This window comes from Molothrus ater, chromosome 14 (genome assembly GCF_012460135.2).
Source record: "Molothrus ater isolate BHLD 08-10-18 breed brown headed cowbird chromosome 14, BPBGC_Mater_1.1, whole genome shotgun sequence".
NCBI classification, from domain to species: Eukaryota; Metazoa; Chordata; class Aves; order Passeriformes; family Icteridae; genus Molothrus; species Molothrus ater.
In genome coordinates, this window is record NC_050491.2 from 13,959,166 (window position 1) to 14,100,944 (window position 141,779).

Here is a 141,779-nt window from a genome sequence, read left to right on the forward strand (position 1 = left end):
GAACGAAAATTACCCCTGAGTTCCAGTTGATTGTCTGTGCCTTGGGTTCATCCTGAGGCTGCGTTTCTCCTGCATTCCGTTTTTCCTGGGGGTGGGGGTACCTTGACCTGTGTCACAGGAGAAGGGAAGGAGCCTTTGAGCCCTCAACACCCACCGGTGAAGCGGTGTCCTGGACAAACCCGCCCCAAATTGCTTCCTCCCTCCACCCCGGGAGATCTTGTTTTGCCATTATCAAGACAATACTGACAAGCCCAGACTGTTCAGTGGCTGCAATTTGGGAAAGAAAAGACGAAGGTTTGTTCGCTGGGAAGCGCCCCCGGCTCTCCAGAGCTTTGTCACTTCCACTAGAAATGGGCACGTGCGTGCAGGTCCCTGTGCCCTGGGGACAAACTGGGACATTCCCTCCAAGGGCTGCAGAACGGGCACACCCGGGCCTATAGGCAGCAGCTAAAACAAATGAAAAATAACATTTGTATTAAAGATATTTATTTATATACAATATATTAGAGATTTATAGTGTATATAACCAGTATTTTAGATATTAATAATTTATGTAAAATCAGTGTTTTCTCTTTATTAATTGCTTTATATTTATGTATTTTTATCATGTATGTATTGAATATTTTTTATTTCTATATTATATATGTGTCAGCTTTTGGCCTTCATGTTGTCTCTCTGTTGGGTGCCCCCAGGTCCCCCAAGCCTGCAGGCTCAGTCTGAGCCCAAAGAACAGCTTGAGGAGGGAACAAGGCCTGGGCAGGGCAATAGCTGCTTTTATGGTTTTTCAGTGTCTAACCCCAAATATTATCATTTTGTTGGTCTAATGCACCAAAGTTCAGTGCTCTCATCTGGCTGGTTTTGCCTTGCCAATGAAAAATCTGCATTATCTCCCTTTGGCTGGAATTGTCTTGCTGATGGATAACCCAGGTGAACCACCCAGGCCAGGAGTGTTGGGATCCACCCGGGTGAGTGCCTAGAAAGCTCCTGGGGCAGGAATGTCATCCCAGCCCCACGGGGATGGTCCAGAGCAGGAATGTCATCCCAACCCCAGGAGGATGGACCAGGAATGTCATCCCACCCCAGGAGGATGGAGCAGGAATGTCATCCCGGTCCCGGAGGATGGAGCAGGAATGTCATCCCAGCCCCAGGAGGATGGACCAGGAATGTCATCCCACCCCAGGAGGATGGAGCAGGAATGTCATCCCAACCCCGGAGGATGGAGCAGGAATGTCATCCCAGCCCCAGGAGGATGGAGCAGGAATGTCATCCCAACCCCCGGAGGATGGAGCAGGAATGTCATCCTGGCTCCAGGAGGATGGAGCAGGAATGTCATCCCAACCCCGGAGGATGGAGCAGGAATGTCATCCTGGCCCCGGAGGATGCTGCTCCGCCCCCTCTCCCAGCGCGGCTCAGACGGCTCCGCTCCAGTTCCCGCCGCCAATGCTGCGATGTTGAATCAGGTGCAAAGAAGTCGCGTTTCCCTTGGCTCGCTCTCCCAAGGATGCCTTTCCCTCCATTTCATTCCCTCCTCTGGCATCCAGCTGGAATGCTGGCCCAGCACTGTGTGTCTGAGCCACCCAGGCCTACATCCTCCTCCTTTCTCCAAAAATTGAGTTTTCTCACCAAACTTGGTGGGGAAAAAACTAAGAAACTGGGGTTTTTTAGTTCTGAAGGACAGGATGTGGCAGGGGCTGTTTAACGGGACTTTCAGGTGAGGAGCTGCTTGCAGAGGATCCAGCACTGGAGCATCTTCTGAGGTGGAAGGGAGCTCAGAGCCCTGCTCCCAACACTGCTCATCCTTTCTCCTCCTGGTCTCCTCTTTTTTCTGCTGGAATTTTTTTTTTTTTCTGCTCTTTCCAAACCCTAACAGCTGCCTGGTACTTGAAAGAAGGAAAGAGAGAAATGACTGTTACAAATAAATATTTAATTAAAAGGGCTCAAGCTCTCCCTTTAAAAGGTAAGCCTGACCTTTAATCACTGGCTCCATCCTGCTGGAGCCCTGCTGAGCTCCCATCCCCTCCTGGCTCTCCAGCCATACCAGGAGCACACACGGATGAGGGAGATGTTTTCCCATCCAGCCTCTGCTGCTGCACTTGGGGAGCCAAAGATGAAGTTGCCGAGCTCCCGATGGCTCCCCAGGCTGTGACATGTTCAATCCCATCAGGAATTACTGCTGGGATAACGCTTGATTAACCCAGCACAAAGTACCTGCTGCTCAGAGGGGCTGGGGGAAGCTGTGCCAGCAGTGAATGTGGCAGGAAAACAAGGGGGGAATGGCTGGGGAATGCTGGCCAGGTGTGGGAAGGGGGTTCTGCCATCCTGGGATGGAGAGGAGAGCGTGAGGGGTGTGAGGTTAAATAGGTCTCCATGTGGGCAGGGCTGTCCTGCACAGAAAAGCTCTCTCTAGAGCACCTCTACATCCAGCTCTTGTGTCCTCAGCACAGTGGAGCTGTTGGAGAGGGTCCAGAAGAGGCCATGGAGATGCTCTGAGGGCTGGAGCCCCTCTAGAGCCAGGCTGGGTGAGCTGGGGGTGCTCACCTGGAGCGGAGAAGGCTCCAGGGAGGCCTTTCCAGTGTCTAAGGGGCTTCAGGAGAGCTGGAGAGGGACTTGGGATGGGGGGACATGGATACACTTCCATGTGTTAGACAATTCTGTGGCCAGCCTCAGGCTGCCAGGGGTTATGTGGGGGGGCAGCCCCATCCTTGGGGAGTGTGGCTCAGCCCCCCAAAACACCTCGAGCCTCCAGACTGCACCAGCCTCTGGCCCTGCCTGAGCTGCTCTGGATGTAAGGAGATGATGTGGAGGTGAAACCTTCTGTATCCTGTTTCCAGCCCCAGGCAGGGAGGACCAAGATATTTATTTGTGTTGAGCCAGAAGAAAACTTCCCATGGCCCAGCCCATTCCCACAGAGGAATGGCACAAACTTTCTAGGAAAACACAAAGTAGGCAAGTCTGTGTTCCATGAACTTTAAGTAAAGCCTCCCCTCTCCGCAGAGCACCAGTAAACACAGTGGGAAATAAACCCAAAATTACCCAGCAAAGCCTAAAATTGCATTTCCAAACCTTCAGCCAGCAGTTCCCAGAAGTGCCAGGTGGCACTATGGTGGCAGTGGGAATGCTCCCTCAGCTTGTAGGGATTTTCCCATGCTCCTTTTACCCCAGTAGAATGATCCCTGTCCAGAGCTGCCTCAGCCTCGTGTGCTGGCAGAGCTCAGGTGGGATCACCCATCCCTGGGTATTCCCAGCAGAGATCTGGGGCTTCTCATGGGACCCAGGGCTGGGGGGAGAACAGCCCCAGAGAGCCTGAGAATGGGGCTGGGTGGGCAGAGGGGGCAGGGGGGGGCTGCTCATCACCTGCTGGGGGAACCAGCAAAGCCCAGCTCAGCACTTGGGATTTTCATGGCTCTTTGGGCCTAAGGTCTTTTTCCAGGGGCTTCTGTATTTTCCTTTCCCTACTTTTTCTTTTCCTCTTCATCTTCTCCTTCCTTCCTTCCTTCCTTCCTTCCTTCCTTCCTTCCTTCCTTCCTTCCTTCCTTCCTTCCTTCCTTCCTTCCTTCCTTCCTTCCTTCCTTCCTTCCTTCCTTCCTTCCTTCCTTCCTTCCTTCCTTCCTTCCTTCCTTCCTTCCTTCCTTCCTTCCTTCCTTCCTTCCTTCCTTCCTTCCTTCCTTCCTTCCTTCCTTCCTTCCTTCCTTCCTTCCTTCCTTCCTTCCTTCCTTCCTTCCTTCCTTCCTTCCTTCCTTCCTTCCTTCCTTCCTTCCTTCCTTCCTTCCTTCCTTCCTTCCTTCCTTCCTTCCTTCCTTCCTTCCTTCCTTCCTTCCTTCCTTCCTTCCTTCCTTCCTTCCTTCCTTCCTTCCTTCCTTCCTTCCTTCCTTCCTTCCTTCCTTCCTTCCTTCCTTCCTTCCTTCCTTCCTTCCTTCCTTCCTTCCTTCCTTCCTTCCTTCCTTCCTTCCTTCCTTCCTTCCTTCCTTCCTTCCTTCCTTCCTTCCTTCCTTCCTTCCTTCCTTCCTTCCTTCCTTCCTTCCTTCCTTCCTTCCTTCCTTCCTTCCTTCCTTCCTTCCTTCCTTCCTTCCTTCCTTTTTCCCTCTTTTCCCTTTCTTCCCTTTTTCCCCTTTTTTCCCCCCTTTTCCCTTTCTCTCCAGGATGACAGGGTCTCTCAGGCCCTCTCTGGAGCCAAGCACAGATGTCACCAAACACGAGGTCCCAGTTCTGCCTCTCCAGCCAACAGCAAGGTCAGAACATCAGAACTGTGGGGCAGTGGGAACACCAAACTCCTCCTGCAAGCCCAAAATCCTCCATGGGACTGGATGGGGACACTGGCATCTGTCCCCCTGCCCTGCTGCTCTGGAGCTCCCCCAGATCTGGCACCCCCCAAACCCAAACCAGGCTCCCTCTGCAGAGTCCATTGGGCAGCCAGAACCCACAGAAAATGCAAATGGCTTTTACAGTCATTATCCCAAATAAGCTGTGTTTTAACTCAGTTTTAATTAAAGGTGGGGGGGAATACATGCCCAGCTAAACAATTTCCAAGCGGATGATGGGTCAGAGCAACAGAGAATTCCTTTGACCCAACTGGCCCAACTTTTTGAAAATTTAATTAAAAACACCCCAAGTTTTGCCCCAGTAAATTGCCCAGAGCCCACAGGCCTTTGAAGTGGTGTAATTAGGGCTGTTGGGCCCCTGTAGGATGCTCCAGGTGGATAAACTCCTGAAAAAAGGCTCCTGTGTGGTGGTGGGATGGGAGGGTCTGTGCAGGAGCCCCCATCCCTGGGTCACCCCTGAGTCACCCCAGGGTCAGGCAGACACCTCCTGGTGCTCCTGGGTCACCTCTGCGAGCTGTGGCTTCCTCTGCTGCAGAAAGGTGGAGGAAGCAGCACCTAACTATGGGGTTTTCCATCTGAAATCATGCTGCATGTGTGGGATCTGCATGCAGGGATGCAGGGATGCCATTTTTAGGGATGCTCCCTTGCTTTCCTGTCCCAGCAGGATCTCCAGGACAAAGCCACCACAACAAAGGAACCAAAGTCTGTCCCAGCTGATCCCTCAGGTCAGTGTTGGGACTCCCAGTGCTCCATTCCCAAGGTTGGGAACTAAACCTGGTCATTCCAGGTTTGGAGATGAGGCCAGGTTTCTCAAAGTGCTCAGCAGCTTCTCTTTTTTTCCAATTTTCTTTTAAAATAAACTAAAATAAAGAAGTCCTTGCAGCAATGAGTGGTTTCTGGGACTTGTTTCTGGACATCCTGGAATGGATCCAGGATGGGGGAATGGCTTTAAACTGGAAGAGGAAGAGTAGGTTTAGATGGGATATTGGGAAGGAATCCTTCCCTGTGAGGGTGGGCAGGCCTGGCACAGGTGCCCAGAGCAGCTGTGGCTGCCCCTGGATCCCTGGAAGTGTCCAAGGCCAGGCTGGACAGGGCTTGGAGCACCCTGGGCTGGTGGAAGGTGTCCCTGCCTGTGGTAGGGGCAGGACTGGATGGGCTTTAAGATCCTTTCCAGTCCAAACCATTGCCTGGTCCTCCACTTCCATCACCCCTTTCCATGCCAGATTCACACCCAGCTGCCTCCCTCCTGCCACACATTCCCATGGCTCTTCCCCATCCCAGAGGGACCTGAGGAGTGCACTTTGCACTTCTGCATGTGAGTGAAACACCACAGCACCGAATTGTCTTGGAAATAAGCCATTCCACAGTTTCCACCTGAATTTCTGCTGCAGCTTCAAAGTGAGCAGGATGCTCTTGGAGTCAGGGAGAGGAATTGAATTGAGGAACCCCCAAGCACAGGCAGGTGCCTGCTGCCATTGGGTGGGAAGGTAGAAACAGAAAATACATGGAAGAAATTGAAGAAATTGGAACAAGGAGGCAGGAAAGCACAAGTGGCTGCACAATAAAATTAAAATTAAAAAAAAACACTATAAAAAAAAAAGTCGAGTGTGTTAGAGATGGAGCTGTTCCAGGAATGAAAGTGCTGTGACGGGCAGGTGTTGATGCCACCAGGCATAACAGCAAAGAAAGGAAAATCAGGATAGTGTGGGGGTTTTTTTAGCATTTATTCCAAAAACACTTGCTGAACACGGTGCAATCTCTTTGATATGAAGGTTAATTGAAAGAAATGGTACAGACCCCTTGGAACTCAGTCTGAAATAGCTCCAAAGAAGGAAAATTTGGGGCAAAACAGAAGACAAAGGAAGGCAAAGAAGTGGAAAAGCAGAAGATTTAAGCCGGGCTTTGGAGAACAGAGGAGCTGCACACCTGGCTCACACCTGGCTGTCCCCACACCCTTCTCATGCACCCGGGCACTCTGTGGGGTAACCTGGGTGCTGCCCTGGGAATACCACATGGAAATATTGCAGGATTTTCCCTGCCTGGTGATTCAAGGCAGAAAACAAAGGAAAAAGGACATAAAGTTACAGCCAGATTCGAAACTTCCTGCTCAGGCCTTCACCAGAGCCATGCACAGGTCACAAGCTGCTGTTGGAGGACAGTTTTCAAGGCTGTAGATCCTGTTTAATATTCTCCTCCCAGGCCTCTTTGTTCCTCCAGGCTTGGGCCAGAATGAGAAATGCAAACCCTGAGCTGGGAAAGCCAGGAACAATTCCTGGGGTCTGCAAATCCGGCGAAAAAATCACCGTGGGGTGCGGACAGCACGGGAGAACTCCTGTGCCATGGCTTCAGAGCGAGCTCAGCATCAAAAGGGGTCAGGACAGAGCTCAGAACTGCTGGAAGCTGCTCCGAAAATCCTTGCCTGGTCTCCAGTCAGCACTTCTCCAGTGTGGCTGTCAGCATTCCCAAAACCTCAGCCATGAGATCTCTGCTCGCAGGACATGGACGAGCTCCGGCTCCCAGCTCCCTCGCTTGGAAGCTCTCGGTGCTCTCCTGGCAGAGCACAGCCCGAGAGGCAGACACAGCCCCCGAGAGGCAGACACAGCCCCAGAGGCAGACACAGCCCCCCCGAGCCCCCCGAACACGCCCCGGCCGCGGCTCCCATCTCCCGGGAGCGTCTCTTGGAGAGCATCTCCCCCTTGGCTCCGCGGCCAATATTTGAGCTGTGCTGTAATTGGCCATGGAAGCCTCATGGCGTTGATGTTCGCCTTGATTAGCCGAACGTGCAAAGCACTTACAATGCAAATTTCCCTTTAAAATTCCGTTTCCTGCGAACCCTCAATGAATCAGCTGCGGAGATCTCCCACTGAGAGCTCTCCTGCCAGTAAAAAGTTGATAGTGCTAATGTTTGTGGAGTGGGAGCGCACAAGGGGGAAGAAGCACTAAAGCAAACTCATCCAAAAGCGTCAAATATTTGCAGAAAAATGCGCCCATTCTCTGCCCCGCTGTCCCGATTGTCGCCCCCCGCCCAGCTGATCGCAGCCGCCCCCCAGCTCTTCCTTTCAGCCCCAAGATGCAGCTGTGTTTTCTTTGTTCGCGCTCCCTTTGCAAACGCTGCTCTTGCCTTATTGAAGTCTTTGAAAAAATATTCTGTATAGAAACAATTCTGCCGACACATCAGATTTCTCCGGGCTCCCTCTCCCCGCTCCTGCCTCCCCCATTTGCATGAGAATGGCCGGGATGCTTCTGCAGCCATCACCTGGCACCGGGCTCCTGCTGCCCTCCTCGTGAGGTCATTTCCTCTGGCTGTGATGTCACCGGCCCCAGGGACACCTTGCTGGTGGCAGGAGAGCAGCCGGAGTGGGCAGCGAGCCCCTGGCAGCTCCCCAGGGCAGGGATGCAGGCCCGGCTGGCACAGAGCTCCCGGCTCTTTCCTTCCCGGGCTGCTCCATCCCAGCCACCTGCATCCTCCCTGCGTGTCCCCAGCCCCACCACGGGGATGACTGGGAGGGCTGTGACTGGTGCAAAGCATCGTCACCTTCTGGAAATACTGGTTTAAAAAGAGCTTTTTTTCCAGGCAGGGCCTTCCCGGGGAGAGTGGGACAAAAGGGGCAGAGGGAGGTCAGGGCCCTGCACGAGAAGAGAAGGACGGGGAGGGATTTCCCCGAGAGGGGGGTAATTAATCACCACAAACTCTGCTCTGCCAAACCTGAGTCCAGCAGTCCCTCTGCTGCCTGCAGACCTGGAGGGGGTCCAGGTCTCATATCAAGGATTGGTCTCAGACTCTGGGCTGGGAGGATCTGCTGGGGGCTCCCTCCTGCACGGCACAGGGGGTGGAAATGGCTTCAAAGCTCTGTGGTGGCTTTACAAAGGAGGGATCTGGCTCTGTCTGTGTGGGCCAGCTCCTCTGCCTCACTGCAAGGCTTCCCAGTGTCTTTGAGGTCAGGCTAAAATGTGCCACCATTCCCAGATATTCCCACAGGCTCCACCAGCTGCAGCAATGTGTCCTTCCCAGTGTCCCACTGAACATCCCACTGAACCCTCCTGCGAGTCCAAGGAGTCTGATGGACAATGGGTCAGCAATTCCACCAACCCAGCATTCCTGCAGGGCACCATCCACATGCCCAGGGTTGGCTGAAAATGCTTCCTGGGGGAATCCCTCCCCTGCTTTTCTAGGGATCCAAATCATTCTGAGATGAAAGCACAAAACCATCTCACGAGATTGCCTGGTGGAGGGACAGTCTGAGCTGTAGGTGTTGAGATAAGAAGCTGCTCCACATCTCCACATCTTGTCAACTTTTATTAGTTTATGGGCCCTTCTGTGCTGCAGAGCTCTCCTGCCTCTGCCCCCTGCTCCTCCTTCCCTCATGGCACCACTGGATCTGGCCATCCCCTGTGTCCTGGACAGGCTGTTGGACATCACATCACACCCTGAGCTGGCTGCTCAGCTGGAGAAAAGCCCCATGGCTGGAGCCAGCCCAGCCCTGCCTGTCCTCCCCCTCCCTCCCTGGAGCAGAGGCCAGAGCAGCCAGGGTGGGCACAGCCCAGGCTGGGACGCCCCTGCCAGCAAAGAGCCATCTCTTAGTGTCCCATGGTGGGCAGGGAGCCCAGGTACCATCCCAGCTCAAGCTGATTTGGGGCCTGTCATGGTTTAAATCTCCCATTACTGTCATGGCCTCAGCTTTCCCTTCCTTTGTTTTCCAGATGGTATTTTTTCTATCTTATCTTCTTTCATCAAACTCTTGTTTCCTCCTTCTGGAATCACCACATTCCTGATCTATATGCAGATTAAACCCTGGGAACAGATGCTATTGTCAACTTTTATTAGGTTATTGCATTAGGAAAGGACCATATCTTTACAGTCATGATATAAAAGAAAACTCATCGTAAGTCTCAACTCCTGGAAGTGACAGCAGCAAAACAAAGGCTCTTCTGCACCAGAGCCAGGCTCACAAATCAGGAGCTGTGTATGGATCCCCAAGACTTTGGGAGGAGCAGAGGGATCCCAGGCATGAGGGGCTGCACCAGGATTTCAGTGCTGACCTTCCTGGGAACCTCAGCCCCAGGAGAGGTGAACAACGGAGCCACTTGAGCAGTTGGTGTCACCCTCTGGATTTGTGCTCTGCCTAAAGAGCCCTCCTCAAGAGCTGAGCCCCTTCTGCCATCAGGGCACGGCTCTCCCCATGCTTTGCCTCCTCGCTGGCTCTGTGTTTCTTATTTACACACAGGCCTCCAGCTGCAGCTCTCATGCTGCAAAAGTCATTCAGTGCTCTGCTCAGTGAGAGATAAGAGAGGCAGGAGAGCTGCCAGCTCCACGACGAGGGAAGGGACCCACAGCCTTTCTTCCTGCATGCTGGTTGGGAACTTGAACTTGGCTCAAGGGGAAGCACCTCCAACCAATGGAGCCTTTGGGATTTGCTGGGCACTTGGACTAGAGGGGTGTAGTGAGTCCCTTCCAGATGACAATAGAGTCTTCTCTTCTCTTCTCTTCTCTTCTCTTCTCTTCTCTTCTCTTCTCTTCTCTTCTCTTCTCTTCTCTTCTCTTCTCTTCTCTTCGCTTCGCTTCGCTTCGCTTCGCTTCGCTTCTCCTTCCTGCCATTCTCCCATCACCCTCCAGCTCTCCCCACATCTCTGCTCCCTCTTTGTCCCCCTTCCCAGGCCTGACAAGCTGTGACTGTTGGAAAGGAGCAGGGGCTCTGGAAAAATGCACATGTGGGGTGCAGGAGAGGGAAGCAGGAGAGGGGAAGGCATCAGAGCACTCGCAGAGATGTCTCCTGCTGGGATCCATTTATTTCCCCAGTCCCTGCTGGGATGTGCCAGGCTCTGGGAGCACCCACTCCATCATGGGTGGGTGATGGAGCCTCACTCACTCCATCTGAGGCTCTGCAGCCCTGGGGTCTCTGTTTTGTCCCTCTTGCCCTGAGTCCCAGTGATGGACACTGAACAAATCACACCCTCCAGCTCCCCCCCAGACAGCTTAAAAAGTGCCAACAGAGCAATTTCCTGCTGCTTGCAGGGAGCAAACCCGGGTGAGAGCAGAGCAGGGGGAGTGCAGGAGAAACTGGGCTGAGCTGGGCTTTGGGAGCAGCCGGGTTTCCACTGGTGCTGCTCTTTCTCCTGGCAGCCATCCCGGAGCCTCTGCTGTGCCAGGGATGCTGGGGAGGGGGAGCTGGGGGCACGGGGGGGGCTGGGGGGGCCCCAGGGAACTGCTGCTCCCTCTCCCTGCTGGGATGGAACTGGGTTAATGGGACAGGTATTTTTAGGGCTGAGTGGCCAAGCCGGGGCTGCTGCTGGTGCTTAACCTGGAGGCTGCATGAACCAGGGGAAGCAGAGCTCGCCCAGAAATGAGATTTTCTTCCAAGCACTCATCTTTATACTCACATTTCCCAGCCCTGTGCTGGGAGTGGGGCACCCACCCATCTCCCTCCTTTATCCTCACATTTCACTGTGTCACAGCAGCTCAGTGCAGACACAAATTACAGTCCCAGATGGACTCTGTATCTCTCCCAGAGTGCCTCTTCCCCCCCATCCCCTGAGCCAACCTCAGCCTTGGGGGGATTATCTGAGCCCCACATTGTTCCAGGCACTGCAGTCCCATGCCTGGTGCCCAGCAGCTCCTGCAGGTGAGGCTGCAGCTCCCTGGCATGCATGGAAACACTCAACTCCATTAGGCAGCACTTCCACGCTCGCTGGGCTGCAGCTGAAGCAGAGCAGCTCCGGCGGGGAAGCACCGAAGGCAGCTCCTTGTCAGGGTGATTTGAAGTGACACTTCCCTTCCTTCCCGGCAGCTCTGAGAGACCTCCTGCTCTGCACAGCTCTGCTTTGGTCCCTGGGTTTTATCTCCTGAAATTCCCTCCTGCAGCAGCAGGGCTGGTGGGTGTGATTCAGCTGCTGGCAGCTCGAGTGGCCTCACAGTAAAAAAATAATAAGGAAGAGAGGATGCAGCGATGGCTGTCAGGGGTGACATGTGGCCGTCTCTGCAAGGGGCTGATGTCATCCACCCCCCTTCCCAAGGAGGCACCTCCTGGGCAGGACAGCAGGAGCACAGCCTGGCCCATGGAGCACAGGGCTCACAGGGGCTCTGTCACACTGCCCTCAGTGCAGGGGGGCTGCTCCATCCCCAGCTCTGCCCAGGGTCTCCTCAGGGACCACATCCTGCACCTGCCAATCCTTGGCTCGTGCAACCTGCACTCCAGGCATGTTTACATGAATTCCAATTGGAATCTGCATTCCAGCACGGACCGAAGCTTTGCCTTGCACCCAAAGCCTTTGGTTTCCTTTTCCTTTCTCTTTTCCCCTCCTTTCCCCCCCCCCTTGTTGAGCTCCATCCCAGTGTCCTGGCTGGGGCTGGCTGGCTTGAGGTGCAGCAGGAGGGAGGTGACAGGAACCTGTGGCAGGCTGGGAACAGCCACTGGCCCCTGGGCTCAGCTGGGACGGGAGCTGGATCCCAGTTATTGATTGCAGGGATGCTGGGGATTTGGAACAGGCTGGATTGAGTAATGGGCTGCAATTTCATCCAGGTTTTGCAAATACATTGATGAATATCCAGCAAAGAGAAAAGGAGCACAAGCTCTGTGGAGATTCCTGGGAGGAGGCAGAGCAGGGCTGTGTCTCCATGAGCTCCTGGGCTGTGTTCTCCTGGGGCAGCTCCTCACAGCAGCCACCAGCTCAGCAAATCCCAGCTGGATCCTCTGCAGGGGCTTTGGGAAGGGCTCAGGGCTGGGAGCTTTTTGCACCTCTCCTCAGCCAGCTGGCACAGAACTGCTTCCCACAACTGCTTCCCAGCCTCCCTGGCTTCCCTGGAGCAAGGCTTGAGGCTTGATCCTGCTGCTCCAATGGACACTTCTTCCCCTTCCTAAAAGCAGGTCTGAAAGACAGAGCCCAGGCTGGCCCAAGCAGCCCCATCACACCTATCCTCCTCTCCCTTTGCATTTTCCCTGTGCTTTTTCCCTCTCCTGCATCCTCTGGGAGCTCTACATGCAGAAAACAGGAAGATCAGGAGCGGAGAGGCAGCGCTGGGCTGGTTCGGGGTGTTGGGTTTTGCACCACAGCAAGGCTGGAGGTGCCCAGGCACAGGGGGATGAGGAACATCACTGAGGGACCCCACTCACTCCCTCTGGAGCTGGGGGGGCTCCCGGTGGGTGCTGGGGGAGGGAGGGTTTCAAAGGAACTCATCCCAAGGCCACATCTGCTGCATGTGTTTAAAACGACTCATTAAAGTTCCTGAAAGGCCTAAAAAATGAGTAATTCTCTAAATGAGGGAGGCTATAATAGCCTCTAACAAGCTGTAATCGGAGGCTGGTGAGCACCTCCGGAGCTCATGGGCTGGGGGGGGCCCCCCCGGCCCCAAAACCACGGGGATGGAACACGGGACCACGGGGGTGGACGTGGGCACGGGCAGGGAGGGTGCCTGGCAGGAAAACGTGGGGAGAGGGGAAATAACAACCAGGAACAAACAGATTTCAAGGGAAACAGCAAAGACTCAGGAGATTTATGGGAGGAACTGGGCTCTGGTTGTAGTGGGGGAGCCACACCACCCCCCCAGGGCTGGGTTTGTGCTGCTCTTCTGGGCAGGGGGGGCTTCTCCTTTCCTTCCAGCAGAAAATACCAAGGCACAGGAGTGCAGCAGGGAGGAGGAGGTAAAATAGCCCAGGGAAATCTTGGGGAGCTTGTGCACAGTCCCCACAGCTCCAGGGGAGCTGGGATGGTGGGAGCTCCTCATCCCCCACTGTCTCTCCACTGGGAGAGCCCCTGGCCAGGATGGAGGCCAGCCCATGGTGGCAAGGGGGGCACTGCTCTCGGGGGTGCTGCAGTTGTCATCCAGCTGGATCTGCTGCTTTGAAAATTGTCAGAATTGCTTTTCCTTCTCCACAGCTCCATGGCAGCACAGGCAGCCCCTTCCCCAAGCACCTCCTGCTGCCGGCATCGGCGTCGCTGGGGATGGAGGCACCAGGCTGCACCAGGCCTGGGCTGTGTTCACACTGCCAGCCAGCAGATGACATTTCCCTGGGCTCCCAAAGAACTGGAGCACATTGGAAATTCAGGATTCAAGATGTTCAGCTCTTGTGAACAGCTCACGCTTCTATACTGGGAGATGATGCACCAGGCTCCTGGCACAGCTCCGGGCTCTGACTTCATGGAGGGACAGCACTCATGGAGCTGTGCCTCAGCCCAAGCCATGGCCCACCCACTCCTCTGGGGCTGCTGTGTCCTTGGGGTGAGGATATTCCCAGCAGGGAGAGGATTTGGGGTGGGAATTGGGGTCTGGTACAGCGTCTGCCTGCCCAGAGCTGATGTCTCCCTTGAGAAGGAGGAGCCAGTGGGATGGAGGGGATGCAAAGGACAATCAGAGCTGTGTTCCTGGCAAGTCTGGAGACATTTCACATGTTCTTCTTTGTCTCTTAAAGCCCCAGGCCCTGGAAAAGCAGGTCCAAAAGGAAGGTTTTGTTGAAAAACAGCCTCGAGGCCACAGGGAAAGAAAACGCTAAAACCATGAATGAGGTGTCCCCAGAGCATCCTGAAGGCTGGGGACAGAGCCCCACCAGCCTTGCTCCATCTCCTGAGAAGCACATTAGGATTTCTCTCAAACTGGTTTTGGGTGGGCCTTGACTTCTACTCTCTCAGGTTGTCATTGGGGTGTTTTTAAACAAAATCATTTAACTGAACCTGGGGCATCCCTGCTCCCCTGGGAGTGTTACTGCAGGCTGGGCCCCTCTGGATTTCCTCTGCCTGAGGTCACCTATGCCTGAAATAGGATCCCTGGCTGATCAGATGTGTCCCAGCAGACTTCAGGGCTGCTGAGGTTGTGAGCTCCTCCAGGAGCTCCTGCAGTGCTCTCTTCTCCCTTTGGAGCAGGCACCGTGCTTTCTGTGATCCTTGGGAGCTGGCATTCCAGAGACATGGCAGGGTACAGGCTGATGTCACTGCTGCTGTCAGGGCAGGGGTTTATTTATCCAATTGTCATAATTAAATTCCAGTCAGTCATCCAGGTATCCTGTCCAAGAGGAAGGTCAGGGAGAGAGGAAAGGAAATGTGAGAGAAACAAGAGAGGTTGTGAGATCCACAGATGTATCCTCTGCCTGCCCATGTGAGCCCTGCTCCTGGGGATGGGATTGTGCATGGGCAGGGAGAACACGTGTGTGAGAGCACGTGTGGGCTGTCCAGAGCATCAACAGCACAGGGACAGGAGCCTCTGGGCCCCTCCAGGGCTGGCACACACTGATGGCATCCCTGTGCCCCTGGGACATTGTCCCTGCACACATGGGACTGCAGGACCTGGCAGGAGGGAGGGAGGGAGGGAGGGAGGGAGGGAGGGAGGGAGGGAGGGAGGGAGGGAGGGAGGGAGGGAGGGAGGGAGGGAGGGAGGGAGGGAGGAAGGAAGGAAGGAAGGAAGGAAGGAAGGAAGGAAGGAAGGAAGGAAGGAAGGAAGGAAGGAAGGAAGGAAGGAAGGAAGGAAGGAAGGAAGGAAGGAAGGAAGGAAGGAAGGAAGGAAGGAAGGAAGGAAGGAAGGAAGGAAGGAAGGAAGGAAGGAAGGAAGGAAGGAAGGAAGGAAGGAAGGAAGGAAGGAAGGAAGGAAGGAAGGAAGGAAGGAAGGAAGGAAGGAAGGAAGGAAGGAAGGAAGGAAGGAAGGAAGGAAGGAAGGAAGGAAGGAAGGAAGGAAGGAAGGAAGGAAGGAAGGAAGGAAGGAAGGAAGGAAGGAAGGAAGGAAGGAAGGAAGGAAGGAAGGAAGGAAGGAAGGAAGGAAGGAAGGAAGGAAGGAAGGAAGGAAGGAAGGAAGGAAGGAAGGAAGGAAGGAAGGAAGGAAGGAAGGAAGGAAGGAAGGAAGGAAGGAAGGAAGGAAGGGAAGGAAGGAAGGAAGGAAGGAAGGAAGGAAGGAAGGAAGGAAGGAAGGAAGGAAGGAAGGAAGGAAGGAAGGAAGGAAGGAAGGAAGGAAGGATTTCTTTGCCCTTCCTTGCCCTCACCCTGGATTGGTGCTGCCCCAGGAGCTGTGAGCAGGGCTGGGGTATAAATAGGAGGATCTGGGAATGTGGGGAGCACCCATCTGGGGACACCCTGGAGGGCTCTCAGCCTATCCATGAGATGGTGATCCTGGTGTTCCCAAGCCTTTGGGCTCCAATGCTAACTGGAGTCTTGGACCACCTCTTCTCCACCCAGAGGCAAGTTTCTCTGGAAACCAGGGAACAGGGGAAAATCCTCCCACCTCCCAGCTGCCCGCATGGCTCATGGCTCCAGAGCTGCCTTCCTCCCCCTCTCACACCTCCCTCCATTTCTGCAAGGCCCTAGGAGATGTTAGATCATTTTTCCAGATTCTCCAGGTGTCCATAAAATTAGCTGCAGATTCCTCCTTGGAAAGGGGAGCCGCAGTGAGGAGGAAACCTGAATCCACGGTGGTGCCCCCTCCCCATTGTTTTCCTGGGGAAGAGGAGCAGCTCTGTGGATGGCAGGAGCACCCAAGGCTGTGCCAGGGGCTCTCCCCAGTGGGATGGGGAAGCTGTTTGCCCTTCTGATGGGAAACAGCTCCCACCTTCACGCATGAACACCCAGTACCCCTGTACCCTTTTGGCTCCTGCCCCCGTTTCACTGGAAGGCACCACTCTCTGGGGAATGTGGGGAGAAGTGAGCATGGGGAAACCTTCAGCTCTGGCCAGAGGGGCAGTGCTGGGGCTCCTGGCAGAGCCTGTGCCCTGCAGGGCATCCCTGTCCCTGCTGGGAGCACTCTGGGCGGCTGTGCTGGCTCCGTGCATGTGGAGTGTGAAGCTGTCAGGGCTGGAGAGAGCAAACAGCTCCACCAGGCACAGGGAGAGGGGTGGCTTGAGGATGAGGTGGTGGCCGGCAGCAGCTCTGCCCTGGACCTCCAACACGTCTGGAATGTCAGAAATCTGCTGGGCTGGGGCAGGTGGAGATGCCGGGGTGCAGAAGGAAGGGGGTGCAGAAGCCAGAGCCAATTCCTTCTCTTCTTCTGTTTCCTTTTTGTGCAGGCAGGAATGATCTCATGTTTTGTCTAATCTAAATTCTGTCAAGCAAGCAGGGAGCAGAAAAAAAGAGACGGAAAGCGAGCAAGGGAAAGCTGCACAGTTAATAAAAATCTGCCAGACACATGTTCCCTGAGTCCAGGGAGGGGAGGGGGAGCCGGGATGTGCAGAGCCTTGGGAGAGAACGGGAAGGAGGGCTGGGGTCTGGGAGCCCCCTGTGCTGAGATTCATCCTCTCCTTCGCCTGGTGAGAGCTTTTCAGCCAAGGCACGGCCACCCTGGGGCTCCCTGTCACAGCCCGCCTGGGCTCACTGGTGGCTGCCGCTTGGGTTGGTGGCCACAGCCCCCCGTGTCCCTTTACCTGTGTCACCAGTGCCTCCCAAGGTCATTAGGAAGGAAGGAAGGAAGGAATGCCAAACACACCAGCGGCTTCCCTTCCCTCCCTCCGTGGCACGTTTGCTCTGTGCTGTCTCACTCACTCAATCACAGAGCGGGACAGACGCTCCCTCGGACGTGCGTGTGGAGGGAACCTGAGGGAAGGCTCAGAAAAATCCTTTGCTTTTCATTCTCATCCTCCAAAAAAGCTTTTCTCACCTGATGGATTTCACTGAGTTTTGTTTTCGCTCGCACAGCATCCGCAGGTGGAGCAGCGCGGGGCTGTGGCAGGCACGGCCGGGAGGAGCAGCGCGCCCCGGGGCAGGGCTGGAGACACCGACACCGCCACCAGGGCTGGCTTGGCTTTGAAACGGGGCTTTCCTCAGCCAGAGCTGCTCCTCTCCCGGCCACAGACACGCTTGTGCCAGCACAAAGGGGGAGGAAAGGGAGGCTGGAGGTGGGAGCAGCCCAGCTTGTCCCCGCTGCTGGCTCATGGTGGCAAATGTTTGTCACATCATCTTTGTGTCACATCCACACTCAGCTGCCAGCGTGACAACTTCCAAGGGGAGAGGAGTCCTTGCCAGTGTCCCTGTCAGAGTCCCTGTCAGAGTCCCTGTCAGTGTCCCTGTCAGAGTCCCTGCCAGGCTGTCTTTGGCACGGTGTGTTCTGGTTCATCAGTGTTGCCTCATCAGGGATTGAGTGGCTCCAGTGTCCCCCAAAGGCAGCAGGATCACCAGCAGCTCCATTCAAAGGTGGCCTCTCCACCGGTGTCTCCAGGAGATCATGGGATGGGAGCTGGAGCCCAGCTTTGGTTGTCACCTCCTGCAGGTGCCCATCCCAGATGTGTCCAGAGATGCTCTGCATCCCCCAGGGATGTCCCTCCATCCTCCCCACAGCGACAGGAGGGGCTGTGAGGGGATGGAGTGTGAGTGGCCTGAGGAGAACAATTCAGTCCCACACAGCACGGGGGGAGCAGGGATGGAGAGCAGGGAGTGCAAGGGAAGAGCTCTGAGCTCTGCTCGAGGTCTCCAAATGAGCATCCTGAAATACATTCCCAAGCCACAGAAACCACACTGGAAAATTGGTTTCGGGTTCCGTGCTGCCAGGGATGGAGAGGGGGCTCGGCAGAGCCCAGATGGGGCCTCTTGGTGTCGATTAACAAAACAAACAAACAGCGTTGCCCTAATGAGCTCCGGCTCCGAGGGGAGGAGGGGACGGGACCGGCTGCCACCGCTGCCATGCCGCAGTCAGGGAATGCCCGTGGCCCTTCCCGGGATGACATTCCCCTGGTCCCACAGCCTGCTCCGCAGGCACCGGGGGATGCCACCAGCATCTTCCCTGCATGGCTTGGCCCCTCGCATTCCCATTGTTGTACCGCAGGACAAAGCGCTCAAACCCAGCCTGTGTCCCTCTGGGATGGATCTTTCACAGCACATTTCCAAGAGGATTTTGTCCCTTGCCAGCGCTGGGGCCCTGGGTGGCTCTGCCCGAGGTGTCCCCCCAGGGCTGAGCTCGGTGCCACCCTGGCTGTGGAGGGACAGCCCCGCTCCCAGCCCTGCCCTTCCACCCCGGAGCCAGGCAGGAATCGCACCAGCACTGGGCTGCTTGCAATAAAATCCCAGTGCTTGTAAAATCCCTTTCAAGTGAGACCCCAGATGGCATTTTCCCCTCTCCGCCTGCCCGCAGCAGTGATGGAGCCAGGCCTGTGGTAACCGAGCTGGGGCTCCACTCCAGGGGGGTTTCCCCATTCCCTCTTCACCTTCTTCCCATCTCTGGGGTCCATCAAAGCTCCCAGTTCACTGCTGGTGCTGGGACAGACCCCACCCCAGCAGGGACCCTCTGCTCCTGCCACGGGGAGCAGGGGGGAAGAAGCACAAACTACCTCAACACCTCTCCAAGTCCTCAGTGATGTCAGAGTTCCCTTCCCACCCAAACCATTTTGTGATTCCATGATTCCCATCACCGACAGGCATTCCCAGGGTTTGTGTGCACCCAAGAGCTGAGCACATGACACAAGAGGCACAAAAGCTCGAGAGAGAGATGGATGCTGGTGCCAAGATTCAGCTGATTTTCCATCACACTTATTTACAGCACCCTGGGTGTATCCCTGGATCTCACCCATGCTCCAAACATCCTGGTTTTCCTGCTGTTGTCCTGGAACACAAGGTGGCTTCAGGGGCCTGGTGTGCTGGGGCAGTAATGAAACCCGTCTGGGAGCGATCGCTTCTTTATCTCCCCACTCCGTGTTCCTGAGGACCACATTTTTTAATTTGTGTTGGATAAACAGTATGGGATTGTGTACGCAAAGAAGCTCTAATTATCCCCTGGGGTTGTGTTTCCTTAAAGGAAATGAACTGGGCACAGTGTTCCCTCTGGAGAGGCGCACCGGAGCAATCGCTTCCAGATTTCTCCCAGTGCCACGAGAATCCTCAGCTCCAGCAGCCCCCAGGAGAGCAGAGGGTGCTGCATGCTCTCCTGGGGGCTGCCTCCATCGGTAAGGGGGGCCCTCCTGCAGGAATAAACTCATAAATAAATTGTGGGGTCATCCAGCACAGCGGGGGCTTTTGGTCTGGGAAGGAGACCTGAGCCTTGGGAAGGGGACCAGAGCCTTCGGAAGGAGTTTGGAACCTTGTACAGCAGGGGAGTGGATCAGGCACTCAGAGCTGCCCTCCCCAACAGCCTGGGGCACCCCTGGCTTTGCTCCCCTTTCCTGCAGATTCAATTCCCCCACACAACTCTGCTCCATGTCACAGAAACCTGGAGTGGTTTGGATTGGAAGGGACCTTAAAGATCACCCAGTTCCATCACCTGCCATGGGCAGAGACACCTTCCACTAGCCCAGGGTGCTCCAAGTCCCATACAACCTGGCCTAGGACACTTCCAGGGATGGGACAGCCACAGCTTCTCTGGGCAACCTGTGCCAGGGCCTCAGCACCATCACAGGGAAGGATTCCTTCCCAATATCCCATCTAACCCTGCCCTCTGGCAGTGGGAAACCATTCCCCCTTGTCCTGTCCCTCCATCCCTTGTCCAAAGTCCCTCTCCAGCTCTCCTGGAGCTCTTGCTGCTGTAGAAATGCCACCTCGTGTCCCCACAGAGCCCAGGCTCTCTGGGCAGCTCCTGAAGTCACAGCTGCTCCCAGATAACCCACAGGCATCATCTGCCCATCTGAGGGAGCTGATCCATGAATCCCTGGTATTTATCCCGCTCCATGACACTCACCAATCTCTATTTACACTGCTGACAGCAGCTCTGGGCTATTTTTAGGCTTTATTGCTGATTGTATCATCAATGTTCTGGGCAGTTAACTTGGCAGCAGGGGAGTAAATTCCAGGGGCTTCACCCCTGCAGGGACCTGACATCCAGTCCTGCTTATGGAGAGTGGAATTCAAGGTGGATCCTCCTCTTGCCCAGTGGCTCCATGGATCATCTGGTCACTGCTCTGATGGGCAGCTGGGGATGGCACCAGTGCCCAGGGAGGGCTCTGAGAGTTGGCTTTCATCATTCCTGGACCGGGAGCCAGGTGTTCCATTGACATCAGCTGGGCCAGGCAGAGCCAGAGCTGGGATTCTGAAGGACACAGCAGGTCCAGGGGCTGGAATGAGCCCAGATTGGGTGGGGAGGACACAGAGTTTTGGGGGAAATCCCAGAGTTTTGGGGGTTTGTGCAGGAGTAGGGTGGAAGGATAGACTGCCTGGCAGTGCTTTGAGATCCCTCTGGTGCGTGAGGAACACGAAGGGGCCACGCATGGAAGCAGAGTGGATGGGTGTGGATGGGAAGTGGGGGGATGTCGGCCCCTCGCTGTCCCCCAGCCCCCCCAAAGCCCCTCCTTTGTTAGCACACTGCAGTGAGGGGCCACAGCTGTCCCAGTGTAACCCAAACCCGCTCCCGGGGCTCGCTCGCTGGGAACCGGCTCTGCCCAAGGATTTAAATTCAATTTGTTTTATTGAAGTTTCTTTATTTTCCCCCCAACCAATGCATCAAACTCTCACTTTACTGAGATCAGCTGCTCTCGGCCTTCCCTGACGCCCCCCCTGTGCTCCCCCTCCTTCGCCCCCCACATCTCACTGTCTGGATGAGCCTCTAATTCTTTCTCCTCTTTCAAGCCCACCAACGCTTCCTGCGGTATGAGCCGTAGAAATGCCATGAATTTCCTTTGTGTTCCTGCATGAAAAAAGGCGGAGGGGGGGAAGGAGGAGAAGCACAGCGCGTGGCAGCGCTCGGGCTGACAATAATCTCTGCGGTTTTTCTCCCAGCCCCAAGTTTATCCCTGTGCAATTCAGCGTAGGAAAGCTAATAACGATGTGTCAGGAGGAGCTGATGGATATTTGCAGAGTTGAGCAGCGGGGCCAGCGCTGCTCCTGCTCTCCCACCCAGTGCTTGGTCAGGGCTGAAGGCTCCGGCCCTTTCGTGCTTTTTAATATTAGTGATTTATAGGAGCGGTGTCTTTTATTTTTGAGGCTTGTTTCATTTCCCCCTGCTGCCCACAACCCCCAAAAGCCCCAGATCCCTGCCTTGATTGCACCCTGGCAGCTCCATCCTGCTGGGGTCTGCATGGGGACAGAGCCAGCACCCTGCAGGGACCCAGCCCAGTGGCACCAGGAGGTGTCACCTGGTTCCCATTCCCACTCCATTGACCAAACTGGGTGACATCAGTCAATGGGCAGTGCCCAGGCAAGCCAGGCCCATTATCCTGCTGCTCCTGCATTCCTGAGCACGGCTGGGCTCTGGGATGGACCATGGCCCTGCACATCTGTCAGTGCTGGGACCCAGCTGTGGGAAGGGTGGGAGCTGTGTGGCTGCTGAAGGTTGGACATTCTCATTTTCTCTCTCTCACCCTGTGCAGGAGGGGCCCAGCCTGGGGCTGGGGCACCCCAGTGTCCCCAGCCATGGGGACATCACTGGCCTGGCTGCCCCCAGAGGTAGCAAGCCCTGTGAGTCCCTCATGGCTGCACTGCAGAAGGGACAGAGCTGCTGTGTCCTTCCAGAGGACTGAGATTTCCAGGGATATGAACTGTCTAGAGGAGATAACCCAGGAGCTGCCCTTGTCCCAGATCTCCCTTCCCACCGTGAAAACTCTTGGGACACGTTGGGACATTCCTCCCACCAGGGACAGGGAGGCTGCTGGGGCTGAGTCCTCCCTGTTCCATCAGCTCCTACAGGCATTCCCAGAGCTGCAGTGGGAAAGCCAGGCTGGCTCACAAGGTTTCAAGAGCTGCTCCAAGTTTCTAATATTTTAAAGGATTTGTCTACAACATTTATTTATTTGGGTTCCTTAAATCAGTGGAGGGAATTGCCTGAGGCTCACAAGAGTTCCCAGAGCTCCTGGCTGGCATCGGACAGGGATGAGGGAAAACACAAACCTATTAGAGCAGAAGAAAATAAAAAAGACAAAGGATTAAATTGCTGCTTTCACTACCTCTGACCTCTGAGTCACAAATAACGGGGACAAGGTAATGAAATCTTTGGACTGAGCACAGCATCTTCTGCTGTTCCAGGATTTTGGCTGCGCTGGCGGCAGCTCAGGCCTTACACCTCACAGATGGCTTGTTCTGGGGAGATTCCCAAGTTACATCTTCCCTCTCTGCCTTTTCATACAAAATGGGACCATCTGTCTCTTCCTCCTCCCATTTTCCCTCTCTGTGCTCACTGCACATCCAGGGCCCTTCTTCCCTGGAGTTTTCCTTGGGGAGCACGACTGGGCTCTGACCTACCCCAGCTCCTACTGGCCACAGTGACCCCTGGGCTCTCCCCACTTTTGCAGGGGTTGCAGTAATTCCTAAATCATCAATCATGAGAAATATCTCACATTAAATGTACAAACCCTGCTGGGCTGTGCTGGTTGGTCCCTGCAGGGACCTCCCGTGTCACACCGACTGCACATGCTGCACCTGGCTGCTCATTTCAGGGCTTGCCATTACCAGGAACTTCTGTTTTCCCATTAATTTATCCCCTGGCTGCTGTGGCACATGTCCCTGGGCACTGGTATGCTCCATTCACACAGCCCTAAAGGGATTGGGAGGGACCACAGTGGGGTTATGTGCTCGATTTTGAGTCAAGTGCTGAGGGTGGCACACACATCTGTGGGCAGAATTCTGCATTATCCACTAGCTGTGCCCTAGTGCTGGAGAAGGTCCAAGGTGAGCCCCTGCCTTATCACACCTGCTTTATCACACCTGCTTTATCACACCTGCATCCCTCCATGGGATCACTCTGTGTGGGATGTGTGCATCCCATGGGATCACCCCGTGTGGGATGGTGCTTCCTGCCCAGGGTGTGGATGGAGCTGCGAGGTGAGGGAATAGCAAAGGTCACCAGTGGTGTGTGGTGTGTGTTTCTGTGGGGAAAGGCTGAACAAGGCTGAGAAGGATGAGGGGGCAGGATTGCCCTGAATCACCCCAGCCCAGTCCCCCATGGCAGCAGCTTCTCCCCCTGCCCTGCTGAGGTGAAAACCTGGTTATTTCCTCAGGGGAGGTGAAAACCTGGTTATTTCCTCAGGGGAGAACCAACAACTTCCCCAGCTCTGGGCTCTCCTGCTTGATTATCCCACTGCCTGCACCCGCCACTCGCCGTGGAGAGTCCCCGCACTGGAGCTGCAGAAACAATTATGTTTTCATTACCAAAGCAAATTAAGGCGCTTGCTTAATCGAGTTTATTAAATACCAGTGAAGTCCCTGGGTAAATGGATGGCAAAGCAGCTTCCTGTGCTCGGCTCGGGGAGGAAACAGAAATGTAATCAAGGCGAGGGCTCCAGGCTGGGCTGGGCTGGGCTGGGCACCTGCCTGGCCCCTGTGGGATGTGCCCCGTTCCTGGAAAGCACTGGCCAGCTCAGGGACCCTATTGGAGGTCTCTGTCCCCTGACCCCCTCCTGCATTGGGACACCCCCACAGGGCTGGGGGGCTCGGCAGGAGCAGCGTGGGGGCAGCTGCAGGGTAACCCCATTTCTCGGGATCGGCAGTTTTCCTCTCGCTCCCATCGCAGCCTTGGGCGGGTTATTTTTAGCTCCCTTATTTCCCTCAGGCCAACTTTTTCTGTAACATTTCATCCCTTTCTCCGTGTTTCTGGTTGTTATTTTCCTCCTTCGAGCCGCCTTCTCCTGCAGAGCTCCATCTGCCTTCCCCCCTCTCCAGCCTCTGCGGGATGAGGGGCGAGGCTGAGCCGGGCTGCCAGCAGGGAAGGGCTCCTGGGGAGGCATTTTGGGAAGCTCTCCCATCATCGCCAAAGAGACTGCGCCGGGGTCAGGCGGGAGGAGCTGGAAATCCCCTGGCAGCGCCCCAGCGAGCGGCTGCTGTGCTCCGGCTGTTCTGCCAGGCGGCAGAGAGGAGAGCTGAGGGACACTCAAGGAGCCCCAAATCTGCAGCTGATTCCCTGCCCCCTTCACCGGGAGCGGTCCCTGGCTATGCCAAAGGGATTTGCCCCATGCCAGGACATCCCGTGGGACAGTGAAGGCTGTGGAGAGGAGCTTGAGAGAGCCTCGTGTCCCCTGGGGCACACAGGTCCTTGTCAGCACGGTGACACAGGTGCTGGGTGTCCTTCTGTGCTGCCCTGGCCTCTGTCTCAGGGCAGACTGGTGGCACTGAGACACTGGGGAGCTCCCTTGTCCCCAGGTGTTATTTGTCTTTGAGCCTTCCTGTGCCACGCAGATGAATGGATTCTAACAGACCAAACCTGGCTTATTAAAAGAAAAGATAACCAAAATGTCAGGGCTGATTTGAAATGGAAAACAGGGTCTGGGAAAGAAAAAAATAAAAAGTCCAGACTGTTTTCTCTTGAAGTGCATCAGGGGACCAGGCATGGCCTCTTCCCAGCTTCTCTTTGTCCTTCCTTCCTTTTCCTCCAAAGCGCCTCTGAAGTCTTCGCTGCTCCTTGTGTGGGTCTGTCCCTCCCAGCACAGCTCGGGGGGCAGCGGGGCCAGGGGAGGGGGCTCTGGGGGGGTCTCTGCCCTGGGTTTGTGCCCAGAGCCTGGCAGAGCCTGGGGGATGCCCGTGCCATCCCCTCCTCCTCCCCAGGTGGGGGAAAGCAGGTGAGATGTGCAGCCACAGCCCCGGTGCCTCCACACCCGTGCAGGAGCTGGGGGATCCCTCTGTCACATCCCTGCCACGGCCCTGCTGCCTTTGTCCCCCCGGGGAGGGCCAGCCCAGACTTTCCCCTTCCATGCTTGCTTCTCCTCCTTCTGTCAGCACTGTGGGACCTCAGAGGACTCGGGGGGGAGTTTTGGATCTCTCCACTTGCTCTCCCGAGGGCTGGAGCTCCAACACCAGCAGCACCAACCACTGAGAACCCTGAGCATCTCCCCCCAGACACGTGCCTGAGCTCTGGGGACGGCTCCCAGCGCTGCATTTGGGACATCTCCCAGCCCTGGCATCACCCCAGAGCCCAGCAGTGCCTCCGCCCCTTGCAGCCCCAGGAGGGGAGGGTGATCCGTGCCTCCAGCTGCTCTCTGCTGCTTCCCATCCCCTCCTCCCCTGCCGACCCCACACCTGGGACATCACCCCACACCAAATCACCCCAGAAAGGAACCGAGGAGGTTGTGATGCCTTGGATTGAGCAGCACACCCAGGTTTATTCATAAACCAGGATATTCATATTTTATAACGTGAAATCTCTGCTTGCTCTGTGAGGGCCTGGGAGCTCGATGCCTTTCAAGCTCCTGAATAGCAAAATAAGGCTTGAAAGGGAACACTGCTGGGATATTTTCCATCATTTAAAGCAGGGGGTTTAATTCTTTCTGTTTCCCTCTCCCTCTCCTTTCCCTTCCCTCCCTCTCTTCTCTTCCCCTCAGTCTTCAGTGAGGATGTTCCAAGGAGCCCACCAGCTTCAGGGCCGGGGCGAGTGGGGGGTCACACTGAGCAGTGGGGGGCTGGAAGGTGAATCTTCATGGCCGGGAGTCACTCGTGTGCTTGGAAAGAGCAAAGATTCCAGGAGCAGGCGGTTCCCCATCAGGTGTCACCGGCAGAGCGGTGAGGGTGAGGGTGGCACCTCCGGGGCATGGGTGGCCGGGGGAGCATCGCACCCCCGGGGCCGGGGGATGCTCCGGAGTCCTTGTCCGGGGCAGCGCCGCCGTCCCTGCAGGTTCGGCAGATGGAAGGGCTGATGGAGGGTCCCGGGATAACCGAGGAAACCGGGATAACCGGGATAACCGGGATAACCGGGGGGGGCCGGGGCGGGGCCGGGCGGGGCGGCGGCACCTGGGGCCGGCAGTACCGAGCGCTGCCGCCAGGGGGAGCGCGCGGCTAAGGAGAGCCGGGAAGGGAAGGGAAGGAAGGGAAGGGAAGGGAAGGGAAGGGAAGGGAAGGGAAGGGAAGGGAAGGGAAGGGAAGGGAAGGGAAGGGAAGGGAAGGGAAGGGAAGGGAAGGGAAGGGAAGGGAAGGGAAGGGAAGGGAAGGGAAGGGAAGGGAAGACCGTGTCATGGAAGGAAGGAAGGATTCCAGGAAGGAAGGAAGGAAGGAAGGACTCCAGGAAGGAAGGAAGGAAGGAAGGAAGGAAGGAAGGAAGGAAGGAAGGAAAGATTGAAGGATTCCAAGAAGGAAGGATTCCAGGAAGGAAGGAAGGATTCTGGGAAGGAAGGATTCCAGGATTCCAGGAAGGAAGGAAGGAAGGAAGGAAGGAAGGAAGGAAGGAAAGATTCCAGGATTCCAGGATTCAAGGAAGGAAGGAAGGAAGTGGGGACATTACTCCTGAGCTGTGGGGCAGGAGAAACACAGCTGACCTGACTCTTACAGGTGTCACAGCTGGATAAACACAGCTGACCTGACTCTTACAGGTGTCCCAGCTGGAGGGTCTGTCCTGCTTTGATGGCATCACCATTTGTGCCACTTGCCCAGACCAACACCCCCAGGACTCCGAAATGCCTCTGGAACGCAGCAATGCTGGGCTGCTCTGTGGGAAGTGGAATCACAGCAGAGACAATCAAAGTGGAGGGATTGGGAAATGACCTGGCCTGGCCTTGCACTGAGGCTCGAGCCAAAGATGGGCTCCAGGAGGATCTCTTTGGGTCAGTGACTCTGGCATCTGCACTTCAGGATTTGTTTGCACCTTCCTGGCAGGCTCAGGAGAGCAGGACCCCAATCCTGGGGACACAGCTCACCTCAGCAGAGCCAGGAGCAGTGGGAAGGGAAGCTGACAGGGTATTAAATGACTCTCAAGTCAGGTTTGTTTAGAACCTTTTAGTTTGAAGGAATTTTTTTTTTTTTTTTTTTTTGAGGAAGGGTTGAATTTCAGCCCAAAGCCCATTAGTAAATGTCTCCTTGGACCTTACACTGAGCTGGTTTGGTTTGCAGACTACCCACGGGGACTGATACCAAAACAAGCCACTGTCAGCCAAGGCCAACGAGGTCAGGAAGGGATGAGGAGGGATGTCCTGGATCCACCACGGTGATGCTGATGAGTCCAGGCTTGGTGGCTTAGGCTGCCCAGAGCAGCTGTGGCTGCTCCTGGATCCCTGGAAGTGTCCAAGGCCAGGTTGGGCAGGGCTTGGAGCACCCTGGCATAGTGGAAGGTGTCTCTGCCGTGGCAGGGGTGGCACCGGATGGGCTTTAAGGTCCCTTCCAACCAGACCATTCTGTGATTCCATGACTTGAGGACACACTGGTTTTCCATGTGAGCGTCTGTGCTTGGCAAATGAGGAATGAGCCCGGTCCTGCTGTGCTGCTGGGGGGCTCTGCAGCCCTGGGGAAGCGAGGAGCACCTGCTGCCCACAGTCACGCATGGCAGGGATTTGCAGAGTTAGCTCAGCTTTGAAGTCAGCTCGTCAGCACAATTCCAGGTGTGGAGTGGGTTCACGGGGGAAACTCAAGAAAATAAACAGCTGGGTGAGAGCAGCCAGCAAAATAAACCCAACCAGAGCTCTGTGTGTGGGGCTCTGCTGGAGCGGCTGATGAATGCCAGCACAGAGAACAAATCCCACAGCCCTGGTGCGAGCAGGAGAGGGCTCAGCTCAGCTCCTGGAGAGCAGGTGGAGGCTCTGGAGCTCCCTCTCGGTGAGGATGGATCACCACACCCTGCCACAGGCAGGGCACAGTGCCTCGGCTGCGCTGAGGAGCCCTCGGATCCTCCTTTGGATGCCGGGGGAATTCAGACACGGCTTTGAGGGTCTAAAGGGATAAAGAAAAGAGAGGAAGAAGAAAGGAGGTGAGTGTAAGAAGTTGGGTGTTTCTATAGCAGCAGCAGCAGCAGCAGCAGGTGGGAGCGCCCGTCACTCAGCACAGCGTGGGGACAGAGCTGGCACCGCCTGATAAGAGCTGCTGCCTCCACGGCTGGGGTCCCACCAGCTCTCAGGATGGAGCCCTTCCCTGGAAAGCTGCTGGAGATGGGGGAGGAGGAAAGTATGGGCTCAGGGAACCTCGGAGAGCAGGGGGAGGCGGCGCTGGGTGGCACCAAGGGGACAAAGCCCTGGGCTCCTGTGGTGTTTCCCACCTGAGGGCCGCTCTGGAGTCCCAGGAGACAGCGATGGGCACAGAGGTGATGGGGAAGGGGCAGTGGGGGCTCTGTGCTGCCCCAGCAGGCAGTGGGTGGCAGGGGCTCCAGGGGCAGTGGGACTGGGACAGAGCAGCCAGAACAAACCTTCCTGTGCCCAGCGGAGTGTCCTGAGGACAGGAACTGCGAGAGCTGGTGCCGAGTCAAGAGAGCAGCTGAGAAAACACATTAATGCACCATAAAGAATGTCTTTGCTTCCCAATGATCTTTTTTATTACTATTATTTATTCATTTATACGCCACTGCCTTGCTTTTTTTTTTTTTTTTTCTCCTTTTCTTTTTTCTTCTCCTTTTTTTCTCCTCTCCCAGCTCTTTCAGTGCCTCATACCACCCTCTCCACCCCTGGAGACTGCATTCAAACACTGTCTGATGCTGAGGGCTGGCTGGGGGGGTCCGGGGCCATCAGCATGCCTGGCACACGCCAAGCCCAGCCAGCAGAGCAGTGCTGGGCCCGGCCACAGCTCCTCCAGCCTCCAAATATTTGGATTCTAAAAGAGCTGGGATAGAAACACCAAGAAAAATAAATATTTTACAAACACAGTAACCGAAAACCTAAACAGGATCCCGCCGCCTCTTTCTGCCCAGGGCACGCTACTGAAGCAGAGCTTGGATGTCACAGCTGTGGCACTGACACTTTATTTCCTTACAAAGGAATGTTCTGGGGCTGCAGCGCCGCGTCAGGCCACTCCCATGGAGCTTGGGAAGGAACAAAACCTGTCTCGGGATGCTGGGCAGCTCCTGGGCTGGGAATGTCCCTCTGCTCCCCTGGGGGCTCAGGAAATCAAACTCTGCCTCCTCCACACCCTGAGAAGGCACGAGGGGAGCCAGGAGCTGGCCAGGCTCTGGAGGTGAAGGATGAGGATGGGATGTTCATTGCCCCAGGAGTCACCTGGGGAGCCAGGACCTGGCCAAGCCTGGGAGGTGAAGGAGGTGGAAGTTTCATTGGCCCAGGAGGTCCCTGAGGAGCCAGGACCAGGCCAGGCTCAGGGACTGAAGCAGGAGGTGAAAAATCCCTGCTCAGGGCTGGGATCCAGTGCTGGCTGAGCACAAAGCCTGAGCAGGATCCTCCTGAGCAGGGCCTGGGGACCCTCCCCATGCTTTAGAAGCACAGGGACTCCAAAGCCTTCCTTCCAGCACCTCACTGGCCCAAGGGCCTGTGCTGGTGACAGGAGGCATCTCCTGTGTCAGCCTGCTCTCTGTTCAGCATGGGAATGCTCCCTCCAGGCTCAGTCACCATCCTGTTTCTGACACTGTGAGTGCCACCAGCTGGGACCATTGCCCTCGGGAAGCTGCTGAGCCCTTTCAGTCAGCAGTTTTTTGGCTCCAGTTCATGTTCTCTGCAGACCAAAGGAGACCTTGTCCCTTTGACTCGTTATTTAGGGGTCCCTCGGGACCCAGAGACACAGATCCCTCTCTGGGAGAGAAGGAGGAGGGTCGGTGGTCCTAAACCAAAGAGGAACAAGATGTTCCAGTGCATGGTGCTGAGGTCACTGGCTCAGCTCAGCTGGGGACCGGTCACAGAGGGCCACCATCATGGCACAGCTGTCCCTGGTCCCCCCAGATTGCTCCCTTGGCAGAGCTGTGGGCCAGTGAATGAGCACCAGTGGCCTCTCAGCCCTGGACACAGGACAGGACAGCTCCTCCTGCTGCCTCTCCAGCCTCCCAGCCATGCCCAGGCCCTGGGCTCACACCCATCCCCTGTGCCCACTCCCCACTCAGGCTCTGGGGAGGGCTCCGTGTGCCTGGGGCTCTCTGGGGTGGTGGTGGAGCCTTTTTGTTGTGGTTGTTATTTTTAATCTGCGTATTGTTCTGGATTTGCGTCAGAGACAGCAGGTTGGAGGGACGTGCCTGGCTCTTGGAGCACAACGTGGCAAGGTTGGCAGTGCCCCCCAGTTCTGGGAGAACCAGATCCAGCAGGGCTGTGCTGAGCCCCAGCGCTCACCCCAAGGTCTGCAGCAGCTTCCAGTCACTCCTCACTTCCAGCCAAACCCTGAGGATGAGCAGGGTAGGGAGGAAGGGGCTCTCAGCGCCAGAGCAAGCACAGGATTTGGTCTTGTGGGGCTGCCCTGTGGGACAGGAGCTCATCCTACCCCTGGCCACGAGGGATCCCACAGCATCCCAGCCTCTGCTGCACAGGGAGATGCTGAAGAACCTGCTGAAGAACCAGCAGAGTCCCATCCTACCCTGGAAGCCCAGAAGTGCCAGTCTGGGGAGCCTGGAGCACCCCGTGTGCATCAGTCCCTGCAGGGGAAATAGAGCAGCCTCCAAGCAGGGAGGCAGTGGGTGGGGACAATTCCTGACTGCCACTCTCCTGGTGGATGGAAACGAACCCTGCTGTGAGCCCCCTGAGGGAGGGACAGCAAAGGGACAGCATTGGGAGAGACACGAGGCTGGCACCTGGTCACCTCCTTGTCACTGGAGCAGTGTTTGCCTTCCAGCCCTCCTCACTCTGCTCCCCATCCCATCCCATCCCATCCCACCCCATCCCACCCCATCCCATGGGAGCTGCTCCTGCCTCTCCCACCTGTGGGAAGAGCCCCCTGCTCACCTGCCCCTCCCTGGCAGGAGCCTTTCTGCCCAGTGCTTACCAGCCTCCAGGAATGAGGAGGAGAACACGCCAGGATCTCACTGAAAGCACCAACTGTTCTCCTCACATGTAAATGCTGCTGCTCTTTTGATTTTAAATGGCTTTAATGCTGAGTTCATCTGCTAATTCCCCTCCTGCCCCTTGTGTATTGTATATTAGGAGAAATGTTGTTCTGTATCCTGAGCAGTTTATTTTATCGAGTTTAAGAGAAAATCCCATACTGAGATGCTGCAGATAAATATTCATTGTCACATCTGCTTCGGTTTAAGATTGTTGCCTAAAAATGTTAAAAATACAAACATATTTGGTGGGGGAGAGGCTGGGGTGGGAGGGTTGGGGTGGGCTGCTGAGTTTGGGCCTTCAGTGCAACTCGTCAAATGTTTTATCACCAGCAAGGAGAGGAATCACAATGAGGGGAAATCACCCAGGGGAAGGAAAAAGGGAACAGCAGCCTGAGAAGACTCAGGCAGCCCCAGCCCTGGGGCCCATGTGGAGCAGTCTTGGGTGGGAGCACCCTGGCACCGCTGCAGGTTGGGGCACAGCTGTGGCAGTGCAGGGGTGTCCCATTCTCAGCTGCTCAGAGCATCCTCAGGGTCTCCCAGTGCCTGGGATGGGGAGACAGATCGGCAGCAGCAGCAGTGGGGTGTGTTCCCTGTCTCTGGAACGCTGCACCGTGGGCTGGCAGTGCTGGCAGCACCCAGGAGCTGCCTGGGGGATGTGCCAGTGCTGGGAGCCCCTGTCCAGCCCCTGTCCAGCCCCTGGCAGTGCCGTGGTGGCCCTGCTTGGCACTGCTGTCCCATCTCCAGCTGATGAAAGCCAGATGGGCACCAGGAGCTGCACTGGCTTCTGCTGCCTCTGGGAAAGGCTTGTCCAGGCCACACTGGACACACACAGTGACAGCACAGCTTGGGACAACATCAAGGGGACCCAGCCTGGCAGAGTCTACACTGTCCCTGCTCCAGACACACAGAGCTCTCCCCTCCCCGCCTCTGCCAGTCCATTACTTCTGCTCAGCGCTACAATTTTATTTTACATTTAAATAAAATAAACTTGACCTTATTTTATTTTTCTTTCAAAGCTTTTGCAGCTCCACCAAGCGCAGCCAGTGGATATGGAAGGCATAGTAATAAGGATAAGGCTTTCCACTTGCTGAGCACTTTATATTCTCCGAGCACTGTACAAACATTACCTAATTAAACAGAGCAAGGCAGCAGCCCTCTGCTCCGGCCTAATGCTGGGAAATGGAAACAAGGAAACTCTGAACCAATATGTCAATAACATCAAAGTCCCATTGTCCTGGCCTTGGCTTTGTTGCAAAGGAATCCAAAATTGTCTCAGAGTTTCCAACATGGCTTCGGGCTCTTCACACTTGGGAAACAAGTGTGAAAGAACTGTTTGGGAGTCAGACGACAAACCCTGATCAAAGTTGGCAGAAGTGGCCACGGAGACCCCGGGACTGCAGCCTGGCCTTTGATGCCGCCTCATGTGGGAGCCATCCTGGCGGCTCTCGCCCCCCAGCCCTCTCCAGGGCTGGCATCTTCCTCGGGGCCCTCTCATGTGCATCTGGGGAATGTTTCCTATTAGGGATTCACACTCTGGTTGAGCTGCATTCCTAATTGCGGAGACTTGAACGGCCCTAATAGGAAACACACCCGCAGCAGAGTCCCTGTGAGTCATTCTCCCATCAGAGCCGTCCCTGGGCTGCTGCCACATGGCAGGGACAGGGCCCAGGGGCACAGGGACCCCGGGGGGACCCTGCTGCCAGCTGTGCCACCATCCCTCCAGGCTCTCGGTGGGTGCCATGCCAGGTGCTGGGAATTCTGTGCCTGCCTTCCATGGCACGGTGCCTTCAGGAGCCATTCTGTGGCCACCATCCTGTTCCCACAGCAGTGTTGGCACCTCTGGGGGCAGGAGGGGGCTGGGTCAGAGCCTGGTGCGTGACCATGCTCATGTTCACGCTTCCATGTCATGTTCATGCCATGCTCACGTTGCCATGGCCACGCTGGGGCCTGTGCCCATCCGTGCACAGCCACTGCCCATCCTCTGGGATGTGCCCAGAGTGGGAATGCCTCAGTCCCACCTCCCACAGCAGCCTGGGGGTCCAGGCTCTGGCCCCAAAGCACAGCCACCCCTTGTTTAGCAAACTGAGGTGACCTTGGAGTGCTGGCCCTTTGTGGCAGCGCCCAGGTGTCCCATTTGTCACCGTGACAGCCCACACAGCTCTGGGAAAAGGTCACCTGAGCTGTACCAGCCCTTCCCTTTCACATTTATGCTGATGGCAAATTAATTCTTCATCAGAAGCCCAAGTGCCCCCTGTGCCATTGTTTGATGTTTTCCAAATCTGCCTGGCTTCAGGTGCTCCCCTCCCTCCTCCCCAGCACTGAGACACACCAAAGACAAAGCATCAGCCCCTGCATTTTTAGGACAAATTCCCTGATTCTGGGGACGTTCTGGCTGAATCTCAGTGCATTTTTCTGTGTCTGCTTGACAGCAATACCTGGTGATGTCAGACAAGCCTCTGGGGCCCTGGGCTCTCATTACCAGCCTGTCTAATTAAGAAGAGATGCTGCTGCTGACTGCTTTGGAGAATGATGTGGGGAAGCAACAAATGCCAATCTCCACCACCAGGGTCTGTGTTTTTGGGGTCTGCATCTTTAGAGACAGGAGGGTAGCCCTGAGTGTGCCCCAGACAGTGCAATGACAGGTTCAGCAGCAGGAACCCCTCTGAGCCCCAAAGGGTGCAGGGCTTGGGGAGTCAGGAGCCTGATTTTATCTGAGCAGACTCACTCCAGTTGCTAACAATTAGCAGGGGCTGGCTGATCATTAAGGCAAAATGAGCCACTCCCTATCCATTCCACCCCAGCTGGAGGTTTGGGTTGGGAAAGTGAGGTCCTGCATGTTCCAGTTCAGATCCTTTGCAGCCCCTCTGGAGTTCCCAATGAGGCTGCTCCACATCCCCTTGCTCAGGAACAACCTTTCCCAGGACTTTCCCTCAGGTTGGGGATGTTTGGCACAGGGGGAAGAGGGAACTCTTGTTTTTATTCTTCTACAACAGGAATGTTTTTCCTCCTGTTATTCATCAAATTCTGCTGGAATTTAATACTCACCAGCTCTAAACAGCCTCTTGCACTAACAATGATTGATGGTTTCCAACCAGTCCATAAATGCTGCCCCTCCTCAGCCCTGCACTTTCTCTCCTTCTCTCCCTATCACTCCATCTCTCCTCTCTTCCCTTCTCTCTCCTCTCTTCCGGGCCAGACAAAAGCTGATCATGCTGTTGTTATGTGGATTGATTTGTTTTCTGTTTCTGCTGTGTTTTGGGGTAGGAAGACATCAGGGATTTGTGAAAGAGCAGTGAAATGCCATGGCCAATGAAGCCTGACTAGGAATTCCTCAGGTTATTATCTCTTAGTTTAGGGAAATCCGGGCAAATTTCTCTATGGAAACACTCAGGAGCAGAAAACAGCAAAGCCCAGAGCAGCTGCCCAGTTCTCCCAGTCTGGGGCAGCCTGGGCTGTGTCTGCACACTCAGGGTGATGTGCCACCCTGGTGTGTAGGGAATGTGCATAGGATTCCCAGCCCAGGGAACTGCTGGGGGCTCCATCCGAGGTACCAGCAGGATGGAGCAGCCCAGGACAAGGCTCCTGAGCATCCTCCTGCCCCCAGGGGCTCAGGGAGTGACAGCAATTGCTGGGTTCTCGCCTGGATGAGCAACTTGTAGTCCCAAGGCACAAATTCCCAGGAGTTCTGGCTCTGGGGGCTGGAGACAGCTGGTGCCAGGGAACAAGGAAGGGGGAGATGGAAGCAGGTCAGGTGAAACCTGGGGAAGCCCCGTGACTCTGTAGAGACAAAAGCATCCAGCAGATGCTGGCAGGGAGGGCACTGCGGGATGCCAGGGATGAGCTGTGAAGGTGAGGGTGCCAGGCAGGTGATGCTGAGGGTGCTGAGCAGGTGATGCTGTGGGTGCCAGGCTGGTGAAGGTGAGGGTGCCAGGCAGGTGAAGGTGGGGGTGCCCAACTGTGGAAGGTGAAGGTGCCAGGCAGGTGAAGCTGAAGGTGCCAGGCTTGTGATGCTGAGGGTGCCAGGCAGGTGAAGGTGAGGGTGCCAGGCAGGTGAAGGTGAGGGTGCCAGGCTGCTGATGCTGAAGGTGCCAGGCTGCTGATGCTGAGGGTGCCAGGCAGGTGAAGGTGAGGGTGCCAGGCAGGTGAAGGTGAGGGTGCCAGGCTGCTGATGCTGAAGGTGCCAGGCTGCTGATGCTGAGGGTGCCAGGCTGGTGAAGGTCAGGGTACCAGGCAGGTGATGCTGAGGGACCCCCAAGAGGCAGAGCCCCCTCCCTGCAGCGCTCAGCTCCGCTGGGAAGGGGCTGCTCCCAGGCTGTCTCCTTCCCCTGGCCGTTTGCTGGACTTCCCACAAGTCTGGATAAATTATCCCTGCCTTTCCCCTTCCCTTGCTCTTTCCCCAGCAAAGCTCCCTCCTACCTGGTGGGGGCTGCCCTTCCCTTGGAAAGCCCAGCGCTCCGAGGAGCCCCGGCTCTCCTGTTCCAATTAAGCTACCTGAGATAAAATCTGGGGAGCTCTTAGAGGGAAACAACTTAAAGAGATGTAAAATGGTAACTTGATTTACTCATTTGTTCCTGACCGTTTGATTCCTCCCCGAGCCGCCACCCAGCCAGCTGGGTTATGTGTCACCGGGAAAAAAAAATCCAATACAGGCAGATCCCTTATCAGATCAGCGCGTTAAAAGGATTTGGGGAATGCTAATGCAGGCACAGGGATTGGGAGATGGGACTCGCTGGCTACGGGTGGCCGAGCACCAGGCAGCACCTTGGCTCCCCCTTCCCCGGCTCCTGTTTCCCCTGGGATGTGGCAGCAGGGCTGGCTGGGCTCTCCTCCCAAAGCAAGGGCTCAGTGGGGAATGTCCCCCTCATCCAGCCTTTGCTCAGAGTCCCTGGGGAACATTTCTTGCCCTGTTTTGCTGGATGAAGTCAGTTATCTTTGGGGTGTGAGCTGGAGGCAGCTCCTGTGCGTGCCTGGCTCTGCTGTGAGCGGTGTGTGCTGCATTCCCTCTGGCTGATGCCATCCTGGGCTTTTCCAGGCACAGGGACAGGAGTGATGTCCCATCACTGACTCCAAAGGCCCAGCCCAAGGCTGGCACTGTTCCCCAAACAGCCCTGATCCAGGAGCCTGGCCCTGGGATGGGGATTTGAGATCCACAAGGAAAATCAGAGAGGATGTGGCCTCCCCATCCCTGGGAGTGTTCAAGGCCAGCTTGGATGGGGCTTGGAGCAGCCTGGGACAGCGGAAGGTGAGGATGGCACTGGATGGGCTTTGAGGTCCCTTCCAACACAAACCAGTCTGTGATTCCATGAAAACACCCTGGGATTAGGACCTGAGTCACACTAATGACTGGGAGAATTGTTTTGCAAATTAACAAATGCAATTTGTTCCCCAGTCCAGCACGGGGCAAGGTCAGGCCGGTGGGAAGCCCATGGCTCATTCCCTGTGACAAGAGCAGCTCTGTTTCAGCTCCTGCTGCACATCCTCGGGTGACAGGAGCCCCTGCTCCTGCTGCTCCTGCTGTTAACCCCGCACTGGGACGTGCAGAGAGCCCGTCCTGGGTGTCCCAGTGATGAAGGGCAGATTAGCAAGGCCCTGCTGCATTAGGCTGGGAATATATTGAGCTCCTCAACGTGCTGTGGGTTCAGAACAGTGGGAGGCCTGGCAGTTCCACTCCAGGGGCTGGCAGGGAGCACTCCTGAGCTGAGCTGACATTCCCTTCTCAGCACCTGTTGGATGGGTGTCCCGGCACTCCCGGGGCTGCTCCCCCGCTCCTGCCCTCAGGCGGGATTGTCCTGTCCCTGCTGTCACCTGGCTGCTCAAAGCAGCTTCTGCAGAGTCAGACTCAAGCCGTGAAAGTTTTGAGGGTTTTGAGACTGTTCTAGGGCAAAGGGCCTCCCTTTAGGGTTTGTTCTTGTCCTTTCCTTCCACCAGTCCCTGTCCTTGGAGTGGCACTGCCCTTATCCTGGGGGATGAGTTACATTTTGGGGCTTGAAAATGAGCATTTTTAGCTCTTGCTGCCCCTGTGCTCAGCTCCATTCCCTTCCCATGGGGCTTTTTCCCTTGGGATGGCTCTGTTGCCTGCCCATGCCTGGCCCTTTTCCTGAGAGCATCCCACCCAGTTATCCCCATGCCTGACTCATTTATAAATTGTATGGAAATACAAATGTCCCCCCGTCACCTCACAGGACGTGTGACCCTCCCATGCCTTCAGCACCAGATGAGAGCAGATTTGTGGTTTTCCCTCACTGATATCCTAGGAGAAAACCCATTTTCACCACATTTACAAGGGAGGCTTTCCAAGCAATCCTCTCCACACGGACCCCAGAACTGGAGACCCTGGAGTGTTCCCTTGTGCCCCAGCAGAGCCCTTCCCATTCTGGATAATCCCATACAGCCTAGGCTGGGGATTCCTGGCAGTTGGAGAGCACATCAGGTTATTTGCAGGCCCTTGGCCATTCTGGGGACTGTAGGAATTCAGTAATTCCCCAATAATGTCCTGCACTGGGACATGGGGCTGTCCCAGCCCTTGGCAGCCCATATTTCCACAGGGATTACAGGAAACGTGGGAGACACTGACAAAACCTAACTTGCACTCAGTAAAATGAAAAAAAACCTGAAAAATTCCCCCTGTCCAAAACCTACCTCAAGTCAACCCAAACGTTTGTTTCAATCATCGAGCAAACATTCCATGTGTGCTCCAAGCTTTTCCTTTTAAAGCTTCTTAAGTGGGCTTGAGTTAAACACAGGCAAATTTCTCCTGAAAACATCATTTCAGCCCAAATCACAGAGCTTCAAAAACTTTCCTTCAAAGCCAGCAGAACAAACCTGGTGGATTTGGTTGGATTTTTCCCTTTTTTGGGGCATACAAGATCATTCCTGTTGGGTCAGTGTCGCGGTTGACCCGTGGCTGCACTTTTTGGGTGAGGAGTTTCCCCCAGCTCTGCCTTCTGTGGCCTTATTTGATGGCTAGTGGCACGGGCTGTGTCTGCTGTCACCTCTGTCACCTCTGCCACTGCTGCTGTCCCCCGCTCCTCATATCCACCACGAGCACAGCCACGCTGAGACACGGCCAAGCCAGAATTTCTGGTTTCCATAAAGGAATATGGAGAATATTATCCAGTGAGATTTGAAACTGAGGTGGGAAAGCTGCCAGCCTGCAGCGTTTTCAAAGAGCCTCCTGTATCTCGTGTTGCTGAAAACTGGGAAGTCCCGTGGGCTGGGGAAGGGGAGATGGGAGGGGTGGGGGGTCCCCGTGGTGGGCACGGGGATGGAGGCAGAGCAGGGGGAAACCTTCTGAAGGGGTCCTTTCATATTAGAATAAGTCATAATTAATGCTATCAGGTGGCAGGAAGGCAGCATCAGGTAACATGAGCGGGGCCTTATCTCTCCCTGCATCCCAGGGCTGCAGGTCTGGGCTGGGGGAAAAGCAGGAGGCTCACAAAAAGTGTTGGTAGTGGGGCACTGCTGCCATGAGCAGCCCAGCTCTGGTCCTGCCTGGCAGGATTTCCTCAGGGAGGTGAGGTGAAGCAAACCCTGGGTGGAAGGATGGATCCACACAGATCCATCTTCATGAGGGTGGATGTTTATGGTGTTCACAGGGGTCCCAGGACGAGGGAAGAGACGAGGATCTGACTCCATGTTTCAGAAGGCTTGATTTATTATTCTATGATATATATTACATTAAAACTATACTAAAAGAATAGAAGAAAGGATTTCATCAGAAGGCTGGCTAAGAATAGAATAGCAAAGAATGATAACAAAGGTATGTGGCTCGGGCTCTCTGTCCAAGCCAGCCGGGCTGTGATTGGCCATTAATTAGAAACATCCAACATGGGCCAATCACAGATGCACCTGTTGCATTCCACAGCAGCAGATAACCATTGGTTACATTTTGTTCCTGAGGCCTCTCAGCTTCTCAGGAGGAAAATCCTAAGGAAAGGATTTTTCATAAAGGATGTCTGTGACAGATGGAGGGTGTGGAGAAGGGGTAAGCACACAGGAGGTCCCACAAGGGGGGTTTTGGCTGTCCCATCAGCATCTGTGGAAGCTCCCAGGCCTTTTGTGGTGCCACCAGTGCCATGGTGGCCCTGAGGGGCTGGGCTGGTCACTGGTGTCTCTGGGATCTGAGCTCCAGGTGTGCTTTGAGCCATTTGTTCATTAGGAGCTGATCAAACCATTCCCTGCCCGGGTCTCACAAACCAGCTGTCCTTTATTTACACTTTTTTTAGGCCAAGCTCTTTCTCCTCCTCCTCAGTTGGGTCACCAGACACATAATTCCACCTTAATTAGTGACATTGTTCCTGACAGTGGGGCTGTCAGGAGCCTGAGTCACCTGGGTTAGCACATGCCTGGCCTTGGGGACAGCTTGAACAGGAGGGTTTGGGGCAAAACACTCATTTGGGGAAAGCTCTTTTGCCATGTAGAAAAAACATATTTAAAAACAAAGCACTTAAAACTGGTGGATCAAACCCTCCTCATGGAAATGCCTGTGTGGGAAAAAAGCCTCTGTGATCTCAATTACCTTCCTCTGTGAGGATCCTGCATAGCTGAAATTGTTTAGTTTCTGAGCAGCAATGATAAAAAAAACACTTTAGGTTTTTATTTCCCTACTTCGGCTTCCCTTGGGAAAAGAGCTGGAGCAAGTGATTCCACGCATGCACACAGGCACAGGGCACACAACAGCCAGAACAAAATCCCAACAAACACAACTTGTTTGCTTTAATTCTGTTTTTCACTGAAAAAATGTGAACTTCTCTGAGAAAAGACAATGCGATGGGCTCGGCTCAGCTCTGTGGCCTGCCCTACTTTTGGGGAATTTGTTTTCCAGTTTGCAGCCATCCTTAGCCTTAAATTTCTCCTATTAAGGATAAGACTAAAGCAGCCCTGAGGCATCGGCCCTTGGAGGGAAGAGGAAGAGGGATGGAAGTGCTCATGGGAGGCAGCCTCTGCTCTGGGCAGAACACAGGCTGGGACTGTTGGAGTGTCCTGTGCAGAGCCAGGAGTTGGGCTCAGAGATGCTCGTGGGTCCCTTCTGAGTCAAGATAATCTGGGATTTCACCCCCATGTCCTGGATGCTCAGCCTTGTCCCCTGTGGGGTTGCGCAGTTGACGGATGGATGCAGGGATGGATCTGGGGAGGTGAGAGATGGTGCCCCCCATCCTTTCATCCCACCCTCGTCCTTCCCCAGCACAGAGAGAGTTGTCAAAAGCAGCAACGCTTCAAGACCAACCCCAAATAAACACAGGAATATTGGGTGATGAATGGTCCCTGCTCTGAAATCCATCCGGGGAGGAGATGTCTGCTCCTCCTGCTCGGCAGTGCCACCTCGGGAGCGTGTCACCGTGTCACCGTGTGTCACAACAGCCGGGGCGGGGCCCAGGGCAGCTGGCAGGGTTTGCAGATGTTCTCCTGTGCATCCACTCGCTCTCAGTCCGGTTCCCTCCGTGGCAGCCACGGGAGATGAGCTGGCCGTGGGGGCTCGGGGAAAGCTGCTCCGAATTCCTATATCCCTCTGCCGAGCGCGGGGTCCCCCGAGGCCAGAGCTGACTTTGTTTTCCCGTCTCCCGCGGCACAAGCAGCCCGGGAACGCGGGATGAATAGGAATGGGAATAACAAATGGGCTGGAGATAAGGCAGCGTCTGCGGGAGTCACCGCGAGGCACCGGAGAGGGAAGGCGGAGGGAGGGGGAGGATGCCGGAGTTAGCGGTGTCCAAACGGGATTAGAGTGACAAATTTCAGAGGGATGGGGGGGGCTGGAAGGTGCAGCGGAGGTGGAGCACGGAGCTCTCCCTGCCTGACTTTCCCCGCAGCCAGAGCCGCCCCTGCTCGGCCAGGACTTGGGAACAGACCCCTGACACCAAGGGATGGAGGAGATGTGGGCAGGACAGGCAGGGGGAGAGCAGAGCCCAAGGAATTGCATGGGGAGGGCTGGAGAGAAAGAGAAAAAGAGGGGAAAGAGGAGAAAGAGAAGGAAGAGAAGGAAGAGGAAAAGGATGCCCATCTAGGTGGGGTGGCAGATGTTCTCAGCTGTGCATGGCCAACACATCAGCACAGCTGCTGGAAAACTGGGAAACCTCCACTGCAGGAGGCTGAGCAATTCACCCCAAGGCTTCTCTGCTCATGGCTGTCACCTGGGAGCTGGGTCATGGAACCAGGAGGGAAATTCAGCTTTATAGCAGGGGGACACCCCATGGGGACAGTCTGTGGACTGGAACCTGCTGGTGTTGGGGTGCAAGAGGCAGAAAAGCAGGGGAGAGGTGTCAAACCATTGACCTTCAGCTGGTTTAGAGGTGTCAGCAGGCAGAAGGGAGGGGAATGATTTAGAAAGGTGGAGGAATGTGGAGTTAGGAAGGTGGAATTGAGGAAAGGAAAACAGATGATAAATTTCAGGGAAATAATCCAACAGAGAGAGGCAGAGGAGTGAGAAACTCCTCTCTGGAAAGAGATGGGACCAGCCTGCTGTGGCCCTGGGAGATGCAGCTGGACTTGCAAAGTGTGCAGCCCTGCAGCTTCGTGGGGGTGGCACAGGGAGCTGGGATGGCTCATTGGAAACACCAAATTCCTCTTGCCAGGGACAGAGGACCTCGTTCTGGTGGTGCTCCTGCATGCTGGGACCCAGCCCAGTCCTGACAGGAGCGTTCCTGGCTTCTCTTCCTGCTCAGTAACAAATCCTGGAGCAGTTTCCTTGCACCATCCAGGGCTGGACACTGACAACTCACCCTGGGGCCAACGTTGGCTGCACTGGGGAACAGGAGACCAGCCTGGTTTGGGGTAATTCCAGGCTTTTTTCGCTTTATGGGAGCATCTCAACAAACATTCGGGCTGGCCTGCTTCCCAACAGCTGCACACAGAGAACTGGGATGCACAGAGAAGCTTTATGGCCTCTGCAGCTCCAGGTAAGGGTTGATGGGATTGAAATGAGCCGAGGAAAGCTCGGAGCCCACAAGCCTGAGGATTCCCATATCTGCTCCAGGGAAAATGGGGCCAACCCAACCACACACGCTGGGCTCCCTGTACTGCCAAGCTGGGCCGAGTAAGGTCAGAGTTAGGCAGAAACAAGAGACAGAAAAGGCTGATTAGGTCACTTATTTCAGCCTCTTACCAATTAGACAGGAAATTATTTAACTGCTTTATTTATTTGTTTAGGAATGTACCTCAGCAGGAAAGCCCCAGCAGCAGAGCTGCCGTTGTGCAGAGGCAAGGTGGAAGCCCAGCTCCTCATTCATAAATGCACATTTGTGAAAAGCATCTGCTGAAGGAAAATCTGGGGAGCAAACCTCTCCTGACAAGCCTCTGAGGCTATGTGGGCTACAGGGCTGGGAAGGGAAGTGGGATTTGCTGCGTCCTGGGTACGGGTGCTCTTCTGGAACATCCCTATTGCCTTATCTCCTTTACTAGAGACATTTCCAATCCCAGAGGGGTCCAAGAGACCCTCAAACCCCACCCCCTGGGCTTGGTGGCTCCTGGGGCAGCACCAGCCCCCTGTCACCCCTTGCTCACCCATCCCAGCCCAGCTCAGCCCCTTTCTGGGAAAAGCTTTGTCTGGTGAGGAATTTGCAGTGCAGCTCCTCCAGCAGGATGGGAGGATTGTCCCATTGGACAGCTGAGAAGATTTATGAGGTCCTTAAATGGAACTCTCTGGAGAGAGCCCAGGAATGGTTTGATCTCTGCCCCAGGTCCTTCATCCACAGAAATGCAGGGTTGCAGGGCCATGGTCACAAAGAGGGAGAGCAGTGCCAGCAGCTCCCTTCCTGCCTTGGTGTCATCAGCACTCCGCTCCCCCTTCAAAATGATGATGAAAACCAATTTCCAAACCTCAGGGTTTGTTGGGTTTTTTTCCCCTAAATGGAATTCTTGCTTCCCAGCCAGCCTCAGCTCACTTGTGAAGCAGAAGGACAGGCAGGAGGCTCTCCTGGGTGGAGGTGGGCTGGAATGGGCTCGGGCTCTGCCTTGGAAACCAGAGCAGAGGAGCCCCATGGCCGGGGCTGCAGCACCCAGGGGCAGGTCCCAAAGGCAAGCAGGACCATGGCCCATGTGTCTGAGCCAGGGGCACAAGATGGAATTGGTGACACATGTCCCCACCTGCACAGTGACCCAGGGAAGCTGTGTGCGTGGAATGGGGGATGCTGTGTGTGGAATTCTGTGTGCAGGGAATTCTGTGTGTGGAATTCTGTGTGCAGGGAATTCTGTGTGCAGGGAATTCTGTGTGCAGGGAATGCTGTGTGTGTAATTCTGTGAGCAGGGAATTCTGTGTGCAGGGAATTCTGTGTGCAGGGAATGCTGTGTGTGGAATGCTGTGTGTGGAATTCCGTGTGTGGATGCTGTGTGTGGAATTCTGTGTGCAGGGAATGCTGTGTGCAGGGAATTCTGTATGTGGAGTTCTGTGTTCAGGGAATTCTGTGTTCAGGGAATTCTGTGTTCAGGGAATGCTGTGTGTGGAATTCTGTGTGCAGGGAATTCTCTGTGCAGAGAATGCTGGGTGTGGTATTCTGTGTGCAGGGAATGCTGGGTTTGGATGCTGTGTTGGAGGTGTCCTGTCAGAGCACTCCTGTGTCCCCCACACCTGTGCCCCCACACCTGTGCCCCCCACCCCTGTGCCCCCCACACCTGTGCCCCGCTGGACCAGGGCTCCTGCTCTGCCTGTCGTGGGCAGGATTGGATGTGCCAAAGCATCCCCGCGTGCCAGGCCCTGAGCCAAGCAGGGCACAGCGGTGGCCGTGTCCCCTCATGCTGGGGCTGTCTCCTCTCCTCACTGTCCCTCGCCCCAGCCCCGGGAGGACATGGCACAGCTGGGCTCCGTCCCCCTGGGTGGTGGCACAGGCAGCTGGGCACAGCTGGGCTCCGTCCCCCTGGGTGGTGGCACAGGCATCTGGGCACCGCTCCTGAGAGCAGAGCTCCGAAGGATCCCGGCCCAGGGACGCAGCTGCTCTGCTGTTATCACACAAGAGCAGAGATGAGACAGCCCAGTTATCGAGGAGAGAGAGAGGGAGAGAGAGGGAGAGAGGCTCCTTCTCCCCTCCATCCCCCCCACCCTTCTCCGTGATCATTCTTGTTATTCATTTCCCCTCTCCTCTCCTTGCCAGGCAGACGCTTTCACAGGGCAAATCCAAACGAAAGCCTTGCAAAGAGGATGCTCATAAAATATTTATGGAGAACTGTGGTGAACACGAGTAGGATAATGAGGGTCTGTGGGAAATGGGATGTGTCCAAACTCGCACAGTGAAGGCCTCGTACGAGGCAGAGGCACACAGTGGAGGCCATTAGTGAGTCCTGCAGGGTCTATACTCATTTCCTTCTCTGTTGCCACACACAGCTCTGCTTTGGCTTCCCCTCGCTGGCACTGGGGCTTTTCCTCCCTGGCAGCTGCTGCCTGCACTGCTTGGGGATGGCTGGAGTGCCCTGGGGGCTGTGCAATGCTCTGTCCAGTCCCATGGCTGTGCTCTCTGGGAGCAGGACAGGGACACTGTGCCACCAGGGCAGGACACAGCCACTGTGCCACCTCTGGGAGCAGGACAGGGACACTGTGCCACCAGAGCAGGACACAGCCACTGTGCCACCTCTGGGAGCAGGACAGGGACACTGTGCCACCAGAGCAGGACACAGCCACTGTGCCGCCTCTGGGATGCAGTCTGGTCACGAGCCCTCCCCTCCCAGCCACTTTTCCTGTGCTCCAGCCCCATGACTGTCCTGCACCCCCTGACAAACCCACACAGGGCAGCCAGGGAAGGCAGCAAGGTCTGGCAGAGGGATGGGAGTCAGTTCCCTTCATCGGGTTTGCTTTAGGAAGTGGAAGGTCGGCTCAGGTGTGAGCACCTCCTTCCCCCCACCCTTCCCTCCCATCCCCTGCAGCCTGTGGGGCTCTGCTCCCATAAACCCCCCCACACTCTGCCCCAAGGCCTGACCCCGAGCGCTGCTGGTGCCAGAAGGGGCTCTGAGGCTCTGGGTGAGCTCTGGTAAAGTGCAAACCTATCCTGTCCTGGGACAGAACCCATAAACACAGCAGCCCCTCTAAGGCAGGGACGAGCTGCCTCAAACCATGTCCTGCAGCAGCCATTCCAGCTCCTTCTCCAGTTTCCCGGAGCGGGTGTCCCACAGCTGGAAAGCTGCTGACCTTTGCAGAGCCTGCCCCAGCTCCAGCCCAAGCTGCAATTCCTCTGCACTTGGCCAAGAGCACCTCGGGGGCACTGCTGCTCCTCTTCCTCCCTCGGCTCCCCTCCAGCAAGCCCCCAAAGAGCCCTTGAACTCATGTTGGAGCGCTGATCCTGCTGGGAGCCATGCCTCTGGCAGATGTTTGCTGTGATACAGGACACGACAGCTTTTATGACTTGTCAGCTGGAACCCAATCTCCTCGGGTCTTTAGGTTAAAATGGAAAAGCAAAGCTTGCACGCATGGCTGTGCCAGCAGCACGGCCTGCTGAGCCTCCCAGCAATCCCAGAACCTCCTGGAGCAGAGCAGAAACCTCTGTATCCCTCACCATCACCCAGCCCAGCCCAGCAGCCCCAGAACCTCCTGGAGCAGGAACCTGGGTGTCCCTTACTGTCACCCAGCAGCCCCAGAACCTTCTTGGGCAGGAATCTGGGTGTCCCTCACCATCACCCAGCACAGCCCAGCAGCCCCAGAACCTCCTGGAGCAGGAAGCCGGGCTGCCCTCACCATCCCACTCTGTCAAGGTTGCTTTTTGCTGCCCCATGTCCCAGGACATGCCCTGTGTCCCTGCAGGGACACATCTGTGTGATAGGGATGTTCCTGACCCCAACCCAGATGCCTGGGGTGGGCATTTTTCCTGTCAGCCCCAGGAAGGAGCAAACAAGCAAGGTCACACATACCTTCCTTATGATGACTGCAGGGAGATTCCCACCTCTTCCAGGCTGGGAAAGCACCCCAGTGCGTCAGGCTATTGCACATCACCAAACATTACCAAATCCTGGAGAATTACAAGAAACCCCACATCTGCCTCACTCCCACTGCTGAAGAAAGGAGAATTATCCCCCCTGGCAGCTGAGAGGGTTCCTCACCTCCCCAGAGCTGCCTGGTGGAATTGTGCTGTTCCTGCATGGGAGCAGGCAGGGATGGTTCAGAGAACCATGGAATAGTTCAGGCTGGAAAAGACCTTTAAGATCATCGAGTGCAGCTGATAATTCAGCACTGCTGAGCCCAGGTTTAGGTTTAAATAAAACACTGCCAGATTTCAGGTCACCCTCTCCACCTGTCCTGCTGCTACCACAGGAGAAGGTCACACGAGCTGGGTTTGCCAACGATCAAATCATTGATCACTGTCACACCAGGGCCTCTGGGGGGTGAGGCACAGGGTGGTGGCAGGGAGGCAGAGAAGCTGCTCCCTCGAGGCTCCTGGTGGTGTCTCACCCTCTAGACCAGCATGGGACACTCAGGAAGGGCTGCCTGGCTGATGGATCCCACCCTGCCCTCTCCCCCTCCATCTCCATTGCCCACAAGTCTCAAAGTTCAAGTGGTTCAGGACGGGGAAGAGTGTTCCAGACATGAAAGGTATTTCTGGGCATGGGGGAAGAAGTGATTAATCTCAATTAAATGGTTGGACACTGTATAATCTGGGGCAGCAGATTGGGTTACCAGTCCTCCTTCCCATGGCTCTTGGAGGGGGATTCCAGCCTGAGGAGACTTTGGGAAGATGTTTTGACTGCTGAAGTGCCAAACTTCCAAACTTAACCCTGTTATAATTGGGGCTGTGGGGAAACATGGATGTTGTTTTTTGCTTCCTGAGCCTCCCGGACAGCCTGAGGTTTGTGCAGCTGTCACCTCTTTCCCTTTCACACTGTGACAGCTCCCACCCCAGATCACTTTTCCCAAGGTCACTGCTCAAAAAAAAAAAAAAAAAAAAAAGGGGAAAAAAAAAAGAAACCCACAGAGGCTGGTGCTTCCAACCTCCAGGAGCAGCTCAGCAGCCTGGGCTGATGTGCAGGGAACCACTGCTCACCCAGCTCCCAGGCTTCCTGCTGCTGGATTGGGGTTTTCCTCCTCCAGCCCAGATCCCACATCCCACTGGCTCTGCAGAGCTCCCACTGCCCCTTCCCACAGCTCCATGAGCATCCCCCAGAGCTGGGGGCTCCTTGGCATCCATGGGCACCGAGCCCTGCTGGGGTGCTGGGGTGGATCAGCCCCATGTGAGCTGCAGCACCAGCAGGATTTGAGCATCAGTGCCCGAGGAGAGCAGTGGCTGTGGAGCAGTGAGGAGCCCAGACACACAGAGAGAAGGGTTTCATCCAACAGAGCTCTCAGATCCTCCTTGTTATTGAACAGCCTCTTCCCCCAGACTAAAGAGCTGTTCCTGATGTTCTGTAGGGACTAATAATGACCTAATCCCAAGCTGTAATGGAATAAACATACCCAGCTTGTTCTGAGGTTCACCCAGAGAGATCCCACATCCCCCCTATGAGCTCTGAGCCCTTTGTGGTGTCACACAGCACACGGCCCTCAGTGACATGAGACAGTTCTGGGTAAGAAGTTAAAAATAAATATATTCCCAGGGGGAGCAGCAGAGGGATAGACCGAGCCAGGGTGTAATTACCTGAGCTGGAACAGAGCCAGGCTCTAAACTTGTATTGCAAATTCTTTGCATTGCTTTAGATACCTGCTAACAAAGTGATTATAAAAACCATATTTATAGAAGATTAGGAGCTATGCAATAGATCCACATCCGTAATTAACCATAATAGATCTGCATTGATTATTATTGATGTTAATCCTCTTCTAAATATGTGCACATTAATTAGTCAGCGTTTACCACAGACGCAATTATTTTAGGAACAGACACAGTTGGTGGGGGCAGCAGACAACGGGGTGTTTATTCCGATTTTAGTGTTTATTTTTCTCTCTGCAGCAGCACCTACATCAAGTTGTACATGAACAAAGAGCATCTGAGTCCAAGGGCCTGGAGCATCCAGGCTCCCACACCGTGATAAGCACTTACAAGTGCCTGGGAAGGATCTTGCCAAAATATTACTTTTGATGCATAAACTATTTCCTCGTTACTATGAAACACAGCACGGTGCCAGCCTCCAAGGGTGACACTGCTCCTTTTCCTGGCTGCCTGTGGGGGTGTTCAGCTCCAGCACCGTGTGTGCCTCATCCCAGTGCTCCTGGTGGCTCGGTTGGGGGTGGGAATTGCTTGTTGGGAATGAAATCCGGGTGGGTTGGTGGGGGGAGCCTTCAGGACACCTCTTGGGGGTGCTCAGCTGGGGCTGGCTTTCAGGAGCCTTGGAATTTCTCATCACTGGTTTGGGCAGTGAGTGAATTCAGCCTCTGGAATTCTTTCCCCACCATGATGATCCATCCCCACCAAGAGCTGGAGACCATTTGCATTCAAACAACATCCTCCAAGAGCCACCAGGTTCTGCATGTCATGGACTGTTCCTTTTTGAGATGCCCTAGAGCCTCCCAAAAATAACTCAGTGGAAAACACCTGTTCTATCTTCTTCCCTTTCTGTCCTTCATCTTTTATTTCCTGCTCTCTGTCCTTTATCTCTCTCTCTCTGCCTTCAAGCAGGAAGAGCAGGAAAGAGTTTGTGCATCCCCTCTTTGAATTGTGCTGCTCCCACCACCCTGTGTCCTTGTGTCCTTGTGTCCTTGTGTCCCTGTGTCCCATGTCCCTGTGTCCCTTGTCCCTGTGTCCCACTGTCCCCTCCCTTCTCCATCGCCATTCCCATGGAGATGCCTCCCACAAGGCAATGGTGGGGAAGATGATTCCACCCCTGGCACTCCCCCCAGGCCAGAGCATCTCCAGTGGTGAAGAGTTTTGGTCAGCTTTGGGTGAGAAGAGTCCTGAGCATCCCATCGCCGCAGAAAGGGCAGGAAGCAGTGCTGGGAGAACTGGAACGAGGAGCTGGAGGTGCTGGGGGAAGCTGCAGGACCCTCAGGTGCTCCAGCCTGGCATGGAGTGGGGTCACAGCTGCCACTGTGGGATGTGGTCTCTGTCTAGAGGAGGGAGAAGGATCTGCCCTGTCCCACCACTGCTGCCAAGGTGATGCCACATCCCAAAATCCCCATCGCTCCCAACCCCTAATGGACACCTGATGGCTAAAGCAGCTTCCCTCCAGTGCTCACCTGTCCCCAGAACACAGCAATCATGACCTAGATCCTGTTCCCTACATTGCAAACCTCCTCTAAATCCAGCAATTAGCCTCCAATTTGCTTTCCCCATTAATGGCAAGTGGGATCTCTCTGGGATGCTCTGACCAGACCCTGTTTTCTTCATCAGTTCGAAACCTTTCCCTCTTATTTATTTTTCACCCTTTCCCCAAATGCATTCCCCACCACAAAAATAGCATTTTTCAGATCTTTGCAATTATTTATTCCACATTTTTTCTGTCACAGCTTTGCAGGAATCAGCATTTCTGGAGGGAGCGGGGAGGGAGGATGAGCAGCTCCAGCCTCTCCTTCCACAGCCGATGAGCCGGGCTCTTGTTTGGGCTCGGTGGTCCAGGAGGGCCCCCCGTGACACCCACAGAGTTCAGACCAATTAGGGACCTCTGACTGGGGGGAAAAAAGGGAAAAGAAAGAGCCAGGAAGGCTGGGCTCGCCTTTTTCTCTTCTTTTTAATGGCAGGCCCCCGGGGGCTCGGCGGCATCCTTGAGAATGGAAATCCTTCCAAATGGAAATCCTGCCTGCCCCTCACGGCAGAGCCTGAATGTCACAGAGGGGATGAAAGGGAGCCAAAGGCGACCCTGCTCCCGACGGCATCGAGGGGGGGGACCGAGCTAATGGGAGCACGGACACATCAAGGAGGGGTTTTCAGGGGCAACCTGAGGGGTTTTCCCTCCTCCTCGCTGGGAAGCAGCTGGAAGAAAGAAGAGAAGCAAATGAGAGGCGGCAGAACTGTGACATTTTCAAGGACCTGTAGACAGTGTCACCCATGGAGGCACTGGGCTTTGGAAAAGCAGGAGAGAATGTGCTGGTCGGGACCGGGGCTGGCATCACACCCAGCCGGAAAAATGCTGAATAATTTTGGTAGCCTTTAAATCTTTGCTTAAAATAAACCTTTGCAAGTTGAGGAGCCCTCAGGGCACAGTGTCCCCTGGGACCTCCTAGCTCAACGGCCAAAGCAAATTAGGGACCATCCCAGACAAAGACAATCCATTCCCTTTAGGAAATCCCAGATTTCCTGGGCTGGGGCTGCTCTGTGCCGGGAGGGTCTGCAGGCACATCCCATTATGGTAAAATCTGCTGTTCCTGGGCTTCAGCTGGGATGAACCCCAGGGAAATAGCTCCACTTCATACCCACAGAACAATGCTCCAGAAAATGGAAACAGCTTTCCAAAGAACCTCCTTGGGTTTCCGCCTTTGTTGTGCTGCTCTGCCAGGGCTCTGGGGAGGGGGATCAGTTTCACCCCACTGGTCAGGCTGTGTTGGGTTTGGGATCAGAATCTTTGGGCTGGTGGTCACCCTGTGCCTCAGCCTCACAGGATGATCACAGCTCTCCGTGCTGCTCAGAAAAAAAAAAAAAAAAAAAAAAGGAAAAATCCGACAGAAAAGGAATTCCTGGAAGAATTAAGGGAATTAAGGTGCCCACCAGTACCTTTTGTGTATGTGAAATTCTCCCCCAAGTTAGAATATCTCAGTTTAAAGGGCTTGGGAAAGCAAATTGTTTGGGGTGATTCTGGGACCAGACAGAGGATTTTCTCCAAAGCTTGACTCCAGCACAGGTTCAAATCTGTCATTCACACATCCCAGCCTGGCCAGGGGTGCAGGTGACAGCCGTGGATGCAGGACCCGGCTCAGCCAAGCCCTGCTGGTGATTGGAGCAGTGTGGGGAAGGGAGGGCTGTGGGATCTGGACTTGCTCCCAGCTAAAGCTGGGGGAAATTTGCTTGGAAAGAAAATGCCAGTTCGTCGAAACTGAAATATTTCATTAACATATTTTGGGCCTGGGAAGATGCTGCCAGCAGACTCCCAACCACATCTCCCAACTGGGCTGCTTTTGCCTGGATGACCCTGCCCAGGCTCTGGGGTGGCTCCCTGGGTGTCCCACACTGCTCTGACACCAGGACCAGGGGCTAAGGGGCTGTCTGGGAGACCCCCACAGAATTATGGAGTCACAGGATGCTCTGGATTGGAAGGAATCTTAAAGCTCACAGATCTCTGGCAATTCAGAACTGCCTGGATTTGCCATGTTTTCAGTGGGAGATGGGGACAGGGAGAAGTGCAGCTCCCCAGCACTGGAGAAGTGGAGCAGGAGGGAGAGGCTTGATGTTGATTGAGAAGGAAGCGTTTGAGATGGAGAATTTAAAAAATGAGCCCTTCCCCGTGGCCGTGCTGCTGTTACAGGCACTGCAGAGAGCGAGGAGGGGGTGAAGGGCTGCTCCTTCTTGAAAGTCTTCTTGGTTTCAGTGGATAATCCCAATTTACAAAACAGCTGAGTTTTAAAATGCGGCAATAATCCACTCATTAGCCCTCGCTGCGGGGCGGCGCCTGGGGGCATTCCCAGAGGAAGGTGGGACGGGTGGTTCAGGAGATAATTGCTGCACACTCGAACCCCTCCAGAGGTGGCGGATCCACTAATTTTGGTGCATTCCTTTGTGTCCGCCGGCAGCTGCCCTGCATGAGAGCTGTGCCGTGCCCGTGCCCGTGCCATGCCTGCAGCAGGATTCCCAGCGAGGCTGAGGAGCTCCACACAGGAATTCTGCCTTCCTACTGGCACCGACAGCTCCACAAGCAATGGCAGGGATGGGATGCAGGAGTCAGCAGAGTGCTGAAGAGGCGTTTCTGGCATCAGCTGTAGGAGCACAGAGCTCCTGGGGCAGCTCCCAGCTGGAAGCTCCCAGTGGAGAATTGGAGAAGCCACATCTGGGCTGCTGTGGGTGCCAGGATGAATGCCCTGAACAAATCCCAGGTCATGGAGCTGTGGCTTGCCCATCCCTGGAGGTGTTCCAGGCTAGGCTGGACAGGGATTTGAGCAACCTGGGACAGCGGAAGGTGTCCCAGCCCATGGCACGGTGTGGAATGAGAGGGACTCTAAGGTCCCTTCTGACCCAAACCATCCCAAATCATTCCATAATTCAATTTATTGCATTGGCCCTGAGCATTCACTGGAGCACCCAGAGGAGGTTCTTGGAGCAGAGTCCTGCTGCTGGACTCAATTCCCGTTGCTGGTGGTCCCTTTCCATCCTCCCAGTTCCGCCTTTCCTCATCTCAGTGGCTGACTGGGCAAGCAGGCAGATGATAAATATTTTGGGGTTCATTTAAGACAAATAAGCCCTAGGATTGTTTGTTTTATAAACACAACCCTTAGTGGGATTTAACCAAAATTACATTCTGAAAATCAGGTTTTTTGTTTCTTTCTCTTCGCATAGCAACCTGTGAAACAGAGAAACACCTGCGTCCCTCATACATGAGCAGGGCTGGAGGTTTTTCAGTGAAATCTCATTTTCCAGACCAAGGATGCAGGAGAAGTGAAGAAGCTGCTGAAAAAAGACCAGAGGAAGTTCCTGACTGTTGGAAAAATGGAGTCAACACAGCTCAGCCCTGAATGACCTTCAGATTTTGGGCAAGAAAGTTGCTGTTACACAGGAAAAATATTACAAAGCAGGAGGGGTTGAAACGGACATTTCTTGGCCAGTTACTGGGAGAATGACGGGTGTGAGGTGATGGCACTGGAGAGAGGATGGGAACACTCTGCAGCCGTGTCACTCTTCCCACAGTGAACCTCCTCCACACACTCTGGTGCCCAGAGCCTCTATTTTCCTCTCTAAATTGTCACCACTGTCATTCTCTGTGCCCAAGGTGGTCCCCACATGGTGTGAAGGTGGCTCTGTGTCACCCAGGGTGAGGCGGTTCTGTCCATGCTTTGAAATCAAATCCTCGGGAACCAAAGAAGGAAAGCTGAGGGTTGTTGCCCATGCCTTTTCTCACCCAAATATGTCCAATCTCATCAGCATTCCCCTGCAGCTGCTTGAGAGATTTCCAAGAGCGCCTTGTTTTGGTTTGGGTTTTGTCAGAAAATGTGGAGCTGTCAAAGCCGAGGAGCTGTGTGGAAATGGAATGGTTTTGACGAGACTGTCATCGGGGGAAGTCTCTGAGCTCCAGGACGGAGGGGTTGATCAAACCCAGACACATTGGGGGAGACAAACGACCCTGAGCCAGCTCAGCAAGGAGAGCCAGGCCCTGGGCTGCAGCGAGGCTGAGCCGCCTCCCCTCCCCTCTGCAGAAATTTGGAACAGGTTGCCCAGAGATGCTGTGCCTGCCCCATCCTTGGAAGTGTCCAAGGCTAGGCTGGACAGGCTTGGAGCAACCTGGGATAATGGAAGGGGTCACTGCTCTGGGGATTTGAACCAGATGAGCTTTAATTTCCCCTCCAACCCAACCATTTTGGAATTCTATGATTGCATTATGTATTTAGGGGAATAGCCTGAAATCCGTGTGCACCCCAAAGCTCATGAGGGGTCATGGAGGGCACACCCAGAGGAAGTGAAGATTCCTCTTGCTGATTCCAAACAATTCTGGCAGTCTCTACCCAGACAGACCAAAAAAGGGAAACTGTCCTTGTCTCCAGTAGAGTTTTTTAAGGCAGGGCCTGGGAGAGTTTTGCTGATCCCTGTTTTCACCTGGATCCATCTCCAGCCCATCAGGGACAGCAGGGTTTGCAGGGGTGATGTGCCAAGGCCGTGGCCTTGGGACCCTGGGAGCTGCTGGCAGCAGGACATGGGCACTGCCAGGGCTCAGCCACCTTGCTCAGCTCTGCTGCTCCTCAGGAAATGGATGCAAAGTATTTTATAAACAGCAACATTTGCTTTTCAAAGCAGCACCTGTGTAAACAGCCCTGGAGCGAGCACATCCACCGGGAGCCTCTGGCGAGCACCCAGAGCCCATCCCTGAGCAGGGCCAGCACTTCCTGCAGCCCAGGCTCAGGAGGGATGTTGGACCATTGTCCTGCTGTCCTGCTGTCCCTGTTCCCAGCTCCAGACATGACACCTCTGCTCTTCCCCTGCCATCCCAGTGCCACCCTTGTTCTCCATGGGCAGGACAATGCCAGCATCACTCCAGTGGTGACAACCACCATGGGCAGGAACACAGGGAGAACATCCACAGAGAGGTGGTGCTTGAGCTGAGCACTCCAGGGATCCCCCAGCACAGCAGCACTCCCAGGCTGTGCATTCCCGTGGATATCCCAGTGATCTGCCCGACAAGGGCATCGGTGCTCAGAGAGACAATGGGTGTCACATCCCCTCTGTCTGGGCCTCCCAGCTGGAACCTGGGGTTAATGATCTCTACTTCACAAAGTGCTTCAAGATCCTGGGCTGAAAAAAACGAGCTCAAATGGAAATGATGCTGATCATGACAAGGGGAGGTTTTATGGCCTGCACGGCTCTTAATAGCACATTAATTAGGGCACAGGATTAAAAGTGTGCTGTGATTAAGCAAATAATTACAGAAGGAGAGGAGTGAATGGGGTGCAGGGTGCAGGGCTGGTTCCTGGGCTGCTCCCACTCCACACATTACAGGTCTGTGTGTGCAGTTGCTCTCAGCTTTGCCAAACTGGAATGGCAGGAGATGAAATTTTCCGGGCTGGTGTCTGCCTGGAGCGAAATCACTCTGCAAAGTTTCAGCCAAAATGCTGAAATCTGCTCCCAGGAATGAAAAAATATGCTGAATTCTGGCAAACATTTCTTTATGATGCTCTTGCTCTTCCCCCAGTCTCTTTACAGCAGGAGCTCCCAAACTGGGAGGATGTTTTTGTGCCTGGACAAGCCCTTTGTGTCCTCCTGCCTGGAAAACACGGCTGGGCTTGGCCACGTGCTGAGCCATGAGCAAGGACAGCTCATCAAAATTTGCTGTATCTGTGCCATTAAAATCCTGACCAGGATGGGGGCTCTGAAGCAGGAAAAGGAAGGATGGGAGATGGATTTGGTGTTCAGGCATGCCAGCACTCTTCTGGGGTGCAGTCCCCAGCTCAGGCTGTGATGTCTGCTGGTGTCCCCAGCCATGATTTTCACTGGTGAACAGAACATTTCCTGTGAGCCTTGTGCCTTAAATATCCAAATCCAAGATCCTGGGAGCTGACTTCAGAAGTGCTGAACATCCCTGGCTCCAGGGAAAGCCATCAGGAGCAGCCAGGCTGTTAGAGAAAGGGCCATGTGCTGAGCCTCAAACATAAACATCTCCTGCCTCAAACTGGGCACCCAGAATTGCCAATTCTTTTAATCCCAGGATATCTGTGTGGCAGCACTCATCAGCAAGTGGCAGAGATGGCAGGAACTCACATCCATGGGGGAATAATCCTGCTCCAGGCAAGCAGAGGCTGTGGTAGGGCAGGAGCAGGATCCAGAGGCAAGCCCAGGAGGAGAGAGACTGAGCAGCTCCAGCCCTGGTTTAGTGTGAGCTGTTGTGTTGCTGGAATGGTCCTTCCATGAGCAATGATGAGCCAAAGTGGGAATGGTGGCTGGGCAGTGCCATGAGACACCCCTCCATCCCAGGGGTCACGAGGAATTTCTTCATGGAAAGGGTCAGGCACTGGAAGGGGCTGCCCAGGGAGGTTTGGAGTCCCCATCCCTGGAGATGTCCAAGGGAGAACTGGATGTGACACTTGGTGCCCTGGGCTGGTGATGAGGTGGGGATGGGGCACAGGTTGGACTCAATGGTTTTGGAGAACATTTCCAACCTCAGTGGTTCTGGGATTCTGGGATTCCATGATTCAGCAGTGCCCCCAGCCCACACTGCTGGGCTCCTGCTGTCACACCTCAACCCCTGCTCCCCGAGGTGCTGAGGGGTCAGGAACTCCTGGGCACATCCCAGGATCTCTCCTTCCCAGCCACTGGAGGGGGGTTGTTGCTTTTGGAGCCTCTCCGTGCCAGGGAGCTGTCAGCAGGCTCAGGATCTGCCTGCAGGACAGATCTCTGAGGCAGCTGCCTACATTTTAACTCATCTTTATTTATCTCAGCCACATTTTGTTTTTAACCAGAAATTCCTGTTTTGGACAAAAAGGCAGCAGTTGCTCTGCCTGCCTCTCCTGGCAGTCTGGTTCTCCCTCTCTGCAGGCAGCTCCAGCTCCCTGCTGTGTCACATCCCAGCATGAACAGCCAGGGAATGTTTAATGTTTGTCACACAGGTGGTCTGGGGATGCTTGCTGACACTGTTTGTGACACCTGAGCACAGCAGGGGCAGGACCTGCACTGGAACAAGCCCCAGAGCAGTTCCAAAGAGGGGACAGGGGTCAATGTCCAGCTGGGAATTCACCTCGGAGGATGTGCGAGGGATGTCTGGTACCTTCTTCAGCCCCCTGGGGCTGCTCTGCTCACACCTGGAAAAAACAGACCCTGGGCTTTGGGAGGGGGAATCTGACCCCGTCCAGCCTCTGTTCCAGTCAGCTTTTGATTCCAAAATCATTCTTTTGATTCCACCCTCATTTCCAGGGTGGTCAGCTGTAATTCCTACTGGAATAATTCCATCCCGTCCCAACAATGTTTTTCCATTTTTTTTTTAGTTTTGGGGTTTTTTTTTGTTTGTTTGGGGTTTTTTTGGTTTGTTTGTTTGGTTTTTTTTTTTTTTTTGAATGCTTATTTTAAAGGGACAAAATAATAATTGCAACTCATTAAAACACAAAGCACAAACCCCTCTGCTCTGGAATCAGGCTGGGAGAGCTGGGGGTGTTCAGCCTGAAGAAAAGGCTCCAGGGAGACCTTAGAGCCCCTTCAGTGCCTAAAGGGGCTCCAGGAGAGCTGGAGAGGGACTGGGGAAAAGGAATGGAGGGACAGGACACAGGGAATGGCTCCCACTGCCAGGGGGCAGGGTTAGATGGGATATTGGGATGAATTCCTGGCTGTGAGGGTGGGCAGGCCCTGGCACAGGGTGCCCAGAGAAGCTGTGGCTGCCCCTGGATCCCTGGAAGTGCCCAAGGCCAGGTTGGATGGGGTTTGGAGCAGCCTGGGATAGGGGAAGGTGTCCCTGCCTTTGGCAGGGGGTGGGATTTAAGGTCAAGGGACTTTAAGGTCAAAGGCATCAAACCAACAGTCTGTAAATTCCAACTTCCACCACCAATTCCAATTACCATCCCCTCAAAGTATTCACAGGAATATCTGTGGAAAACAAAACAAAACAAAGCCTCTTAAATGCCTTCAGGGTCCTGATCCAAGGAAGTAATGGTGAGCCTTTCTTTTGATTCCAAATTAATTTGGTCAGTTCCAGTCAGAACTGGAGAGATTTATCATTAAATATTTTTTGAAGGATTCTCCCAGTGTTATCCATGCACAAATGGCTTCAGCATCTGCCTGGCTCAAGTCAGCAATCCTGGGTTTTTTTAAGCATTCAGGTCAGCCATTAAAATACCAATTGAGAATATTTTTGCAGGTTTTATTCTCACACCAAGCTGGCAGTCAAGCTGGCACTTCTCTTTTCATCTTCACTTCCCATCGCCTCAATATAGCGTGTCCATCAATTTGCTTTTATTTATTTTTTCCAGGCTATTTTAGACAATCTGCTGAAGGAATCTCACTCAGCAATGAGTGCTGACCTTGAGCCGCTCCCTTTCTCTCCCTCTCCTTTATTTAAGAATGTGCAATGAATTAAGACATCACTTCATCCCTGTGCAGGCAGCAGCAGCTCTCCAATGGAGCATGAATGGCAGGGCTGCGGGCAGCACTGGCCTGGAAATGTGATCTGATGGAAACCAGGGCTGACCTGCTTCCAGACACAACAACGGGACACAGGAGGAGCCCTGCCTCCCAAAGGGGACACAGAGGAGCCCTGCCTCCCAAAGGGGACACAGAGGAGCCCACCCTCCCAAATGGGACACAGGAGGAGCCCACCCTCCCAAAGGGGACACAGAGGAGCTCTGCCTCCCGAAGGGGACACAGAGGAGCCCTGCCTCCCAAAGGGGACACAGAGGAGCCCACCCTCCTAAAGGGGACATGAGGGATGTGCCCCCGCAGCTCTCGGAGCCTCCTGAGTGAGCAGAGGGAGGATGAGGAGCGTGGAGGTCCCAGGAGCAGGGATGGGGCTGTAATCCTGCTGAGATACAGGGGATTGGCACCCAACCAGGGCTGCTCTGCACCCAGGCACATGGTCTGGGGCACAGTGGTATTGTCCTGCCATGCTGGAGCTGCTGTGGTACCTGCTTTTGGGCTCAGCCATCAGGGCCATCTCAGCCAGGCAGCCTGGCACTGCTTCCCCCTCCAAGTGCCCCATCCCACCTTTCCCTGCTCCTCCCAGGGTGCTGGCAGGGTGTCCATAACCAGTGATGGCCTCAAAAACCTCCTCTCACAGAGATTAAACCCTGGCAAAGAGGGATCTGACCCCAGAGAGTGACTGAGGCAGGGCAGAGAGCGCAGTGGGACCCGGCCTATGCTGGTGTGTCCCACACCACTGACTCCCAGGAGTTACCAGGAGCAGCTCAGGAATGAGCCTGGGTGGGAGGCAGCCACCCCAGCACTGCACTGCCAGCACCACATGTCACAGCCCCTCGCCGAGGGGACCTCGGTGTTTAATTGCATTTGGAGAGCAGAGGAAGGGAAATTCCTCCAATCACTTTGCTTTTTCCCAACTTTTCTACACCCAAGTCTCAGAGGTAACGAGGAATTAGAACAAAACCCTACAAAACAATAACAACGGCATTCAGTGTGCTCTGAAACTCCTGGGAACTGCAGAGACAAAAGGAATCCGTGGCATTGGGCTCGGAAAGGCTGGAGCTGTCAGAAATTCCAGCATTTCTTCTCTCTCCTTCCAGTGCTCTGCGTGAGGGGCTGCAGGGCCAGGGCTCCAACAGGGCAGGAGAGCAGGGTGCACCCAGGGAACCAGTGCACAGCCCCCCAGAGTCCCATCCCAGTCCCATTCCCAGCCCCATCCCAGTCCCATCCCAGCCCCATCCCAATCCCAGTCCCATCCCAGCCCCATCCCAGTCCCATCCCAGTCCCTTCCCAATCCCATCCCACTCCCAGTCCCATCCCAGTCCCGTCCCATGCCAGCCCAGCACAGCCCCAGCCCAGATGTGATCAATAAAGCCCCGAGCTGCAGCCCTGGCTATCAGATTGCTCTGCTTTGATTTAAGGAGTTTCCCTGCCACCAGGGACAGAACACTTGGGATGTTTGCCTGGAAACGGGATCTGTGTTTAAGTCATTAGGCCAAATTCACTGCAGGTGGAGGCAGAGGCAGCCCCAGGACTGAGCTGGGGTTGTGCCCATGCAGGGGCTGCATTTGCTCTGTGCTCCTGCTCCCAGGCAGAGCCTCTGGAGCTCCTTCCCTGCTCCCAGAGCAGGCAGGGCGTGCTGGCTCTGCTCCAGCTCCTGCCAGCCTCAGGAATTTCTCGGTGGAGTTCCCCACAGCCTCCATCCCATCCACCAGTATTGCCTGCACCTTCCACACTGAACCATGATCTCAGCCCACAGGGCCCAGGTGGTGCTGTCCCCTCCATCTTCCTCTTTTCCCTCCTTGCAGTTCCAAGGAAACTTTGATGTCACTCAAATCAGGAGCAACACCACTGCCCAGGGCTGGGAGAGGCTCAGTGCCACACACTCTGTGCATCCCTGATGTCCCATGGAGCCCCCACTCTCCTTGGGGGCCTGGGGATATCCAACACCCCTGACCTCACCTCTGGGGCTGGAACAGGCTTGGGGCCATCAGCACACCCCATATTCTCCTCCACCCCCTGAGCCCTCACACCCCCTCATCCACCTCTGTCCCCCACCACCATCCCATCTTCTGAGTGGCCTTGAGCCACTTCAAAGAGAGGGGGAGAACAGGGGGGAAAAATCCACAGAGATGACTTTTAAAAAATTTAAAGCAAAATATCTGGTCTTGGCTGCTGTTAAAATCAGAGCATTTCATTAAAAGGCTGCGGGGCTTTTAAAGACAAACTCTAAGCAGAGCCATGAATAATGCAGCTCCTATTCAGAACATGAAGATTTTAGCACATCCATAATACATGGGGTCAACGTGGGAAGAGGCTGCTAATGCACGGGAATGCAAGAGGCAGCAGCCTCAGCTGCTCTGAAAGGAAAACAAACGCGGGATCTGGAGGAGCTCTCCCACTGGCCGAGCACTCTGGGGTATGGCGAGACTCCGAGGGATTTTTAAATCCTTTTTATTGGTGTCTTTCTCAACTAAAATAAACTTTGTAATCTCATTAAGAGCTTGGGGGCTGATGCAGGCGTGCTGGATGTGGCCCACGGAGCTCTGTAAATAACTGGCAGTGGAGCTGGCTCCACGCTCAGGGCTGGAAGCTGTGGGGGCACAGAGAGCTCGGGGTGTCCTCGAGTGCTCCACGTGCTCCACACGCTCTGGGCTTTGCTGTGGGACTCCCTGGAAAGGGAAAAGCAGGACAGGGCTCAGTTTGGGCAGACAACACCAGCGCTGTGGCACTGGCTGATCCCTGGGATGAGCTGGTGGTGCCTTTGTGGGTGCTGCAGCCACTGGGTGGGATGAACTTAATGGAATCACAGAATCATAAAGGTTGGGAAAGTCCTCCAAGGCCATCGAGTCCAAGCTGTGTCCCTGACCCCACCTTGTCACCAGCCCAGAGCTCTGAGGGCCACCTCAGTGCTCGGACACCTCCAAGGATGGGCACTCCATCACCTCCCAGGGCAGCCCCTTCCAATGCCTGGGCACCCTTTCCAGGAAGAAATTCCTGCTGCTGTCCAAGCTGAAGGTCCCTGGTGTGTAGGACAGTGGGTTTTAAACCTGGACAGGGCCCCTGGGGAGCCTTGGATGTGTCTGAGCTGTGGGAACGGAGCCAAGGGATAAACATCATCACCCTCAGGAAAACACAATGGCTGCAGTGAGGAAAACTGATTCCTCCAACAGTTTTATTCACAGAATGTTTGGTGGCTTTAGCAGAGCTCCTGAGTTATCTCCCTCCTCCGCTCTTAAGCGCGGCAGAGAGAGTGTTCTCCCAGTCCCTTATCTCCTTAATAGCCCATCCTTTGGAGAGCAGAGATATCAGCAGATCTGAGCAGCATCGTGTCCCTCAAACATGGGCTGCTCTTAAAAAATGGTCTCTTTTCACAGAAAAACCTGTGTAGAAGTTGCTTGTGCCCATAAAATGAAGCTAGAGGAAAAAAGGGGTCTCAGTGGCTTTTGTGGGACTGATGGGGAACAATTCATCCTCTGCACTGGGGCTGGGTAAATCTGATTTGGCTGCAAACCTGAATTACTATTTGCCTTTTTTTTTTTTCCAGTGAAAGAAGATTTAGTGGCAACCCCCCTGATGTTGGTTTGGTGCCTGTGCAATCTGTCAGCAAGGACAAGTTCCCCACACTTAATCCAATTACACAAAAATTCCCTCGCAGAATTATTTGGGGATGAAATAGGCAAAAAAAGTCACGGGGGACCCTTCATCCCCTGTTTTATATCGGTGCATGAGCTACTCCTCCTGTCTGGTGTTGGGCTGGAAGTGTCACCAGAGCTCAGCCCACACAGAGGGACCCCCTTGGGAAGCGCTGGTGCAGGGAGAGCTTGGGATGTTTTATGGAATTCCCACTCCCGCAGCATGAAAACTCCCACTGAGAGCCGAGGTGGGTCTGGCCAGGAGCTGTGAGGAGTCTTCCACTCCCAGGGCTTGGGGGACACGTGGGACCAGGTGACTGGAGGTGGACAGAGTCCAGCTGTGGCTCCACACTGTGGGAATCATGGAATCTCTGACCAGTTTTTGTTCACAGGGACTTTGCAGTTCATCCCATCCCACCTCCTCCTGAGACACCTTCCACTGTCCCAGGCTGCTCCAAGCCCCGTCCAGCCTGGCCTTGGACACTTCCAGGGATCCAGGGGCAGCCACAGCTTCTCTGAGCACCCTGTGCCAGGGCCTCCCCACCCTCACAGCCAGGAATTCCCAATTCCCAATATCCCATCCATCCCTGCCCTCTGGCAGTGGGAAGCCATTCCCTGTGTCCTGTCCCTCCATTCCTTGTCCTAAGGCCCTCTCCAGCTTTCCTGGAACCCCTTTAAGCACTGAAGGGGCTCTAAGGTCTCCCTGGAGCCTTTTCTTCAGGCTGAACACCCCCAGCTCTCCCAGCCCGATTCCAGAGCAGAGGGAATTCAAGTAGAAAATGACCTGAGCCCATGGATCCTCCTCCCATGGATCCTCCTTTACTCCAGGGAGAGAAACAAGTGGATGTGATCCCAGCCTGGCCAGTGCAGGGCCTTGCAGATTTTGGTCTGCTCTAGGCTGAATCTCCCTCCTTCTCCCAAGACGTGGGGCTGCTCCCCATTCCCGGGAAGGCAATCGCTCTGTCTGACACCTCGGTGTGCTCGGAAGAATTTCCTGATGCTCAAATTTCCTCTTCCCCGCTGCCTTTCTCACACTTCACGTCTGCAGCTCTGCCTCCATCTGCTTCCCCTCCTTCTTTTCTCCCTCTTGGGCAGGTGGGGAAAAGAGAAAGTGCCTGTGGACAGAGAAAAAATTCACTGTGGCAGACGTGGAGCTGATTTCATTCCTGGGGTAAACTTGGGAAAGGCTCCAGGGCTTTCCTGGGGGGGAATTTGGCCAGGGGGAAGAGGAGGCATGGGGAATACATTAGGAGGGTCACCCCACTGGCTACAAACAGGCTTCGTATTGTTGCCAAATGTTCATTAATCCAAAAATAGAATTTCAGAAATGTACAACTTTGCAGCAGGAATTCAGACAATCCAGGAAATCCAGGGGTAGCCCCGTGACCCGGAGAAAGCCCTGGGGTACCCCCAGGAGAGGGGGTGTGGATCAGGCTGGCGGAGCAGCTTCAGGGGATGGAAACCCAGGGCTGTTCATATATCATCACTCCAGGGAGAGCCGAGGGGCAAAAGGCAGGAATAAATATCCCACTGCCTCCGGATGCTGACATTTTGGGCAGGAACACAGCAGAGAGGCAGCCACAGCCATCAGCTCCGTGCTGGAGAGCTGGGGGGACAAAGGAGGGGACTGAGCTGCCTTGGGCTCTGCTGTTCCTGGTGTCACCTCCTCCTTTGGTGAGTGCAGGAGCCCTGTCCCCTCTCTGGAGGCTGCAGTGACCCCGAGATAGGACTAATAATAGTGACAATCAGACTAAACCTCCCTGAACTAGCCTTCTTCCACATCTCAGCTCACACATCCTTCAAAGCCATACTTTTCCTAATCTCAGGGTCCATTATTCACAATCTAAATGGCAAATAAGACATCTGACAAATAGGTGGACTCCAAAAAACACAACCCACAACAATTTCATCATTGCCTTACCATCAGCAACCTCGCTCTAACAGGAACACCATTCCTAGCAGGGTTCTACTCAAAAGACCAAATTATCGAAACCTAAATACATCCCATCTAAACACCCGAGCTCCTCTCTTGACTCTGCTAGCCACATCATTCACTGCAGAATACACAATCCTCATAACTGTACTAGTACAGACTGGCTTCCTTTGAATCCTGCCCCTAACCCTGGCAGGGGCTGCCCCAGATCCCACCTGGCTCCAGCACCAGCACGGGCATGGCAAGGCCTTGATGCAGCCAAGGTTTGTGCTCTGGAACGAAGAGGAAAGTTTGTGCCAGCAGAAAGGAGACAGCCTGAGCTCTGGGAGCAGCTCTGCCCCGGGCCAGGTTTCCCTCTGCTCTCCCCAAGTCCATCCCAGAGCCGGCTTTCCCCACATCCCTGGGCACCCTGGCACATCCTCCCCATCCCAGCTGCTCTACTGGCAAAGCTCCCGCAGTGAACCCGACGAGCTGAGGGTCAAACCTCCCCCCGTGCCCCTGGGAACATCCACGGAAGTGCCCCAAAAGAATGAGAAGGGAGAGAATGTGAAGAGATTGGGAGAATTAACTCCAAGAGACACAAATATTGCTGCCCCTGCCCTCTAATGCATTCTGCCTTCGGCCCTGCGTGAATGACAATGGAAAAACCATCCTGGAGAACAAAGCACGGCTGCAGCCAGGCTGAGGGTGGATTGAAACACAGAAAACACTGAGAACACAAAACCTGCTCAAGGGCACCCATGGGTACATGAGGCAGGATAGCAGGCCCTTGTCTCCGTGGTTTTTTCTTGTTTTACCAATGCTGGAAGCATTGTGGTTGTTGCTTCCCTGGTAGGAACCATGCAGCAGGGTAGTGCTGCTTTAGAGGCTTGGCCACAGTTGATAAATGGATATTGTAGAAGTTGAAGTTGGATAAATGCATCTATCAGCAGTTTATGAGAGGTGAAAAATCCAGATTTGAAAAAAAAAAACAACAAAAAACCCCAAAACAACAGCAACAAAAAAACCTGGCACGTTCTGCATTTGGTTCTTTATTTTGTCTCCCTTGCTCCTAAAGGAAAAGCAAATTAGGCTGAATTAAGACATTTGTATATTTCCTGCAAGGGGAAGTCTTTGACTTTTGAATATAAAATGATTTTCACTTTACAATCATGTTAATCTAAATTTGTGTTTTGAGGAAGGACTTGAAAATCTCCCTGCTCTGCCTAAAGCCCTGTGGCTGTGGGGCCACAGGCAGCAGGGGCAGCCCTGGCAGGCATTTCTCTCCTGGTGTCACCTGAAAGCTCCATAAAGTGACATTATTTTGGCAAGCTGAGCCCCAGGAGCTCTGTGCAAAGCGGTTTTCTGGTCTCCCCTTGCTCTGTCCCCACACCTGGCTCAGCTCAGGGCTCACAAACCAAGTCCAGGCTCAGGTGCCTGAATGAACAATATGGAAATATTCCCTCAGTGCTGCTGGGTGTTCCTTCCTGCTTTATGGGGAAACTCTCCCAAATGGCGAGGACCTGCCAAGCATCCTTCCCTTGGGCAGGCTGGCAAAGAAATCCAGAAAGCAGATGTGGAGAACTTCCAGAGAGGAAGTGTTGAGAGCAGTCCCAGCGCAGGCTGGGGAGGGGAAGGTGGCTGATGGTGCGGTGGCATCTCTGTCCCTGCTGTGACCTGGCTCTGCCATCCGGAGATGCGGGATCCAGAGGTGAGGATCATTCCTGTCAGCTCAGGCTCAAGAAACACCTCAGGGCTGGGGAGGAGCAAAATCGTCCAGGAGCCATTGCAGGGGTTGGGAGTGCTCTGCCACCTCATCATCCTGTAATGAATAGGATCCCCATTATCTGGGAAAAGTGAACGTGAGAATGAGCCAACGATAATGCCATTATCTGGGGAAAGTGAAAGCAGGAATGGGGCATAGATCCCATTATCTGGGAACAGTGAACATGGGAACTGGGCCATTCCTCCCTGAGAGCTCAGGTGCCCCTCAGCTCTGTGCTCAGCAGCATTTGCTGTGTCCTGGGCAGGACCTGGAAGCCATCCTACACAGGAACTCCAGTCCTGCATGGGTTTGCCACTCAAACACAGCTGAAGAGCAGGAGCAGAGTCCTTTTCCTGTGACTACCAAGCCCAGCATTTGGCCACCAGAGGAAACCACCGCCTGTTTCTTCCACCTGGAGACCTCACGGGGTGGGAATGTGGAAGTAGGGCTGACTTCAGGCTCCTGTAGCTGAAGGATGAGGAAAGGAGGCTCCAGGGCTCACGGCACTGCAGGGGTGGAGGATTCCCAGGATAATGACTACTGTAAATCAGGGAAATGGATCTGGGAAAGCTGCTGAGCCCAGCTGGGCTTTCACCTGGAGAATTATCAGACACTCTGAATGATTTGTGCCAGTTTTCTCCCTGTTCCATCCCTAATAACAGCAATAGCCAGTGGCTCTCTGGGTTCATCTCCTGGTGGGAACACCAGGGATGGGCAATGAGAGGGACAAATTTAATGAGACCTGGGGAGTGTCCTCGACCAGATGCTGCTCTGGGATGAGATGCTCAATTTGAGTGTGTAAAAGCGCATCACTACACCAAATAATTCTCATTTCTTTCAGCTCTGGATGATTCTTGGTTGCTTCCTTGGACTCCCAGTGTAAGACAAACAGCTCTCACTGTAATCCATTTCAGAGATTCCTCAGGATGAACAAACTCTTTACGCCTAATTTCAAACCCACTTGAACATTATGGGTTTGAAAGTTTGTCTAAAGGATCAAATGTTATGGAGTTCCTGTTCCAGGAGAGACTGGGAAAAAGGGCACAGAGGAAAGTATGCTTCAGCTAAAATAATTCCATACATTTTACACCACACCCTCTGCTTGCTGAGCTGCAGCAAAAATCCTCCCCCCAGCATATAGAAAATTCCCTCCATCATATTTTAATTTTATTTTAAATCCAATTTGCAGAGGAATGGCTTGAAGTCTTTGGGAAGGTTATTGTTCTAAAAATCAGCGATTCAGGCAAACTTCTAATAACATTTCAAGATAGTCACAAGTCCTTTGGGTCCCTTCTGATCACTCTACCAAAGCCAACAGATTGGACACACATCTGAGACTTTTAAATCTTTGTGGGCAACTGTTAACAAGCAGAACATCGGGAAATGGCATTCCATGGAGCTCTGCTGGCACGGCCCCGGCACGAGACGGGAGCCGAGCTGCAGATGAAGGGCTGGGGGCTGAGGCACCTGGCCCAGATCCAGCCCAGCAGTGCTGGGGGTGCTGAGCCTCTCAGGCAGACTCTCCTCTCCTGACAGGTCCTTTGAAGCAGGAGGGACACGGGACAAGCTCCTGGCGACAGTCCAGGACAAGATCATGCTGAACCCACCTGGCTCCTGCAGGGAGGTGAGTCAGGAATAAAGTGGGAATCCATTCTAAAGGGAAAAATAGGAATCCATTCTAAAGGGGAAAATAGGAATCCATTCTAAAGGGGAAAATGGGAATCCATTCTAAAGGGAAAAGTGGGAATCCATTCTGGCCACGGCAATGGAGATTGTGCTCACTGGAGGTACATAAAATTCCCCTTTTAAATCAGAAGGAAAAGCTCTTCCTGGACTGGAAAGCAGCTTCTTTGTGGGTCAGAAGCAAGGATGTCCCAAAACAGCCCAAGAGGTGCCAGAACAAGCCTGGAAATTCGCTGATTTCACAAATTCACACGCGAGACACTGCCTGTGAGGCTGCGGTGTGTAGGACCGTGGCACGCGTTTGGTCCCTGGGGGGAAGAAGACGATTATGGAGGGTGGAAAAGCCGGGAGAAACGCGTTCTTCCTCTTGATCTTTACTGGGGAAGACAATGAGGGGAAACATTTCCATTTCAAAGGCATTGTGCACAGGAAATCAGAATGTGACCTTAGCGGGCAGGGCAGTCTCTAAGGAGGAAATCAGGGAGCAACTGGAGAAAGTGTAGTAAATCCCGCGGCCTGGATGGTATTTATCCAAGATTTCAGAGAGAAATCAAGTGTCAATTGCCAGGAAGGCAGCGACATGGATACTCAGCACAATCTGGATCGAGGGAAAAGAAACCATGATAACTCCTCTGGATCAGAAGGCAAAGACGACACCAAAATCAGGGTAATATGAGAGGCAGGCACAGATGCTTCCAAATTCTCCAGAAAGAGAAAAATTAAAGCATAGCTTGGGAGGAGTTCTCTATCACTCCGTGGTCAGCCGGGGATCACCAGTGGTGCTGGATCTGACAATATCCCACTGCTTGCAGGGTTTATGCTCACACGTGGTCTTTGTTCCTTCAGCATCATCCACAGGCGGCTCCTGTCCCTCCTCCCCCGCACGGGGACAGTCCCCACGGCCCGGCCACGGGTCCCCTCCGTTCAGGCTGCAGCCTCCAAACTGCGGCACAGCTGCCAGGAAGCGTTTTCCCGACGTCAGGCACGAACTGCCTGACAACCGATACCACAAACCCCATAAACCGAGCCCTGCCAAAGCCCCCGCGGCGAGCTCGGCTCTCCAGGCACAGCCCCGGCAGGTGTCACCTTGTGCTGTCCCGGCCAGGTGGGACACAGGGGCCGGATCCATCAGCAACACTCAGACCTCGGGATGGCGGGATGGAAACGGGATCATTACATGCTCCAATTCCTGCGCGATGACTCATGCGACAGCAGGGACCAGGTGACAAAGTCACCCACCCCGGGGAGGGCCGGTGAGGGAGGAAGAGCCCTTCCCGCCCCGGGGACGGGGGGGTCCCTGTCCCCTGCGCTGGTCGCCTGTAAAATCAGACACCGAAACATCGCAGCTGCGGGATCTGAGCCCACGCAGCGCCGCGTTCTCCCGCTTCTCCTGGTTCCCATCCAAAGGAATAAAGGCTCCTTGTGCCGAGGGACGGCTGCGACCATTGAGAGCCGTAATGGGAGCTGACAGCTCCGGCGGGCAGCGGCGTGGGCAGGCGGGGAGCTCCGCTCGCCTTGTCCCCCCTGACAGAGCCAGCCCCGGCTCAGCGCCTGCCGGCCACAGGTCAAACACGAGCCGCCTCCCTGCCTTCCATTCTCAGCTTTTTTAACGCCTTTGTCTCCATGGTGCGGCGGGGGGAGCCGCGCTGAGGAGTCTTCCCCCTCCGCGAGAAGCCCTACAAGTGATGCTGGAATCCCAAATGCCACGGCAGTGGTGGAGCCATCATCCCAGCACGGGTGGCAGCCCCGCCGAGGGGAGCTGGATGCACGGGAGGGATGCGAGTGGGGGGAAAGGGAGAGGGCTGGGGGGGTGACAGTCACGGGCATCCCTGCCCCGTGCGCCTCCCTGGGCATCCCGCACATTCCACAGGGAGGGAACACAAAGGCTGACAAGGCGCTGGTCATCACCGAGCGACAAAGGCTGGCAAGGCCAGTGGGATGCAGCTGGAGAGACAGGATGCTGGAATCCTTGGTGCAGCCCCCAGGGATGCCAGAGGGGGCAGTCCCTGGTGAGGGATCCAGAGCCCCTGTCCAGGTATGGAGCTGGTGAGGCCCCCCAGGAACGGCTGTGAAGGACGGGATGCTGCAGTGCCATGGCAACAGCCCTCCTCTGCATCCCTTGGATAATGGGCAAGCTCTGCTGGAGTGGTTTCGAGGGCTTTGAGTGCAACTTGGAATACAAAAAAAGGAGAAAGAGAAGCCTGAGAAGGCTGTGGTGGTGTGGGGGCACATGGGAGAGCCCTTCCCAAATATCCTTTGGTGCGGGAGAAAGGTTCGTTCATCAGCTGCCCAAATCATCCCATGGACCTGTGTGGCCACCCTGAGCACACTCCAGCTCACAGACATTCCCATCATGGTGGACTTTTGGCTGGTTTTAATTTCAGTTTGGGAGGAAAGAAAGGAAAAAAAGACACCATCACCCTCCTCCACTTCTGTATCTACTGAGGAGAGGAAAGGAGAGGAGAGGGCAATAAATTCCAGCTCAGAATCAAAACCCTGGATGCATCCCATAGTCCAGCAGATGCCCAGGCCCTGAGGAATGGCTGCACTGCATTCCCAGTCCCTGAGGACATTTCAGTGCGACAGACTGTGTGGCACAGCTCCAGGCACTGAGAACATGGCCCACACCACCAAGCGCTCAGAACCTGCTCCTGCCCTCCAAAGCTCCAAAGTTTTCTGGAATGTGTGGCCCGGGAGATGTCCTGAAGATGCTGTTGGAGTCTTTTTCTGCTTGTTTATTTTCCTGGCAACAGCCATCACAGGGATGGGACTTCTGTGGTTCAACAAGTGGCTGGGGACCACAGGTCTAACCCCTGCAAATCCGTAAATGGAAGAGAAGAAACACAGGAGATGTGAGAAGAGCCCTTTCTTCTCAGCCTGTGCATTTCCCAGCTGTCAGGAGCAGAGTCGTGGCGGCATTAACTGATGGAATTCCAGGGGGAAGGCCGTGACTTACCATCAGTGTGGCTCCAGCACAGAGGTGTCCTGGGGAGGTGGCACTCCTCAGGCTCTGCTCCCAGGCAGATGAAGTCCAGACTTCCCAGGAAAACCGAGAGCGCTCAGTCCTCCCCAGCGAGGCCATCCCACCGAAGGATAAACTTCATCCCAACAGCTCATTCCTGCTTTGGCTCTGCTGCCAAAACAGCCCACAAGCAGGACTGGGAAAGGGGGAAGTGGTGGGACAGGGACAATTAGAGCCAACCTGCGGTGGAGGGATTTGGAGTTGATCTCTTTTTTCCCCTTTTAATAGCGCTGGATTATAAATATGGCAAAACCACATGTTATCAGACACAATGAAACAATTACCCTCGGCTTCCCCACCGTGGGGATGGGCCTTGGTGGGGGCCTGGCGCTCTCTGATGTGGACACCTGCTCTCGAGAAGGGTGATGGGTGAGCAGCAACTTCACCAGGATGTGGGGCCCAAAAACACCCCAAAGTCAGAGCACATTTTAGTCATGACCAATTGGGTGCTACCTGAAGGATGGACCCATCCTGGCTGCTGAGTCATTTTAATCCCAGGCAGCAAACAACACCCTGGGCTGGGGCTCCAGCACATGGTTTGGATTTCTTCAGACAAGGCAGAGCCCTGGAAGGTTTAATGGATGTCCAGGCAGCTGAGGCTCACCTTGGCCTCTCCTGAACAAGTTCTGCTGGACATCACCGATTTTTCTGTCCCATTTGCTCTGCACAGTTGTGGTTTTGTGTTCATCAAACCCCACTCTGGTTCGCCCTGCCCCGTGTGCATGTTCCTCTCTCTTCCCTTCCGATGTCAGGAAGGTTTTCCTCGAGCAGGGCAGGCTTCCCCCCGGCCTGGGCCGTTATTTATGGGGCACCCCCGCGCAGAGCCCAGCCAGGGAGGTGAGTGAGTTATGGCTCTGGGTGACATCATGGACTGGACTTCATAAAGGGACTCAGCCGATGGTCTCTGAAGACAGCTGCAAAAAAAGGCAGCCCTGAAGGAGATGATGGAGTGGGTGAGACATAAATTTCTTAGGACAGGCAGTGAAAAAACGTTTACAGCCCTTCTTTCCTGAGTCTGGTTTCAATCAGAGCTGCAGCAGCTCCAGCGATGCCGCGCACCGCGCGCTCGCTCAGACACACGCTCTGTACGCTCAACCTGCCTTAGTGCTTGGATTTTATTCCCTTTTTTACTGGTTTGAAAATGCCCTGATGCAGGATGGCTTGCAGATCCTCAGGCAGGCAGCTCCCATGTCAAGCAGCCAAGGGCTGGATGCGGATCTGGCCTGCAGACGGGAACCGAGTAAGAATAATATTGATAAGGGTAATGAGGGGCCGGCTTTATAAACCCATCACATTGCAGTCGCAGCCTATAACAAACGGGGTATTAACTCTGACATTCATTAAGGCACTTTGCCATTTCTTCCAGGCTTAATGGAAAATCTGTCTGCTTAGCAGGGCTTGCTGCAGCGGCTGGGGAATGGGGAGGTTACTGATTAGAACAGCCCCGAGTGCTTGGCTACCCCAAAGGGCATTTGAAGTTCATTCTTGAGCTTCTTGTTCCTAATTTTATTTCATCTCATATCTTGGGGCAATTGTTTTCTACATTTACTGGGTCTGTCCTCAAGCAGATTGGATGAGCTGTCCCCACCTGAGCCCTCCATAGCTGCCCAAACTGCTCCAGGATAGAGCCTCCATATCTGAAGTCACCTTGCCAGGCTGCAGAAAGCATTGCTCCCTGTGAACCCACAATTTTTTTTTGCTACAGCTTTGTCCCATGACTTCCTGCCTTCCTCCACCCCAGACACAGAGAAGATGCTATTTCTCTATTCTTACGGCCCGATTTTAGAGGTCTGAGGATCCTTTGGAGCCCGTGGAGCTGTTGGTTAAACAAATTCATTCAGTCCTTTCAGTGGGACTTGAAATTCCCCAAAGAGCTCAGGGAAAATGAAACACCCCAAACCTTCTATGTGAGCAGCAATTCTTGTGTTCCCTGAGTGCTGGTTCCCTCTCAGCTGTGACAGGCATTGTAGCTGTGCCTGGTTCTTGGCTGAGGAGGCATCATTTTCACCCACACCCTTGCAATATTCCCAGGGATCCCCCAGGAATATCCATACAGGTGTGCAGGTGATGGGGAGCAGGGCTGTTGCTGAAGCCCACCTTGAGTGGTGCCAGGTGATGTAGAGCCCTGGGGCCTCCCCTTCCCTGAGCTGTGTCTGCTCCAGTCAGGACCCTGCTGGTCCCTGCACCAGGGTTAAACACACTTTCTATGATCCTGAGCTTTGCAAAGCCTGTGCTGCACCAGCCCTGGAGCCAGGAGGGTGTGAGCACCTCTCCAGGAGGGCAGCACCTTTCCCAAGGTGGGTTTGGTGCTCTCCCAGGCTGTGCCACACAGGCAGGCTGTGCCTTTTGGTGTCAGCACATCCCAGAGCTCTCCATCTTCCCGGAAAGAAGCAACTTCCAGTCAGTCCAGCGACTTAATCTCCATCTGCCTCTCCTGTAACTGGCCCGAATTTATCAGCAATCTGTGTTTTCGTGGATGTGCGAGGCATTTAATAAAACCCAGAGCGAGGAGATGAAAGATTTATCCCTTTGCCCCCAGAGATGTCCCTTGCGAGGGCAACGCGGGACTCGGGAGCGGAAACCTGGATTGTTTTTTATGGCAGCTGCGTGAGCAGATACGGAGCCTTTGAAGTGCTCCCGGCCCCACTTCCTCCCGCCTGCCCCCGGTGCCACCGGCCCCGGCACGGCGGGGTCACGGCACTGCCAGGACGGGCAGCTCGGTGGGCAGAGCACCGTGGGGCTGGTGGGAAGGGCAGCAGGGCATGGAGAGGGGAAAGCAGGAAGAGGAAAAGGAGGAGCAGGAGGCCAAGCTGGCCATGAGCAGAGCTGGTTGAGCCGCAGCCTCGAAACTTGTGAACAAGCTCTGGTGTTAAAGGTTTTCGGCATAAAATGATAATGTGGAACCACTGCCTGCCCAGGAGGTGAGAGATGAAGAGCCACCTCTCCACCATGCTGAGCTCCAGGAGTGCTCCAGCTGGGGTGGGACACCCAGGAATGGCACCAGGTCACCTCCTGGCCCCTGGCATCCTCTCCACCAAAGCGCAGCGAGCCCCGGCTGCTCTGCAGCACTGTGGAGCATCCTGAGCTGCCAGCACCAATGCCGACCACGAGGAGGAACTCAGGAGGGGGAAGGAGCGGTGACATTTCCCTGCAGTCCCCCTGTACCCATCTGCAGAAGGGCAGGAGGCGCCGGGCAGGTGCCAGCCCAAATAAATACGAGGCGAGTGCTCCCCACGGAACCATCGGGGCTCTGCCAGGGAGGGGGGCACTGCCGGTGTCGTGGTTTCTAATGAGCAATTTTAATTTCTTCCATAAACAGCTAATAAAGCTCATCTCTCTCTCCTTCTCTCTAATGCACCATTTATTTCTTGCTCTGAAAGGCGAGCAAGGAAATTCAGGCAGGAGATGGGAGGGGGGGTTGATGCTAAATGTCAGCACTGCCTGATGAAGCCTAATTGTCCCTCGGAGCTGCTGCAGCAGCATTGGTACCCACAGGATGAGCCCACAGGCTCTGGTGACAGGGGGCTGGCAGAGCTTGCCCTGGGATGCTGCTGGAGCAATGGGGCAGCAATTTTATCCATGGTGTCCCTTAGGAACAGTCTCAGAATGGGGATTGCTCCTTACTCTGCAGAGGGACTGGGGACTCGTTCCTGGGCAGGGACAGCAGAGGAACATGGCCAGCCCCTCACCATCCCTGGAAGTGTGCAAAACTCATGGGGATATGGCACTTGATGTGGCTGGGTGGGCAATACAGGATGGTTGGACCTGATGATCTTTGAGCTCTTTTCCAACCCATATGATGCCATGATTCTCTCCTTTGCCCTTTCAGCAGCTCCTGATCTACCTGGGCTGTTTTCTCCTTTTCCATTTCAAGCCAACTCTGAGCTTTGCAAATATCATCAGAAGGCTCAGGCATGTTGCTTGTCCTTGTGGATTGTGATTGTTTTTAAAGTTACTGCAGGATAATTGTCACTGTGCCAAGAGGATGGTGACCATTTCCAATTCCAAACTGGCCAGGGAGGGCAGGGAGAACACGGAGCTGGTTACCCAGGAATAACCAGGGTGCTGCTGCGGTGTCTGTGATGGTGCAGGACAGAAGGAGGTTTCCAAAGCTGCTGTAGTTGTGGTTTTAGGGCCAAAGCAAAGCAGTTTCCCATGGAAGTCTCTGAGCAGTGGGAATAGTTGGGGTACAGGTGTCCTGCCAAGGAACCTGGGAGCCATCTGTGGAATCTGGCCCTGTGTGCACATGGGATGTTTGGAATATCAAAGAGAGATCCCTTTTCATCTCTCAGTCTGTCTGGGGAGGGGACATGGGACAAATATTTGCACCATTTTTTCTGGGTTGTCAGTCCTTAGCATGAGCAGGACAGTGAGGAAACACGTTGAGGAGGCACAGGAGGAGATGTGGAGCTTTGGGCCCATCCAGAGTTTGGCTTCCCAGCGGATACCAGTGCAAATAAAATACAAACCCTGCAGGAATGTGGGGGCTGGAGCTTCTGAGGCCCAGGGAAGTGTTAGGGCTTAAAGGATTTGACATTTCTGAATCTTTCCCTTTCTTGTTGTTTGTTTATTCTCCAGGGCAGAGCTCCCAGTCGGGGAAGTGGCACTGATTGCCTGTGGCTGAACATCCCTCCCTGTGGTGATATTCAGGCTGGATGTCCCTAACACCCATCAAACATCACCAGGCTGGGCCTGATCATGCTCTAGAAAGATCTATAGGTTAAATACAGACACCCATAGATATTCCTGTGGAAAAACCATGGCCATTCACAGGAGCTGAGTTCCCTGAACAGCTGTGAGACCTCTTCAAGCCTAATGCAAGAGAATTTAAAGGTGTCACAAAACTGTGGATCAGGTCTGTGGCAGTTTTAAGCAGCCTTAAGTTGTACAAAGAGAAAAACTTCCACTCCCCAGTTGGAGCTGTTTCCCAGTTGTGTGCAGAGGAGCTTTGGAATATTCAGGACATGAATGATAAAGCTGAGAGGAGACTGTAAATCATTTTCTACTCCTGTTAACTCAGGATTTTCAAACAGCTCCTTCAGCTGCACTGGAGCATTTCTGTTCCTTGGGGGAACTTTGAAGCTGTTTCCACTGGCATGGATATTCCAAAATTCTTATCAATATTTTGTGTCTGGGACACACACACACAGAGCTGTGTCACAGCTTTACACAGCCCATCCAACCCTGTGCTGCCCATGGGCACAGCCCAGGTGGGACTGGGAAAATCCAGGGGTGGAAAAGCCCATCCCAACCATGCTGTTCCTCATGGAAACAGCATCCTGCCTGCAGACATCCCAGAGACTGAGGAGGGAGGAAAATTTGTCAGGTGAATTTGTCAAGCAGGGGTGATAATCATTCATTTAGCCTGTAATGACATGGCACTTACCATGTAATAACCTGGATATTGCATGGAAATTACCATGTAATCCAAGGCTCGGGAGCTGCCATATTGTCAGGGCCTCCATGGTAATTTGTACCCTCTCATTTACAGCCCTGAAACTGCTTTTATTGTGGCAACAAAGCAGAGATTCACAGTTTGCCAAAAGGAGAATCTCCAGAGGGATGTTATGAATAATTAGGCAGCCACGGTGGTTTTGGATAACATCTTTACTGTAACTCCATTAAGGAACAATTGATTGCTTTCCTAGCTCTGACTTGCCTCCAGTCCTTCCACCCAGAGCTCCTCTCCCCACTGGAGAGGCGGCTCTGCAGAGGCAGATCCACAGCAGGAGGATTGCTCCGAGAGGATGAGCCTGGGAGAGGCAGCAGCTCCAGCAGGACAACGTTCACTGGAAAGCAAAAATGTCTGTGGGACTGTGGGGTCGCTCCTCAGCTGCTTCAGTGCTCGTTTCCATGGGTTTTGGAGGAGATGCTTGTGGAGGACTTGGCCCAAGGTGTGGCTGGAGCTGAGGACAGCCAAGTGAAAATGGTGCTGGCACAAACTCGACCATCAGGTGGATGTGACCTCCTCGGGACCAAAATCCACCTTCAAATCCCACCCTCAGGTTTCTCTGTCCCCAAAAAGCTCTTTTAGAACTCACTGATCAGGGTCTAAACCTGACCCTTGCCACCCTCAACTGCACATCCCCAACCCTGCCTTTGTGTTGCAATAAATTGTGTTTCTCTGAGCCACCACTGCACTGAGGATGGGTTATTTTTAGATGGAAATTCAGGAGGTCAGAGGGAATGTTTTGCATTTGAGGATGGGAGGGAGACATGGCCTGCTCTGCCCCTCTGCCCTCTCCTTCTTCCCTGCCCCTCATCCTCCTCCTGACCCACTGGTAACCCCCTCCCACGGAGCCTCCCCATCCTCCTCCCTGGGTTGCTGTGCTTGCCAAGGGGCTGGAGAGCAGCTCCCAGGCCTGGTGGGATCATGGAACCATTTAGCTTGGAAAAGACCTTTCAGATCATTGATCCAACCCGTGCCTGCTCCTGGCCGTGGGGTCCCTCCTCTGGATGACTCAGTTGCTGCTCCTCTTCCTCACTCAGCTCTGCCATTCCCTTGGAAGCTGATCTGTGGAGGGAGCAGCTCTGGTGTTGTTGTTTGCTGTGCAGACTTGGGAACTGGGCTGTGCCTGCCACGGGAGCGGGGTGAACGTCTGGGGGAGGTTTGCAGTTCCCAGTGATTGAGATCCTCTGCTTGGAGAAGCCTAAACAAACTCTGTAACCTCAGGGGAAATTCTGCAGCATTTTAGTTTTAAGTGTTTCCTCTAAAAAAATAACTGTTTGACCTAGAAAGCTCCCAAGGAGCATTCCTGGGGCTGGAGAAGCTCCGGGAGCCCAGCCTGGAGATGGGATTTGGAATTAAAGTGTTAACATGAAGAAGCACATCTTTGCTTTGAGCTCAGACTGGAAAGAGCTGCTCACCACAGACTCACCTCTGGTTTATTTCCCAGCAGGGCAAGTCAAGGAAAATCCACCTGGAATCACATCCCTTATGTGAGGAATGGGATTCTATAGGATTACATCTATCCATGCCCCAGGTGTAAGGATAGGTAAGCGGGATTCAAAAGGGGAGAGCCCTGAATGTGAATGTTCATTCATTTTATTCCCAGACCTGTCTCACCTGGGGATGGAAGAGGTGTCCCTAAACCCTTCTCTTAACCCTTTTGAATGTCTCCCATCTGTGGTTCAAATTATATTTTTTTTTTCAGAGGAGAAAAAACCCAGAAATTGCTGACCCATTTAGAGCTCTCTAAAACTGCCACTTTTAGAGCCCCCAAAATAGCTTTAGTGAGTAGCAGATGTGCCAAAGTGGAGAAATAAACACAAGTGTGCTGCTTTTAACCTCCAAACTGCTTCTTGTGCAAGGCTGCAGTGAAACCTCAGAGTGGGTTCCAGCCCAGAATCCAACCCTGCACCCACCACAGCTCCTCACCCCTGTGCTGGGGGTGTTTCCCAAGGGGCTCCCAGCCAGGAGGAACCCAACTGCTCCCAGAGCCAAGGAGCACCCATAAAACATGGAATTAGAGAATCAGAGGATCTCCTGGGTTGGAAGAGAGCCACCAGGATCATAGAGTCCGAGTCCAGGCTGTGCACAGACACCCCAGCAATCCCACCCTGTGCATCCCTGGCAGTGCTGTCCAAATGCTCCTGGAGCTCTGGCAGCCTTGGGGCTTTGCCCATTCCCTGGGGAGCCTGTTTAGCACCGGACACCCTCTGGGGGAAGAACCTTTTTTTGGTAACCACTTCAATGTCCCTGACACAGCCCCATGCATTCCCTGGGTTGTCATGTCCCTGCTCTCAGAGAGCAGAGACCGGAGCTGCCCTTCGGGAGGAGCTGCAGTCCCTGCTCAGCTCTGCCCCCAGTCTCCTCCAGGCTGGGCAATCAAAATTCCCTCAGTGGCTCCCTCAGCCACCCCCGTGAATAATTATCACGCCTGCTGGACAAATTCACCTGAAAAATTTGGACACTCTCTGACAGCTTTAGATCTTTCTGCCACTGCAGTGCCCAAAACTGCCCCAGGGCTCGAGAAGAGGCTGCCCCAGGGCAGAGCAGAGTGGGACAATCCCTCCCTCAGCCAGGCCCCCGTGTCCATATCCCAGCCTGGACATGCCAGGAGCAGACAGTGGGATCAGCACCAGCACTTTGTGCTGAGCACCAGGGTGCAGGGGCAGGAGAGCACCTCAAGTTCCCAGTGAAAGGTGAGTGTAGGAAACACCTTTGAGTCCTTTGCTGGATGGCCCCAGAAATTCCAGCAGTCCCTCAGCCCTGTGGCTTTTCCAGCCAGAGCAGAGCCTGCTCCCAGCCTGGCTCCTTGTCTGGAAGCTCTGCAGCCAGCAGTAATTGCATTTTGTCAAGTGGTTTTAGCAAAGCCATCCACATTTATTAACCATCTGGATTAGAGAAATTATCTTCCTGATTCCAACTGCCAGCCCAGCCAAGGACTTATCACAGAAGGGAATAATGGATCCCATTCCTCCCTCCCCACGTCACCAGGGGGCTGCTCGCTGCACTTTATTTACCTGGCTCACTAAAGGAGTCTCTCACACAGGTCACTGCTGGGTCCTGCATTCCAGGTGACAGCCTCAGTCCTGGTCTCTGCAGTGCTGTCCCTCTCTCCTGTCCTCACAGGAGGAGGAAGGAGCTGTGACATCAGAGTCAGCACGGATTTCACAAAATCACCTCAAGCTAATGGGAAAAATTCATTAGAGGAAGGAAGGAGGGGGGAATGCTCCTGTCTCTCGTACATCATCCCTGTCCTCCTCCCTCCCCTCTCATGTCCCCTGCCAGAGACAGGAGCTCCCCTCCTCACTTTGATTGCATTCATTTGCTGCAGGTTTCATCCTGTCAGCCCACTGTGGGCACACAAAGAGCCCTGTGGGCACAGGGAGCGACAATTCTCCGTGTTTCAGCTGGAGACTTCTCCCAGCTCCATCGCTCCCTGGCAAAGGGGGTCCTGTGTCCCCCCCTGCTGCTCCTCATGCTGCCACACCCAGAGCATTCCCAAGCTGGGGAAGGTTCTGCAGGCTGTTCCCAAAGCCAATTTCTTGGGGATCTGGGGTGCTGACGGGTCCCATGCAGACACCTGGCTCTGGGAGAGCTCTCCAGGCACAGCAGCCTGGGTTTGATTGCTCGGGGAGCTGCGTTACAGGGACCTGCTGCTCACTCCATCCAAACCCACACTTATCCCCATTCCCACGGGGTTTTCCCTTAATTGAGCTGCATTAACCTGGGAAGGGAGTATTGATTGAGCAGCAGCAGGAGCTGAGCTCAGCTCAGGGCTTGGCTCTTTGCAGAGACGTGGTGGGAGCTTCCAAACCAGGACACACATGAGCTCATTGGGATGGGGATTTCCTTGGGGGGACAAGAGAAGCCCTTCCATCTTTCTACCACACCTGGAATAAGACTGATTCCCTTTTAATGGAAATTGTAAGGCTTTGCCTCCCTCCCTCCACCTGCATTCACAGCATTCCCAGCTCCTCCCAGTCCTCCCAGCAGAGCCACAGCTGAGGGGAGGGAAATGGGGTTTCACCTCTTGTAGATGCCCAGTTCCTGACACCCCGAGGGCTGGGTCACGTCTGGAGGAGCAGCTGTGGGACCTGAGAGCTGCCCCCTGTGCCAGCCCCACCAGAGGGAGCACCCAGCTCTCCCTGTCCCTGCAGCTCAGAATTCTGCACCAAATCCATGAAATTCCTTAAATTATTAAGTCCAGGTCATTGCAGGAGAGACGTGAGAAGGGAAATTTAAAAATGAATGAAGTCTTCCAGAGCTAAAAACATCTCTCCAGCACATGCAAGGGCTCAAGCCAACAGGGATGTTCCCAGAGTCCCAGGATGGTTTGGGCTGGAAGGGACCTTAAAGCTCATCCCATCCCACCCCCTGCCATGGGCAGGGACACCTTCCACTGTTCCAGGTTGCTCCAAGCCCTGTCCAAGCTGGCCTTGGACACTTCCAGGAATGGGGCAGCCACAGCTGCTCTGAGCACCCTGTGCCAGGGCCTCTCCACCCTCACAGGGAAGAATTCCTTCCCAATATCCCATATAAATCTGAAGCCATTCCTGCAAATAAAGTTATTCCCAATCAGGTGCACCTTGGAATGCTCCCAAAGCAGTGTCCAATAGATTGGGGTTCTGAAGGAGCAGCCCAGTCTGGAAAATATTTTTGTTCCCAGGTTGTAGCTCACCTGCAGCATCACTTCAGACAGTTCAATCACTGCAAACTTTTGGAAGTCACCTGAGGAGCCTTCTCCTTCCCCAGCTGCTGCAAACCTAGGTTAGGAATTTTGTTCTGGCTTTCTTTGGGAAAGTGAAAATATTTCTCTTTTATCCTCAGCTTGGAGGGGAATAAGACAAGGCTGTTAGAGCTGGCTGCAGCACAACATTCCCAGCCAGCCAAAAACACCACTGTTCCAGTATTCTTTCATCCCAGATTTGAGCAACAGTGTCAGCAGCTCCAAATTTCCAATGAAATAAAAATTCCAAACCCCTACTATAAACACTGGAAGGCCTTCTCTAAATATTTTGCTTCAATCAGGCTAAAGTCACTCAGCTTTATCATTTCATGAACTCCAGCCTGTTACGAGATCTCAATGAGCCTCAGTGGCTCAGTGACAACGCCAGGCTGTGGCTGAGGGACCTCAGGTGACACAGGGACGGGGATGCTGCTCACACCCCTGGTGCTCTGCTGGTTGCAGAGGGTTTTGACCCTTTTCTTTTGAGCTGTTCCACTGAGTTTTGGCTCCTCCAGGGAGATGGGGAGGCACCTTTGGCTGGGGGTGGGTGAAGTGGGGGCTCTGCAGACCACCTTGGAAACATCTCACTCAGGAAACATCCCACTGGAAATGCTCTGATTCCCCTGGGAACAGCACTGCACAAGTCTGAGGGAGGAACGGGGCAGGCAGGGAGAGCAGATAATTGGGAATATTTCCCAGGAGGCAGATCCTGAGTTGAGTGCAGAGCGCAGAGCCCCAGCAGGAATGAGCCTAAAATCAGCCGGATAACCTGGAAAACAGCTTCATTTAAATTTCAATTCCAGCTGAGGAAGGGAATTCAGCACCTTTCTCATTTCAGCCTGTCCAGGACTCATCACACTGGGGAAGTCCAAGCCCATCCATCACCCGTGCCCTGCCGCAGCAATTCCTCACTCCAGGGAAATCCTGGCTCGGAGAACGAGGTGTGCCCAGGCAGGGAGAACAGCAGGCTCTGCCCTCAGGTTGGTTGTACCAATTCCCAGAGGTTTCCCAGCGATTTACAGGAACATTTCTGCAGCCCCAGGATCTCGGGGAGCTGCTGCTCTGCGTGTTTGAGCTGCTCTGTGGCTCTGTTTACACCTCAGGCTTCCTGCTCTCCATTTTCCTGTGTTATCACTAATCCTGTTTAATTGAGGCTTCCTTGGATTTGTGAGGATGAGTGTGGGGCTGTTGGCAGAGTCCATGGGCAGCTGGTCCTTCTGTGGGCACAAGGGAATGCTGGTCAGGGCAGGAATAGACAGATGTGGAACCAGTTCCAGTGAAATCATTCAGTAACAGAAACAATTTAGACCTGAGGATACAGGATACCCCCCTGGGGGTGTCTGCAGCGTTCCTGATGCCCTTCAGAACACTAAAACTGGGAAAAGGGGATGGGAGAAAGCTGCACACAAGAGTGCAGAGCCACATTTCCAACAAACTGTCCTGAGGGGCTCTCGCAGGCTCACAAATTGGGATAACCAATTGGGATAACCAAGTTCCTAAATTGGGATAACCAAGCTCCTTGGCAGAGCAGCATCCAGCTGTGCGTCTGCCAGATGTGTTCAGTGCTGCCTGTAGAATCCCAGAGTCCCAGAATGGGTTAGGATGGAAGGGACCTTAAAGCCCATCCAGTGTCACTCCCTGCCCTGAGCAGGGACACCTTCCACTATCCCAGGCTGTTCCAAGGCCTGTCCAACCTGGCCTGCTGTGGCTGCTCATCCCAGCTGTGCCTGCCCCACCCCTGGAACTGCCCAAAGCCAGGTTTGACCTGGGATAGTGGAAGGTGTCCCTGCCCATGGCAGGCGTTGGAACAAGGTGGTCTGCAAGGTTTCTTCCCACCCTAATAATACTGGGATTACATTTCTTCTTCTTCTTCTTCTTCTTCTTCTTCTTCTTCTTCTTCTTCTTCTTCTTCTTCTTCTTCTTAATAATAATAATAATAATAATAATAATAATAATAATAATAATAATGATGTTAATATAATTATTGTTATTATTACACTCCAAATGCAGGGCAGGAGGGCTGTGACAAGGAGAGGGAAGGAGAGCCTTGGCCAGGGGGTTTTACAGCCAGGTCCAAGCAGCCCTTGAACGAGGGGCATGAAGAAGCACCATCAGCAGCCTGGGAACCCTCCCGCACCTGAGGGAAAATGAAGAAATGCAGAGTGGTTTGAAACTGCAGGTAGTGAGTGATAAAAGCTGCTTATCACAGGTTGGGAGAGGCAGAGCTGACCCTGCACTTCTGTCTGGGAGAGTGATGGGGGGAGTTGGCTCCAGGAGGGGCTGAGAGATGAAGACAAACACCATTGTGGATGGGAGGGAAAAGGTGGGTGAGGGAAGGGAAAGCTGTGCTTGGCTGCAGTCCCAGCTGAGGGCCAGAAAAATGAGCTTGGTAACAGAACCTGGCTGGCTTTGAGCAGGCTGGGCTGCCATCAGTCATGGCTTGAGACAGGGATGTGTCAAACCAAGGCACAGAGTGATAACAGCCTGGAAACTCGGCTGTGGATGGACAGGCAAGGTCACCCCTGGGAGCTGGGAGAACAGAGGGGCTCTGGGTGCACAGCCCGAGCAGGGCTGAGGCAGATGATGCCCAAATGATGGGGGTGAGTGATGGAAAAAAGGCTGAGGCAGCACAAACCTCCTGCTCCTGGGAGGAGAAAGACAGGGAGATGTCACTGGCAAGAAGGAAAATGCAGGATCACAGGCAGAATTTCAGTCATGAGAACATGGCAGCTCTTCATGGGAATGGGTCTGATGCCTCAGGTTTTAGCTTTTATATTTTCAGATTCTGTGCTGCTTTGGTGTGTAGTTCTGAGCTTCACATTAGGGGATGGTGAGCTCTCTGCACAGAGCAGGGAGACAAAACAATTCCTGCTCTAGCTGGGGACCAAGGATAAATGATCCAAATCTCAGGCTCAAGAGCACAAACAACATGGACTGAAGAGAGAAAAACAAGAAGGATGAGACTTGATGAGCTAAAGCTGTAATTGGGCAATTAATTCCAGGATGCAAATGGAGCAGAATTTAAAAAGTGAGAGACCCCATGAGCAGTCGTGCATTTTGTGACCATTTTGGTTTATCTTGGGTGCAGCCCTGGCTGGACTCTTGTGCTGCCCAGAGTGGATCCATTGAGGAGATCCTTTAATAAACCCATACTTTATTCTTTAGCTCTGTCTGGTCTCTGTTCCAGGCATCATGCTGACCCTCTCATTTCCTCTCACTTTCCTCCTCATGCTCAGGACTCCAGCCTGGTTCTCACTGCACCTCCAGCCTCCTCCATCCCTGCATCCTCCCCATCCAGCTGTGCTCTGGGCTCCCCTCTTGGTACTGTTTTCCTCCCCTTAGACCTTTCCCTGTGCCATCCACCCCTCAGGGAAGCTCCCTCCTTTCTTCTCCCCTGGAAACCACCACAGGCAGAGCCGGCAGCTCAGGCTGCTTCCCACTGGGAAATTACCTGTCCCAGCAGGAGCCTGACCCCTTCAAAGGGCCTGAAGATCCCTGCCTGGTGTGAAACAGCCTGAGAAGACACTGAGGGAGAATCTGGCTCCTCTGAAGTCTGCAGCAAAAGCTGTTTGGACTTGAGCAGAGCCGGATGTTTACCTGGAGAAAGATTTCTTCCCGGGAGTTTTGTTCAGCACTTGTTAACCCTGGAGCAAGGGGTAAACAACAAATAGCAACCACAGGGCTGGTTGAGCTCTGTCTTTTGGAAAAACACCTCTGCTTGGCCTCCTTAGGAGATTTGGTGTGGGCACTGGGAGAACTGGACCTGGCAGGGGGATTTGTTGTGCTGGTGGAAGGACAAGACACAGTCCTGGCTGTCCCCAACCCTCCCCTTGCTCTGACTGTCCCCATTCTCCTGGGACAGCAGGAGATTCCCTCTGAATCACAGACAGTCCATCCAAAGCTGCTGCTTGGCCTTTCCAGGTGATGATGGGATTGCAAAGGGGGGTTTGGGGTGAAAAAGCCTCCCTTGACACCCCCTTGTCTCCCCTGGGTCTTGGGGCTGCAGAGGAGCATCATCCACAGCCCACATCATCATCCCTGGATCCTCATTCCCTTGGTGGTGGGATGGACTGGGAAGGGGAGTGAGGACCTGCTTGGACTCTCAACCATTGTCCTGAGCTCCCTGAAATTCCTGAGAGGGAATTCCTTCCTTGAGAATGAATTCAAAATCCAGGCTGAGAGCAGGGCATGGAAAAGGAATTCCTATCTCAGTCTGAGCAGGGCATGGAGAGGGAATTCCCATCCCAGGCTGTGAGCAGGACACTCCTCACCACAACTGCTGAGGAGTTAGCAGCATGGAGGCAGGAGCTGTTCCACTGTCAGTGGGTCTGTTCCTCCTGCAGGATCTTCCCTGACCGTAATCCCACTTGGAAGTGAGCCGGGAGCTCTGGATTTCCCAGCTCTGCAGCAGAACCATGTGAGCACAGAGCCCACAGAAGAGCTGCTCCCACTTCCAAAGAGCCCTTGGATGGCAGCAGTGCAGCTCTGTTAATTGAAATGTTTTTATTTATTTCCACTTCATTTTTGCTCAAAGCCGTGTTTACAGCGAAGTTTCAAAGCTGCTAAACCATGGAGCCTTCAACCCCCCTTGATGTGTACAGAGCTGGCAAGAGCAAACACAGCCTTGTTATTGTTCCTTCTCTTCCCACCCTTCATCCCTCGGCTGCTCCCATTTGTTGTGTCTGATCTCCTGCTCAAGGGCTGTCTCCTGCTCCCTGTCACTACAAAGCCCAACACAGCGATCCCTTTCTATCTTCCAGAAGTCCCTGAATGTTGCCATGGTAGAAATAATAAATAATAACTCAGAGAGGTTGTGTTTAGCTGGGCTGAACATGTGTTTGCTTGTTTGCTTTCAAAAACAAAGCTGATTTTCCTGCCCTGTGGAAGGGAATTTCTTTTTAATGGCCCTGAAGGCATTCCCCTCTCTCTGCCCATCCATCCTCTCCCTGCCTGTGTCCTGCTCCCCCAAAATGCTCTGGGGAACTTTCCCAAGGGGCTTTTTCCCCTCTCAAAGCTTTTCTCAGCTCAGATCTCAGCTGTGAGCACTTCTCTCCTTTGCCAGCTGGGATCCTGTGATTCCCCCTCCCAAAGCTCCTCCTGAGCTCAGTTTCCATCCACAGCAGTGTCCATTCAGAGCTTTAGGGGGTGCCTGGAGGCTGCACAGGGAATGCTGCTGTCCCCAAAGCTCATTCCTGAGCTGGAGTGGAGTTCCTGGAGCTCAGCCTCCAGCACAGTCCCAGGAATGGGAGCCTGACTGTCTCCTCCAGGCTGGGCAGGTTGTAACTCAGAATTTCAGCCCATGTTTCCTGCCATGTCCCACAGACACCATGGACATTTGTTCAGGGTTGTAATTCAGAATTTCAGCCCATGTTTCCTGCCATGTCCCACAGACACCATGGACATTTGTTCAGGGTTGTTTCAGCCTGGGCCAGGATCTCCATGGGTGTTTAGAAATGGGAGGACATCCAGCCAAATCCTTGGGTCTTACATCCCTCTGCCCTTCCCTGCTCTGGGATGGGAGCACAGCCGCCTCCCAGCCCTGCAGAGGGCCGAGGCTTTGGGAGAGGAGCGAGGGGGATCAGCTCCTCCATCCCCCATCACTCAGAGCAGCTCCAGGCCAAGGAGGCTGAGGGGCCCCAGCACCGTCCTCTGTCTCCCCTCTGTGTGTCCCAAACCCTCTGGAACAGCCCAAGTGCCCTGGATGCCACTGCTGAAGCTGCTGGCATGTGGAATGGGAGGGGTACCGGGGGGGGGAGCAGGGAATGAGGACAGGGATGAGGAGAACCCAGCTGGCTGCTGTTTCTCATAAGCCATGAGTGAAAACCCCTCAGTTTTTCCTAAGTGGGAACATTTGCCTTTAATGAGCCTGAGAGGGTTTTTTCTTTCTCTTGCTCACTTTTTTTTTTTTTTTTTTTTTTTTTTTTTTTTTTTTTGTTCAGGGAAGCAGGGAATGGAAAAAGGTTCTTTCCTAGTAAATAAAATATCAGACCCATCTCTGAGTGTTGGAATAATGTCCCTGGCCCAGTGTTGGCACCACCAGCACTGAGCTCTGCTGCTCTGGGCTGAGTCCACTTCCCCCCTCTTTGGGTGGGATCCCCCTATTCCTCCCTTTCTCCACCCAACCTTTCCAAGCATTTTCCCTTTCCTCAACCCCTCAGGGATGCTCTGCCTCTCCTGGGGGTCCCAGCACCCCCCAGCTGGCAGTGCCACAGCCAGGGCACCCCTGTGCCCCACCAAAGGGACCCTCTGAAGGGGGCTGGATTTAAAGACGTGGCAGAGCTGAGCCCAGCACGGTCCCACACGGATCATTTTCCTGGAGTTAAAGTGTGGGAGCCACTTCTCCTTGTGCTCTGCATTTGCCACATAAACTCCCTCATTTTGGTTTATACTTCATGACATATTTGCTTTATATGTATTTATGTGGCTATTTTAGGGCATTTCTGCATTAGGTCTGACCACGGTGCTGCTGGTCAAGGAGCATGGGAATATTGTTCTGTATGGAGTCATGGAATCCCAGCGTGGGTTGGGCTGGAAGGGACCTTAAAGCCCATCCAATCCTGCCCCCTGCCATGGGCAGGGACACCTTCCACTGTCCCAGGTTGCTCCAAGCCCCATCCAACCCGGCCCTGGGCACTTCCAGGGACACCCATAGCTTCTCTGAGCACCCTGGGCCAGGGCCTCCCCACTTTTTTTCCTTCCTTAATATCCCACCCAAATTTCCCCTCTTTCAGTATGAACCCATTACTCCTTGTCCTGCCACTCCAGTTCCTGACAAAACTGGGACCAGACACACCAGATCTGACCAGAAAGCAGATTTTTTCAGTTTGAAGCAATACCATTATCTATTCTGGTTTTCCATAAACAGCTAAGAGTTCCAGAAAAAAAAAAAAATCCAATAAACTTTTTTCAACAAGAACCAAAAGTTTGTTTTAATAAGAGAAAGTGATTTGGTCTCGCTACAGGCAAAGCTTAATTCCATTGATATCAGAGCCTCCTAATGAGAACCAATCAAACAAGGGCACAGGAGATACAGCAAATATTAACAATTTCTGTCACATTAAACTGAGAGCATGGACTGGGAAAACAACTCCAAAGTGATTCCCAGGGCATGGCAGGGGGATGCCAAGGAGGATGAAGGTGGGGCAGCGAGGGGAGTGACCCGTGCAGCCCTGGGATCCATCAGGATCAGCTGGCTCCAGGTCAGGGTATGGTTTGTGTCACGTTATGTTTGTTTGGAAATCTCCATCCCAGTTTTGTCCTCGCTCTGCCCGAGGGTGCTGGGTCCCCCAGGCCCCTCTCAGTGTTCATCTGTCACCACCTTGTCTCCCAGGGCTTCTTCCAGAGCATTCTCCCTTCAGCCTGAGCTCTGATCCCGCAGGAATGTGGACCCCAGAGTGCAGGGCTCCAAGAGGAATTTCTTGGCACTCAGTGAATAAGAGGCTTCAATGCTGAGTACCCAGCCAGGGACTCAGAGCGAGGGGTTAATGATGGAGCCTGACCCCCAAAGGACAGGGCACGAGGCATTTCCAAAACCACATTAAATGGGACACATTGAAATATTGGTGTTATTTCCAGGAACTGATGGATTGATTCCAGACCAAGCGCAACTCTTGGCTTGCTCCAGTTTTTATTTGTTGATTACAGTGATTTGTCCAAGACACTTCTCTGTTAGGGTCAGATCTGGTTTTGGATCAGGGAACAGACCAAAAGCCATCGAGGTGCCTCTGGTTACAGCATCCAGCCTTCCCCACTCCCCTCCCTTCAGCTCCCCATGTCCCTGCTGTCCTACAGAGCCAGGAGAAATGTCCCACTTTTGCATGGAAGAGATTTAAACACAAACCAAGACACAGCTTCTGACCCTGCTGGTGTGGGATGATTCAGCTCTGGATTAAACGTAAACTTGGCAAATTCCAGATGGAATCTTTCTAGCCTGGCTCGAGGGATGGGGTCCTTGTGGTGACCCTGTGTCTGAGCTGGTCCTGACTTCCAGGCCCCCACGTCCCTGCAGCTGGATCCCCACAGCATCACTCCCAGAGGAGTGGGATCTTGGGTTAATTCCCAGAATTAAGGCAAAGGAAGGCTCAGGTATGCCTGAGTTTGTCTGTTGGACATTATTTTGTAAGTGCTCCCAATCCTTGTTTCCAACAGCAATTTTGGGGCTGGTGGTGGCTGCTCAGACCCTCCCCACTCCTGAGGCACCACAGACAGTGCAGACCACTGAGTTTATCACCCAGGGAAAACCTGGACCACGTTCAGGAATCACAGAGGCCTTTCTAAGGAACAACCATCATTGTGGAGCCAGCCAGGCCTGGAGGAGAGCTCTGCCCACAGAACCCAGCAGGAATTGCTCCTCCAGACTCCCACTATTCCGTGCCAGATTGAATTTGCAGCTGAGAATGGGAAGAGATGAAAGCTTGGCAGGCAGTGTGGTGACATTCCCCGTAAAACAAGACCTCCGGGAGTAAAGGATGCTATTTAGTGGTCATCCCTCTGCCTCCACACATGGAGACCACACCAGCTCCTGACACCCTCTGGAGACAGCCCTGGGCAGCAATGGGATCTTGGGCTCAGCCTGGCCCTGGCTCCAAGTGGTGCTTGCCTTCCCTTCACCCTTCCCACTCAGCCCATTTCCCAGACTATTTGTGGAATGAGGAGCGTTGCTATCATGGTTTACATGCTTGGAGAGAGGGAATGAGAAAAGGGAGGGAGGAGGGCGGGAAGAGAGGAGGAAACAAAGACAGCATTGTTATCTCTTCCAAAAAACTGCAGGACACTGAGGCAGGGCAGAATGAGGGGCTGGGGCTGTGGTTTGCCTCCACATCTGTGTTTAACCTCGGGAAAGAGTCAACAGCTTGGAAAGAAAACACCACACTCCAAGGCACAGCCTGCCCCAGCTCCCAAACCCTCAGCCTGATTTTCCAATTTGGGGCACTTGGCTGCAGCCCAGCCTGGATCCTGGGATGCTGCTGGAGTCAGTGAGGGAAGAGCCCCAGCCCCAGCCAAAGGCATCACTCCCCTGTCCAGCAGGAGCAGCACATCAGCCTTATCAGCTCTTGTCTTATCAGCTCCCAGCAGATGCTACAAGAGGATTTGTCATCCCAGCCCAGCCAAGCTGCCGCGAGTGCCAGGAATGGGGGAAGAGAGAAGGGACAAAAAAAGGAGTGGAACAATGCAGTGAAAAACCAGGAATTCTGCACCATTTAAATGGGAGAGGGAGCTGTGAGTGCTGTGCCAACTTTCCAGGGTTGGGAGCACAATCTCTGCTGTGGCACCACCGCTCTTGATGGAGCTCTCCTGATGCTTCCCATCGGGAGGCTCTGCCGAGCGCTGCCAGCCTCAGATCAATTGGGCTGAAATTTCCCATGTTTGGTATCGCCCTGAGGCAGGAGCTGCAGGAACAATTCCCTCTGCATGGCACAGCCATTCCTGGGAGTGCAGCAAACACAAACCCCCTGTTTTGCTGCTGGAAAACAGGAAAACAGCTCCTTTTCCAATTATATTTAGTTTATCTCCCTGAGAAGTTCTTGCTCTCCCGTGACGTGGAACGGATCCGCAGCCTTTTCCAAGACGCAGCTCTGGTGGCAGAGATATGTCTCCTGCTTTTTCCATGGAAATCTGCCCCAAATTTGACTGAAGTGCCTCTGGAAAAGATTCACCCTTCCCATGGAGCTCACTCTGATCATTCCCACCTCTCACAGTGGGTGTAGGAAGGGATAGGATTGGGATTTGGGGACAGGAAGGGGACACAGCATGGAGAGGGGATCATAGGGAATAATGAACCCAGGACTGGGAATATCAAATGAGGAATTTTTTAGGGATGAGAGCAGTGGTAGGAGGGTCTGAACCTGCAGCCCCATGAGGGAAATGCTGCAAGAGCTGAAGGCTTTTGAAACAGAACCCAGGTGATCAGGGGACCCCAAAATAGGAGCCAACTTGGGTTCTGGGGTGGTGACAGGGTGGGATGAGCCCCCACAACACATCCCAGGAGCAGGGGGAGCACAGGACAATATCCCTTTAATCCTTTTGGGTGGAATCAGATGAATGGCAGTGCCTGAGTTCCAGGTCCGCTGCCTTTCCCTGTCTCTCACAACCCGGAGTAGGAGCTATATTTAACATCCTCACTACTAACTACAGGGTGTCAGTGCCTTCTCCTTCCTCTCCAGTGATTCTGCCGAGCTCAATCGCTCATCCAAGTGGAAGCAGGAAAATGTAGAGCCAGCACGGAGGGTGCTGGGCCCAGCCGCCCCAGTCCTGCCCTGCCTTTCCCTGGCTCCTGTTTCAGCTCCAGAGCCCCCCAGCTGAGGCTGATGAGCACAGACCTGGCTCAGAGCCTCCTGCTCAGCCACTCTGCCACGTGGCTCGTCCCTCTGCACTGTTGGGATGACAGGGACAGCATCAGCTGGAGATGCTGGGAACTGGGCAGAGCAGGCTTCCGGAGCTGCTCTCCCTCCTTTGGGTGAGATATTCCAACTCAGTGAGGAAATCCTCACCAGCTCAACTGTCATTGAAATCCCTATGTCTACACAAAAGGTTCTGATTTTCGTGGATCAGAATTTTTCAACAACAAAAGAAGAAAATTCACTGATTTGTTGAAAATCTCCCACTATGTTGGGAGAGGTCTCTGCTGGACACCCCCAGCAGAAAAGCCCTTTCATTTCAGGGACTACAGCATCCATCAGAGGTGACCTAAATATTTTACTCTCATTAATATCTGGGGGGCTGCCTCCCACCCCCAGCTCAGAGCTCCAGGGTGGCCACAGGACAGCAACATCAGCCTGAATCAGCATCTTCTGCGTGGGTCCAGTGACCACCTGGGGCTGTGCCCCCCTTTAATCCCAGTCCAGGAAAGGGAGAGGCGAGCAAGGGAATGAATCTGCACACTCTGGGAAAATCAAAAGGGACAGAAGTGCCCTCCCACCAGATTTCCTCCCTTTCCTGCCCCATCTGCAGCTGGGGAAACCTCTGCCATTCCAGTGGGCGCAGGCTTTGGAAATGTGCAATTCCATCCCCAGCCTCCCTCTCCTCGTGGCTGCGGCAGGTTTAAGGTTACAGCAGGCACAGGAAATCTTGGCCATTTTCTCCCCTCTTTCTAAAATGATTTTTTCAAGGCATTCCCAGTAAAGTTAATGAATCCCTCTCCCAGACAAGGCTTTGATTAGGGGCCATGCTTTGGCCCAGATTGCTTTTCCTGGGGCACAAAGATGCCAATTCCTTAAAAATGGTTTGTGTGAAACCTCCAGCTATTGCTGTGCTGGAGTTTTACCTTCCCACAACTGGAAGAAAAATATAAATTTACCTTTTACATTTAGTTTTTGGTGGCCACAAGTGACCCCCAACCAAACTCAAAGTCCTGCTGGGGGTTTATTTTCCTCTGTTGTATTTCCATCACATCTCACTTGTCCAATGACCCTGAGCCTTCCCTGCAGCATCCCATGGGCTCCCTCCAACCCTCAGGATGGGGGTTCCAACCCTGGTACAGCCCCCGTGTCTCACCTTCTCCATTCCCATGAAGGATATTGCCCCTAATCCATTATTCCATCCAAGCTTCTGGGCTTTGAAGAGGTGGGAAATCCATCACCAACGGCTGCTGCTGCCTCCTGCTTTGCAATAACACCATTGCTTTGGAAAATCTCAATGAGAATCATGCAAGTTTTATTAAAAAAGCAGAAAAAAAAAACCATAACAAGCTTCCCCTTTCCCCTCTCCCAGCTGTGGAGCAGCAGGTGTGTGTCACTCGGCTGGCCACGGAGATTTACAGCCTGCTCCAGGATTTCTCAGCCAGCCTTTGGTGGTGGAAGTGTTTTCTGCTCCCAAACAAAGGAGCTGGAGCGAGGGGCCCCGAGGGACACAACAACCGGAGATGAAAACACAAACGCATCCTTCCCTAATGCCATTAAAACAAAACAATCCAGGGAGGCAGCAGGGCTGGCTGGCCAAGGGAGGAATTGGAGCTCTCTGCTGCTTCTTCCCTTCCCACCTGGCCCCCTCCCTCCCTCCTGGCAGGAGCAGGGGGAGCAGGAGGGCATGGAGTGGTCACATCCTGCCCACCACTTTTGTGGCTGAAGGAGCCTGGCTGAGCCCTCTGGCATCACCAGCCACTGCCAAGCACCATGACTCAATTCTCTGAGTTTCAGCAGTTTTTCTTAAAAATAGATCAAAGCTGTGGCCAAGGAAAAGCCACGGGAAGTGGCTTGGCCTGCCCTGGTCCTCACTCTCCACCCCACACCTCAGTGCAGGCTCAGGACCACCAGTTATTCCTGTTGTTTTCCATGGGGTGAGTGTGTCCTTCCTCCATACCCACTCATGCACAGCCCCATCACCACAACCCCTCTGGGGGGATCCCTGACTTTTCCTTCCTGGTTTTGCTCTCCTGGCTTTGCTCCCACTCAGCCAATTTTCAGGAGCCGACCTGGGCAGCATCTTTGATGCCTCATTAGTGGGATCCTTCCACTGGGAGCAACTTGAAGCAAGGAGAGGAAAAAAATCCCAATCATTTGTTCCTCTGATGCAGATCTCTGATTTCTGTGTGTGGTAAGAGGAGCAGGTCCAGGACATGAGATCCTTGCCTGGAGAACTGGGAAGATGCTGGGGGGAAGAGAGCAGAGGCCTGGAGGAACCTGCAGATGGATGCTGCATCTGCTGGGCCACCTGGATGATCTGCAGCACCCCCGATCCTCAGGGATGTTCCCCAGCAGCAGCCAGGCTCTGGAGCAATTCCTGTGACAGCCACGAATGCCACCACTCCTGCTCCTCCCCAGGAGTGCTGATTCCTGCCGGAATTGTGGGTTGTGAAGCTTGTTTGGAGCTTGTTTGAAGCAGCAGCTTTGAAGCAGGGATTGTGGGATGATCCTGGCAGGGTCAGGGGCTGGGTAAGGACAGCAATCCCCCATCCCTGCGGGTGAGAGGGGATCCCTGGTGCCCGCAGGAGGCAGAGCATTCCCACACGGAGCCGCAGGGCAAATCCAGAAGCTTCAGGGTGAGAACGAGTTGGGGAAATCTCAGCTTACACAGCAGAACTGACGTAAGAGGGGATAATTAGGCTGGAGGTGCCTCTGCCAAAGGAAACACTGCAAGTCCAACTCGCCGGACTTGGAACTCGTCGGGGTGAGGCCGGGGGGGCACCGGCGATGTGGTGCCTTGGCAGGGACCCCTGGCTGGCGGCAGCTCCGTCCCAACAGCTCTGCCACACGTCGGGAGGTGACACCGGGGCCTGACAGAGTGGCCTGACATTCCCTGGATGCGATCCCCGCTCCCGGCCCGGCCTGGCACATGGCAGGAGGTGACACCGGGGCCTGACAGAGTGGCCTGACATTCCCTGGATGCGATCCCCGCTCCCGGCCCGGCCTGGCACACGGCAGGAGGTGACACCAGGGCCTGACAGAGTGGCCTGACAGTCCCTGGATGCGATCCCCGCTCCCGGCCCGGCCTGGCACACGGCAGGAGGTGACACCAGGGCCTGACAGAGTGGCCTGACATTCCCTGCATGTGATCCCTGCTCCCGGCCTGGCCTGGCACATGGCAGGAGGTGACACCAGGGCCTGACAGAGTGGCCTGACATTCCCTGGATGTGATCCCTGCTCCCGGCCTGGCCTGGCACATGGCAGGGCTGGCAGCAGGAGGGGCTGTGGTGTGCACAGCTGTGCACATCTGGAAGAGGCTGTGCCAGTGGGATTTCCTTGCCAACAGCCAAGGGCTTGGGAAAAGCCCAGTGCCAGCTGCTAGGGCCCATGGCACAGGGAAGGCCTGGCTGGAGGCCCTGGAGCAGGGCTGGCATGGAGGGAGCTGGAGCAATGAGGTACCACAGCCCCTTCCCACTTCCTGGGAGCTGTGGGATCAGCCCAGACCCCACTGCTGGGCTCCAGACAGCTGATCCCAATAAACAGAAATGACAGGGAAGTCCCCCAGCCCTGGTGAACCCCAGTGGCCCCCAGGAACTCTTCCCAGCCCTCCTCAGCAGCAGACCCAGCTGCTGGGGCTCCAGAGTGGAAGGAAGGACACAGCTGAGAGCTGGAGGAATCAACGAGGAGAGCTACTGCATATCCAGGAGCCATAATTCCTGTTTTCCATATTGGCTGGGAATAAGCACCCTGACCCCAGTCCTAACTTGGCCAACAGCACCAGAAGAGCCACAAATGGAGCAGGGTGTGAGCTCAGAGAGGCTGTGGACTCCCCATCCCTGGAAGTGTCCAGGGCCAGATTGGACAGGGCTCGGAGCCACCTGGGATAGTGGAAGGTGTCCCTGCCATGGCAGGCGTGGGGCTGGATGGGCTTTGGGGTCCCTCCCAGCCCCACCCATTCTGTGATTCCGTGATTTTACAATGATTTCTGGAGATGGTGGAAGAGGAGCCGGAGCCACCAGCACAGAAGTTCTCTGCTCTCCTTCCTCCAAGCCCAGCCCCAGCCCTGAACAAGCAGAGCTTTGTGCAAGTGTTTACTGCAGGCAGGAGATGAAACCAAAGGAAACAAAGCGGCTCAAAGGCTTCGGGCTGGGCCTCCCGCCGAGCCCTTCCCGGGCCGTCCTCACCCGGCAGTGGCTGTGTCCCACATGAAAAATGGCATAGTCCAAATAAATAAATAAAAGTCAATAAATCTCCCTCAGCAGAGCTGGTGAGTGATGAGGGAATAGAAAAACCTGTTCAAACACAGCGGCGTGTTCCCAGCACAAAATCCAACGTCACGTTCCGGAGCTGAGAGGGGACACTCAGGAGGGAGGAAGAGAAATAAATACACGTTTCCCAACAACTGCCACGGCTTCCAGAAAGGATCAGCTGGTGCTGGTAAGGTTTGTGCTCAGGGGGGCCGAGGAGGGGGAGCCAGGCAGGCAGCAAGGAATGCTCAGGAACTCTTGGAGTGGAGGGATGAGAGGGTTCCCATCAAAGCCTTTGAGAAGGTAAATCAAGTAGCATGGCAGGAGAGCCTCTGTGGGCTTCCATCAGAGAATCATGGAATGGTTGTGATTTGCAGAGACCTTTAAAGATCATCCCATCCCATCCCATCCCCTGCCATGGAGGGACACCTTCCACTGTCCCAGGTTGCTCCAAGCCCTGTCCAGCCTGGCCTTGAATCCTTTGCCTCCTATGAACCACAAAATATGGGAGTCCTTGGTGACCCCTGTGCTGTGCTTGGAGCTCTTTCCACAGAGCAGCAGAGTCATCAGTAATATCAGGACACTCCTCTGTCCCTCTGGACCTTGGACACAGACGGAACCACACTTTCCAAGGTGGAATGGCATCTGGCAGCCAGTCCAGCATGGATTGCTAAGCAGGCACAGGATGACTTGGACTTGATGACGGAGCTACCTTGCTACCAAGGGTTACATGGACAGAAACCTCATGGCCAAATTCCCACAGCATACATCCCACAGATCCCACTCCACTCCAGTTCCCACCCCTAGTACGGAGCAGGAGGAGCTCACAGAGGGTGGGATGGGCGGACCCAAGCACCTGAGGCTGCTCTGCTGTTGAGCCCTGGATCTGGAAGGTGCTTTTTGCCCAGGGTGGTTTTCCTCCTCCCCAGCCCCGGACACGGCTGCCAGTGGGAATTGTGGTGTCTGGAAGCAGGAGGGGAAGCAGCTCCCAGCAGAAGGAAGCGGTTGCAGCATTAAGGCTCTAATGAGACAGTGCTGGGCTGGGCTGGCTTGTACAGGAGGCTGGGCTGAGGAATCCAATGGTCCCTTCGGCCTTGCAATTTGTGAAACTGTTCCATTCTAGGAGATACTTGGCTCTGGCTCCAAATCATCCTCTGCAATCCAACAGCAAAGAGCTGGGAAAAACAAAGACTTTTGGAAAGTCCCCAAGAAGCTGTTGGAGTGGTTTGTGATAACATCAGAAGCCCCCAGCCCGCCTGCTCTCAGTGAGGTTTGATCCCAGCCTGGCTCCCTACAAGCAGGGACTTCACCTCAGGGATCTGGGATCCGAGGGGAATTCCTCAAGCCCTCCTCCTGTGATTCTGGATGGATGGATGGATCTGGGCACAGGCGCTTCCCTCGCCTGAATCCAGCCCCGTTTCCCTGACAGTCAGAGGAGCAGAGTCCAAGCCTCAGCCCCCGGCCAGCCAAGAGCATTGTTTTAGGATTGGCTGTTGGATGCAGCTCTTGGATGCATCTCCCCCACTGACTGGAGAACAAAACCCCCTGGAAGCACCCAGGGCAGTGTGCGCCGGCTGGAAGGGCCCAAGACCTCGGAAGTGGCTCTTGATCAGCTCTGCTGGGCTCAGGATGCCTCGCTGGGGTGCCAAGACAAACAAATAAATCATATTCCAAGGCATCTGCCCACAGTAGTGCTGAGTCAGGGAAACATGAAAGCAGGAGCTGGGAGCTGGGGCAGGATTCCTGTTGGAATCAGCAGCCTGGCTTGGGGCGTTCATTTGATTTTACTGCTGCTGCTGCTGCTGCTCGGACCAGAGGGATTATTGATTTTATAGCCTTGCCTTGGCCTGTTCTCCTGATAGGAATTTGGGAGATTCTTACACCATTCCCTGGCATGGTGGGATGATCTGCAGCCCTGCAGAGGAGCTCCCACCCCACCAGGGAGGGGCACAGCCTCTCCACCCCATCTCCCAGACACCTTCCCTCTGGTTCCATTCCAAAGCTCCTCCTGGGGGTTGATCCAGCAATCCCAGGAAGGCAGTCACTGATATGAGAGATATTTAAAAGCATCTTGGAGCAGGATTGGAGGAAGAACACAAACTGCAGAGTTGGGCTTCTCTGGGGGATGCTATTTTTACCCCAGGTAGGATTTAATGAGGACACTCCAAGCATCGTTTTCCTGGAGGATGAAAATGTTTAAGTCCCTTTAAACCCTATAAGTGGCAATTTGCCACCACCAGCTCTGCACGAGGAGCCTGGTTTGGTGTTAATGAGAGGGATCCCCAGCAGCTCAGGCAATTCCTTCATGCTCAGACTGGTCTCACTCAGGCCCCACTGGTCCCAGCTGGTGGGGACAGGGGGACCCAGCCTTGGGGTGCTGCCAGAGTTTGGGAAGGGCTGTGGGGCTCGGGGGGCTCGGGCAGACAGCTGTGGCAGCACAAAGAAATCCAGCACGTCAGCTCCAGCCCCAGACTCTGGGTTTGCCAGAGGTTTTGTGTAAAGGACTGGAGGAAATGAGCTCGGAGCAATCAGCTCGGTCATTCCTCAGCCTCGGAGAGGCCAAAAGCACCTCATTGGGAACTGATCTCAGCTGTTTGTTTGCCAGGACTCTGACCAAAAAAAGCTCTGTCTGAATTAAAAGGAAAAAAAAAAAAAAAACACGACCAGGAATTTCCTTCCCCTGATGGTTTGGATTGTTTCTTAATGTTGTTTTAATGTGGGGCTATTTGGTGTTTATTTGGAGCTGGAGGTGGTGGAAAATCAGCTGTGGATGGAGCTAGGCATCTGCTGGGGATGATGGATCCTCAGGAGATGGAAAAGGTGAATTACCTGAGCTTGGTTTCCTCACAGTTATCCACAGGTGTGGAATATCTGGGAGGAAGAGCTCTTGTGGGGTGTTGGCTTTGGCTCCTGCTCCTGGCACAGGGAGTGTGTGCCCTCCTGGAGCATCCCTGCCTCCTTGGGAATACATAGGGATCAGCAAGCCCCTTGCCTTTCCCTCCAAATTTTCAGGCAAATTATTACTCATGCAAGAATCTGACCGAGTTTGGGGACCTGTGACTGCTTTAATAAATCCCCAGGGATTGTCTGGCTCTTCACAAAGAGCGAGGAACAGGATCCATATAAATCAAGGCAAAACAAATGCAGCACTTTGGGTCAGGAAAATATTGAGAAATCTGTGGGTTTTTCTCTAATCCTCCCATGGCAGGAGCCCTGAAAATGCATTTTTTGGGGGGGTGTTTTGGCATCCTTCTGGCTTTAAGACCGAATAAATTTTCCAGCTGACATCCTGCCAGGCTCAGCAGTGTCCTGGGCATCCGAGGTCCAGCTCAGCACTGTGGGAAGTGGGAAAACTCCCCAGGGATGCGATGAGCCTGGCACTTGTCCCAGCCAGAGAGGAGTTTGCCCACAGGCTGGAGCTTCTGGGCTCCCACTAATCCCTGAGGGCTGTGCAGCCTCCCAGACCCCCTCTGGAGTGCCCCAGAGCCAGGCAGGGATGTGGCTTTGGCTGGATGCTTCTCCCTGCTGGCATTCTGGGCTCACACCCTGAGCATGCCACCAGGACATGTCCCTGCAGCTTCAAACGAGGGGTTGGACCTTGAAGCCTTCCCTCTCTGCTGCATCCTTGCCTTGCAGACACACAAGGATTTGGGTGAGGGATTTTGGAACAATCTGAGCATGGAGCTCGCTGGGGCTGAGGGTGGTCATGATCCTGTGGTGGCTCCTCAGGCCTGCGGCCACCACAGCCTGTCCTTGGCAGGCATGGAGCAGCTCCTGGCAGAGCCTGCCCGGCCCTGGATGGGTGGTCTGCACTCAGCAGCAGCCCAGCCCTGGACCTCCCACCTGCCAGGAACATCTGCTGGCCAGAGCAGCCGGGTCCTGGCAGCTGCAGGGGGACAGTGCCACCAGGAATGCAGCTCAGAGCACGGCAAGGAGGGACGGGACAGCCCAGAGCATGGCTGGAAAGGGGAGAGAAGGGACAGGAAGGGACAGGAAACCCCCCCTGTGCTCTGGAGTTCATCCTGCAAAGCCAAAGGGCTGAGGGGGTCCTTCACAGCCAAGAAGGAATCAGGGGTGCAGAGCCAGGGGATGTCCCCAACACTCCTCTCCCACCCCATTCCTACCCTCTGGCACCCTCAGGACGTGCTCGAGGGAGAGGGGCAGGTCTGGGCACTCTTCTCCTGAGACACCAGCATCCTAATCCCAGGCTGCCTTTTCCAGTGACATGGCCACTTTCCTCCTGGGATGTGGCCACCCTTCTGCTGAGATGGGACTGAAACTCCTCTCCAGGGTTGTTTTTCTGGACCAGACTTCTCCTTAGGAAAGGTTTCCAACCCAGGAGCAGGACTCTGGCGCAGGCTCTGACCCTGTCCCCATCCCCCAGGTGCCTCCCCGAGCCCTTTGCTCTCTCCTTGTGCACGAATCCATTGGTGACTTCAGCTGGAGCTGGCTGCAGTCTGGCATCAATAAACTGAAACATTTATTGCACCGTTTAAATCTAATGCAGATTATGGCAACCCAGCTCCGTTTAATGCCCAAACCAGGCAGCAGCTCCATGAATTCCTTCTTCATGGTCTGGATGCTTTTCCCAAGTCCTGGAACTCCATCCCAGCCTTTGGTCCCAGTGTCTGGTCCCCACCTCCTCCATCAGTGGTCACTGTGTCACTTCTGGCCTTTCTCCATCCATATCCTGTGCCCTGGCCAAACATCCCTATCCCAGCCATTCCCTCTGGGAAAAAGAAGGAGATTTCCCTAAATCCCTGTGACATCCAAGCCCTGCTGCAGAGCATAGGTGGGGGAGGAAGGTCACTCCTTATCTTGGGATCTGCCCCACAATCCTTGCCTCATTGGCCATGTCTGCCCCAACCAGGAAATCTGATTTGCGATAATAGAATGTTCCTTTAAGTAACATTTGCCTAAAAGACATCGGTGAAGTTTAAAGTAGGGGCCGGGAAGCAGGGAAGCTTTAATTCCACATTTTGCAATTATTTTCCCAGCTACTGTTGTTTAACCCTTGGGAGACTGAAGCCCAGCTCCTCTGTGGACTGTAGGGCTGGGATGAGCCAGGGGGGGCTCCAAAGACAGTTCCCAGCTCTTTTTGATGTTGGATTTTAAAAAACCCTCCTGGGAAGACCAAGGACATATCTCAGGTCCAGACCCAACATTTTTCCGAGAGCGCTGAGGTAAATCACGCACACAGCACAAACCCCGCCGCCTTTTAATGAACTCAGTGAGGTATAAATGGCAAATGCCTCGTTTGCTCCTGATTTACACAGCGGGTCGGGAAGGCACTTCCCTGGCATTTGGAAAAAAAGGGCAAAGCAGGCGTTGGGAGCTTTGTGAGGCTGGAGCAGAGCCCACCCCGATCCCGATCCCGCTCGGGGGAGGCCCAGCATGGATGGGGGCCAGGAGGAAAATGAGTTGGGAGCGATTGGGTTTCTCGCAGACACCCAGTCCCCGCAGCTCCCGATCTGATTAGGCTTCCCAGGATTGTCTGCCCGCTCCCGCATGCCAGGAATCGCTAACAGGGACCGGCTGGAGCGAGCGGGAGCCCTCGGTCCCCGCCCTCCCTTCGCCATGGTATTACTATCAGAAATATCAGACGTTTCGCCTCAAATTAAAGTCAGGCTAAATCTCTCAAATGCAAAAAAAAAAAAAAAAAACCAAAAAACAAGCCACACGGTTCCAGATGGGAAGTGGTTCCTCGCCTTCCCAGCGACCCAAAAAACACTGAGGACCCTTTCAGCCCCGAGCCGGGGAGGGGCCGAACCTGAGAACTTTGAAGTCCTAATTGGGCTGGGCTAATGCAAAGCATGATCCTGCTCTGCCCGGTGGGAAACCCACGGGAATGATCCTTCCAAAAGCAGAACCATGTGTGGGGGAGCACACGGGGGACACCACCAGCTCCCACATGGAAGCACACAGATGGATCCCTGGAAAATCCCCATACTGAGGAGCTCCATGGGCACAGCTGGGGCCACCAAGGTGCTCACAGCGACAGGAGGGGAACAAGAGCTTTAAACACGGGGAGGAGGAGTTGGTTTAGGAGGGTTCTTTATGTGTTTTTTGTTGTCCAAACACAGACAAAGAAGGAAAAGGTGGATTTTGGTAGGATGTTCCTGGGACACTCAGCAAGTTCAGCCTCTCACCCCTCCCTCCTCACGCCCAGTCCTGGAGGTTCAGATCTTGTTCCAAATCCATCCCAAAGCAGATGGAGTGGTGGAGCTGGGGTGCCCCTATTGCTCTGAGCCCAGCAATCGCACAGGTGTCATTGTCACCCAGCCTGGAATCCTCATGGGAAGGCTTGGATCCCCATGGCCAGGCATCATCCAACCATCCCAGCACTGCAGGCCTTTTCATCTTGTCTCTCTCCTGTTTCTCCAGCTCCTTCACCTTCCCGTGGCATTCCTGACCTTTCCCTTTGGCTGCTCCATGTTCTCCAGCTCTGCATCCACACCTGGCCTGGGCTGAGCTGTCCCCATGTCCCGCTGCTCTTGGGCTGGGATTCTGACTTCCCTCTTCTGCCCTGCTGCCTTGGCTGAGCCCTGGCCTATCTCTCCTCAGGTTAATCAGTGGATTAACTGCAGCTCTCCCTCCCTCTTTCCTAAATCCTTATCTTTCATCACATATCTAGGAAACAAAACAGACCAGGTATTTTTCCATGGAGGCAGCCAAACTCTGCTCTCCTCTCAGCCAGCCTCTCCCACACCTTCCTCAGGGCCTTTCTGACTCCAGGGACACCTCTGCCCTGCCTGCTGGAGGGATATCAGCAGGGATGTCCTCCTGGGGACACCTGCAGAGACATCCCAGGGCATGGAAAAGTCAGGACACAACCCAGACTTCCAAGATGTCACCTGGGTATCCCCTCATTTTGCCTTAGCTGCCCATTCCCTGACTACCTTGCCTCTTCTTCCTCTGGGACTCTTGGCCATTCCCTGTCCCTGAGCTCCTCCTGCCCAGGGAGCACTGCACACTCCTGACATCGCCCTTCCACCCCCTGCTCCCAAAGTGCCATCACTGTCCTGTTATCCCTTCATTCCTTCCCACTGGTCTCTCTCAGTTCTGGGGGCAGCTCATCCCCCCCTGAACATCCACTTCCTGGGGTTCCAGGACTCAGCTGTGCCCCAGGAATGACCCTGGGATCCGGAATGTCTCTGGCCGGCAGGATCAGTCAGAGCCATCCATCAAGAGAGGGAGTAGCAGACCAGAGCTGGGATGCACCTGAAGGTTTAAGACCCATCATATTTTCTGCTTTAATCAGCAGCTCCCAGTGCTGACTGAGAGTGAGATAAACTCTGTCAGCCCTTCTGCAGGTGGGAAAGGGGAGTCTCGGAGTAAGAAATGGAGCCAGGGCAGAAATGTGTCAGGATCCCAGGAAATACCATTTCCTTGGACAATGGTGCTAAATGGAGGGAGCAAATGCTTCTCATGGGCTCCATCTAAATGCCCTAGGTGCTGAAGAGCTGTTCCAAAGGGCTGGGGACTGGATGGATAGAGGGATGGATGGATGGATGGATGGATGGATGGATGGATGGATGGATGGATGGATGGATGGATGGATGGATGGATGGATGGATGGATGAAGTTTTTATATTGGAAGGGAAGGGAGGGCCATGCCAGCCCCCATTCAATAGCACGGACTGGGAAGCTCCCAGTGCTGGGACTATCCTCCTGGTTCTTCCATGGAATCCTGCAGCTCCCACACTGCTGGACACCTCCCTGGCTGCAGAACAGGTGACAGTGATGCTTTGGGGACATCAGTCCTGTTTGCCTCCCCTGAACACCCCCACGGGCTGTGCTGGCCCTACCCCTCCTTCCTGTCCCACCCTGAGAGTTCTCCTTCTGAACCTGGAAAGTTCTGGTTCCTCCTGTCTGTGGATTAGGACCACGCAGTTGGAGAGGGCGCTGGAGCAGCAAATCTCATTAGAGGGGCAAGATCATCCCAGGAAACCTCCTCGGGAGGTCGGGGCACTGGGGATCCAGGGGGACCCTACACGCAGGAGTGGGATGGGGAGGGAAGGACCAGGGCTTCCCTACCCCACCTGGGCGAGGGGAGGCTCAGTGCAGCCAAGCTGTGGGCAGGCACAGGCTGGCCCCTCTCCCAGTGGGAAGCTGTGGGTGCCAGGCACAGGGGTGGGATTGCTCTGCAGCTCCCGGGGCTGGAGTGGTGAGGGATGTTTGGGCTGCCAGCCAGCACCGCATCAGCACCCGAAAACTGCAGCCTCTGGGGCCTTGTGGGTTTGGAAGCTGCTCCTGTGATGTGGGGCAGCCCCAGAGCCCCCTCCTAGCACAGGGAGCGTCCCAGCTGTGGAGGGGAGCGGGCGAGGGGGGACCCGAGCCAGGCTGGGCCAGGCAGAGGGGGCGTCATGTGAAAAAGTGATTCCGGCAGCTCACGGCTCTGACCCAACTTTTCAGCTCAACCTCTCCTGCCAAGGCAGCGATTCCAGAGCTGCAGCTCCTGATAAAACCTAAAACCATTGCCCATAAATTGTATTAAATAAACAGCAGCTGCAGATCAAGGTATATCCATCAAGGGCTTCCTCTTTTTTTTATGAATGGCTGAGGACTCGGAGATGCCGTTTGCCAATAGTCTGTCAGCGGAGCCTGCATTTAAAATCAATTTGGTAATTACAACTCTGACTCGGAGCCACAAATCAAAAAGGAAACTTCAGCCCTTCAGGATGTTTTGGCCCATTAGGGAGCTGGTAATTACGCACCCCAGCCGGGCATTAATTTAAGGCCCCGGTGGAAAAGCGCTGGTGTGAATTTGAGACAGGAAGCTGGCTGTGAGGAATTTCCAAGGTTGGCGTTGTGCTGTCAGTCTGTTTACAGCCACCTCCGTGGACATGCTGGAAATCTGAGGGAACACTTGCTGAACCCGCCGTCACCATTGTGTCCGTTTATTTTTCCTGGGGAAAGGGGCTGCTCTTCTGTCGGCGAGGGATAAATGAGGGAAATATCTGGAGCCTGTGTTTACACAGGATCTGCAGTGTTTGCACGGGGCTGCTCCAGGGCACGGGGATGCCGGGGTGATGGCTGGGGGTGTGCAGATGGAGAGGGCTCTGAGAGCACCACAACGACTGGGACTGCAAAGCCACCCATGTGGCCTCCCCTGGGGCATGTGAGGAGGAGTCAGGGGCTGAGCAGGGACCTGTGACTGCAAGGCCACCCCTGTCCCTTCCCCTGGGACATGTGAGGAAGAGCTGAGGCTGAACTTTTGTCCCTGCAGGGCATCCCCGGCCACTCCCATTTCCCAAGAATGGAGCCAGGGGGTCTCCCCAGCCAGCCCAGCCCAGCTCAGCCCTGCAGAGCTGGGTCTGGACGTTCTTGTGGAACTGGACAATGTTCAGGCGCTGCAAATGTTATTAATGGTCATAAACTGCTCTGGTTCCTCAAAATATCCTGTTACTCATTGTCTCTGGGCTCTCCACGAGGCTGCTCCCACAGCCCCTCGTGTCTGGGCACTCCAAAGGATCAGGTCTCCATCACGAGGGCTGCAGAGAGAGTTGAGCCCCAGGGAGCTGCAGGAGGATAAAGCTGGATTTGGAATACACAAGAAGAAGCCCCTGGCAGTCCTGGCCCAGCTGGGTCTGCCTGTTCCAGCCCAGTGGGGCTGCAGAGGCTCCATCCCATGGGAGGAACTGGGACTCTCCTGTCACCTGTGCTGAGCAGGAGACCCCAGCACCCCGTGAAAGGCACAAAAATGTGACAGTGAATGGACATCACAGGCTCAGAAAGGCTCTGCTGCCCTGCTCCTCCTTGGCAGACATCCCTCAATGCCCTCTCCATAGAATGTGTGGAAGTGCAACCAGCTCCAACCACTGTAAGCCTTCACTGGGAACAACAGAGCTACTGGGTGGATAAAAAACCAAAGAGTAAGAATTTCTCATTCTGAATTGATATTTTTTAGTTTTAAATCTCTAAGCACCCAGCAGAGCAGTGCCACGGGTCCCTGCAGCTCCATGTCCTTTAGACAACACCCTGGAGCAGGACACAGCTATCTTCTATCAGGAACATGTCAGTGCTTGGTGTTTCCTGTGACTGTCCCCACATCCCCCAGACAGAGCCATGGAAATACCTATGGATTTAGATCATTTTTATCAGATTTATTCCAGGCCTTGTGCTGAATGGCAATTCCTGCATTTCCTTTGAATCCATCCAGGACAGTGACAGGGGAATGAGGCTGAGCTGGGAGCACGGGAAGGGAAAGGGATGGAATTCTGCTGCCTCTCCTTTCCATCTGTCCTCAACCCTCAACGCCCTGCAGGAGGAGACAGAGGGGACCTGGGCTGGGAGAGGCTGGGGAGGGACAGGGCTTGTGGGGCAGCACTGGGGAGGGATGCAGGGAATGGGGCTGGGAATGCAGGGGCTGGAGGCAAGGGGGCAAAGAATGGGAAGGCTGGGGATGGGAGACCTGGGAATGGGGGTGGGAAAGGTGGGAATGGGGATGGGAAAGGTGGGAATGGGGATAGGAGAGGTAGAAATGTGGATGGGAATGGGGATGGGGCTTCAGGGAATGAGGATGGGAAAGATGGGGATGGGAAAGGTGGGAATGGGGATGGGAAAGCAGGGAATGGGGGTGGGAAAGGTGGGAATGGGGATGGGAGAGCTGGGAATGGGGATGGGAAAGGTGGGAATGGGGATGGAGCTTCAGGGAATGCAGGGAATGGGGGTGGGAACGTAGGAGATGGGGATGCAGGGAATGAGGATAGGGAAGCTGGGGACTGTCTCCCATTCCTCTGGAATCAGGCTGAGCAGCCTGGGGGAAGGGTGTGGAGGGTTTGTATTGGGGGTGGGGGCCAAGAGGAAGCAGCCATTAAACTGTTCCCTGCTCAGCTCCTGCCACCCCGGCAGGCGCAGGCCCCGTGCAGAACAAAGCTTTGCATTTGCAAATCAATAAAAATAAACGTGGAGTGAGGACGCAGGAATAATTTACCATAAATCTCCATAAAACCTCGGCAGTGCCGATAGTGCCGGCGGCTCCGGAGCCTCTGCTGCCTCTGAGCAGGTGCTGGGGATGGGGATGATGCTCCACAGGTCCCACCAGGCTCCACAGTCCCATGGAGGGGGTGGGAATGGGGGGAGCCTCCCAAACCGCATCTCAGCCCCAAAAGAGGCACCACAAGTGGGTGATTCTTGGCTGTTGTCATCTGAATCCCAGAATTTTTCCACAGTGCAAAATGTGGTGGCCTAGAGGAAGGAATGACCATAGAAAAGAGTCCCAGGGCATTTCCAGCTGGGCATGCTCCTCCTTGCCAGGCTCAGCACCTTCCCTGCATGGAATAGTGCTCCCTGAATGCCAGAGAGGGATGCTGGGCTGGAAACTGAGCTTCTCTTTGCTGGGAAATTCCAACATTTCCCATTTCTCTTGGTTCCAGTTTCATTTTCAATCCCACATCAGGACCAGAAACCCCCTTGAAATAGTTTGGAAAATAAAATGCTCAGCAATGGTTTCTGTTCCTTGCCTTGAAAAGGGTGAGACACCAGCAGAGAACACTGGGGCAGCTGAACCCAAGGCTTCAATTTCCAACTTAAATAGCTCTGGAATCGTCCTGTTAAAACACCAGGTACCAGGATGGGAATGGGGATGGGAAACATTCCCATTCCCAGAGAACATTCCCATGTCCAGCTTTCTGCCAACTCTGTTGCTGATGTTACCTGTCCTCACCCTCAGTTCACTGCTGGGAAACTGAGGCACGGCACCATCAGCTCCTTCTGGGGTGCCAGAACCCATCCCAAGGATACTGGGATCTGGGCAGGGATACTGGGATCTGTGCTGGAGGAGAAAGAATGGCCTTGAGGTGGGACATTCCCTGGGCTGGGGGTGACACTCACTCCCTGCTCTCCCTCCTGGGCTCCCATTAATTCCCTTCCTCTCCCTGTCCCTCCTTAATCAGGACATCTGGCAGGGATCTGCTCTGGAACTTCAATTAAGGGATTTTACAGCAAAACTGCCCCCAGACAGGCACCCTCCAATGTCACAGATGTCCCCACGGTGGCATCTTCACCAGCATTCCCTGGACACCCCACAGAGACTGGAGATGCCCAGGGGGACCCAGGCTGGGGCTGGGCTGGGCAGAGCTTGGCCCTTCCAAGACCCTGAACCCCAATTCCCGCCTCCCTCCTGGCTGAGAGACACAACCCCTGGAAAAAGCTGCCAGCAGAACTCCAAACCTTTTAATCAGGCTCCTTCCTCGCTGCTCCTCCGCTTTTCAGCTGGAAATGACGCAAGAGGGAATTGAAACATTTTGTTTCATTTTGAGCAAAGCGTTTGTTTGATCTGAAGGAACACGGGCTTGGGCAGACGGAGAAGGGGTCACTCCAGCAGCCAGAAAACAGGTCCTGGCAGCTCCAATCAACTCAGTGCTGTCCCTGGGGTTTCTGCCAGGGTTGGGAGGCAGTGGGACAGTCAGAGAGGGAGGATGCCCACCTGGAGCACCCCAGGATGGGGTGAGGAGTCGCTCTGCTCCAGGAAGGATGCACAGCTCGGTTCCAGCTGCACCCTGTGCCCAGCTTTGAGGGTTTTCTGGGCTCGGTGGGATTTGTCCTTAGGTAAGAAGGACCCAGCCAGGCTCCTCCAGTGTTGGATCAGGTGACTTCACCTGCAGTGCCCCTCCCTGTGCCCCTGGGCTCTCCTGCCAGGCTGGAGCTGCGCTTGGCAAACCCAGGGACAGGTCAGGAAGGACATCAGAGCCACAGCTCCCAGTGAGCTCAGTGCTCTCCCGTGTCCCCACATCTCTGTGCCCTCTGAGCAGGGTGGTCCTGCAGCCCTGGTGGTCTGGGGGCTGGGTGGGTCCCTGTGGGTGCTGGGTGGGTGCTGGGGGCCCGGGTGGGAGCAGCCCCAGCCCTCCCTCCTCTCCCGCTGGGCCCAGGGCCAGGGGTTTGTGAGTGATGGGCAGCAGAGCCTTTATCAGCTCAACTTTGTCCTCTCTTCCGGCCCAGGAATTGCTCATGAGCTATTTGTGAAGTTTTTGACTTTAATTGTTATCCTAAATTATTCATCAAATCATTTCAATAGCCAGCTCTGGGGCCAGATTCCATTTTCTAGGAGCTGTTTCCGGGCCTGCTCCTGGCAGGGGACTCATGGCTGAGCAGCCACGGAAAGGGAATACAAACAGGGATGGGAAACTCAGGGAAGCAACTGCCTCAAACACAGGGGGAGGCATCAGGCTGAGCTGCTCCATGCTGAGGCAGTGCCCAGCCCATGTGGCCACCCTGCCCAGCACCTCCCAGCACCTCCCAGCATCTCCCAGCCCCATCACCACAGCCCATGGATCAAAGAATATCCCTCCCTTTGGGCACCAGCAATCCCAGAACTGGGGCTGGAACCAGGGGAGCTCCAGGGTCCTCCACCAGCCCAGACCATCCCATGGTTCTGCTGGAGCCCACCCGAGGTCCCACAGGCACAAACTGAGGCTGTGGCCGTGACAGAGCCAAGGTGAGGCTGGGGAGGAGGCCAAGGACTGACCCTGTCTGCTCCTGGGATCATTTATCTCCCAAAGCCGGCTCAGGTTTCCTGGCTTCAGTGCTGCTCTTGAAAATTTATGGGTTGAGAAAGTGCTTGGAGCCCAAATCCCTCGCCCTGTCACCTCTTCAACCTCGTGTTTATCAAGACACGAGTTCCTCTTCCTCCCACCCTTTGTTTCAGCTCTTGTAGTGCAGAGCTCAGCCCGGCAATGCCCGGGCCATGTGAAGGTGGGATAAATCCTCCCTGTCCCCTCCTTGTCCCCACTCCTCTCTTTTTGTCGCTGTTTTCCTTCCTCTGGCGTGACATCCTTCTCTTTGTCACCTCCACATGTTCTCTGCCTCTTCCCTGCTCTGTTTCACTCCCTTGTCTTGGCAAAATGGGCATCTTTGAGCCTGGGAGTTGCCATGGCAACAGGAAAATGGTGGTGACATTGGGAGGGGTGCTGGATTGATGTCCTGCACATCACCCATCAACACCTGGGACATTCCAAGGCTCTGGAGGCAGGGAATGGCCATGGGGAGTGACAGGCTCAGGGAGGGCATCCCCCACCATAGGAGAGGAGTTTCTTCCTCTTCCATTTGTTACTGTTTTCACTGAGGAAAAAAAAAAAAAAAAGCAGGTTTCTTTCCAAGGAGTTTCACTGTCTCACGGATTTTCAGTCACCTGTGGAGTAAGAAGCAATTTAGTGGGATCAGCAGGGAACCTTCCAGGCTTGAGCAGCAGGAAACAGAGGAGGGCAGCAAGGTCCCTGCTGGGAGAGGAGGAGGTTTCAGAACTTGGATGAGGATTGCAGGGAATGTCCAACCCTGAGCATGAGGGGAGCCCAGGTGAAGGGGTGGGAGACACTCAAGTGCCAGGGGTTTGTGAAGGAGGCTTATAAAAATGCTGGAAGTAATGAAAGGAGAGAAGAATGACCTGGAGAACAGAGCAGTTTATTCCAGGAGGAGCACCATGGCTGCGGAGGGGAGAGGAGGAAATCTGAGAGAGTTCAATAAAACCGTGCACAATCGGGACGAGGTGAATTAGAAGAAAATATTCCCATTGTCTTGGAACACAACCCCCCTGCAGGACATCCCATAAAGTGACGCAGCAGCGGATTTCAATCAGATCAGAGGAAGTCTTTTATCGCAGGGCCCAGATGCCGAGGACAAGGCCCCAGAACAACAGCAGGAGAAGGGCTCCTGCAAAGAGTGATCCTGATAAGCCCCCTGGCTTGGGAAATCCCTGGATCTGGCAGCTGCCAGAGGCTGGAAAGGTTCACAGGGGAGGTGTGCCTGGGCACACCCCGTCCCTGATGCTGTGGAGGAGACACCTCTGGCCCAGGTATGTGAGGCCACTGAACCACCAAAAAAAAAGAAGGAGGACCAACAAAATCCAACCCCAAATGCCAACAGCTTTGCCAAACCACGGGAGCACTGCTCAGTAACTGCAGGAGACTGAGCACACTCACCCTGGGACACATCCCTGCTGCTCAGCCAGCAATGGGGGTGGGAAGGAGGCAGCCTGAAGTCTCTCCTTTCCCAGAGAAGGGAAAGGAAGCAAGACCCAAGAGGATGGGTCTGGAAAGGGAAAGACACATCTGCCGTGGATGGTTTGGCTCCAGCTGGGCTCACAGCAGCCTCTTGCAGAGGACACACCAGGCAGTTCTCAGCAGTTATTAAAATCGGATAAAAATCCCTCTCGTTAATGCTGCTGGCAGAAAGCTCCGTATCGATGCATGGAGCTGGCCCTGCTTGTTTATTTATTTACTACCAGTGTGGGCCTTGGCTGCACAATGATGGAAACTGGGGTATGCCAGGGGAGGAGAAGCTTTTTGGGGAAAGAGGTGGCTTGGGATGCAGAGCAGGGAGTGAGGAGCATCCCAGTGACACACAGCTCTCACCAGGTTCAGGCTTCCTCCAGGGACCAGTTTGTTCCTTGTGTGGTCCCGATGGAATTTATGCTTGGGAGAACACAAAACACTTCACCACAGCCAGGTCGGTTTCCCAGCCCAGCCTGTCCCCAGATGCCACCACTCTCTTGCTCTCCTGTACCCAGCCACCCCCATCCCCACGGCCACACATCCCAGAGGGATGCACAGAGCCAGCCACACTCAGCTCCTTCCCACGCAGTTTCAGAGCCGCTCTGCTGGAGTTTCCCCGAGCTTTATTTAGCTCTGCCAGGCTGCTTTTGTGGAGTTGAGTAATTGCTGTTTGTTTATCGTGGATTGGGTGTCGATAGCTGGGTCACACCCCGAGTGCTCCCGCTCCAAAGGAGCCGTCTGATCCATTCAATTAACGTTTCTCCTGATGCTTTAATCGTTTCAGGAATTTCTCCTTCCGAGGGAGGTTTCTTGTACCTTTAGGAGCACAGACCTAGGAAGGAGGTGGATGGGGCTCAGGCCATGCCACCAAAATCAGCAAAACTCAGTCCGGCACCCCTGATCTTGTTGGCCCTTGAGGAAATGACCTTGGGGAACTGGGTGGTGGTGCTGGATCCATGGTTGCACTTGATGATTTCAGAGCTCTTTATGTGGTTCCAGGATTCTGTGATTCTGCACGGTCCCATCCAGTCCAGCCTGGAAATCCCTGAATCCGTTCAAAGGATGGACTCAATGAGCTTCGAGGTCTTTTTTAGCCTAAATGATTCTGTAACATTCTGTAATATTCCCACCCTGGAGGAATTCAAGCAAACCCTGCTGGTGATAGGAAAAGCAAAGAGTGCTCCAGCAGAGCCAAGGCTCGGAGATGGGAAAAGCCCTTTCCCCAAGGCAGCTCACCTGACACCACCCTGACACTGCCTGCTCCACAGCCGAGCCAACAATAACTCCATGGGATAAACCTCAGCTCCTGATGGCTAAAGCAGCATCCGAGCCGAGCTCGGGAAGTGGCGAAATGAGGGATGAGTCCATCAGGGGCCGGGTTTGGAAAAAAAGAGAAGGAAAACTCATTCTGCAGCCATACTGTGGAGGGAGCAGCTGTCCCTGCGCTCCGGGGAAGCCAAGCACCAGCTCCACTCGCTGGCACATCCCGCCTGCTCCAGTCACTCATTCCAGCCTTTCCCACTGACAAGGCTGTGGAACAGATTGCTGTCACCAGCGCAGAGCTGAACGGGGGGGCAGCCATGTGGGGAGCAGGTTGGAAAAGAAAAAGCCATCAAAAAATGCCATGTAAACCAGAAAAAAAAAAAAAAGCCATTTTCTCAGTCAGGGCCCTGCGGGTGGGCTCTGGGTGGGCTGGGTGTGGATGGGCTCTGGGTGCCAGCGTGTGCAGGGGCACGGGCAGGATGGGGAGCAGGGGGTGCAGAGCAGAGGCTCTGGCAGGGCTGATGGGTGCCTGGGCAGAGCCTCCCAGCAGCAGCCAGAGATTTGGCAGCCCAGGTTCGAGTCACACTGGGCTGCTGTGACACCTCCCCTTGTGCCCGCACAGAGGGACCAGGTCCCAGTGGGGCAGCAGCAGGACAAGGCAGGAACCGAGCTGTATCCATGTGAGCAGCACAGAGAAAACCATGGCCACAACCATGACCGTGGCCAAGACCATGTCTGTGTTGGTCACATCCACCACAGCCGCCACCACCATGGCCACTACGGCCACCACCATGAGCACCACCATGCCATGCAGAGCCCAGATGCACTGAGATCCAGCTTCCACCAGCTGGGAACTTAATCAGGTCCTTTAATTAAGCTCATTTTGTCATTTCCTCATAAGGCCCACTTGGGGAATGTTGGAAGACCCTGTCCCTCATGGGTCCTCCATTTTTCGTGGGTGCTGGAGAACATCCCTGGTTCCAGCAGTGTCCCAAGCAGCTCAGAACAGGGGGGTTCTGGTGAAGAACCCTTCCCAAAGCTCTGGGAAGGGATGCTCCATGCTCATCCCAGTCCCTGCAGTTCATCCATGTTGTTCTTTTATCCATTTATCCCAGGAAAACCAGGCCCAGCACCTCAACTCACCCTGCACTGCCCAGTTCCTACATGACAGCCTGGGTTTCTTTATGCTCAGATTACTTCTTTCTTTTTTCTCTCTAAAATCTGGGCCATTTATTTCAAATAAACGCAGTAATTTAACATGGGAACAAAATCCCAACCCCTGTTGCATCAAGTTTCAAAACATTTGGGTTATTTGAACATTTCTGTCACTTCCAACAGGGCAGGAACTGCTGGAATTTAACTCATACTCACAAATGGGTTTATTTCTCTCCTTGCATGTTTCTGGGTAAATTTGGTATTGGGGAAATAAAACTTGTCAAGCTTGATCTGACACTCTCCAAACCCAAAATTCCTCTGGGATTGGCTGGGTGGGCACACATCACCTCTGCAGGGAGAGGAGGACTCTGGCTGGAATCTCAGGCTGGTGGCAATATCTCTGCTCCCAGCTCAGCATTCCTGGGATGAGGGAGCTGGGATGAGCAGCCCCATGGCACAGCTGGCAGCCCAGCATCCCCATTCCAGGGAAGCTGTGAAAGTTTCCCTCCTGTGGCACCTTCCCTCAGGGTTGGCTTCACTGCAGTGCCATGTCCAAATTTGGGATTGCTGGAAAGGTCAGCTGGATCAGTGGTGATTAGCTGGAAAGGACCTACAGAGCCCCTTGTTTGTTCTGGATTAACAACCTGGCTGCTGAGCCAAGATTCCCTTGAGCCACTTCAGGAATGAAAGGACAAACACTCAGTGCCGGGATTAGAGCTGGAATCCCGACACCTGCTGGAATCCCAGCACCTGTGGGGAGGCAGCAGTGCCAGGCTGGCCTGTGGTGCTGTGGCTGAGATCCATCTGCCAGCAGGAAAACAGGAAACAGAGAGAAAAGGGGACTTGGGCACAGGAAGGAAAAGTGGGAACAAGACCCAACAAAACTGTTCTGCTGGAGGGGAGGCAGTGATGGGAGCGGGAATTCTGACATTCCTCTGGAGGACAGGAACACCTCCCAGGGGTCATTTTAGTGTGGAGCATCTGAGGAGCAGCTTGAATGGCCTCAAGCTGCGCCAGGGGATGTTTAGATTGGATTTGGGAACTTTTCCCCACATAAAATGCTGCAAAGCTTTGGACCAGGCTGCCAAGGGCAGTGGAGGGATCAGCAGCCCTGGAAGTGTCCAAAAACCCTGTGGATGTAGCACTGGAGGACATGGGTTAGTGATAACCATATGGGGTTGGGGTCATGGTTGAACTTAAGGATCTTAAAGGTCTTTTCCATCATGAGTGAGTCCATGAATCTATAAATGCACTTTCTCAGGCATGTGGCTGACTCTGTCCCCTGCACTGAACATGGAGCACGGTGGGATTTGGGATGGACAAGGACATCCCAGGGATCCTGCAGGGCTGAGCTCCCAGGACTGTCTCAGCTCCATTCCCCAAACTCGATGGGGGTGCAGGGGCTGCCTGGCTGGGTTTGAACAGTTCCCAGGCAGCCCCATCCTCCTGGAGCTCATGGATAGCAGATCCAGAACTCATCCTGAGCACAGGCTGAGGATTCTCCCAAACCCACCAGTGGGATTTCAGCTGTCACCCAAACATCACCTGTGGCATCTTCCCACCTCCCCTTTCAGATTTCCTTTAAAAGCTTCATTTAGATGGAAAATTATATTTTCAGCGCATTAATTAACTCCTAATTGCTGATTAGAAACATATTTACTGAGGTCTAACAACGGTGGAACAAGTGATGTCTTACTACTCCCTCCTTCCCGGGACTGAGACCTGCAGAGAGGCTGTTCCAGTGAGGAACAGCGTATGGATGATGTGCAGGCAGCAGGCACGGAGGAGCCGCTCTCCCAAATGGGAGCAGACAGCTCGTTATGTTAATGAGACGCCGGCTGATGATGAGGAACACATTGATAAGGTTTGGGACTGATAGGGATCTCCTGTGCTCAGTAGCTGTGAAACCTCAATCAATGTGTTTCTCATCAGCAGCCGCCATCCCCTGCACATAAATAACGTTCCCGATGTGGAGAAGAGCCGCACTTCCCAGGAGTTCATAAGGAATCCCAGCTCCCCACCTCCCTTTGCCGCTCCCCTGCCGCCCACGTCGGCTCTGCAGGGCCCCAGGGAGACCTGGAACTGCCCTGGTGGCATCCAGAGAGGAGCTCTGGGCCACTTGGGTTCCCTGAGCTCTGTATTCCATGAACACCAGTGTTCCACAAACACCATTATTCCATGAACACCAGCATTCCATGAACCCCCTTGTCAGGATCTCTCGCTGCTCAGAGTGACCCCGAGATAAGTTAGAAAGTCTCTTTCCCCAGCCTGGCACTTGAAGAAGGAGTCAGGGCTCTTCATTTCTCAGTCTCAAGGTTGTTTATTGTATCTTATCTATAAAAAATTTTCTCCTGCCCTGCCGAAGTCCATCCAGCAGGACAGTTCCAGGCACTCTGCCTGCCCCAGGGCAGGGTTATGTCTTTATACTAAAAACGACCTGTGCAATGTTTACAATTACTTCCCAATACCCATCACCTATGTTAGACAGTGAGCTTCTACCCTAAACCAATCTGTAAGTGCCAACATCACAGCAGAAGATGGAGGCCAAGAAGAAGAAGGAGAAAGGCTGGACACGCCCAATTCCCTCCATCTTGCCTCCTGAACCCCCATACCAGAAACTCCAAAATCTACTTTTCCACCCCGTGATAACTTCGCTATTATTCTACCTGAACTGTTGTGGCTTGCTGGTCTTCATATAGGGTTGGTAATTTGCCCCACAGGTCATAATCAAACCCACAGGTGTGCTGGGCTCTGTGCCAGGGCTTCTGAGCCCCCTGGCAGGGCTCTTGGCCATCCTGGACAGCCAGAGGGATGTTCTGGGTTCCCACACCCCCACACTGTTGTTTAGAGGTCTGAGAGCCCCAAGGTCCCAGGACAGTCTCACTGGGGCATGTCCCTCTCTCCTGACTTCCAGCCATGCCCATCCAAGGTTTTCCCTGCTGGAGAACGCAGGGATGTGCCCCGTGCCTGGGTGGCCAAGGGAAGGGGAGCTGGTGGCTCTTTCATCTCTGCCACTCGGCGTCCCCAGCCTGGCCAGGCACTGATTTCTCCTGGAAATCCCTCACCTTCCCTCGCAGTTTTCCAAACTTCAAAGCTCCCCATCTGTCCCCATTACCATCAATCCCCCACCTATCCTGCCAGCTGTTTCCTCTTGCTCGGGGTTTGTGCTCAGCTCTGACCATCATTAAAAATATATATATTTTGACCAAAACTGTTGCCTTAAGAAAGAGCAGCTTTTTTGGCTGATTCATAAATTTTGATTGAAGAATTTCCTGGTTTCATTCTCAATCCTCCACCTGGTTCTTCCACAGCAGCCTCGGGGCCATCAGCCTTTCCCCAGCAACAAAGATTCCCCTTCGTTAGCAAGAAACCTCATTTAGCCTCATCAAGTGCTGCTTCAGCACAGCAGTTAAATCTTTAGGCAATGCTACATCTCTGCCAGAATTTAATTCCCAAAAATAAAAGAATTCAGAGGAAAATTTCTTCCCTGGGAGAAACCCTCTGCTCGGGGTGATGGGTACTTGAGGGGATGGGGACAGGGGACAAGGGGGAGGCCAATGCCAAATGGAGGCAGAGGAGGAACAGATGAGGATGAAATCAGGGAGAAAGAAGAGACCAAAAATGCCTTTTTTTGAGGAAAAAAGGAAATCAAGAGGGCTGAGAGCAGAGCGGGTGACACAGGATGTTCAGCCCACACCTCGTGAATGCCACAGAGGGGCAGGCAGGGAATTGCTTTATTATTATTTTTCCTTTCAGCTTTCTTCCCTCCTTTTATCTTTGATTGTGAAACAAGCTGATTTTAATTAAAAAGCCTTCCAATTAATGCTGCCCTGGAGTTTTCATTTCCTGGGCTTCGGTAATTTGCCAGCCCAGGTTCGGGAGGTTTTGTGTTCCTTCTGGGGAAATAAATAACAACAAGCAGGATGAGTCGGGAAGAGGAGCAGCGTGAGCTGGGAAGGGTGGCTGAGGGGAGGAGAGGGGTGGTGGCTGTGCAGGGGGGACCCCTGTCCCTGTTTGGGGAGGGGGATCACTCCCTGTTGGGGCTGAGGTCACAGCCACACCTGGCACCCGAAATCCTCGCTGGGCTTTGCAGGCACGAAAGGGGCAGAGGCTCCCCAGTGCCTCCATCAGAACATGCCCTGCTGCCCATTGATTTCCCACTGCCTGCTCAGGAGAGAGAAGCAGCCAGAATTGCCCAGGTTTTGGGGCTCCAGCCCTTCCCTGGAACATCCATCATCCCCTCTTTGCTGCCCAATGACCCAGGGCAGCAGTGGGGTGGGTTTTCCTCTTCCCTGGGATGAAGCAGCATGAATTATCCAGAATTTTTGGGCTATAGCCTGTAGCCTGCTCCAACTACCACCCCCTCCTTGCCAACCAGGGACCTCTGAGCGAGAGCAGGGTGAGTTCTCTCTTCCCCAGAGTCCCAGAGGTGCGGAGGGAGCCCAGCCTGAGCTCCTGGGACACGGGCAGAGAGGGGACGTGGGACCCCTGGAGCCCTCGGGCACATCCCTATCTCTCACACACACGCCCACAGCTGCACGTGGACAAAAGCCCCCGGAAAAGAAAGGGGGAAAAAAGCTCGTGGAAAGCCTTTATTATCCTCAATCCCGTCTATTGTTAATGGGATGGTGAGCAGGGAGTGTTTGGAGAATTCATTTGTGATAAATATTTATACCCCGTGTTTTTGGGCTGTTATCTGCAGAGTGCGCCTGTTTGATCTGGTGTCGGGCTTTCTTTAGGTCATTTACATCCCCTTTCGCAGCAGCGCTTGTCCGATAGCAGCTATCACATAATTAAGTTTCTTTTGCTTATCCCTAATCCTGTCAAACCACCTACTTATCTCCAATTTCCTGTCCATTACCCTCCTTGGGGGAGCTTAGATCTCTAACGCAGGACAGGGACGGAGCCCCCAGCCCGGGCTGGCAGCTCCCAAACGGGCTGTGTCCCCTGCTGGGGACATTTGTCACGCTGGGGACAAGCCACAGGCTTGTGGAGAGCCCGGGGCTGTGCTGGCAGCGATTTTGGGATCACTTGCAAACAAAAGGCTGCGGCAAAGCCACGGGGGTTTGAAATCCTTCCGTAGTTTTTGTCCCTCCTGCCGGGCGTGGGATGGGGCGCACCCTGGCATTAACGGGGCCGCTGTGCGCGGGTGGAAATCGGAGCTCCTGGAGTTCCTTCCGCAGGCAGCTCCCCGAAAATGCCCGTAGGACACGGCTGAGGAACACGAGCTGACACAGCAGAGCTCGGCTTGGCCCCTAGGAAGGATTAAATCTGATCTGAGTGAGCGAGATCCCAGCGAGGGCACCTGCGTAAAGAATTTATATTCTGTGCCCATCAGGGTGGCAAAACCCGGCTGGTTCCAGACTGCTGAAAATGCCCAAACCCACCCACCTTTTATCCCTCGGAAATGCGCAGAACAACCCAAATGGGCGCTCTCAGAGAGCCCAACTCCTCCGTGCCCTCCGTGCCGGGAGTCACCGCCCCACGGGAGCGACACTCGCCAAGGCTGGGACCGAGCCCTTCCCCTGGCCCTGCCTGACATCCAGCGCTTCCTGCCGGGCTCTTTCCCAGCTATTTATAGAGCAGGGCTGACAAGGTGCCCCTGCGAGGAGCTTTCCCCTGGGAAAGAGCGGCCTCCGTGCCCTGCCAAGGCATTGGTGGGACAAACACTGCCCCAGTTCTCCCAGTGCCACTGCCCTGCCCTGCCTGGCTGTGCGAGGGGTCCCGGTGCTGCCCACCCTGTGCTGCCCACCCCAGCCCACCCCAGCCCTTGCACCCTTCCAAACCAGCCCCAGGGACTGGTCCCAGTCCAAACCCCGAGGCAGAGGCATGGGCAGGGCAGCTCCCGCCGGGTTTTTATCAGGATTTTCGGTGGTGAGATGTTGATTCACGTGTCACTTCCCAAACCCGGTGAGAATCATCCCCACCCCGTGGTGGGGACAGAAGCCACAAGCCACCCCTGGGAAGGATGCAGGGTGCTCAGTTTTAGGGATGCTGCTCCCTACCCCTGCTCCACACCAGCCCTAGCTCCCCCAAACCCCATCTCCCTCCTCTGGCAAAGGCCTCCTGGGAGCTGGCCCAAAGTGGGACTGTCCAGGGCCAGGTTGGACAGGGCTTGGAGCAACCTGAGACAGTGGAAGGTGTCCCTGAACATGACAGGGGTGGAATGGGATGAGTTTCAAGGTCTCCTCCAATTCAAACCATTCCAGGAATAAAAGCAGATTTCTCACCATGAGCAGCAACTCCCCTCAACACCTTCAGTGTCTCTGCCCTTCCTCAGGCACAAGGATTGTCCTGGAGGCAAGGATGCCACAGGTTGTTTGTCCCAGCCTGCCCAGATCCAAAGGAATTGCTTCCAGGGACACAGAACATCCATGAAGCCAGGAACAGGTCTGCCAGGATCTCTGGGAGGGATGCAGCCCCAGTTGTGTCTGTCAGGGGCTGAATTTGGCCTCAGGGGAGCAGCTCCGGGTGTCTGGATGCAGGCTGGGATTAGGAGGGATTCCTGCCGGGGCTGTACCTGGCCACTGCTCTCCAGAGCTGTCAATCCTTTCAGCAGCACTAAAATTCAATTAGTTAAAACAACAACAACAACAGCAACCGTGGCTCCAGACAGTTTGTGCCTCACACATTTGATCCCTTTTATTGCTCAGCCCTGCTCCGAGCCCCGCCAGCAACATCCGAGCTGACTCCCACCAGTTCCCTGGTTTATTCTACCAGGATTAAGTCAAGCCTGCAGTCTCCAGCTGTTTTGTGGTTGGGCCTGGATACATCTTTATATTCCAGCTCCATTATTAAGTGGAAAGTGGCCAAATTGACAGAGCTGCTTCAGGGAGGACAAGGCCACTGAGGTCAATGACAGTCCTGCCAGCTGGAGGGACGCTGGGGACTCGTGATTTGCTCACAAAGCTCTGGCCTGTTGTCTTAGCCTCACTTGATGCCCCCGAGGGGGCTCCTGTGAAAGGCCTGACTCCAGCAGGAATGTTTGACTTCTTGGCAGGGAGATGTAACAATCTGTCCTGGAGAATTGCAGGAGGAATTTTGTGCTCAGCCTGGGTTGTCCATCACGTCCCTTCATCACCCCATGTGCACCCACCCTTCAGCTTTCCCAAATGGAATCTCCCTGGACACTGGTGGCCCCCACAGCCTCCTGCAGCAGGACAGGGCCTAAACATGGAGCCACATCCTTCAGCTGGTGGGAATCACCCTGCTGGGAGCAGGGAATTGGTGAGGCCACACCAGGAGCCCAGCTCTGCCCTCCCGGGTCACCAGAGGTGTGATGGCACCGGCTGGACTGGGGGTGGTGACGTGCTGCCATGGATATGACATCACACAATGTGATAAGCTGTGATAAGATGTGATAGTCACCCATCAGCCATGCTGGCCTGTCCAGCCAGGATTGCTCCAGGAGTGTGACCCCAGTGGGACAGCCAGGGCCTGCCTGGAACAAGGCTTTTCCTGAGCCAAATGGCATGGGTCAGGAGGAGAGTTCCTTAAATAAACAAGGGTTTGCTCCCGGGTTAACACAGCCTTTGTGCTGGTAATGAAGAGCAGCAGAAGAGTCATGCAAAGAGAGGGATGAAAGCTCCATCCATCAGTTTCCTGGAAGACTGTGTGATTTATGGAACTCCCCTGCACGTGAGGGGCTGTGTGGGGCTGGGGCTGTCCCTGGGATCCAGCAGCATTCAGGCTCATTGTCCACAGGAGTGAGGGATAACGAGGTCACCCTTTGCTGCTGGCTCCTGCTGGAGGGTGGGAGAAGGTTCCCAGCCTGGCAGCAGCTGGATTCCCCTGGCAGCCTGAGGAGCTGCCTGAAACCAGCAATGCCAGAAGGGGTTGGGCTGTAGGTCCATCTCATTCCAACCCTTTGCCATGGGCAGGGACACCTCCCACTATCCCAGGTTGCTCCAAGCCCTGTCCAACCTGGCCTTGGACCCTGCCAGGGATCCAGGGCAGCCACAGCTCCTCTGGGCACCCTGTGCCAGGGCCTCAGCACCATCACAGGGAAGAATTCCTTCCCAATATCCCATCTAACCCTGCCCTCTGGCAGTGGGAGCCATTCCCTGTGTCCTGTCCCTCCATCCTTTGTCCCAAGTCCCTCCCAGCTCTCCTGGAGCCCCTTTAGGCCCTGGAAGGGGCTCTGAGCTCTCCCTGGAACCTTCTCTTCTCCACGTTCACACCCCCAATCCCCTCACATCTCATCCCAGTGCAATTTCTCTTCCCTGTGTGACACATCCTGGTGTCTCTGCCCTCTCCCAGAGCTGCTCTCTCCCAGTGCAGGGAAAAGCTCCGATGGCTTTTCCCAGCAGGAGCTGGGGCTGGAGCACCTTTACCTCAGGAGCTCTGCAAAGCTGCTTCTCCTGCTCTCCAATAACTCCACTTCCATGTGTGACTCACAGTTTTCCCCCTGCCTTGGTCTTCCAGTTTTCCTAATTACTTCGAGCTCTGTGGCTGGGAGCGTGGAATGTTCCAGCACTGTGTGTGTGATTCACCTGACGGGGAGTGCTCCTGGCCAGAAGGGACTCTGAGCTTTTCTGGCATCAGCCTATGACCTGGAGAGCAGCCAGAAAATCTCACCAAGTTCATTTCTTCCTTTCCCTTCCTTCTTGGGCTCCTTTCTTTCCCTCAGCCCCTCTTCTCCCTCCCCTCTTTCCTCCCAACAAGGCTCAGCAGCACCTTTTCATTACTCATCAACATTTTTGCTATAAAACCTCCCTGAAATCCCAGCCCTGCTGCAGCTCCAGCCCTGCCAGAGTGTGGTCCCTGGGAGCCACCCCCATCCAGAGCCACTGGCATGGCAGGGGCTTCAGGGACACACTGAGCTTCCCTGGGACACACCAATCTTTCCTGGGACATCATCAGATATTCCTGTGTGATTTAGGAACTTCATTTCCAAAGGGATTCATGCACAGAGTTGGAAACTTCTATAAATTCGTGTCTGTGTGTCCATCCATCTGTGTGTGTCCATCCAGCCTCAGCTGCCACTCTCAGAGGGAAGGGGGCACCCCAGGGTGGGATCCTCCCCCTATTTCCCCCTTATTCCTGTGTCTGGCCTGGGCAGTGGTGGCACTGGTGGGAATGGAGAGGGAGGGAGCTCGTGCAGGGGCAGCTGGAGGGCTCCTGATGTGCGTGGAAATAACCTGGAAATGTCTCTGGAGGCAGCAGCAGCAGCCCTGGGGCTGTAACAGGTGAGGGTCATCAGCTGTAACAGGTGAGGGTTGGAGTCCACAGCCAGAGGGGAGGGAGCAGGGAGAGCAGGATTCAGCCTCAGCAAAGCCAAGTGGCAGCCCCATGGATGCTGTGTCCCACGGGAATGTCCCTCCTCTCCCAGTGTCCCCTCTGAGCACAGGGAGGATGCTCCAATCCCTTCTCTGTGTACACACAAGTCCCCAGAGCACCCAGGCAGCCCGGAGGGAGGAGCCACTGGGGACCCTCACAGGTGTCACCCTCCCACTGACACAGGGCCACCCTCCCACTGACACAGGGCCACCCTCCCACCAACAGTGCCACCCTCCCACTGACAGTGCCACCCTCACCCTCACGGTGTCACATTGCCAGTCCCACGGTGGCTGCAGGCCGCTGTCCTGCACAGAGTGCCTGAGGGTGCAGATGAGGATGAGGAGGAACCATCCAGCAGAGCCCTCTCTCCAGAGGTGGCACAGGCACCAAGCTCAGAAATGCCTTCAGATCCCAGGACTGGCTCTTGCATTCCCAGCCCTCTCCTGCCTTTCCCCTGCCTTGCACTCAGGTGATGCTCCAGGTGCTCCAGAAGCCTTCTTCTCCTTGTCCCTGCTGAAGCTCAGGGTTCATTGGCCTGGTGGCCCTGGCAGGACACTGAGGAGCAGGATGGGCCATGCCAGAGGCCACAGGAGGTGGGACACACCCTTGACTTTACAGAGGCTGAACAGCCTGGTGTGAAGCTTTTCTATCCCAAACCAGACATCCTGAGCCAGGTTGTGAGCAAGATCACAGCCCTCAGACCTTCCCTCCCAAAGCAGCATCATCCCCTCCCTGTGTCCTGAGGTGACAATTGTGCAGCCTGCAGGGCTGAGGTGACAATTCTGCAGTGCTTGGCACGGGGACATGCTCAGCCAAGCAGCCAGTGCCAAGGGTAGGGAAGTGCACGGGGTGTGAGCACAGGGGATGCTTTGGACCATGTCCCTGAGCAGCATTTTCCTGAATTCCTCATCTATGAGATCACAGATCAAGGCAGAGCTGGAAGCAGTGGCCAGATCCCTCTTTCACAGCCCTCGAACAAATTCCCTAAAAGCTTCCCCTGTGTGTGCACAGATTAAGTCGTTAATGAATATTTTTGCTAAGCATCAGAAATCTGGCTGGCGCTGGAGCTCGGCTCAGCCAAGACCTGGGAGATTTGGCTGGAAGGATTCAGCAGCAACCAGCAACGGAGCCAGGGGCCTCCAGAGCTGTGGAGACACTGCCTTGTCCTGCCACTGCTCTGGGGTCGCTGGGTGGCTGTCCCTGTGCTGTCCTGGCAGGAGTGTCCCAGGGCTGGGTCCTGCAGGGAAAAGGGGAGAACCTGCAGGGATGCTCATCCCAAGACAGGCTCCCAGAAGGAGAAAGAAAGGATTCAGGGCACTGCACACCTGGCAGGAGACCCCAAGGCTGGGCTGTGATGCACAGCTGGGACACGTCTGTGGTGCTCCAGGTCTGTCTGTGCCACACAGAGCAGCTACACCCCCATGTGCCAGAGCCACCAGAGGGTGGCACCTCCCCTGGGCAGGTGACCCTGCCCCGCCTCGGAGCCAGCTCTGGCTCCTCCCCTGCTCTGCCCCGTGTCCCCAGCAGCCGCTCCAGCAGCTCCATGGGTGCTCCCATGGATGGCAGGGATGGGCTGGAATGTTGGGATGGCACAGCTGGAATGTCGGGATGGCAGGGATGGGCTGGAATGTTGGGATGGAACAACTGGAATGTTGGGATGGCAGGGATGGGCTGGAATGTTGGGATGGCACAGCTGGAATGTCAGGATGGAACAACTGGAATGTTGGGATGGCAGGGATGGGCTGGAATGTCGGGATGGTGCAACTGGAATGTCAGGATGGCACAGCTGGAATGTTGGGATGGCACAGCTGGAATGTCGGGATGGCACAGACCGGAATGTTGGGATGGCACAACTGGAATGTCGGGATGGCACAGCTGGAATGTTGGGATGGCCCAACTGGGCTGTGGGAATGGCAGGCACAGGCCAGGCTGTCTGGAAAAGAAGGGGCCTGCAAAGAAGGAGAACAAAAGAGAATAAAATAAAACAGCCTTGGTAGGACAGGGAGTTGCTCCAGATCACATTTTCCAGGCACGATCTCAGGCAGCTTCACGGATGTTAATTAAGACTTCTGCCCTTCCTGGGGGATGCAGGGAGGTACTACAAATAATGGTATTACCAGGAGCATCGGTACAGATAAATTAATTAAGGGCAATATTTGAGAGAAGGAAAGCTGTTGGGATATGGAGCGGGAGGAGGTGGATGCACCAGCTTACCCATACCATGGCACAGTTCAGCCAGGACACTGCAGACTTCCATGGACTTATCCTGACTTATCCTGCCTGAGAACCAAAGCCTCCCTTACCCAGAGCTGCTCCACGGAAAAGCTGGAAGTAAAACCCATCTCCTGTAGGTGCAGGGAGGGGAGGGTACATCAATGCCACAGCCCTGGGCACAGGGGTACAAACCCTACAGATCCCCTGAGGATCCCTGCTGGGTCTGGATGAAGGAGCAGCAGCTCTGCCAGAGGTCCCAGGGTGGTGCTTTATGAACTGAGTGGTTTCAGCCTCTGCAGGGGGAGGATGTGGCTACACTGACCATGAACAGTCCGGCAATGGTCGCATTCACGGCTATTTTGGGAGAGAACTGTGTCCAAAAAGAGCCACCAAGGACAGTGGGGAGAAAAGCACAGCCCTGAGCTGTGCTGCAGTTGAAGGCTGGATACGATCTGCTCTGATTTCCTGCGATTCTCTCCGTGTGGATCCCGGGCCAAGAGCGCAGCCAGAGCAGCGAACAATGGCCTGTCCTGCCTGCCCTGAGCCCTATCAGATCCTGCAGGGACACCAGGGCCTGGCCAGGCTCCTGCTGCTCCCAGATAGGGCTCTGCATTGTCTGCAGAGTTTATTTCCATCCATTTTTGGCAGCCGAGGGCCTTGGGATGTTGGGTGAGGCAGCTCCTCTTTTGTTGGACTTCCATGTCCCTTCCTGCTCTTCCTTCTAAACAAAGCTGTTATCAGTGTCCTGATCTCACTGGGGGACAGGGTGAGGGATACTGTGGGACACTGCCTGCAGAGCCATTCCCAGCCTCCTCAGCCCCTCCATCCATCACCTGATGCTGTGATGAGGCCTCTGTCCATCACCTGGGAGTCAGGACAGGGGCTCCTCTGTCCATCACCTGGGAGCTGTGACAGGAACCCTCCCTCCATCACCTGCACACAGGGACAGGAAACCTCTGTCCATCACCTGCACACAGTGATGGGGCCCCTTTGTCCATCAGCTGGATGGTGAATCCTCCATCCTGCACACAGGGATGGGGCCCCTCCATTCATCCCCAGGGCACTGTGACAGGGTCCCTCTGTCCTTCACCTGCACACAGAGACAGGAATGCTCTGTCCATCACCTGGACACAGGGATGGGGCCCCTCCATTCATCCCAGGGGCGCTGTGACAGGTGGAGGCCATTTGGCTGAATTCTCTTTCTGCCTTCTGCAGGAAGATCAAAAAGAACAAAATGAATTCCAGCATAACAAAAGTCCTGGTTACGACTGGACAGACAGCAGAGCCATGGTCTGCACAGATCTGAGAGGTGGGGAAGAAGGAAAGGAATATGGGTCTCCAGCCACCAGAGCAAGGCTGGAATGCTCTGGCTGGGGGCACCTGGAGGACACTGAGCAGAGGAAAATTTAACGGGAGCCCTGGGTCACCTCTCCAGCAGGTCGGCTCCTCCAGGCAGGAGCAGCATCGCTGGAGGGATGTGAGAACAGCCTTGGACAGAGCCCAAGGACAGAGCCTTTCCAGACCCCTGATCCAGCATCAGAGCATGAGCTAAATACCACTCGGAGCAGGGACGCTTTCAGGAATGTGCTCCTGCAGGGGAATTGGTGCCGGCAGCTCCCGGGAGCGAGGTGCTCATTATCCAGAGCAGGCACCCGCACCTGGCTGGAGAGCACAGACCATCCCACCCCTCCATCCCAGCCCCCAGACCATCCCACTCCTCCATCCCAGCCCCCTCGGGTGCCCTGGCTCATCTGGAGCTGCTGTTTTGTTCATCACTCCCATTCCAGCTCGTTCCCAGAGCTCGGTGCTAATTACAGCTGGAGAGGCAGGGATGGGAGCGCGGAGCGGCCGATGGATGCTGGGAGTCAGGGAATGCTCCCTGCCAAGGCTCCACATGTGCTTTTGTACTCACTCATTGTTTGGCTGCGTTGGTTTTTCCCAAGGAGTTGAGCAGATGGATGGGAGCACTCCCTGGATGTGCCCATGGTCACACAGAGCCCTCAAATTCCACTCAGGATGGGAACTCTTGGGAGAAGCAGAGGCAGGAGGGTCTGCAAGGAATGGGGAGGGAAATGGGATGCAGGACAGCCAAGTGGGAGACTGGTGGTCTCTGCCTGATGCAAACCACAAAATCCAGGAAAACCAAAGGCTGGAATAAATCCTGATGTCTCTGGAGAGAAGCTGCAGCAGTGTCCTGGGAATTCACTTTGCCATGGAGTCTCTTGTGCTCCCAGGTATCATCATCAGTGAGGCACAGACTGGGCTTCAGCACCTCCAGAGCTACTGGATGTGGCTCATCACAGCCTCAGTGTCCCTTCCTGGTGCCCTCCTCCTGCAGGAGCATCCCTGGATCCCCTGAGCTCTGGAATGCCAATCTCCCCCAGGTGCAGAGATGCCCAGGTCACCTTGGCAGCCCCTGAGCCTCACCCACGCTCACAGGGCAGCTTGGTCTCCCCTCTGGAGTCCCCACACGGTTCTGTGAGGGATCCCAGTGTCCCCTCCTCTGAGAGGTGACATTCCAGGTCACAGGGCTATTTTCTCCATGCTAGTGGTGGATGGGAAGGGTTTGTGTCACTGGCTCCCACACACAGGTGAAGAGAGGGAGAAAAGGCCTGTGACATCCTGGGATCACTGGAAAGTGTCACCCAGAGGGGTTTTTTTGGTACCACCTCTGTGAAAGCCATTGCAGGGCAGTGCCCATCCCTCACACAATCCTGTGGTGCTGGTGGTGCTCCAAGGGCCCAGGAAGAGGGAGTTGGAGCTGCAGGAGATGGAGAAATTGGGGCTGAGAGTGGCTGGAGCAGAGCAGCCACCTCAGAGGGGATCAGTGTCTGCTTCAATGCAGGAAATTCCTGCCTTGCAAACCTCTCCTTGGTTCAGGGGGGCACCAGGGTGATGGGATGGTTCTGGAGGTTCATGGGGAGCAGCTGGATACAGGCAGCACTTCCAGGTTACATTTGGGAGGGCTCTGCAAAATGCTTTAACAGGCTGGAATGAAAAGCCCCATTTTCCTTGGAATGAGGGAATCTTGGAGATATCAACACTGTTATCACTGAGGTGGCTGCAGAAGCAGGGGCACCTCATCATGTGCAGCTCTCCAGGGAGAGGACAGCCCATTTTCCCACATTCCATGTCAGTCCCATCATCCCACATGGATTAAACAGGTGGAGAGGGAAGCCAAGGAGCAGACACGGCATTGAGCTCAGGGAGGGGCGAGCGCTCAGCCACAAGTGGGTGTGGGAAATAATCTCCCACTGTCCCTGGTTTTCTGCCCATCCCATTCCTGGTTTCTCTGGGAAAAGGCTTCAGCCCACCCACAGTGCAGAGGCAGCACAGGGGCAGCTGGAGGGATCCCATCCAAGCTGGAGGATTTGCTGACAGTGGGCAGGAACCAAGGCTCTGTTTTTTTCCAAGCTGCTTGGAAAAAACTCAGTGTGGCTCAGGCCTGGCTCTGCAGCTCAGCTGAGCACAGCTGATGCAGGCTGGGAGCCTTTGCTTTGCTCTCCTTTGGGAGGACAGGTCCAAGAGCTAATCCCTGTTCCCACCTCAGACAGGGACAGCAGCCTTTGCTCTGCTCCAGGCAGAGCCAGGAATCCCAAAAATCCCCGGGGAAGGGAGACCTTTCAAAATTATCCAGACTAATCTTCAAAAATCTGTGCAATAGCTGGGATGAGCTGCCTGAGCTTTCCCAAAAAATTCTCGGTGCCAAGCTGCATGGCCTGGAAAAGAGCACCTCTGTAAATGATCCCAAATGCCCCAATACATCCCAGTTCCAACCACTTCCCAATTCCAACCACTTCCCACTTCTCCTGCCAACAGCTGCTCAGCCTCTCCCTGCACAATTATCCTACAGGAACTCACCCTCCAAACTCCAGCATGGGACCGCTGGAAATTCATAGGATCATTTGGGTTACTTAGCTCTGTAGCCCAAAGAAAAGGGTGGGAATTTTCCTTTGGAAAGGCTGGAGGCAGTGGGAGAACCCCATGGGGCATCAAATGAGCTCAGAAGAGCCCTGGGCTCACCGTGTGAGGTTGGATCTCACTCATGCCCTGAGGTGTCCTGGTGGCCCAGGAGCCTCCCTGGAGGGCACAACTCACCTGCCACACATCTCCAAGTCACCCAGAAAAATGCATGGACAAGCTGGAATGGGAGCAGCTTTATAAAAGCGCCTTGGAAAAATGTAGGGAAAGGCAAAATGCATGGGAAGGGGCTGAATGAGCCAGCACTCCTCGTGCCCCAGGGGGTTGGAAGAACTGGACCTGGCGAGCTGCTCCAGCTGCAATTCCTCCCTGTGAATGAAAAAACCAGGAGAAGGCAAATGCCCAGGAATGCGGGATGCAGCCCCAGAGCTGTTTGCAAACAGGATGCTTTTAAAGCCTCGCAGGAGGCTGTGCTGGGGCTTTAATCCCCGGCAGTTCATTTGTACCTCCTAACGTTTTACTGCTGCCCCATTACCTCAGGGTCGGAGCGGGGCTGGAGCGGTGCTGGGAGGAGCTCAGGAAGTTGGGAATTTCGGGGAGACGGACTGGAAGAGGTCTGTAGAGCCTTTCTGTCACCAGCGAAGCTTTCAGGAGAACACTCAGGGGCTTGAATGCTTCTCCAAACTCGTGCAACCCCTCAGGCCAGGAAAATTGGGTGATGTGGAGCAGAAGCTCTTTGGAGACCTCATCTCATTCCTGCTTTCAGAAAGCCAAAAAGAGGAGCTGAAAATGGCCAAAAAAAAAAAAAAAAAAGAAAAGAAAAAAGAAAAAAAGGTTAAATAGACCTTTTTAAACATTTGGGGTTTGCAGCTGAGTGTCTCAGGGTGCTTGGAGAGGTTCACCCTTCCCCACGTCCAGATTCCCAGCCCTGCTCCAGGGCTCCTGCTCAACACACTCAGCCAAACCTGCGGCACAGTCAAGCAGTAATGAGCAGTTTAAATGTCATTAGGAAAGAAATTCCTCTGGGAAGTGTGTCGGGACTGTCACACGAGTCCCACTCATGGCTCATTGACCCCGATGGGGTGAAGGACATCCCTGCTGAGGGCACAGAGCACTGGGAGGAGGAGGGAAACTCCCTTGGAAATGCAAATTTTTGTCTTTTGTTGGAGTAATTGGTGCGATCAGAGCGGGTGGAGTGTGAAGAGCAGCCGGGCAGGAGGATCAGCAATGGTTATTTCAAACAAAACCTTTGGGAAGCCCCTTGTCCCAGAGGAGACGAGCCCTCATCCCAGTGGAGGACACAGGCAGGATATCCTTCCAAAACGGGGTCAAATTCAAATTAGGGGGAATTTACACAATATTTACTAATTTCCCTAAATGCACCAGACTCTGTTTATCCCCATTCCTGCACTGAGGGTGAGGATCAGCACTGAGGTGTCATCCTGGAGAAAGGACAACCAGGCTGCTGAGAAAGTGGGAATGGGCTTTGGGTACAGGAATAAACACTGTTTTACAGAAAAGAGGGACGAGGGTGTGAGAAGAATGTGTGGAAACATTCAGAGAGAATTTGGGAAAGATGGATGGGATAAATTTGGGAATGGAAGGAAGGACAGAGGGGAGGAAAGAAGCAGAGGCACAAGTGAAGGGATGAGGGCCAGACTGAGCCTGTCGCAGGGAGCAGCTCCCCCCAGCCCAGCAGCCCTGCTCAGCCATTCCTTCCCCCTTGCCAAGGAGCTGGAATGCCTTTTCCCACCAGCACCATTTTGTCTGCCCTGGTTTTCCCTCGCCTGCTTTGTTCTCTCCCCTTCCAAGCTCTTGCTGAGGGGAAGTGTTAATTCTTTCCAGGTGCTGGTGTCTCACCATCCTGCTGCTCCCCACTCTCCCACTTGGTGTTCTCCGGGCAGGCTCTGCTCCATCTCCCCTGGGGCAGCACCCTGGGAGCCCTGGAAACAGGAGACTCTTCCCAGTCCTGAAAAACCAGACCTGAGGCTGCAGCCTCGGCTTTGCTGCCGTTCCTTTGCCATGGACAGTCTGTGTTCGGAACTGAGGGGGCACCAGCCACCGATGGTGACACACAGACTCCCTCCCCACCATCCCAAAGCGCTCAGAAAATCCCAGTGGGGTAAGGGACAGCATGGGCAAGCCACCTGACCCTCCAGGGCTTCCTGCCCTGAGCCTGTGGGGAAGGGAAGCCCAATAAAAGAGCACTTAACCAGCTGAGAGCCAGGCAGGAGCTGCCAGCACCTTGGAGCTGAATGTGTCTGCAATTCCTCAGCCTCCTGCCTGGCTCCTACGAACTGCCAGGATCCAAAGGTGAGATCCCTGCAGCTGCTCCCCTGCCAGGATCCAAAGGTGAGATCCCTGCAGCTGCTCCTGCCGTGGCTCCGTGCAGACATTCCTGGGGCACATAAAACAGCTCCGTGCTCCAGGGCAGCAGTGCCACGGCAGGGACACTTTACGATGTGCGAGCCTGACTGCAGGTCTGGGCTGGGGAGAGGGAGCAGAGCCTCCTTCCAAAGCAGGTGAGCCCTTGGCTTTATTCCCCTCTCCAGCAGACACCATCAAAGGAGAGGGCGGCTCCTGGCTCCTCCTGCAATCCCAGATGGAAATTCATGTGGGGTCAGGTGCGGTGCAGGACAGAAAAACACTGATGAATTTGGCTGCCAGGACCGTCCCATCTCATCTAAAACCCATTCCACGGACACACCAAAGCTCCACTCATCCAGCCTGAGCCACCCACCCCTCTCTGAAGGCCCATTCCCAGCAAAAAGGGGATCACGGGAAGCCTGGAGAGGGAAGAGCTGGCAGCAAGGGCTGCTCCATGGCAGCGCTGCCCAGCCAGCACTGGTGCCAGGCTGGAATAGCCACCAGCTCCAGGGGAAGGGCCAGCAGGAGCTTTCCCTGGAATGTGAGCAGATCCATCTTCCACACAGAACTCCCAGGGACATGGTGGTTTTCCGTACCTTGTGGGTTTCAGTGGGTTTTGAAAGCCTGACCTCACTTTGAGAACACGTGTGAAAGTCCAGGCACAGCTGCTCAGAGCAGCAACCAGGCATTCCACAGCTGGTGCCTCCCAGGCTGGCTCTGGCACAGCCTCTCCCCCTGCCCCAGGCTCCTGGCAGCCCCCATGGCCCCTGGCTGACCACGGCCAGTGTCATTTATTAACGCATTAATTAATTAATTTATAGCAGTAGCACCTGCAGGGAGGTCCCCAGACATCTGGGTGGTCCCAGCCAGGTCAGCCCACTCAGCTCCTGGTGATCCAGGACATGGAGCTTCCAGGGGCTTTTTCCTCTGGAAACACTTTCCCATCCCTCCTGTCCAGATGGAAGAGACCAGTTTGAATCCCCAGGCAGGGATCAAGGAGGTGAAGAGAAGGAGACAGAGGAACTGCCCCTGGTCCAGAGGGTAAGGCATGACCAGGTCTGGTGGTAAATATTGGAATATAGAGGAATATACATCCTATATATAGGAATACATCTATAAAAATATCCCAAAGTGAGGGCCTGGCTCCCCCTGCTCCTCTTGCCCAGAGTTATTTCACCAGCTGCTGCCTCCCATTTCCCAGGGCATCCAAAGGGGTGGTGAAGATAAGAGCCATGAGAAGGAGAATCCCCCAGGACAATCCCAAGGAAATCAGGCTCCTGGAAGCAGCGAGCCAGCCTTCCTTCCCAAGCCTGTTTTCCATTTCCTCCCCCTCCTCTGAAATTATCATGGAGAATTTTTTCTCCCCCTGTTCAGTGACCAATCTCTAATTGGGAAGGCAGCTCTGGAGCCCATGGAGGTGTTATTTTCGGCACAGGGAATGGAGATATCTCCCAGCAGCTGTCAATCCCGCTGACCTGAGCTTCTGTGCAGACAGCTTTTTTTTCCCCCTCTCTTTCCTTTCCGATGTTTTTTTCCCACTCCCTTTTTTCCTGCAGCCAAGTTACTGTTTCATTGCTCTCCACTGGGACTCTGACAAGCGCTGAGCTCCTCGCAGATGACACAGAATAATTGAGATGTCCTTCTGCTGACCTTCAGTGCCTGCCAGCGCTGGCATCCCTGCTGGGGACGAGGTGACAGCCAAGTGGCACCGTGTGCTCCGTGCCCATGCTAAGGAGGGACACTCCTGTCCTGGGGGGAAGGGAAAAGGGGGGAAATACCCCCAAGGAATGCAGCAGGAGGGCAGGGAATGCAACCCTGCCAGGAAGAACAGCAGCAGGGTCTGCCCCAGTGCCAGGCAGGAGTGTGGCCACATGTGTGTCCCCCCAGCCACGTGCCACATGTGTGTCCATATCCACCTGTCACACGTGTGTCTGTATCCAACTGTCACATGTGTGTCCATATCCACCTGTCACATGTGTGTCCTTATCCACCTGTTCACATGTCCCCATCCCCCTGTCGCACATATGTCCACAACCACCCTCTACATGTTGTCCCCATCCACCTGTCACATGTATATTGACATCCAACTGTCACACGTGTGTCCACAACCACCTGTCACATGTATGTCCCCATCCACCTGTCACACATGTCCCCATCCATCTCTCACACGTGTCCTCATTCATCTGTCACATCACACACATGTCCCCATCCAGCTGTCACACATGTCCCATGCCTCAGGATACCTGCCCAGCACTAACCCAGCCAGGGACCTGTGTTCCCCCCAAGCCCAGGGGAAGCAGCACAAGGACCCTGGTGCTGGTGCAGGTGCTGAAGTGGATGGAGGCAGAGGAGCAGGGGATCACAAAATCATGGAAAAACGAAAAAAAAAAAAGAAAAAAGAATCTCCAGAGCAGGAAGGGACCCACCAGGATCATCAATCCTGAACAGACATCCCAACAACCCCACCCTGTGCCTGAGGGTGTCCAAATGCTCCTGGAGCTCTGGCAGCCCTGGGGCCGTGCCCATTCCCTGGGGAGCCCTTTCAGTCCCCAAACACCCTCTGGGGAAGAACCTTTCCTGATGCCCACCTCAATCTCCCTGACACAGCCACAGCCATTCCCTGGGTCCTGTCCCTGGTCACAGGAAGTAGAGATTGGTGCTGCCCCTCTGCTTCAGAGATGCTCCACGGATATTCCAGGGGGAAGATGGAGGATTCCTGGAGGGTGGGAGGCAGACTCTGCTCCCAGATTGTGCCTTGCCTGGATTTTTGAGGCTGGAGACTGCTGGTATGGGAACATGTAGCCCCTGTGCCATGCTGGGAAGATCCTGGTGCCTCCTTCCCAGGGCAGGGCCCACTCCTGGTGTTAAAAATTATCTCAGACCAAGGATGGAGGAATTCTTCCACATCCACTGTATTTGGATGGGAATCTCCCAGAAATTCAGCATCAGGTATTTCCTCTGGATCCATGGGAGCTGCAGAAGATGAATCCAAGTGCAGACACAGCCCTGGCCATTCCCAGCCCGGGATCTTCTCCAGAGGAAGGAAGAGGAGACAGAGGCTGGTTTAGATTAGGGAAACATTGAAAGGAGCCGGTGCTGTAAGCAAAGAGGGCTGGTGGTTGTTGTTATCACTGCACCCAGAGATAAGCCAGGAGTGGGGACAAGGCTTCCAAACAAATGCAAGGAGAGCCAGAGTAACTCTGGAGAAGTTTATTGTGGGAATAAACACCGTGGGCAAGGGCAGGAGGGAGGGAGATAAGGCTGGATTGGGAGCAGGGAATGGTGGTGGAGCAGCTCCAGCACATCCCCACCACAGAGCCAGGGATGGGCTCCCTACCACGGGCTTTGTCCTGGGATCCTGCAGCCGAGAGGGAAAAGAGAGGACGGAATCATGTCCAGGAGCCTGAGCTCCACATCCAGCCCTGAGGAGAGCTTGGGTTGCCTCTTTAAATCTCCACTCAAGCCCTGGCAGATTTCTCACTGTCCCTTCAAAACAAAAACAAATTTACTGCAGAAAATACTACGACGAAGGGTTTGACTTTTTTGGGATTTTTTTTCCCGTAATTTTTTTTCCAGTCTTCCCTATTCATCCGATCTGGCACTAAGTCCCTGCTAGCTGTGCTTGTTGCCAGAGCAATTTGTGGGAAATAACCCACTGTCCCCTCTTGCTCCCCAGCCTGGCCATGCCAACTTCCATTGTGCTGACAATTGATTCCAGGTGGCTTTTCCTCCTTTTTTTTATTCCTCAGCATATGAAAATGCCTGTACAAAATAAATCTTGGTGACTGGGATGGAGAAACCACCTCTCAGAGCTGTGCTGGCCAGAGGAGCCAAGAGCATTCCCAGGAGTGCTGAGGAGCAGGACAGATTGATGGGAACCTTCCGAAATCCATTAGCTCCAAAACAAACTCTGGGAGATTGACAAGTCCTGCTCAGGACTGGGAAAGTCAGATGCTGGAAGCTGGAACTGGAGCACAATGGAAAGACAATTCCAGAAATTCCCCCCTCCCCCTAATCCTGGGGAGCAGGCACAGGAATCCCCAGCAGGGACACCCCGAGCTGGGAACAGTCACAAGTCATTTTAAAAGCAGTGTCACTCCATAACTCCCTGATCCTAAATGCAGGTGCTGGACCTGTGCTGATCCCAAAAACCTGAGGGACCAGGAACACTTTGACCCAGCAATTCCTGGCTCGGGCTCTGCACGAGTGACTTTTAATTCCATTTGTGCTCTGGGGCTGGCCCTGAGATATTCCAAGGAATATCTGTAATGGTTTAAAGGCATTACAAGGTGCTGGAAGTTAAAATGGGAAATGTCTTAATTTTGGCTGGGGACCTTAAAAATACAAGGAAGGGCTTATGTGGGACTCAAGTGTGGAATGGGAAAGCTGCTGCCTAAAAACCAGCCAAAAGTGGGCTCAGCAGAGGTGGAATGGAATGGCTTTTACTGAGAAAAGATCCTTTCTTTGTCATTCCAGAGGGAAATGTCAATGCCACCATGGAAATATATACAGGAATTTATAGCAAGGAATTATTTGGCAAATTGTATCACTCGATGGTCAGTGGTCAGGATAGTGGCTGCAAAATGCCATTGGAAAAAGGGGTGGGAGAGGCACCTGCCTGGTGGGAATTGCTGAGATCCAACCTGCTCTCCTGGAATAACGAGGAGAGTAAAGATCCTTCACTTCAGGGGCTGATGGGAGTCAGGAAGGGCAGGTTTTCTCCATGGAAAGGGTGCTCATGGGGAGGCTTGGGGTCCCCATCCCTGGAGGTTTCCCAGGAATGCCTGGATGTGGCACTCAGTGCTCTGGGCTGGTGACAAGGTGGGGCATCAGGCCCAGGCTGGACTGAATGACCCTGAAGGGCTTTTCCAGCCTCTGGGATTTTGGGATTTTACTGCCCTGAGCATGTTGACAGTCGTTCTGTGCGGTTTCTCCTCCTACCCCACCTCCTGTAGAAAGAGAGAACACATCCACAGGGATGGAGGAGCTCATGCAGAGCCCTAATCCCACTCCTGATGCTCCCAACCCAGTCTGGCCATGCAGCCAGGAATGGTGATTACCCTGAGCTGACATTTATCTGGAATTTTCTGGCTCATGAGCAGTAAATCAGTCATTGCCAGGAGCATGACCCATCCTGGGAGGAGAGCTGGGAGGGAATCTGCTGGGAGCTGAGGGAGAAAGAGAAGAAAATGGTCAAATTCCATCCCTTTTTTGAAAGGGTAACAGCACCAGCTGGGACCTGGGGTCACCCCGACATGACTCCAGCAGCCCCTCCAGGCTCCCTGGGTCACAGGAGGTGGGAGCAGGAATCCCTCCCCATGCTGAGTCTTTATCAGCCCTTAATTAAAACCTGACAAGAAGATTAACACACAGAGGGCAGCTTTAATTAACTTAAAATCGAGTTCCATTTCCCGATTGGTCACAGGGCACAGACACCTGCAGGTCCCACTTCAAACCCAAACTGAAATGGGGAGGTGGGAAGGGGAGAGGGAGGATCCAAACCTCTCCAGAACCTCCTGCTGCTCTGCCCTGCCCCTGCTCATCCTCCTCTCACCTGGATTCCTGGGCAGGTGCCAATGGCCGCTGCTCCCTCTGGGCCCACTGGAGAAACTTAAAGATGATTTCTTTTCAAACTGCATTTATTTGTTTGAGCTTAATTTATTAAAAATCTGATCCCGAGGACTCACAAAGCCAAAACCAGTTCTGCCCTTTTTCCCATGGGAAAAGGATGGGACGATGTCCAGGAGTAGGATCTCAGATAGCTGGGGCTTAATGCTGGAAGGACATGTCCATCCATCCATCCATCCATCCATCCATCCATCCATCCATCCATCCATCCATCACCTGGAGCAGGATGCTGCTCCCCAGGAGAGGCACATGGACAGGGGTGAGTCCAGCTCTGACATAAAACAGGTGAAGGGAAGGCAGGGAGAGAAAAGGCATAGGAATTGGGAATACTGCCCTTCCCTCCTTGCTTCCACTGCTTTCACTTAACTGCCATTGAATGCTGGGTCCCAAATTTGGGAGATGCCAGGAGCCTGGGCCATCCCTTGTCAGAGCTGCACCGTCAGCTGCTTCATCTCTGGATGATGGCAGGGAGGGACCAGCTAAAAACACCTCTGAGTGTCCTTTAGCTCCAGGTTCCTGGTGCATGGGGCAGCTTGGAAAGCTTTGAATCACCTGGGACACCTGTGATGCCAACAGGAACTGCCCAAAGCGCCACCCTGAACCTCCAACCCTCCTGAGGGTCAGGAACAGTCTCCATGCACCAGCCCAGGGTTATTGTGAACTTTCTCCTCTCACTGTTTGTGCTGTGTCCCCCCGTGCCTCTTCCCACTGGTTTCCTGACAACCTTGGCAGGAACAATGCAGCCACCAAGTATTTTTTTCTCTGGATTTTTACAGTTGAGGAGGGACAAGGAATGAGGGTCCCCTGCTCCAGCTCCAGCTCCAGCTCCAGCTCCAGCTCTGAAGACTCATAGAGCTGCCAGGTTCACCCACAGGGTTCATCCTGGTCTGCTGATTCCAATGGGAAGAGCAAGGCTTCTTTAGATTGCATCCATTTCTTTGGAGCATATTCCTTATGAGGTGAGGATGAGGTAGCTCAGCTCCAGTGGGATAATCTCATCCATGCTGCAGAGCTCTCCAAAGGCAGGCTCTGCTGGACAACCCCTTTGTCTCCCTGTACCTTTGGTTTTTTGCTGCCTTAATATTTTGTGATGCTCTGAATTCAGTTGGATGTGATTTAATAACCTGCTGTAGTCCAATTTTCCAGGGAGAGGTTTGGTTGGGGAAGGAAGAGGAAATGTCCTCCCAGCATCCTTACAGATGAGGAGAGTTGGACACCAGGAGCTGGATTGGTTGAGTCTTGTGAGTCCCTTCCAGCTCAGGATATTCTGTGATAAAAGAGATGGGCCTGGATGGCGGAGCAGGGGGAGGGAAGGAGCTTTCCATGAGGCAGCTGATTCTTCCACCCCCTCCATGAGGCAGCTCCTCCATCCCCTCCAGAGCAGGGGCTGAGGGAGCAGTGGCACCGATCCCAAACCTCCCTTCCCAGCTGTTTTCCTTCCTGGCAGGCAGCAAGGGGAAGTCAGGCAGCACCAGCCATCCTCCCCTTGACCTCCCTGCTGAAATTCCCAGCAGAGGAGGAAAACTCCCCATCCAATGCTGTGTTTTGGGGCATAACCAGCCCCTTTTCCCTCCTCCTCCACTTGAGCACTCACTGGCACAAGGCCGTGGCTGACACCAGCCCCTGTCACCCCTACCCTATGCCCTAAATCCTTTCATCATCCTTGGGAAGGTCCCATCCCCAGCCCAGTGCCACAAGGAGAGGAAGGACGGGAGGCCACGGGAGATGGACAAGCATTTAAAGTGTTTAATGGACAGAAACAGCCCATCCCGGGTAGGGGTCCCAACCTCTCGGAATATTTCAGAGGGAAAAGAGAGCCAGCCCCTCCTCCCCCACCTTGTTCCAATCTGGTGTAGGGTTTAAAGGAGGCTCCCCATAGCGAGGAGCTTCAAAGCCTCTGCAGCCCCTCCCTCCGAGTGTCCTCCTGCTTCAGTTCCACCCTCCGCATTTCAGGGCCTTTCATCCTTCCTCTTCTTCGTCCTCATCATTAGGAGGTCCCTTCCCCCCTCCCGCCCACTCCCACCCTTGCCTTTGGTCAGGAGCCCAATGGGAACCAGCTGTCAGGCGGAGCTGGGATATCCTGGAGAAAACAGCTTGGAAATGCCTCCCCCCTGCTTCCCCCTCCATGGCAAAGACAAAACTCCTGCTGCAGAATGGCCCTGCAGATGGAAAAGGCATCCTGCAGGCCACCCTGCCCCTGACCCGCGTGGGTCCCCCGCTGGCGGGGTACCAGGAGCTCCTGACTCCCTTTGGAATCACCAGCCCATCCTGTTTGTCCTCCTGCTGCCAGCAGGACCCTCCTGACCCCGCAGCAGGAGCTTAGGGCCCTTGTGCCGGAGCATTCCGTGTTAATCCTCCTTTCTGGACTCCTTGCACCTCGCTCCAGCATTGTTCCTCTGAGATGTTCCTGCCCTTGCCGGCCTGGGGGTGGTTGTTGTTTAAACAGCAGCAGCCACACAAGCTGCTGCCTGTCCTGCCTTTCCAGGGTGGTCTGTAATTGCTTCCTGTCCTCTCCAGCAACTGCCTTCATTTGTTTGAGTCTCTGCCTAATCTCAGGACTGGGGGAGTTGGGAAGGAGAGAACCTTGGTCCAGGCTCAGGGGTGTTTCCCTGAGCTGGGATGAGCTGAGCCAGTTTTGGAGCTCCTGGTAAAGTTACAGTCCCACAGCCAGGAGAAAAGGCTGAACTTAACCTGGGCAAGGCAAAGCCTGGCCTCAGCAAAGCTGGAGCCCTGGTTTAGGGCTGCTGTGACACCACGGGCTCTGCGGTCCTTAGATGTGGTGGCTGGAGCCCAGGTGGCTCCTGGTAGGTGCAGGAGTGGAAAAAGCAATGGGGGAATGGGGGAGAAATGAAATGTTACTCCTCAGACTTCAGAGTTCTGCTGCTCTGGGCTGTGTTATGGCCTGGGCTGTGGTTGGAGTGGATTTTGTCCAGGGTGGTTCGTGCACATCCTGCTGGTTTCCCAGCGTGCTGATTCCCTGTCTCTGCCCTGGCCTCTGAGCTCCCATTATCCTGGAGCAGGAAAAGGGATGCTGGGGGCCAGCCCTGAGCAGAGCTGAGCTGTTCAACAGGCTCCAGAACAAACACTCCAACTTTGTGTTTTCCCTCTCGCTCCAAAAAGGCGAACTTTGGCTTTTTGTTGAAATGGGATGTGCTGTGGATAATGGCCACTTCCAACAGCAGTTTCCTCATGGATAAACTAAAGCTTTTAAAGGAAAATGCTCCAGAGGGTGTTTCCAGACACAAGAAACATCTTCCAGCACTAACCTGCATGGTTTGTCTGGAGAAGGAAACTGGATGGGCTTTTTCACAAATGGGGTCTGGTGTGTGACTGCGGCAGGAGGACAGGGGTGAGTGGAACAAGGTGCAGGAATAACCTGCCTTCCAACTCACATCCAATCCTGGCATGTCCCAGGCTGTGCCACCTCCCACTCCACTCCAGCTGTGACTCCCAGCTGGGTCTCAGTGTCACATGGCACCAATCTGTGACAAGTGTCCTGGCTGTCCAAAGTGTCACCGCTCTGTTCTGGGGGACCCCCAGGACAGACAGGCTGGAGTCAAGCAGCCGTGAAACCCAAGACAGAACAGGCCCATTCCCACCCTGAACTCCTGTAAATACTTCCCTGAATGGCTTTTCAAGCTGTTCCTGGTGCAGGAGCCTCTCACACACACGTTGCACATCTCTGTGCCTGCTCTGGATGTGCAGGACATGGCATGGCACAGATTGGGAATCTCTTGGACTCCTGGCTCATTGGGACTCTCCAAACAGGATGTGTTAGTTTCTATTTTCTCTGTGCCTGCACATCCTTTAAATGAATGTATGGACACTCCAAGAGGGGAGTTTAAAGCCCCTGTCTGCACACAGCCCCTGGCAGGGGCTCTTCCAAAAGCTTCCCACACACCCCACAGATGCCATTCCAAACACTTTGAACACATCCCATGGGTGCAGCTGCCTTGGGGATGCATTGGGGATGGCCATTCCCATGCCAGAGCCAGGAGCAATTCCCTGGGCCAGCCTGGCTGGGTTTGCAGAGCTGGATCCAGCTCTGAGGCACCTTTTTACCCCTTCTGAGGTGCCCAGGGTGCGACACTCGCTCTGCTGCAGCATCTCCAGCTCAGCCTGAATCCCTCCTCTGCTTCCAGCTTTAGGATCCGACTCCAACAACTCTAAGCCCTGCAGGCTCTCTCCCCTTTCCTGCTCCCCTCATGCTCCCAGCAGCTCAGGCCCCCTCCTGCAGAGCTCCAGGTCTGTCCCTGCACAGGGAACACTGACCAGCAACGATGGCACAGGCTCCACACGGACTGTTCCCAATGATGCACAACCAAGAAACAAAGCAGGAGCCTCTGCTGGGTGTCCCCACCATGAGATCCTGGAGTGTAACATGTTCCCAGCTCCGTCCCAGGTCTGCTTCTGCTAAATTTCCTGCTTTCTGGCACCAGGTAGCACCAACATCCCTTCCCTTTCCTCTTATCTGCACCCTCGCTCCCTCCCTGATTGCACTCAGCCTTTAACAGAGCTCTGTTCTCTTTCCTGGCCTCTCCTGCTTCCCTCACAATCCTGGCTGTCCAGAGCTGTCTGTTCCCAGAGAGACAACTCTGTGCTGGGACGTGCAAAGCAGGGAGGAGCTGGGCTTGGGGGAGAGCTCTCCAGCAGTGGAGTGCAGCTGGGCAGCCAGGGACAATGGGAATGACCATGGGAATTCCTGCTGTCCTTGTCTGGATCACCCGGGTGTGACCTCAGCTCCGTGTCCCAGGTGGAGCCCAGCACTCAGTGCCAGCCCTTCCCCTCACAGATGTCCCCATCTGCTGTGGCACGACCAGGACAATGCCCCTCAGGGACAAAGGAAGGGGAGGCTGCAGCCCTGGATTGAGGGAAAAGGACAGAACATTCCTGACAGACAAAGGCCACGTTGCTTTTCTTCTCACCGTGGTTCTCTGGCTGTCAGGAATGCTGAGGGCTGGCTTGGAGCATTGTCCCAAAGGGCTCCAGCCCTGCCAAGCCTTTGACGTTGGTGGTCAAGGAATTATCGTGGACTTTCTGAACCAACAGAGAGCCAGAATCTGATGGGTACCAGAAAGAGATGGGGGAGAGAAAAAACAATCCTGGTTCTGATTACCTGGCTTCAAACCCATGGCAATAAACCCAAATTTGGGAAGCAATTAGAAGGGAAGAAGAAGAGCAAGAAGGAAAAGGGGGAATGAAAGAGTCGCCTGGCGGTCTCAAGGCAGCCTTTCAAGGATCAGCATCTGGATGAAAGCCAACATATCAGCTCTAATCTTTGGCTTTTTGTTGGACTTAACAAGGACTTTAAAATGAATCCAGTCGCAACTGACGGGCCCCATATGGATCCTGGTTTGAAATCCCCTTTCCAGCTCGGAATCAAATAGGCTGGGACCACAGAGAGCTGGACAGGAGATTTCAAAGGGAAAAGCAAAGGCAGGAGCACAGACGTGGCCTCCCACCCATGCATGGTGCCCACTCCCAGCCAGGGCTGGCCATGGGGACTTTGGGCTCCGTGTCAGCACTGAGCCACCACACACAAGTGGCTTTGTGGCTCCACAAAGGGGCTGTCTGTGACCATGACAATACAACAGGGACATTTCCCTCGATGCCACTCAGCTTCCCAGCCTCCCAGACTTGCTGTGACTTCAATTCCATCTGCATCTGGAGATTGCCTTCGTTTGCTGCTCTTTCTTTCAAAGCTGGATAAAATAAGTGTACAGCTATTTGCCTTCACATCTAAAAAACAATTAAAACCCCATCCTAGCCTGCTGGTGCTCCGAGGCTGGCGCATCTCATCTCCCTAAGCTGCACCAGGATGTGAGAACAAAGGCATCTGACCTGTAGCCATGGCAACCCTCAAATTCTACACCTTTGCCTTTTGTACCAAGTTGCCCCTCCCTGCTCTGTGCACACACATGTCTGTGCACACTCCAGTTTCCTACACACTCACACCTGTGTGTGTAACTCACATCAGAGAGAGGTGTAAAAATGCTGCTTCCGATTCTTTCAAGCGCTCCTGCCTTTTCCTCACACTCCAAGTGAATTCCCACTCCTCCCTCGGTGGCATTTACCTCTCAGGTGCCGGCAGGGTTAACTAAAAATCCACTGCTGGCCACAAGGTAGCACTTGGTTCAAGGGAGAAAAGCAAGTGTTGAGAGCCGAGGGAAGCAGGAGGGCAGTGAGGGATTATTGGATAACACTTGGCATGCCAGGGCTGGGACAGCTGCCCTCTGCCTTTTCCTGGCCACTGCCATGATCCAAAGGGGCAGCCACCTCCTGAATCCATCCACCAGCACCAGGGGTGAGGCACCCTGTCCCTGAGAGAAGGAGCACCAACAAACACTCCAAGAGATGATTGTGATTGTTCCAAAGGGAAGTGCTGGCACTGCTGGGTCATGTTTTTAGCACCTGGCTCCTGCTCTCATCACACCTGGAGCAGCTCCTGTTGGCACAGGGCTTGTCCTGTGCCAGCCACGAGCACAGCAGTGGGTCTGCCCTCCTTCTGAGGGGCAGCTCCCATCTCTGCTCTCTGTGACCAGGAACAGGACCCAGGGAACACCTGGAGCAGTGGCAGGGAAGGGTTAGGTTGGATTTTAGGGAAGGGTTCTTCCCCCAGAGGGCACTGCCCAGGCTCCCACGAAATGGTCACAGCCCCAAGGCTGCCAGAGATCCAGGAGCATTTGGACAACACTCCCAGGGATGCACAGCTGGGATTGTTGGGGTGTCTGTGCAGGAGCTGGGCTGGATGATCCTTGTGGACCTCTTCCAGCTCAGGGATTCCATGATTCCTTGAAATGCATCAGACAGCC